The 144,179-nt window shown below is 37.2% G+C and overlaps 2 protein-coding genes, 1 long non-coding RNA gene and 1 pseudogene across 5 annotated transcripts; all 4 read right to left on the bottom strand.

The window, feature by feature from the left end:
• Positions 1-66,482: 66,482 nt before the first annotated feature.
• LOC145120684 (putative CoA ligase CCL7) lies at positions 66,483-123,407 on the bottom strand. Of its 3 annotated transcripts, none has more exons than XM_079056482.1 (6): positions 123,186-123,374; positions 67,627-68,653; positions 67,103-67,438; positions 66,920-66,987; positions 66,732-66,834; positions 66,483-66,664 (listed from the first exon to the last, which is right to left on the bottom strand). In XM_079056482.1, exons 2-6 carry the CDS (start codon positions 68,620-68,622, stop codon positions 66,551-66,553), a joined length of 1,617 nt encoding a protein of 538 aa, XP_078912608.1. In that variant the 5' UTR covers positions 68,623-68,653; positions 123,186-123,374; the 3' UTR covers positions 66,483-66,550. The 3 variants fall into 3 exon arrangements, 2 of the variants coding, with proteins under 2 accessions (XP_078912608.1, XP_078912609.1); XM_079056483.1 differs by lacking the exon at positions 123,186-123,374 and adding an exon at positions 88,187-88,708; XR_013714306.1 differs by lacking the exons at positions 66,483-66,664; positions 66,732-66,834; positions 66,920-66,987; positions 67,103-67,438; positions 67,627-68,653 and adding an exon at positions 104,524-105,040 and having other exon boundaries at positions 123,186-123,407.
• A 9,001-nt stretch (positions 123,408-132,408) lies between these two features.
• Positions 132,409-133,115, bottom strand: LOC145119243 (uncharacterized). Its single transcript, XR_013713756.1, has 3 exons — positions 133,052-133,115; positions 132,647-132,826; positions 132,409-132,507 (listed from the first exon to the last, which is right to left on the bottom strand). It is a non-coding gene; the product is annotated as an uncharacterized LOC145119243 (long non-coding RNA).
• A 300-nt stretch (positions 133,116-133,415) lies between these two features.
• Positions 133,416-134,449, bottom strand: LOC145119074 (uncharacterized). The gene is made up of 4 exons (XM_079054720.1): positions 134,302-134,449; positions 134,099-134,221; positions 133,856-133,938; positions 133,416-133,667 (listed from the first exon to the last, which is right to left on the bottom strand). Exons 1-4 carry the CDS (start codon positions 134,416-134,418, stop codon positions 133,622-133,624), a joined length of 369 nt encoding a protein of 122 aa, XP_078910846.1. The 5' UTR covers positions 134,419-134,449; the 3' UTR covers positions 133,416-133,621.
• Positions 134,450-136,251: 1,802 nt separating this feature from the next.
• On the bottom strand, positions 136,252-136,843 carry LOC145121240 (mitochondrial import inner membrane translocase subunit TIM23-1 pseudogene; annotated as a pseudogene).
• Between the last annotated feature and the right edge of the window lie 7,336 nt (positions 136,844-144,179).

The raw sequence follows: 144,179 nt of genomic DNA, 5'->3' as shown, positions 1-144,179 counted from the left end.
CACTGATCTGCTTGGAAACACTGAACTGCCTGAACACCGAACTGCCTGAACACTGATTGCCTGAAACACTGAACTGCCTGAACACTAAACTGCCTGAAACACTGAACTGCCTGAAACACTGAACTGCCTGAACATTGAACTGCCTGAAACACTGAACTGCCTAAACACTGAACTGCCTGAAACACTGAACTGCCTAAACACTGAACTGCCTGAAACAGCATGCTGCTATATGGCTGTTTTCCAACATCTATCGAGACCTTGCTGGTCTCAATTCATTCATCAGTCATCTGAAATACCGGGTTCCCGCCCGACTGCGGATCCCCAAGGACTGCCTACTTAGTCGCCTCACACAACTTCTGAATGAAATCCTTCTCTGGAACTAACAACTACTAGTTATCTTGTCACTGTGGCCCTAGCGGCCTTCTGATCTAACTGATCGATTCCACACGTCGAATCCTGAGGTTACCAACCCATATCTAAACGCGATTGATACATGACCAATTGTAGCCTTATATAACAAGTAACCTGAAGCAATCCATTGCTTCCTCGATCTCAAAACTGTAGCGGCATTCCTACAGTCTTATCACTGGCTCAACTAGGTCTAATCCATCCATATAATTCTGAAATCCACTTCGTGGATTTCCACATCCTTACTGCTACGCCCGAAATGGGGGGCTAATGTTCCTTCCGCGTCCTAAAAACGCGTTCATGCTGTCTACCAGCCAAGTGTATTCCACGGCTACGCCCGCAGTCTCACAACACTCTAGCACTACCTAACTGCTAGTGAATGCTACGGCTACACCCGCAGACTTACAACACTCTAACACTATCTGGTTGCTAGTGAATGCTACGGCTACACCCGCAGACTTACAACACTCTAACACTATCTGGCTGCTAGTGAATGCTACGGCTACACCCGCAGACTTACAACACTCTAACACTACCTCATTCGTTGGTTACTGATCCGAACACAACCGACGACGAGTATACATACGACCTATCATTCAAGACTGAACCCAGGTCCTGACTGGAATCCCCAACCTGATTCCCTAAGGCTTGCTGGCAAACATTACGGGAATGCGATCTCCTTACTGGCAAGTTTTTCCAAACTTCCATCTCACATTATCCTCAAACCACACATCTGTCTGGACTGTCTTCCTTTCTGATAAGGATGCGAAACTTATCCCAGTTTCAAAACTGCTCCTACTTCTAAATCCTTGGATGATTCTCCCCCACTTTGATTCAACTAACGTCTTACAGCACACAATGCTGGAAGGATCCTCAATCCTTCCTACCATTCTATGCCCAATCTGCTGGAAACCATGTTTGCCATTGCTAGTGTGTCACTACTAACCAATCCAAAAGATCACACAACTTCAAGAATCTGAATACATCTCCGGTGATAACCTGCTAGACCCAGGAAGCTCCGAATCTCAATTGGAGACCTCGGAAACTCCCACCGTATCACGACCTCTACCTTAGCCGGAACGACTAGAATGCCCTTCTGATTGACAAGGTACCCAAGAAATTGCATCTCGCACAACCAGAACTCACATTTGGAGTACCTTGCAAAAAGTATCTCCCTTCTCAAAGTCTCTAGCACCTCCCTCAGGTGATCCTCGTGCTGGAATATAACCGATCTATACCCGAACTACACCTTCCCAAAGGTAGTGAGATACTACCGAGTCTTACTCATACTTGCTACAGTTACTGCATCCGAAGTAACCTGCTCTACACGGGACATCCTCCAGCTATCATTCCAAATCCAAGATATGCAGATGGCATATGAATCACTCACAAGTAGGTAATATAATATTCCAATATATGTACCTACTAAATCGATGCAGTAACATAACAACAACATCATAAATAATAATTGACAGGAAGGTAAAAGTGTTGGATTAGATGTCTAAGCCCATAACTATTATTGGCATGTACTTGACCCGAGAGTAGCATGGTCCATTTGGGTTGCATATCATCAGGACAATTTGTTAGGATGGACTTTTGAGAGAAGGTTATTTATGGTTTATTAATATATTATAAGTTATAATATATTAATATGAAATCATATGTTTTAATTAGTATCGATCAAGAATTAATTTGGAATTAATTTAGTGATCAAAAGAGACTAATTAAATCTATGGGGACTAATTATGATAATTAGTTATATTTATATGTGTTGGGCTTATGATCCATGTTGGACCAAGTTTATGTATGGATACATAAAGAGTTGGGCCACATGAACCATGGATCATACAACCCATGGGTATGGATTATGGGTTATACCCATGACCCTTGGAATCCTACATATAAATAGGTTACTCCATAGCCAAAATCACCACTTCTTTTCTTAGAGAAATATGGAGGTGTTTTGGTGCATGGAATTCTCTCTCAAGAGCCATATTTGTCCTAGGTGTGTTGTGATTCCATTTGAGGCATTTCATACTATTGGTGCTAAGCTCTTAAGGCCAAATACATCAAGACTTCAAGCCACATAAAAGGTATGTTTCCCTAACTAGTATATTATATGGTTTATGTCAAATGCATGCTAGTTATAGGTTTAATGCCTTGGAAACCATTTGTATGTATAATAGAGAAAACATAGATCCAAGGTATTTAGGGTTGTATGTGCACCATAGGATGTTGTAGTATACTAAAACCCAACAGTGGTATCAGAGCCATGGGTTGTTTTCTATTATATTTGATGCAAATGTATTTTTTTTTCAAGTTGAAGGAAAAAAAAGAAAAAAAAAACATGAAGTTTGTCAAATTTTATGATAATTACTTGATTTTATGAAAAACTAATTATTTATAAAATTTGAGTCACTTTACTACAAGAGTTGAATTAGGTCAATTTATTAAAATATAGAATGATATGATTATTTTATTTGTTTTAAAAGTTTGATCTAAATGGTTTTAAGGAGTTACAAATTTTGTCATAAAATTTTGGAACTCAAAAGTTTTTTTTTAAAGTTATGATCTTAAGAGTTTTGAAACTTCCATAAGTTATGGATGTGAAATGTCTCATTTATTAACTCTTTAGGTTATGAATTCCAAGAGTCTTCAAAGGATAATTGTCAAAGTTTCAAGATTTGTATTAGTTTATATGATTATCTAATTTCTTGAAAATTGTTGATGTGAATTATCTTTACTTATGAGTTTAATCTAGATCATAGAAAAATTATTTGATTATTGTGTTAATTGGAATATTTGATCTTAATGGTTTTTATGAACTCCATAACTTGTCCTCAAGTTATGGAAAGTGAAGAGTTTTTCTTTTTAAAGTGTCATTAAGTCTCATAGGTTATGAAAATAGAAGAGTCACTATTTTTAATGTCATCATTAAATGATTTAATGTCTTCCATAACTTGTCCTCAAGTTATGAAACTTGAATTTTTTTTTCATTAAACCTTAATTAAACTCATAAGTTATGAAAAATCCAAGAGTTTTGAAATGTTTCAAAACTTGTCCTCAAGTTTTGGAATTTGTAAAGTTACCCCCCATGTATACCTTAATTCCAAACTAGACCTTAGAATTTTAAAAGTTTAAAATTCAACCCTTATACTATTATTATAATTTTAATTATATAGATATGTATAAGATAAAGTCGTCTTACCATTAGTAGGCCTCATTCACGAAGCCGGTCTATAAGGGGGGTATAAGGTTACTGCCTATAAAATGGCAGTTTAATGGGTGTCCACTCTCACCCACCGCTTCCTTGACCGGTGGAGGGTCGTTAGCCGAACAGGTAGGACAAGGACTATAATTCTCCCTTCATTATAAGTATAATGATAAATACTAAGTAACTAAACACTTATAAATTCCCAATCTTAGTTACTTAGGAAAATGTGAATAAGGTGCTAATCCATGAAATTACACTTTGCACTTTGTTTAAGCTGTTAGTGGAGCGTGTATGGTTAACCAGCACACTAACTTGGACTTAACAAGGTAGGCAAAGGGTAACTTAATATTTATCATAGTATCGTTGGAGCGTGTGTGGTTAACCGGCACATCGATTGAGGGGTAAATATTAAGGGTACCAAGTATATTTGCATGGTTACTTCACACCTTGTTTTGTGATCCTCGGCATCCCAGTCACAAAACCTGAAGGGCACACTCGAGATTGAAACATGCCATTGAAAAGTTCAATGAATCTCAAAAGATCTAGGAGTTTCAAATCCAAGTAAAAAACCTAATTAAATTATTTCGTTTTTCATGGTGGAAATTGGTAAATCGTCATTTACCTACCTTCAACTATTTTATAACTCGGATTATGGCATCCCTCTTCCAGTTATAAATAGGTTGTTGGATCCTAGCCTTAATATTTCATATTGGGTGTTATATTAAGGACTTTAGATCAACTATCTTGAATATCTCCCAAAAGATGTCGAGTTCAGACATCTATGATCTTCCCAAATCTCTTGGAACTTTACTTCCTCCACCTCCTCCAATTATTCTCCCTAACCCACAAGTTCAAGGTCACTCAAGCCCTAATGGCAAGCAAGGTCTATGTGTGATCACATCTTAGAGATGAAGTCACATATTGACAAGCCGGGAGAGTTGGGTTTCAAAGTCTTGAGAAAGTTGGATGTTCAATCACTTTCTAAGTCACATAGTGAGTTCCTTTAGGACTACTATGATACAGACTATGACATGAACCTTAATGATCATATCTATTTGCTTGGTGCTGCTGAATCAACAATGATTTGGAACGATAGTGAAGCAAATTTGATTAAAAGATCAACTTCCCAAAAACTTTATGGACAGTGACAATGGTGACACTGGAAATCCAGAAAAAGCATTCTCTTCCCAATGGAAAGGGATTGGCCATAGTCAACCCGGTTGACCAAATGGTAAAGAGAAAGGCTAAGTCTGAGATAGTCCCATTACCAAAGGGTCCATATGTTTATTTTGCCAAAGTAAGGGGCGTTGATTGCAAAGCTGCCAAATTTACCTAAGGATGTTAAAGTCAATAAGTTTGACTCTACATCAGGTAGAGCCCATTATCTAACTCTGTTAAGTTCTATTCTGAGATCCTCATTACATGATGTGACTGGGTCACATGTTGATGTTTTACGAATCAAAGAATAGAGAGAAATCTTAAAGGAAGTATATGTTGATTCTGATCGCGAAGGTGGATTTCGATCGCATCAGAATTTTGAGCAGTTGCTTAAGAAGTTATGATATATTGCTAAGGAATAGATAACAACAATTTTCCATGTGGATTGAAAGGATAAGTTTTTCCGCAAAGTTTTAAAATAAAAGAAAATTGTTTAATTTAGTTTATTTGAAGTATCCTTACAATGGCATTTGAGGAAAATTGTTGCTTATATGATTCCACTGACAGCAATATTGGAAAATGGATTTGATTCTTTAATTTGTGGTAGTGTCTAAATTTACCAAATCAGGAAAGTTCCTCATCACCCAAGTTTCAATTGGACCGAAACTTGGAATCATGCAAGTTGAATAGTATGATGAATGAGAACTTTCAAGCATTGGAAAATCAAGACTAATTACTTGTTCACATGGATGTGTGAGTCAAGTGAAGGACTAAAGGGATCGAGTACACATTCTTGTGCACTGGTCATGTCCACCACAAAGCTCGTTAAGACTATTTGATTTACTAAAGTTTAGTAAATATGGTTATACTTACAAGTTTAAGTATAATTCTGAAACATTGGAAAAGTCTCAATGTATGGCAGAACGAATGGGAAAAATCAAATTAGGCAGAAAGATAAAAGTTTCTCAAATCTGAAAAGATGGAGAGTACTTTAGTATCATGTTTGTGATCATCTTAATGATTTAGAAATCATATCACAATTAGTCCTCTAAAGGTCATCTTAGTGCATTCTTATGACTAAGAAGAGGAGTCATGAATTGTTGAAATGGTTAGATCAGGAAGATGAGTCATACTTTGTTCCAAAACAATTCTTAGAGTCATACTCCAAGATTGTAACTTGAGTGACATATCTTAAAGAAAGGTTTAAAACACTTGTCAAATGTAAGAGTAAAAGTGTCCTACTCTTGTACATTTGAAATTGGTAAGTTGTGATGTTTTGGATAAAACAAAGACCAACTAAGGCCAATTGTGTGAAGTGTTTGTCTTGATAAAGAATCCGCATTATCTCTTGAATATTTGGCAAGATAGTCTTATATGTCAAGAGGATAGTGGGAGTCTTAAAGATCCTAAAAAGACTTTCAAGAACTAATCAAGAATAAAACCTGAGGTTCTTCACTAGCACACGACTTGAGGTTTATAACCTATCGTGTTGACATATTCTGTGCCCATTCCAGTTAAAGTTGGCTTTGCATAGGAGTTCTGAAAGTTCTCAATTGGTTGCATAACAACTTGGAAGCAATGGCAGGCCCTGTACTGCCAGGTGGCAAGAAGTTAAGATTGCATAAGTTCAGTCCATATGAGTTTGGATTTGTCATTATCCTTGTCTTGTGACTATGGTTTTGACGATTCACATGGATAAGAACACATACACCATAAAATCTAAGGGTCATAAGGTTTCTCTCCGATTCATGAAAATGATGGTGAGGAAACACTTCCACCAAGTAGATTTGAAGCAGATGGCAAAAGGTCTAAACAATTGAGACTATGATTACGACATCCCTTTTCATAGTTCTGAAATTGTTTAGACACACATGCATGCTATCTAAGGAAAGGTGTATGATTTTGATAAAGTTTTATCAAATCATCTCGTATCAGAAATCTGAACTTTGGTAAGAAAGTCAATAAAGTATTGATTTCTAGAAGTCCAGCTGATTTCTGAGTACATGTCAAAGCTAGTGGGAACATAAGTGTTATGCTAATAATCATCATGCTAGTGGGAGCATGATAATTATTGTTAGTGTTGCAAGTTAGCAATGTTAATTATAGAAAACAAAAGTTTCAATTCGTGAGGCTGCATGGATTGAAAAAGTTGTTTTGCTATAATTAAGGGAGAGGATATACTTCATTTCAGTTCTAAAGGCTTAGATTGAGACCTTAATCATCTTTAGTCAAGAATATATATATATGAATTTCATGTTGGATTGGTTCAACTTAAGGAAATTCTATATATTGAGTTCTCAAAATTCGATTATGATTACGGCATCCCTCTTCATAGTCAAATTTTGAAAACATGGCAAATAAATATATTGTAGCAAAAGACTAGTCTAGAATCATGTCTTTATGTGAGACATCATGAATCGTGTACCATTTGCTTTGGGTACAGGATCGATTGCATGTGCTATAATATTTGTCATTTCTAAATTTTTCCAAATGCCAAGAGGCATTAAGAAGGGAAAAGGTCTAGAACTGGATATGACTAAAATGATTAAGCAATTGTCGAGGACAATCTGAGGTTTACCAAAGATTGGTTGCTCAGGGACAGTTGGAAGTATAGTGCTAATTTTGGAAGGACCATATTGACATATTCTGAAAAGAGGCATCTCTTATTCAGAAGTGATAGTCAAAATGAGAATATGGAGTTGTCTCCATAGGTGGAAGTTATCTGTGTAAGATTAGAAAACCTAATGCAAGAAGCATGTCCATTTGGGTTGCATATCATCAGGACAATTTGTTAGGATGGACTTTTGAGAGAAGGTTATTTATGGTTTATTAATATATTATAAGTTATAATATATTAATATGAAATCATATGTTTTAATTAGTATCGATCAAGAATTAATTTGGAATTAATTTAGTGATCAAAAGAGACTAATTAAATCTATGGGGACTAATTATGATAATTAGTTATATTTATATGTGCTGGGCTTATGATCCATGTTGGACCAAGTTTATGTATGGATACATAAAGAGTTGGGCCACATGAACCATGGATCATAAAACCCATGGGTATGGATTATGGGTTATACCCATGACCCTTGGAATCCTACATATAAATAGGTTACTCCATAGCCAAAATCACCACTTCTTTTCTTAGAGAAATATGGAGGTGTTTTGGTGCATGAAATTCTCTCTCAAGAGCCACCTTTGTCCTAGGTGTGTTGTGATTCCATTTGACGCATTTCATACTATTGGTGCTAAGCTCTTAAGGCCAAATACATCAAGACTTCAAGCCACATAAAAGGTATGTTTCCCTAACTAGTATATTATATGGTTTATGTCAAATGCATGCTAGTTATAGGTTTAATTCCTTGGAAACCATTTGCATGTATAATAGAGAAAACATAGATCCAAGGTATTTAGGGTTGTATGTGCACCATAGGATGTTGTAGTATACTAAAACCCAACAAAAAGATACGTACCTCCAACCTCCCGTGCTACTCGAATCCTTGCTGAAATCAACCGGAATGCTTTGCTCCGAGCCGTGGGCGCCCTTGCCCGACCCTGACGTCTGCTGGCGGTTCTCGAAGTCACAGGGGTAGGAGCTGTCACCTGCCCTGCTGAACACAAACTCGGACAGTGGGCCTTCTTGTGGCCCCTCCGACTGCAATGGAAACATATTGGGTCAAGTCTCTAGGCGATGGTAGCAGTATAATCTCTGCTAAAATGACCAGTCCGGCCGCACTTGAAGCAGCCAGGATCACCACCTCTACTACTCCTACACGCACCCCCGTGCGTCCTGCCACACTTACCGCATCGGCTGCGGCCCTGGAAGTCTCTCGATCTCGAACTCGGCCCTTTGGTTCTTTTACCCGAACCTGTGGGCCCCTAAACCTCATCCGGTTTCCTCTTCCTTTCTGACTCCCGATCAATCTCTCGCTCCTGCGTTACCCCATTGTCCCCATCAATCGTCTGGACAACCGCTGCCTGATCCTGGAGCTTCTCGGTCAACCTATCAGTGACCCTCTCGATGATGTCGGGTAGCTCCTCGTGAACGACTCGTGAAACCTCCGCAGCAACCCAATCACGCAGAGAACTCTCCTGGGGACAGGGTGCCCCACTCACTCCTGACATCTGATGGCAAGAGCTAAAAATGGGATCCCCCTCCCTGATGGATCCCTGGGATCCATAAGAGTCGGGCTCTAGACAAGCCCTAAACTGCCCTGAAACTATCCCGACCCTAAAGGCCTCAAGACGACTATCCAAAAGCTCCACGATGGCCTCCCTAACCGAACCGAATATCACAGGAGTCTGATCAATGATGTTGCGCATAATCTCTGCGGAAATGACATCTCTCATCTGATCATCAAGTTGTCCGGCTCTAGAGCCTGAGCCAGATCCCTCCCCGGCACCTGAACTGCCAACTGGTATCTCGCGCAACGTCACCATGCTAAAAACATATCGCAGTAATTGTCAGAATACTCATTGCTGCTGAGGGATATCACACACACTCTACAATTTCCCTGGTTTCGTCTTGGCCCCTCTTGAATCCAGTACGGACCCTCTGCTTTCAGTAGTACGGGCCCATACTACCTTCCACATTTATCCGTACTTTCCTCAAGAGTTACCTTAACTCAACCAAGTCCCTTCTACTGCTACTGATCTCTGCAACTCTCATCCTAGGCTTACCCTAGGCAAATCTATGACTCTACCCAAACCAGTCCTCAGCTGCTGAAGGCCTCCTTGTAATGCCAATTAGTCATCACCTGAATACCATCACATGTGACGAGGCTCAGATAATCCTTCGAGTAAAAGACTCGTCCCTACAACGGTTACACTCAAAGGAGAGCTGCACAATAGGGCCAAATCCAGCACTCTGAGATTATTCAACCCTGATCACATGTGACGTGACGTATTCACCTAATGGCTAACTCCCAATACTCAGAGTCCCACAAAGCACAAAGCAAGCAGCATTCAGACACAGGAAACTACTCAAGCAATTCTATCCTCATAACAAGAAACTGTACTAGCATACAATGTTAGGCTCATACTATCAGGCATAACATAAACAGGCTATCCTACTACTGTCTACTCGATACTAGCATGCAATTCTAATAAAGCTGAAACACATATAGCAGGCACATAAGGCATCCTCCTAGATCCTTAGTCCTATTCTAGCATGCTGTTCTACTGAAACTGAAACTGATAATCATAATATAAACTTATATGGGTAATTTGGGAGTACTTACTTATGCTCGGCTGATTGCATGCACCACACCTTTTTCTCTTTTCAGAGTTCTTTTCTTTCTAAAAATTCTTTTTGCTTTTATAAAACTCTTTTCCTTTTTAAGTTTCTTTTTGCTTTTCTAAAACTCTTTTCTTTTGAAAACTTTATACCACTTCCTTAGTTTGAGTTCAGACACACTCGGGAGTGCGCCCGAATCCCTCAAACCAAGCCTCTGATACCAACTTGTAACGACCCAAAAATCATGACTAAAAATTTCATTTTAAAAACATTACTTAAACCACAATTGTCAATTCATAACATAAAATCATAATGTTAATTCAAAACATAATCTTCTTATCAGAGTAAAACATCCCAGGCTGACTAGCTATGGTGTGTGCCATGCGATCATCCCGAGCTCTACTCTCCGCTACCGGAAATACCTGAAACCAAAACTGAAAACTGTAAGCAGGAAGCTTAGTGAGCTCCCCCAAACTACCACATACCATACAATAACATATAAAGCACATATTGGGCCTTGCCCACTGCATCGGACCGAAGCCCGGACTAACTGGGGACTTGCCCCCTGCATCGGACCAAAATCTAGACTAACTAGGGCCTTGCCCCCTGCATCGGACCGAAGTCCGGACTAACTGGGGCTTTGCCCCCTGCATCGGACCGAAGTTCGGACTAACTGGGGCCTTGCCCCCTACATCGGACCGAAGTCCGGACTAACTGAACATATCATAGCATAATCATAACTACTAGCATAAACACATATACTGCATACTTCATCGGACCGAGGTCCGGACTAACTAACACATAAACATGCCTGAATCACAAAGACATCAAGCATACTGTACTACTGCATCAGACCAAAGTCCGGAACTATTGCTATCTAAACGGGCCGGCATTGTGGCCGTAGACCCGTCCCTACTGGAAGGAAACTCACCTGCACTGCTGAACTCTGCTGATAATCCTCTGGCTGCTAATCGACCGTTCTCTGAAGCGCTGCTCTCCTAGCTCACCGAGCTACCAACACCAAATAATAGAACTTAGCCTAAACTGTCCTCCAGAGGTCAACTAAGTCAGCTCTGGTCAAGGTCCTGGTCAAAGTCAACCTTCCCGTTGACTCGACTCGCCGAGTTGTTCTACTAACTCGCCGAGTCCATGCTCCTTAAATCCCAAACAACCCCGCCTCCACTCGTCGAGTCTAGCGAGAACTCGACGAGTTCTCCTTTATCTAACGCTTCGGGACTATCTTCAACCGACTCGCCGAGTTGTTCTACAACTCGTCGAGTCCATCTTCATCAGCTAAGAAGATTGCCTTGGACTCGTCGAGTACCATGATCTTCATGTCCATCACGGACACAGACTGGCTGAGTCCTTTTCTAACCCCACTCACTGATCCGACTCATAAACGGAAGGGTTTGGGTTTTGCGACCCGACTCGCCGAGTCCATGAACTGACTCGCCGAGTCCTCCTTATGACAACTCTATTCTGTCTCTTTCAGTCTATTCCAACACTTCCAACTCATAGATCTGGACTCCTTATGCTAGCATTGCACGTAAAGTTGCTGACTTTACGTGCATGCAAGGGGTTATGAGGCTAGAACACCAAATCCAAGCTATAATGGAGGTCTAATCCCTGAAAGGAAACCATAGCTGAGAAAAGCTTCTTCCTTAGAGCTCCTAAGGCTCAAAGATGCTCCGATCTAGTCTCTATTCGTCCTCAAAGGCTCAATACTCGGGTTGGCCTTGGGAATGGTCCCAAAAGTCTCATAAAAGGAACATTAAGAGATCTAAGAAACCATAGATCAAGGTAAGAGCTTGATTACCAGAAAGCGATGAGGAAGAGGGACTCCTTCTGGATCTACAATCACTCCTTAGCTCTTCCAACTCCTTCTTCTTCTTCTAGACTTCAAATCACTCAAGAACACACAATAATAGCTCACACTTTCATGGAGGACACTAGGGTTTCGCTCTGGACAGTGGGGGTTGTAAATGAAGCCCTAGAAATGGGAATGAGATGCTTAAATAGGGTGCCAAGTCCCGAAATTAGGGTTTCCCAACCCAGACCAGACTCGCCGAGTACACTATCCGACTCGTCGAGTCGGTCACTTAACCTTGCACATGGATCCCGCTCCGACTCGCCGAGTCATTCCTTGGACTCGACGAGTTGACTCCTTTGACATAGGGCTTTCCTTTCCTTTCTTGGTCTTTCTGATTCTGGGTGTTACACATACAAGCATTGAACACAAAACTAGAAACCCTACAAGGTAAATAGAATTTTCGAAATTTACAAACCAAAAGGGTTAGAAATCATACCTTTAAGATTGTTATTGTAAACAATCTTGAATCCTTGCTTGAAAGACCTTTGGTAGCAAGTGCTACAAGTGTGGTGTCTCTAATGGTTCACAAACAAACCCTAGAAACCAACAAAAACTATAGAGAGAAAGGGGGAAGGAGCCAAAATTTCGTCCAAGGCTTAGATGAAATTCAACCCTAATGAGGGTTTATATACGTGTTAGGAAGGTATTGGATAAGGCAGGTATATCAAAGAAAACCCTAATCCCTTAACTTCCTCCCTAAGGCATCCAAGGCACCCTTAGAGCCCAAGTGTTAACATTACCATGAACGGCCACATTAAATGTAACGGAAACTATAAACAAGACCTTATCTCGCCAGAACCTTGGCCAAGGCCTGGTCTTGGCTTAAGTAATCCAACACCAGGATGGCAGTTCGTTTCACTTCACGAGGAAAGGATATTCCCCATGATCTTCTCATTCAGTCACAACCAATCAGGACGTGACAAAAAGCTTAGGTGACGCCTAGAACTGACGTCACCAAGCAGTTTGTTAACGTGGGCATAATTCTCCCAGTCAGAGGAGGCCACGTCTCACACTCGTCGGACGAGGTCCCCACGATCCGTTAGTAACTGGTATAAAAGGATCTCTTCCGCGTCGAGGAAGGGATCCATCTTCTCCCTCGCGAATTTTACCCAAAATTCTCTCTCTCAGAAAACTAACTTGATCGTCGGAGTGACGTACCGGGAGAACACCCGGACGTCCTTTAACGATTCTTCTATGTCGTGTTCTTAGGAAAACTTCCAGGACAGATCCATCATCTGGCATCCAAACCCCTGTAGAGCATGTCACAAAATTTGGCGCCATCCAGACGTATCCTCAGAGTGATACAACTAATAAACGACGCTGGCTCAACAAACGGGCGATCTAAACCCAACAACATCTACGACTGTAGTAGGCGAACTGTTTCGAACACCGGTGACGGTAACAAACTGTTGGATTAATGTCTAAGTCCATAACTATAATTGGTAAGACTTGACCCAACCCGGCATGGTCCATTTGGGTTGCATGGCATCATACATTTGGATAGACTATAATGAGAGAAATAACACTTAAGGTTGGTTAATATATTATAAGTTCTAATATATTAATAAGGTTATTTAATTAGTATTGATCAAGAATTAATTTGGAATTAATTAAGTGATCAAAAGGAGACTAATTAAATATATGGGTTGATTGTGTAAATCATTCATTCTTATATATGTGGGCTTGTGATCCAAGATTCCTTATGTTGGACTAAGTCCATGGGGTGACCCATGGATACTCAATGGAGGTTAAAATCCATGGAGCATAAGGAATGGGTAAAGTTATGAGTTACATGGTGTAACCCTAATAACCACCATATAAAAGAATCCCATGGCTCAAGAAATCGTGCACTAATGTGTGAATATGAGGGCTAGACGATTTCAAGGAGTGTTCCATTTCTCTCAAGTCATTCCATGTGCATTTGGTGTTGTGTGAACCATTTGAGGTGTCACACTTGGGGCACTAGGCACTCAAGCTTCATGGAGACAAGCTACATCAAACAAAGGTATGTATTCTATCCATTTGATTACCCAAGTATCAAGTATTGTATGCTAGATAGGGTAATACCTTGGAAAGTTCATAATTGCATGTATAATAGAGAAAACATAGATCCAAGGTATTTAGGGTTGCATGTACACTTAGGAGTGTTAGAATGCGCAAAACCCATCAGTGGTATCAGAGCCAAGGCTTGTTTTCTTGCTATACTTGCAAAATTAGCTGAAAAATCGAATTGTATTAGTTTAAAAGTTATGCTAATTACTTGAAAAAAAATTTGATGTGAATTATCTTTGTTCATATGAGTTTATTAGATTAATAGAAAAGTTAATTGATTATGTGTTTTCAATCCATTTTAATCTAAGAGTTGATTCTAAAATGTGTTTTTGTAACTTGTCCTCAAGTTATATGAAAAGTCACATTTAAGTTTCATAAAACTCATAAAAAGTTGGCAATGGTTACGAAAATGAAGAGTCATGTCCTCATTAAATGGATTTATGACTCCATAACTTGTCCTCAAGTTATGGAGGTTCAAGAGTCACTTCATTAAATGATAAAATGTGTAACCTTAATTAGTTCCATAAGTTACATAAATAAAGAAAAGTTACATTCTTTTATTAGTTTAAAGTCTTCCATAACTTGTCCTCAAGTTATGGAACTTGAAGAGTTTTTTTTAATTAAAACTACTTTAAACACATAAGTTATGGAATTAATTAGTTTTGAATATTTTCAAAACTTGCCCTCAAGTTTTGGAATTTGTAAAGTTTTCCCCATGAATACTTTAATTCCAAGTTAGCCCTTAGAATTTTAAAAGTTAAAATTCAACCCTTATACTTTATAGTATTATAAGTTAATAATAAATATATGTATAAGAGCAAGTCAGTCTTACCGTTAGTAGGCCTCATTCACGAAGCCGGTCTATAAGGGGGGTATAAGGTTACTGCCTATAAAATGGCAGTTTAATGGGTGTCCACTCTCACCCACCGATTCCTTGACTGGTGGAGGGTCGTTAGCCGAACGGGTAGGACAAGGACTATAATTCTCCCTTCATTAAAAGTATTAATGATAAATACTAAGTAACTAAACTTTTTATAAATTCCCAATCTTAGTTACTTAGGAAAATGTGAATAAGGTGCTAATCCATGAAATTACACTTTGCACTTTGTTTAAACCATTAGTGGAGCGTGTGTGGTTAACCGGCACACTAACCTGGATTTAACAAAGTAGGCAAAGGGTAACTTAATATTTATCATAGTATCGGTGGAGCTCGTGTGGTTAACCGGCACATCGATTGAGGGGTAAATATTAAGGGTACCAAGTATATTTGCATGGTTACTTCACACCTTGTTTTGTGATCCTCGGCATCCCAGTCACAAAACCTGAAGGGCACACTCGAGATTGAAACATGCCATTGAAAAGTTCAATGAATCTCAAAAGATCTAGGAGTTTCAAATCCAATTAAAAACCTATTACATTATTTCGTTTTTCATGGTGGAAATTGGTAAATCGTCATTTACCTACCTTCAACTATTTTTTAACTCGGATTACGGCATCCCTCTTCCTGTTATAAATAGGTTGTTGGATCCTAGCCTTAATATTTCATATTGGGTGTTATATTAAGGACTTTAGATCAACTATCTTGAATATCTCCCAAAAGATGTCTAGTTCAGACATCTATGATCTTCCCAAATCTCTTGAAACTTTACTTCCTCCACCTCCTGCAATTATTCTCCCTAACCCACAAGTTCAAGGTCACTCAAGCCCTAATGGCAAGCAAGGTCTATGTGTGATCACATCTTAGAGATGAAGTCACATATTGACAAGCTAGGAGAGTTGGGTGTCAAAGTCTTGAGAAAGTTGGATGTTCAATCACTTTCTAAGTCACATAGTGAGTTCGTTTGGGACTACTATGAAACAGACTATGACATGAACCTTAGATCATATCTATTTGCTTGGTGCTGCTGAACCAGCAATGATTTGGAACGATAGTAAAGCAAATTTGATTAGAAGATCAACTTCCCAAAAACTTTATGGACAGTGACAATGGTGACACTGGAAATCCAGAAAAAGCATTCTCTTCCCAATGGAAAGGGATTGGCCATAGTCAACCCGGTTGACCAAATGGTAAGGAGAAAGGCTAAGTCTGAGATAGTCCCATTACCAAAGGGTCCATATGTTTATTTTACCAAAGGAAGGGGCGTTGATTGCAAAGCTGCCAAGTTTACCTAAGGATGTTAAAGTCAATAAGTCTGACTCTACTTCAGGTAGAGCCCATTATCTAACTCTGTTAAGTTTCTATTCTAAGATCCTCATTACATGATGTGACTGGGTCACATGTTGATGTTTTAAGAATCAAAGAATAGAGAGAAAGCTTAAAGGAAGTATATGCTGATTCTGATCGCGTAGGTGGATTTCGATCGCATCAGAATTTTGAAGCTGTTACTTAGGAGTTATGATATATTGCTTAGGAATAGATAACAACAAGTTTTTCCGTATGCATTTGCACTATAAGGATAAGTTTTTTCCGCAAAGTTTTGAAATAAAATAAAACTTTTTAATTTTATATTTATTTTAAATATCCTTACAAGTGGCATTTGTGAAAAATGGTTGTTTATATGATTCCATTGATAGCAATATTTGAAAAAAAAATGGACTTGATTCTTTCGTTTGTGGTAGTGTCATAATTTACCAAATAAGGAAAGATTCTCATTCCCAAGGCTTCAGTTGGATAGAAACTTGGAATCATGCAAGTTGAATAGTATGATGAATGAGAACTTTCAAGCATTGGAAAATTAAGACTTGTTCACATGGATGTGTGAGTCAAGTTAAGGACTAAAGGGATCGAGCACACATTCTTATGCACTGGTCAAGTCCACCACAAAGCTCGTTAAGACTATTCGTCATGATTTACTAAATTTTAGTAAATATGGTTATACTTACAAGTTTAAGTATAATTCTGAAACATTGGAAAAGTCTCAATGTATGGCAGAACGAATGGGAAGAATCAAATTAGGCAGACAGATAAAAGTTTCTCAAATCTGAAAAGATAGGAGAGTACTTTAGTATCATGTTTTGTGATCATCTTAATGATTAAAGAACCACATCACAATTGGTCTTCTAAGGACATCTTAGTGCATTCTTATGACTAAGAAGAGGAGTCATGAATTGTTGAAATGGTTAAATCAAGAAGATGAGTCATACTTCGTTTCAAAACAAGTCTTAGAGTCATACTCCAAGACTATAAGTTGAGTGACATATCTTAAAGAAAGGTTTAAAACACTTGTCAAATGTAAGAGTAAAAGTGTCCTACTCTTGTACATTTGAAATTGGTAAGTTGTGATGTTTTGGATAAAACAAAGACCAACTAAGGCCAATTATATGAAGTGTTTGTCTTGATAAAGAATCCGCACTATCTCTTGAATATTTGGCAAGATAGTCTTATATGTCAAGAGGATAGTGGGAGTCTTAAAGATCCTAAAAAGAATTTCAAGAACTAATCAAGAATAAAACCTGAGGTTCTTCACTAGCACACGACTTGAGGTTTATAACCTATCGTGTTGACATATTCTGTGCCCATTCCAGTTAAAGTTGGTTTTGCATAGGAGTTCTGAAAGTTCTCAAATTGGTTGCATAACAACATGGAAGCAATGGCAGGCCCTGTACTGCCAGGTGGCAAGAAGTTAAGATTGCATAAGTTCAGTCCATATGAGTTTGGATTTGTCATTATCCTTGTCTTGTGACTACGGTTTTGACGATTCACATGGATAAGAACACATACACCATAAAATCTAAGGGTCATAAGGTTTCTCTCCGATTCATGAAAATGATGGTGAGGAAACACTTCCACCAAGTAGATTTGAAGCAGATGGCAAAAGGTCTAAACAATTGAGACTATGATTACAACATCCCTTTTCATAGTTCTGAAATTGTTTAGACACACATGCATGCTATCTAAGGAAAGGTGTATGATTTTGATAAAGTTTTATCAAAGCATCTCGTATCAGAAATCTGAACTTTGGTAAGAAAGTCAATAAAGTATTGATTTCTAGAAGTCCAGCTGATATTTGAGTACATGTCAAAGCTAGTGGGAGCATAAGTGTTGTGCTAATAATCATCATGTTAGTGGGAGCATGATAATTATTGTTAGTGTTGCAAGTTAGCAATGTTAATTATAGAAAACAAAAGTTTAAATTCGTGAGGCTGCAAGGATTGAAAAAGTTGTTTTGCTATAATTAAGGGAGAGGATATACTTCATTTCAGTTCTAAAGGCTTAGATTGAGACCTTAATCATCTTTAGTCAAGAATATATATATGAATTTCATGTTGGATTGGTTCAACTTAAGGAAATTGTATATAATGCGTTCTCAAAATTCGATTATGATTACGGCATCCCTCTTCATAGTCAAATTTTGAAAACATGGCAAATAAAAATAATGTAGCAAAAGACTAGTCTAGAATCATGTCTTTATGTGAGACATCATGAATCGTGTACCATTTGCTTTGGGTACAGGATCGATTGCATGTGCTATGATATTTGTCATTTCTAAATTTTTCCAAATGCCCAGAGGCATTAAGAAGGGAAAAGGTCTAGAATTGGATATGACTAAAATGATTAAGCAATTGTTGAGGACAATCTGAGGTTTACCAAAGATTGGTTGCTCAGGGACAGTTGGAAGTATAGTGCTAATTTTGGAAGGACCATATTGACATATTCTGAAAAGAGGCATCTCTTATTCAGAAGTGATAGTAAAAATGAGAATATGGAGTTGTCTCCATAGGTGGAAGTTATTTGTGTAAGATTAGAAAACTTAATGCAAGAAGCATGTCCAAAGCAATGTACTTTGAATATGAGACTTAGTTTCCATGGAGTTGATCTCCATTGGAATACCTTATAATGACTGTTGACAAGCCTTTGTGACTTTGTACATATTCATTACAGGAGGGTCAGTGCATATAAGTTTAAAATCTAAACAGATTTCGATAAATGATAGGAATTTGAAATTCTCATATTTTTCGATAAGGATTTGGGAGTGTGAAATTAGAATCATTGAAATTATGTTGAATTGGTTTATTTCACAAAGTAAGGATCATAGACAAACATAGAGTGCATACTTGGTGTATGGCAAAGCTATTGTTTAAGAAAAACATAGTGTACATGCTTGGAGCATGGGACAACTAGTGTTTTTAATTCAAGTATAAAGTTGATAAAACCGAAACAATGAATAATGAGTAATCAGTATGGTGATAAATAAAAGTGTTTATTTATATTCATAGGGTTTGATACCATATTTGATTCATTTATTCTTGTGTTTCACTTTGCATGTTTTGACTTCCAGAATAACTAAGTCGCTCTTCCTGAATGATTAAGTTATTCAAATCATCCACAGTCGGTCATATGTTGGAAGTAGATATGAATCAAGACTGTCATGGGTTGGTTTTTAGAGGTCCAAGTTGGTGGACAAGGTGGTGCTACAACACTCATGAGTGCTCATAAGTTCTGAGTATTGGATTCATCCAGCGCTCATTTGAATCACTTCATGAATTTTATCACGAGTGATCATGAGACGATAATATCTTATATTCTTCAAACCTAGAGATATGAGTTGTTACTATGAGTTGGTTGTACATTGATTGCACGAAAACGCATTCGGTAACTCGATGTTATAAAACGTGCCTTTGTGTATGATTCAACAAGTAGTAGAACAAGCCATATGAGTCGAAGTTTATCCATTCCTTTTACCTTCGGGATAAAAGCGATATATGTGGGCCCCTCGATGATTTAAAGATGAGACATGTGAGTGCTTGGACAAGCCAGGACTGATTTGATTTGTTCAATCAGTCAGTCATCATGAATCGGAAATCGGGAAACAACAAATGGACAGAGAGAATGATTGATAATCCATGTCTCAGTCCATATGATATCTAGAATGGAGGAATATATGATCCCTTATCTAATGGACAAGTCATTGACAAAGGTCAGAGTTCATCGACAAGGTCAGAGTTCGACAGAAGCTTTTGAGAGCTATGATTGCTGATCGGTTCCTGAAGTCATACGCAATAATAGTTTTAGACTTATCCAAGTGGGAGACTGTTGGATTAATGTCTAAGTCCATAACTATAATTGGTAAGACTTGACCCGACCCGGCATGGTCCATTTGGGTTGCATGGCATCATGCATTTGGATAGACTATAATGAGAGAAATAACACTTAAGGTTGGTTAATATATTATAAGTTCTAATATATTAATAAGGTTATTTAATTAGTATTGATCAAGAATTAATTTGGAATTAATTAAGTGATCAAAAGGAGACTAATTAAATATATGAGTTGATTGTGTAAATCATTCATTCTTATATAAGTGGGCTTGTGATCCAAGATTCCTTATGTTGGACTAAGTCCATGGGGTGACCCATGGATACTCCATGGAGGTTAAAATCCATGGAGCATAAGGAATGGGTAAAGTTATGAGTTACATGGTGTAACCCTAATAGCCACCATATAAAAGAATCCCATGGCTCAAGAAATCGTGCACTAATGTGTGAATATGAGGGCTAGACGATTTCAAGGAGTGTTCCATTTCTCTCAAGTCATTCCATGTGCATTTGGTGTTGTGTGAACCATTTGAGGTGTCACACTTGGGGCACTAGGCACTCAAGCTTCATGGAGACAAGCTACATCAAACAAAGGTATGTATTCTATCCATTTGATTACCCAAGTATCAAGTATTGTATGCTAGATAGGGTAATACCTTGGAAAGTTCATAATTACATGTATAATAGAGAAAACATAGATCCAAGGTATTTAGGGTTGCATGTACACTTAGGAGTGTTAGAATGCGCAAAACCCATCACAAACAACCATCACTGAGAGTATAGAACACAGGCCCCAACCGAGGTGCTAATGGAACAGATCCTGCCGATTACGGAGCCACTACTCCAGAGCAGTTTCTGGCAATGGTCGTTAGATGGTTCACTGCCTCAGACGGTGATATCGCATCCCGATCTGTTGCAGGGGCCTCCGTATGACGGAACGGAGGTACTCACTATCTCTAACTCTCGTAAGAGGAACAAACCTCACCAAGCAGAGGAAGAGATAGAGGTACTCTCGAGAAACCTACTCAATATTAGTTTCTCGTATAGCGATCCCAGACCATTGAACTAGGATCTACGAGACCCACTCCTCGTATTTGGATTCATTCGTAACACAAAAATCCATTGGATATACATTGACAATGGTAGTTGAACTGATATACTTTATGAGTATTGTTTTAGGCAACTACCAGATGCGTGGAAGGAGGGGCTACGGCCCCCAACCGGTGGGCCATTAGTAGGATTCATCGAATATAGTTTGTGGCCATTGGGCACTATTCGGCTGCCCTTAACGTTGGTCGGTCACGACGAGAGGGACCGAATCACACGAACAATCGAATTCTCTGTGATCCAGTATCCAGTAGAACACAATATTTTGCTCGGAAGGTCGGTAATCTCCTTAATACACCTTGTACCATCGACGATCCATGGCATAGTTAAATTTAGCACACGCCAGGGATCAGTGACGATCCTCGCCACAAACACCAGGGTACAGCATTGCCACCAGATCATAGCCGCTCCCGAGCTTGTGCGAACACCAAAGAAGTCGAAGGAGGCATGTTCCACCGAGAAACACCAGATAAATATGGAATATCCATAACAGCTCGTGCGAATCAGCTCTCACTTATCAGACGAGACCAGGTCACGGCTGATAGCACTCCTGAAGCAATATTCCACCGTTTTCGCATGGAAACCAACAGATCTAACAGGCGTTGATCGACAGGTTATAGAACACAACCTTAATATCACTCCTGGAAGCAATCATTTTAAACAAAAGAAGAGGGGCCAGGCAGCAGAACAGAACGGGGCCATAAACACAGAAGTGGCCGATCTGGTGAACGCCAACATACTCAGGGAAGTAATGTTCCCAACGTGGATAGCAAATCCTGTCATGGTAAAGAAAGCCAATGGGTCATGGCGAATGTGCATTGATTACTCAGACCTTAACAATGCCTATCTAAAGGATTGTTATCCCTCCCGGAGATTGATCATAAAGTCCAATCGCTTGAAGGTTTTCAGCTCAAATGTTTCCTTGATGCGTACAAGGGCTACCATCAGGTACAGATGAAACGAGTGGACGAGGCCAAAACTGCCTTCCACACTGAGAAGGGCACTTTCTGCTACCAGAAAATGTCGTTTGGGCTCAAAAATGCGGGTGCTACATATCAAAGGCTCATGGACAAAGTATTCGCCGGTCAAATTGGTAGGAATATTGAAGTCTATGTCGATGACATGGTAGTTAAGAGCCGCAATGAAGAAACATTGCTCCACAATGTGCAAGAAACTTTCCAAATGCTAGCTAAAGCGCAGATGAAGTTAAACCCAACTAAGTGTACTTTCGGGGAAGAAGAAGGGCAATTCCTTGGGTATCAGATATCCAAGGAAGGGATTCTGCCTAATCCCACCAAAATCCAGGAGTTCCTCGAGTTAAAAACTCCCCACAACCTCAAGGGTGTACAGCATATCAACGGTAGGTTGACGGCATTGGGAAGATTCATTGCCAAATCTGCAAAAAGAGGCGCTTCCTCTGTACAAAACACTCAAAGGGTGACTAGACAAAAAGTAGTTCAAGTGGATAGAAAAGGCAGATGCGGCATTGCAACAACTGAAAGATGCCTTACACCAACTACCGGCCCTCGCCTGCCCGTTACCATGGGGAAACACTACAGATGTATTTAGCAGCTTCCGAAGAAGTTATCTCCTCTGTGTTAGCTGTGGAGAGGGAAGGCAAGAAGGTCCCCATCCATTTTGTTATTAGGGCCCTACAAGGACCAAAGGTCAATTACACGGCCTTAGAAAAGCTAGTCCTCGCCCTGGTATACGCTGTCAGACGGCTTAGAGGTATTTTCAAGCCCACAAGGTGGATGTTCTGACCAGTTACCCGATAAAGCAAGTGCTGCTAAGGCCGGAAAAGTCCGGACGCCTGGCCAAGTGAGCCATAGAATTAGGCGAATATGATATCCATTACCACCCCAGACTAGCATCAAGGCCCAGGCCCTCGCAAACTTCCTGGTTGAAATCCCAGATACCATTAAGGGAGTGCCGACGACAATCTTCGTCGACCCACTCGAGCTTAAAGTTGGGAAAGAACTCTGGAAGCTATACACCGATGGCGCAACAAGTAAGGAAGGCTCAGGCGCAGGCCTGATCCTCCAAAGCCCTAATGGCGAAGAGATCACTTACGCGCTGCAATTCGACTTCCAAGTATCTAACAACGAGGCAAAATATGAAGCACTCCTGGCGGGTCTGAGGCTGGCCAAAGAGGTTGATGCAAAGCAACTAGCAGCCCTCAGTTATTCATTACTTATCACAAACCAGATAAATGGAACATCTGACGCAAAAGATTCAAGGATGCAGAAATACCTAGATACAGTCTGCAACCTGACCAGCACATTCAAAAGTTTTTCAATAAGACAAATCTCTCGGTGAAAGAATGCAAGAGCAGATGCTCTCAGCAAGCTAGCCTCAACTTCTTATGATCACTTAACAAGGAAAGTGCTAGTTGAAGTGCTCCCGGAGAGAAGTATCGATAACCAACGGTTTAATACAGTATCGACTACACCGGAATGGAATAAACCATACGTCGATTACTTGCGCCATGGCGTACTCCCGGATGACCCTGAGGAGGCAAGAAAAGTCAAGATCAGGGCGTCGCATTTTGCAATCAAAGACAACCAGTTGTATAGGAGAGGGTATTTAAGCCCACGGATAAAATGCATCTCTAAGACAGGGGGCAGATGTTCCTGGAGGAAAGCCATTTCGGGGACGCGGTGGCACACGAAGGCGCTCGAGCACTCACAGGTAAAATACTCCGCCACGGAGTATATTAGCCAGACATGTACAACGATGTCGCAACCCTAACCAAGAAATACAAAGAATGCCAGACATTTTCTCCTTTCCAAAATCAACCGGCCAAGTCGTTGACCAGCATCACCAGCCCATGGCCTTTCCACCAATGGGGGATTGACATCGTGGGACCTTTCCCACCAGCACCACGGGGTGTGAAATTTTTGTCAGTAGTCGTGGATTATTTCACTAAATGGATAGAAGCAGAACCGCTGGCTACCGTCACTGGCAAGCAAATGATAAAGTTCATGACCAAAAATATCTTGGCCCATTTTGGCACCCCGCAGAATCCTGATAAGTGATAACGGCACGCAATTTGAAGGAAGTCCCTTCAAAGAACGGTGCGAAGACAAGAGAATCCACCACCGATTCAAGTCAGTTGCGCACCCTCAGGCCAACGGACAAACTGGGATATCAAACAAAACCATAGTCAATGGTTTGAAGAAAAGGTTACTCGGATCAAAGTTCGCCTGGGTGGATGAGCTCCCGACAGTACTGTGGTCATATCGTACCACAGCAAGGTCAAGCACGGGAGAAACGCCATTTTGTCTAACCTATGGGACGGAAGCAGTCCTCCCATTGGAAATAGTGGCGGGCTCCCTGCGAATATAGAGCTTTGAGGAAGCAGCCAACGAAGAAGGGCTATACCAGGACCTGGACATGCTCAATGAAAAACGTGAGGAGGCATAGATGCGCCAAGCACTATACAAATAACGAACTGAGAACTATTACAACCGCCAAGTCCGGGTGAAGAACTTCAAGGTTGGTGAATGGGTGCTAAGAAAGAACGATTCCAGTCATGCTGAACCACTAGGGAAACTCAGTGTCACTTGGGAAGGACCGTACCAAATTGTGGAAGCCCATAAGAATGGTGCTTATGTCCTAGAAGCTCAGGACGGGCGTGCCATTCCAAGAACTTGGAATGCGCAGAGCCTGCATCATTTTTATTCTTAAAACGAGTGTTAAAGATAGATTCAATGCTAGCAAAGGCATTTTATTAGTTTTGAAATGTAAATGTAACCAGCAAAAATTAATTTACCATCTTCAGTCTTATAACGCTCCAACATTAAAACTAGAAAAAAGAGAGAAATCAATTCACATACTTCTTATTTCAAGCTTGAAAAGTAAAAGAAAGAGGCTGTGTATATTTACCGTGTGACAACAAGGATTGATCATCCAACGTCACACAAGCGAAATCTTTACAAGGAGGCAGCCAGGGGGTTTGTATAAAAAAGTCTCATAACCTTTCTCCCGAAACATGTTCATCAATTACATTATAGCAAATAACAAACATACGAAAGAACATGTGACATAACTGTAGAATATTCATAACCTTCCACTGACGATAAAAACACAACTGGGTGAGCCTCAAGATGACGATCTTCGCTACACCTAGGGTCTTTAAGCAGCAAATTAGAACAAATTTCTCAAAGACCAGCATTAGTAAAGTATAAAGAGCTCACCAATAAAAGAACTCAAACCAGGGGTATAAGCAAACCCTGCGTAAATGTTGGATTAGTGTCTAAGTCCATAACTATAATTGGTATGTACTTGACCCGAGAGTAGCATGGTCCATTTGGGTTGCATGGCACCGGAACAATCTGAAGGCTGGATAACTGAGAAGAGGTTGTTTATGGTTTATTAATATATTATAAGTTCTAATATATTAATATGAAATCATATTATTTAATTAGTATTGATCAAGAATTAATTTGGAATTAATTTTGTGATCAAAATAGACTAATTAAATATATGAGGATTGATTGTGTAAATCATTCATTCTTATAAAGTGGGATTATGATCCATAGATCTTTATGTTGGGCTAAACGCATGAGGTGACCCATGGATACTCCATGGAGGTTAAAACCCGTGGAGCCTAAGGAATGTGGAAAGTCATGCACATTAGGGATTACATGGTGTAACCCTATTTGTGTCACACTATATAAGAAGCCTCATAGCTTCCAAAATTGACACTTAAGAGAGTTGCAAGAGGGCTAGCCGATTTTGTGTGTGCAAGGGATCTATTCTCAAGTTCCTCCATTGTTGGTGGTGTTGTGTGATTCCATTTGAGTTGCAACACTTGGGGCACTAAGTTCTTAAAGGTCCAAGGTTTCCAACTACAATAAAAGGTATGTCATCCAACTAGATTTTGTAGTAAAGATACTCCATTGTATGCTAGTTAGGATGATGCTTCGGAAAGATAAAAGTTTGCATGTATATTAGAGAAAACATAGGTCCAAAGCATCTAGGGTTGCATTTTCACCATAGGAGTGTTAGAATGCTCAAAACCCTTCAGTGGTATCAGAGCCTAGGGTTGTTTTCTTAAATACTTGATGCTACTTGTTTTCAAAGCTTGAAAAATCGATTTTTTTGCTGTCTGGACAGTGAACTCGCCGATTCCACTGGGGAACTCGACGAGTCCACCCTATAAACTGACCAATTCGTCGAGTCAGTTCATGCACTCGACGAGTTGGTGCTCCTGGATGCAGAATTTCGAGTTTTAAGGTTGGAATTGGACTAGGATCATGACCCTACACTGTTTTTGAACTTATAAACCTGTTTTTTGATGTGGTAATGATCATGCTTATCCAATTTAAAAGATAATTGTCAAAGTTTCATGTTTTGTATTAGTTTATATGGTTAGGCTAATTACATGAAATTTGTTTGATATGAATTGTCTTGTTCTTATGAGTTTAATTTAGATCATAGGCAAATTGTTTGATTTTCTTATTAGAATATTTGATCTAAATGATTTTGATGAATTCCATAACTTGTCCTCAAGTTATGGAAAATGAAAAGTTTTTCTTTTAAAGAGATCATTACACTTATAGGTTATGAACTTGAAGAATCTTTTTCCCATAAATGGTTTTATGAACTCCATAACTTGTCCTCAAGTTATGGATTTTCAAGATTATTTTCATTAAAACCTATATTAAACTCATAAGTTATGGATACCAAAAGTTTTTGACTAGTTCAAAACTTGCCCTCAAGTTTTGGAATTTGTGAATGTAAAAGCCTAACCTTTGAAACATTTAATTCCAAACCCCAGAATTTTAAAAGTGTAAAATTCAACCCTTATACTATTATAATATTATAGGTTTAATATTTATATATATATGTATAAGAACAAAGTCAGTCTTACCGTTAGTAGGCCTCATAAAATGGCAGTTTAATGGGTGTCCACTCTCACGCACCGCTTCCTTGACTGGTGGAGGGTCGTTAGTCAAACGGGTAGGATAAATATGAAGTAACTAAAACTTATAAATTCCCAAATCTTAGTTACTTAGGAAAATGTTAATATGGTGCTAACCAATGAAATTGCACTTTACACGTTGTTAAGTCGTTAGTGGAGCGTATGTGGTTAACCGACACACTAATCTGGACTGACAGTGCATGGAAAATGGTAGCTTGATGTTAATAATATATCAATGGAGCGTGTGTGGTTAACTGACACATCGATTAGGTGAGGTAACATTAAGAGTACCAAGCAAATTTGCATGGTTATTCACACCTTTTTTGTGATACTCGGCATCCCAGTCACAAACTTGAAGGGCACAATCGAGATTTAAACTTGCCATTGAAAGTTTCAATGAATCTCAAAGGATCTAGGAATTTCAATTCACTTAAAACCTAAAATTCTTTTTCCTTTTTCGTGATGGAAATTGGTAAATCGTAATTTACCTAGCTTCAAATATTTTGCAATTGGATTACGGCATCCCTCTTCCAAATTGTAAAATATTGTGTTGGATCCTAGCTTTAATATTTCATTTGGGTGTTATATTAAGGACTTAAATCAACTAACTTAAATTTCTCCCATTGTATATGTCTAGTTCAGACAACTATGGTCTTCCCAAATCTTTTGGAACAAGCTTTCCTCTTGAAGATGATCTCCCGCGGTTGGATCGTGGAAGTCATACTACACTTCCTCCACCTCCTCCAATAATTCTCCCTAACCCACAAGTTCAAAGACTTGAGAAATTCAAGGTCACTCAAGCCCTACTTGCAATGAAACATCAAGATGGAAGGCCTGTGTGTACTCACGTCTTGGAGATGAAGTCATATGTTGACAGGCTGAGAGTATTGGGTGTCGTTGTCTCGAGGAAGTTGGTTGTTGACTGGGTTCTTCAATCACTTTCTGAGTCATATAGTGAGTTCATTACAGACTACTATGTGACAGACCACGACATGTCCCTTATTGATCTTACCTATTTGCTAGTTGCTGCTAAATCAGCAATGATTTCGCGCACTGGAAAAGCAAATTTGATTGGAAGATCTACTCCACAAACTTCCATGGACATTGACAATGGAAACATTGGAAGTCCAGAAAAGATTTCTCTTTCCAAGGGAAAGAGAAAGGCTAAGTCTGAGATTGTCCCGTGTAACATTCCCAAAGAGTCTATATGTTTCTATTGCTAAGAGAAGGGGCGTTGGTTGCGAAGCTGCCCTGACTACCTAAAAGATTTGAGAAAAGGTAGAATCGAAAAGTTTGACTCTGCTTCAGGTAAGTCTACTCTCTAACTCTATTAAGTTCCTAATTTTTGATTCTTAATACATGATGTGACAAGGTTGCATTTTGATGTTTTGTAGGATCATGCAAAGGGAAGGGAGATTAAAGGAAGAGTATGTTGAATCTGATCACGAAGATGGATTTCAATCGCATGGTTCGAAGATCGGATTTTTGAGCTGCTGCTTAGGAGTTATGATAGATTGCTAGGAAATATGTAATAACATAGTTTTCATTTATAATTGCATTGTAAAGAAAAGTTTTTTCCGCATTCTATAAATAAATAAAATTTTGTTTTTATTTTATTATATCTCCTTACAATGGCATTTGTGAAAATTAATGTTTGTATGTTTTCTATGTTAGCAATATGAATTTGATTCTTTCATTTATGGTAGTGTCGAGTATTTGCCAAATAAGGAAAGATTCTCATCACCCAAGTTTTTCAATTGGACAGAAACTTGGAATCATGCAAGTTCTATTGTATGATAAATGAGAATTTTCATCTTTGGTAAATTAAGACTAATTCCTTTTTCACATGTATATGTGAGTCAAGTGAAGGACTAGGGGATCAGGTACACTGGGTGTCCGTTGGTCAAGATCCACCACAAAGATCAATAAGACTATTTTTCATGATTTGCTAAAGTTTAGTAAACATGGTTATGCTTACAAGTTTAAGTATAATTATGAAACATTGGAAAAGGTTCAATGTATGGCAGAACGAATGAGAAGAATCAAATTAGGCAAAAAGATAAAAGTTTCTCCAATCTGAAAAGATGGGAGAGTACTTTAGTATCGTGTTTTATGATCATATTAATGTTTATGGAAAAACCATATCCCAATCGATCCTCTAAAGACATCTTAGTGCATTTATATGGCTAAGAAGAGGAATCGTGAATTGTTGAAATAGTTTAAATCAAGAAGATGAGTCATACTTCGTTCCCAAACAAGTCTTAGAGTCATACTCCAAGATTGTAGCCTTGAGTGACATAATATTAAGAAAAGGTTTAAAACACTTATCAAATGTAGAGTACAAAGTTTTCTACTCTTGTACATTTGAAAATGGTAAGTTGTGATGTTTTGGATAAAACAAAGACCAACTAAGGCCAATTGTGTGAAGTGTTTGTCTTGATAAGAATCCGCACTAACTCTTGAATATTTGTTTTTTCAAGGAATGATTCATGACACGAGAATTTTATATGTTAAGAGGACAGTGGGAGTCTTAAATATCTTGGAAAAGCTTCAAGAACTAATCAAGAATAAAACCTATTGTTTATCACTAGCACACGACTTGAGGTTCATAACCTATCGTGTTGACATATTCTTGTTTCTGTGCCCATTCCAGTTAAAGTTGACTATGCATGTGAGTTCAGAGAGTTCTCATTTAGTTGCATAACAACCTGGAAGAAATGGTAGGCCCTTGTGCTACCAAGTGTCAAGAAATTGAGATTGAACAAGTTCAGTCCATATGAGTTTGGATTTGTCACTAACCATGTTTTGTGATTATGGTCATGACAAATTCACATGGATAGAAACACATATACCATAAAATTTAAGTTTCATAAGGTTTCTCTATGCTTCATGAAAATGATTGTGAGGAAACGCTTTCACTAAGTAGATTTTAAGGAGATAGAATTGTGATATTTGCATTCTCAAATTCAATGATTACGACATCCCTCTTCATAATTCGAATTGTGAGAAATGGCAAAGGTCTAAACATTTCAGACTTATGGCTGTAAGTTCTAAGATTGTTAAGACACACATGTGAGATATCTAAGGAAAGGTGTATGATTTTGAGAAGCCTAGATAAAGTCTTATCGAAGCATCTCGTATCAGAAATCTGAACTTTGGTAATGAAAGTCAATAAGTATTGATTTCTAGAAGTCCAGCTGATTTCTAAATACATGTCAAAGCTAGTGGGAGCATAAGTGGTATGCTAATAATATTTATTATGCTAGTGGGAGCATAATTATTATGGTAAGTGTTGCAAGTTAGCAATGTTAATTATAGAAAACAAAGGTTACAATTCGCAAAGTTACAGGGTTTGAAAAGTTGTTTTGCTATAATTAAGGGAGAGGAATTTATACTTCATTTCAATTCTAAAAACTTAGATTGAGATTTTAATCAAATTTAGTCAATTATATATGAATGTTATGTTGGAATGGTTCAACATAAGGAAATTCTATATATGGGAATGTTATGTTGGAATGGTTCAACATAAGAAAATTCTATATATGGAAATGTTAATTGCGTTCTCAAATTTGATTATGATTACGACATCCCTCTTCATAGTCAAAATAATGAGAACTTGGCAAATAGAAATATTATAGCAAAATATTGATTACGTATCATGTCTTTATGTTAGACATTATGAATCGTGTCCCATATGCTTCGGGTATAGGATCGATTCATATGCTATAATATTCTCGTGTTCTAATTTTCCGAATGCCTAGGGCATTTAGAGGGAAAAAGGAATAGAACCGGATATGACTAAAGTGGTTAAACAACTGTTAAGGACAATCTAAGGCTTGCCAAAGATTGGTCGCTTAAGGATAGTTGGAAGTATAATAATGGATGAACCATATTGACATTATTATGAATAGGCATGAGTCTATTAATAATGAGTTGTTGTATGGAAAATATGGAATGTTTCCATATTGGGAGTTGAAGAATAGATGGAAAAGTTAGAAACTTTTATGCAAGAAGGATGTTCAAAGGAATGTACTTTGAATTTGAGACTTCATTTCTATGGAAATGTCTTGTAACAATCTCCAAAGAAATATTTTGTAATATAATTGGTCAAGTCTCTGTGACTTTTGGCACCTAGACATTACAAAAGAATCTTTGCATGATAGTTTAGAATCTAACACTTTCCACCAGTGACAAGAATTTTGAATTCTTACACTTGCAATAAGTATTTGGAATTTTGAAATGAGCATCATTGAAATGTTTTTCAATTGATCTATTTCACAAAGTAAGGACCATAGACAAACACGGTGTGCATACTTGGTGCATGGCATAACTATTGTTTAGACAAACATAGTGTGCATGCTTGGAGCATGGCATAACTATTGTTTTAATTCAAGTATTAAGTTGATTATTCGAAACATTATACAATGAATGATGAGTAATGAATATGACTCAAAAGTTTTGGGGCCATATAGGATTAGTATTATTCTTGTGTTTCACTTTGCATGTTTTGACTTCCCGAATAACTAGGTTATTCAAACCATCCACAGTTGATCATACTTTGGAAGTAGGTATTGAGGCAAGACTGTCATGAATGGGTCTGTAGTTTGTCTAGGACAAGGTGGTTGCAGTGTTCATGAGTACTCCTGGAATAAGATTCGAGTATTGGATTCAACCCACGCTTATCTGAATCACTTCATGGATTTTATCACGAGTGATCATGAGACGATAATATCTTATATTCTTGAAACAGAGACATGTGAGTTGTAGTTGCGAGTCGGTTGCACATTGACATATGTAAACACACCAGTAACTTGGATGTTATAAAACATATTGTTGTGTGTAATTTGATGAGTAAGTACAAGCGAGCATTTGGGTCGAAGTTTATCCATTCCTTTTACCCCATGTGGATAAAAGCGATACATGTGGGCCCCTCGACGATTTAGTGATGACACCAGTCCTAGACTGATTGGATTTGTTCAATTAGTCGGTCGTCATAAATCAGAAATCGGGAAACAACAGATGGACAGAGAGAATGATTAAAATCCATGTCTCAGTCCATATGATATCTAGAATGGAGGAATATATGATCTCGTATCTAATGGACGCGTCATTGACTAGGTCAGAGTTCGACAGTGGCTTTTAATAGTTATTAGACTTATCCAAGTGGGAGACTGTTGTATTAGTGTCTAAGTCCATAACTATAATTGGTATGTACTTGACCCGAGAGTAGCATGGTCCATTTGGGTTAAATGGCACGGGAACAATCTGAAGGATGGATAATTGAGAAGAGGTTGTTTATGGTTTATTAATATATTATAAGTTCTAATATATTAATATGAAATCATATTATTTAATTAGTATTGATCAAGAATTAATTTGGAATAAACTTTGTGATCAAAAGAGACTAATTAAATATATGAGGATTGATTGTGTAAATCATTCATTCTTATAAAGTGGGATTATGATCCATAGATCTTTATGTTGGGCTAAACCCATGAGGTGACCCATGGATACTCCATGGAGGTTAAAACCCATGGAGCCTAAGGAATGTGGAAAGTCATGCACATTAGGGTTTACATGGTGTAACCCTAGTTGTGTCACACTATATAAGAAGCCTCATAGCTACCAAAATCGACACTTAAATGAGTTGCAAGAGGGCTAGCCGATTTTGTGTGTGCAAGGGATCTCTTCTCAAGTTCCTCCATTGTTGGTGGTGTTGTGTGATTCCATTTGAGGTAAAACACTTGGGGCACTAAGTTCTCAAAGGTCCAAGGTTTCCAACTACAACAAAAGGTATGTCTTCCAACTAGATTTTATAGTAAAGATACTTCATTGTATGCTAGTTAGGATGATGCTTTGGAAAGATAAAAGTTTGCATGTATATTAGAGAAAACATAGATCCAAACATCTAGGGTTGCATGTACACCATAGGAGTGTTAGAATGCTCAAAACCCTTCAATAAATACCATGTGATGGCCAACATAAACCATACATGAAGCAACCAAACAAAAGAATATGTGCGGTAATAAGAAACATTCATATGCAAAAATTAAAAGTGAACATTGTCAAAGTCGTTGGACTCCCGGACTTTAAGACTGCCACTAAGAGCAGCAAAGACAAAAAACAAAGAAAGAAATAGAAAACATTGTTCACAGGAGTTACATCAAAACAAACCAAATAAACAACACTACTTATGGGAAGGGGTGTTACCATCACTTGGTGAAGAGCTTAGGTCAGGGCCAGACCCATCGCTCTGAACGTCTTGACAAAGATCGCGGAGCCCGGCCATGTCCAGAATTGCCAGGCGGAGATAGCTAGAAAATTTTGTTTCAGTGAAAGTCGCCATGGCATCTTCCGTCTCTTGGGTCTTAGTTGCCATGTTCACCTCAACCTCTGGATTAGACTGCCCGTCAATCATCAACTCTTTCGAAGCTCTTTTTCCCTACTCCACCCCTACCGTCATGAACCAAGCCTTGAAGAAATTGAGGGCTCTCGATCACCCTGTCCACCACTCGGCTGAGCCCATCGCTAAGGATCCATGAAATATCCTTCTCCAACGCCCCTTTTGCAGCGTTCTCAGCAACCAAATCTACCTCCAGTTCTATCGTCCGCTCGCTAAGACCAGCATTCTCCAAACTCAGGGCTCCCACACGATCATTCAGGCACCTCACTTCTTCCTCCAGCTTTGCCACTTGTTCTTTTAAGCTTGCCTTCTCGAGCAGTGCCACCTCCTGATTGGCCTCCCAGCTACGCTTGTCGGCTTCTATCTTTGCCACCTCGGCTTTCAACTCTTCACATTCAATGCTCTTCCTGTCAGAGTCAGACTGGATGGTAACCATATCGGAGATGCGTTCAGCAGCTGCGACAAGGTAAGATGACACTTGGGCGGCAGCATAGCGCAAGCCATCGTCCATGTGACCATCTGCTAGGACAATTAAAGCCTCAGTTGTAGCAGGTGGAAAAGCATGTCGACACCACCTAAGAGCGGTGTCGTTGTAACGCCCGTAGATCCGGGCTAGTCAAATTAGAGATAATAGAGGTCGAAAACGACTTTTCGACAAAAGATTATTTAGAATACCCAAGTTGTAGAATATGTCTCAAGGGTTCCGTACATATAAAAAATGCCGAAATCCGAGTTATAACGAAGAAGTTATGACCCGTCGAAGTTTTACGGCAAAACCGGCACGACACCGGGGAGACGTAAATAGTGAATTTATGATAGAGCGACTTTTAGCCTTAGCGATCTAAACAAAAGTCGTAGAAAACGTTAAACCGAGAGCGTCCATAAAAAGAACGCCCAAATCTGACTTCGTATGAGGAAGTTATGATTTTTCGAAGTTTCGGCTTAGCAGTGTACAGCCCGAAGTTCGAATATTAGATCGAACGGTTTTTAGCCGACACAACCTAAACGAGAATTGAATATCTCATTAATAGTAGCATAACGATAAAAAGACAGACGAAAACGGACGTCGGATGAAGAAGTTATGAATTTTTAACGGACCAATCCTGTCCCGGCCTGTTAAAAATATAACTTTTAAAATAAAGTCAAAATTAGCCGATGGAGTCTAAACGAAAGTTGTAGATTACGTTCCCGCCTACGCGTGGATATAAATAACGTCGAAAACAGAGCTCGTATGCGAAGTTATGATTTTTAGAAGTCGGGAAGCAAAATTGCGTATCTGCGAGAAAGGAGATGACGTGGCCGCATCTAAGCCGTTGCTTGTTGCCCAAGGCTTCGCTTCGGATGAATGACACGTCGCCTCGCATTACGCCCCGCGTCCGAAGATGAGTACGCCCAGCGTACCCCGACCTTCTCTCTTCTGAGTCCGAGTGCGAGCCAGCTGGTGTGAGCTGGCACCCTTATCCGAACTACGCCCAGCGTAGTTGAGTGGTACGCGCAGCGTAGGTCCGATTCGGCCCTATAAATAGGCTGCGAAGGGTCCCGGATTTTTCACACATTTTCACAACTCTTTCTCTCTATACTTTCTCTCACTACCCCTTTAGCCCCCTAAAACCCTAGGAAAAATCCCTAGCACCTAAAGGAAGCCCCGAGGCTCCCGGAGTCCCGAGAAAAAGGGTCTTTCGGTTCGGAAACGCTGCTCCGAGCAAAGCCCAGATTTCTTTAAAATTCGCTGTAAGTGAGCTACGCCTACGCAATTTTTAATATAACTTTTAAATAATTATAGTAATGTTATTAGGTCCTTAAAATAATTATTTGGGCTATTATTATGAGTTATATTGAGTGTTATTTAACGCTTATATAATAATAATAATAGCTAGACTATTAATTAGTCGCGGTTAACGTTAAAACTAAACCCTAGTGGTATTTATACTAGGTTTTGGTCGAGGAAAAATTGTTTTGAGATAACGAAGTGTTGTTCAAGTGCCAAGTCACCACTTAATCAGGTGAGTGCATAGTTACTTTCATCTTACACATAGATATGCAGTATTTTATATAAATTACGTGTTATGTGTGCATATTATCTGTATACTTGCTATCTATGATGGATGAACGATTTTATACAAGTTTTATATGATTTAAACTGTATATGTAATTATATCTACATAATATGTTGGGTAGAACATGGGTAGATGAAATATGATTTGGATGATGAGTTGAGAGCTGATATAGACCATGAGGTAAGGTGAGAGGTGGACGATGTGAGAAACCTTTCCCAAATGATGGCTCCGTCATCTAGCAGAGTATGGATGACAACCACAGACTATTCTAGACAGTCCAGTGGAACACTAGCAGGCTCGCAACCTGTAGGTGTTGTGAACGATGTGTTCACCCGGTGTACTCTAAACCATGGCGATCATGCAGACTTGGTGCCTATACCTTGGCGATCATGCAGACTTGGTGCCAAAACCCTAGCGACTATGCGGACTTAGTGCCTGTTGTATAAACCCTGGCGACTATGCAGACTTAGTGCCTAGAACCCTGGCGAGTATGCAGACTTAGTGCCTGTTGTATAAATCCTGGCGACTATGCAGACTTAGTGCCTAAACCCCGGTGATGATGGACTTCGTGTCGATTCCTTAGGATGATCCTTAGGTATGAATGAATGAGAAATATTTTATTCTTAGGGTAGATCCTTAAGAGTAAAAGAAGATAATGGGGATGGGTAATTGGGTTGATTGTTTGATGATTAAACATAATAATTATATTATTATGGGTTGAAAACCCTATGTACTCACCAGGTTTCCCAACCTGACCCACTCAAGCTTATTTGTATCACATGTGTCGATATGAAGCTACTTTACACTGAGAGATTTAAAAAAGATGTAGATCACTAGTGTAAATGAATGTATGTTCTGTTTATGCTTATGTTTCTGTATTGACGATGACATCCCAATGTTTTGAAAATGAATGAAATACATTTCTTTGGAAATGATTTGATAACGTATTTATCATGTTTTTCTGGGAACAAATTCCGCAACATTTTTATTAAAAGACGTACTCTGATTTTTATAAAGCATAAACAAAATCGGTCTTTTTTGGCCGTGAAAATGGGGATGTCACAGTTGGTATCAGAGCATTAGTTTAAGCGAACTGGTAATATGGATTTATTTCTAGACTTAAACTTAGAATGCTAAGCAATGATTGTGAGGAGTGTGTCTTAGGTAATACACCTGAATAGACACAAGCACTAGCTTATTTAGGGAAAATGCCTAACATGCTTTTATGTGCTAAATGATTTATGATGATTTATGATGCTAAATGTATGATCGGATCTATGGTCTGTTGCCGAGCGGATCTAGAAACTTTACGTGTTCAGACTTCTAAACATTTAATTACGGTATTAGAACTGGCATGTAACTTTTCGGAGTAATAAGGAGATTTACACGTCGATCGTAAATAAAATCTTCTCTATCTTAATTCTCGTCACTGCACGCCAAACATCCGACTTGGTGTATAGATCGACATGATGAGCACTCGAAGCGGTAACCCGCAGCCCGAACCACAAGTGATTGAGCGTGTGCCAGATGTAGCAGCTGCACCCAAGACGATCACGATGGCAGGGGTACAAGCAATGCTGCAGATGATGTTGGATCGTCAGATGGAAGAGACAAGACGACTACTTCAACAAAGTAAGGACGAACTTACTGTGCCAGTACGCCAAGCACCTACTCTTAAGGCAGCCATCTGGGTAGAGGTTAGCAAGAAGAGGAAATTTTAGGGAACTGCAAGGTCCAACAGGAACAAAATGTTCTCACAGTCTGGAGGAGGAAGAGGTATAGCAAAATGGTGTAACAAGTATGGAAGGAAACACAACGGGGGATGCCATAAGGAAGTGACCTGCTTCAAATGCGGGAATACTGGTCACTATGCCCCCAAGTGCTCAACCAAGGAGGAAGTTTGCCTTAAGTGTAGTGGAAAGGGACACTTCAAGCAAGATTGTCCGATAAGGGCTACAACGCCAAATGTACCGTTAAAGCACTATGAGGGATGCGACGAAGAAGTGACTTGTTACAGGTGTGGAAGAATCGGTCACTATTCCAAGGACTGTACACATAGGGATAAAGTATGTTACAGATGCAGAGACAAGTAACACATGTCTAGGGACTGCCCGAAGAAAAATGAAGCAGCAAGACCGAATGTGCCGCCAAAGCCGAAGGAAAGAGCATTCCAGAGGATCCTTGGCGAAGCTACTGACAATGCAAGGTTTCACGAGTGAAGGCTTGATATCCAAAGATCAAGTTATGAAGTAGTCAAGGGAATAATATCATATGATGTAACCAACTAGAGGCATAGTCTAGGGTGAACTTGAACACCTATGTAATAGTTTCAAGAAATAATAAAACCTTCGTTTTGTTATGTAGTGTGTTAAACTGTTATGTGATTTTCTTGTATAATAACCTGGAAAAACTGCGAGACAATACTTGGGACGAGTATGAGTAGGTGTGAATGGTAGTAGAGGCTTATACTACCGGAAGCACAGGACTCGCACTTGGATTAGGGAAAGTCACAAGGTTATCAAGAAGCTAGTAATTGATTCCTTTTTGTTCATAAATGTTGTTACCATCGTTTCGGTAATGACTAATAAGATGATTGTTATTCCGACCCTAGTGGTCATATCAAGTTGAGTCCAACTACGACGAGTATGTTACATGGTTCCGAGAACTAAGTCCGACGTAGCATCTGACTTAAACTAGAAGCTTGAAGTGAAAGGAAATCAAAGCAATCAGTAGAGGTATCGCGATAGTTGCTTGTAGCTAGGAATGCTACCTTTCAAGATGTGATTATATCCCACTAGAACATGAAGGAAGGTATAGTCTGTTCTGGAATTTGACTCTAAGAGACCTAAGTCTAAGCGTTGCAACATATGATGATAGGTCATTAGAATATAACACATCGTTCCATTGTAGTAATAAAAGAACTTATCTTAAGTTCGTATCCATTAAGGATCGAGATTGTGACTTGAAGGTCATAATTTGGAGTCTAAAGCAAGATAGGGAACAGGTGCAAGATCGAGCACCGCCTGTAGTCAAGGAATCTAAGAGTTAGATACTCGTTCGAAGAAACATCAAAGTTACGGTTATTACTTGGATGAAGAGATAACGTATGGAGTCATCATGTGAGCCCTATTTCGTTGATGATTCCGGGACGTAATCATCCTAAGGGGGAGATAATTGTAACGCCCGTAGATCCGGGCTAGTCAAATTAGAGATAATAGGGGTCGAAAACGACTTTTCGACAAAAGATTATTTAGAATAAATAATCTTACCCAAGTTGTAGAATATGTCTCAAGGGTTCCGTACATATAAAAAACGCCGAAATCCGAGTTATAATGAAGAAGTTATGACCCGTCGAAGTTTTACGGCAAAACCGGCACGGCACCGGGGAGACGTAAATAATGAATTTACGATAGAGCGACTTTTAGCCTTAGCGATCTAAACGAAAGTCGTAGAAAACGTTAAACCGAGAGCGTCCATAAAAAGAACGCCCAAATCTGACTTCGTATGAGAAAGTTATGATTTTTCGAAGTTTCGGCTTAGCAGTGTACAGCCCGAAGTTCGAATATTAGATCGAACGGTTTTTAGCCGACACAACCTAAACGAGAATCGAATATCTCATTAATAGTAGCATAACGATAAAAAGACAGACGAAAACGGACGTCGGATGAAGAAGTTATGAATTTTTAACAGACCAATCCTGTCCCGGCCTGTTAAAAATATAACTTTTAAAATAAAGTCAAAATTAGCCGACAGAGTCTAAACGAAAGTTGTATATTACGTTCCCGCCTACGCGTGGATATAAAGAACGTTGAAAACAGAGCTCGTATGCGAAAGTTATGATTTTTAGAAGTCGGGAAGCAAAATTGCGTATCTGCGAGAAAGGAGATGACGTGGCCGCATCTAAGCCGTTGCTTGTTGCCCAAGGCTTCGCTTCGGATGAATGACACGTCGCCTCGCATTACACCCCGCGTCCGAAGATGAGTACGCCCAGCGTACCCCGGCCTTCTCTCTTCCGAGTCCGAGTGCGAGCCAGCTGGTGCGAGCTGGCACCCTTATCCGAACTACGCCCAGCGTAGTTGAGTGGTACGCGCAGCGTAGGTCCGAAGTTCGGCCCTATAAATAGGCTGCGAAGGGTCCCGGATTTTTCACACATTTTCACAACTCTTTCTCTCTATACTTTCTCTCACTACCCCTTTAGCCCCCTAAAACCCTAGGAAAAATCCCTAGCACCTAAAGGAAGCCCCGAGGCTCCCGGAGTCCCGAGAAAAAGGGTCTTTTGGTTCGGAAACGCTGCTCTGAGCAAAGCCCGGATTTCTTTAAAATTCGTTGTAAGTGAGCTACGCCTACGCAATTTTTAATATAACTTTTAAATAATTATAGTAATGTTATTAGGTCCTTAAAATAATTATTTGGGCTATTATTATGAGTTATATTGAGTGTTATTTAACGCTTATATAATAATAATAATAGCTAGACTATTAATTAGTCGCGGTTAACGTTAAAACTAAACCCTAGTGGTATTTATACTAGGTTTTGGTCGAGGAAAAATTGTTTTGAGATAACGAAGTGCTGTTCAAGTGCCAAGTCACCACCTAATCAGGTGAGTGCATAGTTACTTTCATCTTACACATAGATATGAAGTATTTTATATAAATTACGTGTTATGTGTGCATATTATCTGTATACTTGCTATCTATGATGGATGAACGATTTTATACAAGTTTTATATGATTTAAACTGTATATGTAATTATATCTACATAATATGTTGGGTAGAACATGGGTAGATGAAATATTATTTGGATGATGAGTTGAGAGCTGATATAGACCATGAGGTAAGGGTGAGAGGTGGACGATGTGAGAAACCTTTCCCAAATGATGGCTCCGTCATCTAGCAGAGTATGGATGACAACCACAGACTATTCTAGACAGTCCAGTGGAACACTAGCAGGCTCGCAACCTGTAGGTGTTGTGAACGATGTGTTCACCCGGTGTACTCTAAACCATGGCGATCATGCAGACTTGGTGCCTATACCTTGGCGATCATGCAGACTTGGTGCCAAAACCCTAGCGACTATGCGGACTTAGTGCCTGTTGTATAAACCCTGGCAACTATGCAGACTTAGTGCCTAGAACCCTGGCGAGTATGCAGACTTAGTGCCTGTTGTATAAATCCTGGCGACTATGCAGACTTAGTGCCTAAACCCCGGTGATGATGGACTTCGTGCCGATTCCTTAGGATGATCCTTAGGAATGAATGAACAAGAAATATTTGATTCTTAGGGTAGATCCTTAAGAGTAAAAGAAGATAATGGGGATGGGTAATTGGGTTGATTGTTTGATGATTAAACATAATAATTATATTATTATGGGTTGAAAACCCTATGTACTCACCAGGTTTCCCAACCTGACCCACTCAAGCTTATTTGTATCACAGGTGTCGATATGAAGCTACTTTACACTGAGAGATTTAAAAGAGATGTAGATCACTAGTGTAAATGAATGTATGTTCTGTTTATGCTTATGTTTCTGTATTGACGATGACATCCCAATGTTTTGAAAATGAATGAAATACATTTCTTTGGAAATGATTTGATAACGTATTTATCATGTTTTTCTGGGAACAAATTCCGCAACATTTTTATTAAAAGAGGTACTCTGATTTTTATAAAGCATAAACAAAATCGGTCTTTTCTGGCCGTGAAAATGGGGATGTCACAGTTGATATCAGAGCATTAGTTTAAGCGAACTAGGAATATGGATTTATTTCTAGACTTAAACTTAGAATGCTAAGCAATGATTGTGAGGAGTGTGTCTTAGGTAATACACCTGAATAGACACAAGAATTAGCTTATTTAGGGAAAATGCCTAACATGCTTTTATGTGCTAAATGATTTATGATGATTTATGATGCTAAATGTATGATCGGATCTATGGTCTGTTGCCGAGCGGATCTGGAAACTTTACGTGTTCAGACTTCTAAACATTTAATTACGGTATTAGAACTGGCATGTAACTTTTCGGAGTAATAAGGAGATTTACACGTCGATCGTAAATAAAATCTTCTCTATCTTAATTCTCGTCACTGCACGCCAAACATCCGACTTGGTGTATAGATCGACATGATGAGCACTTGAAGCGGATTTGGAAGCGGTAACCCGCAGCCCGAACCACAAGTGATTGAGCGTGTGCCAGATGTAGCAGTTGCACCCAAGACGATCACGATGGCAGGGGTACAAGCAATGGTGCAGATGATGTTGGATCGTCAGATGGAAGAGACAAGACGACTACTTCAACAAAGTAAGGACGAACTTACTGTGCCAATACGCCAAGCACCTACTCTTGAGGCAGCCATCTGGGTAGAGGTTAGCAAGAAGAGGAAATTTTAGGGAACTGCAAGGTCCAACAGGAACAAAATGTTCTCACAGTCTGGAGGAGGAAGAGGTATAGCAAAATGGTGTAACAAGTATGGAAGGAAACACAACGGGGGATGCCAAAAGGAAGTGACCTGCTTCAAATGCGGGAATACTGGTCACTATGCCCCTAAGTGCTCAACCAAGGAAGAAGTTTGCCTTAAGTGTAGTGGAAAGGGACACTTCAAGCAAGATTGTCCGATAAGGGCTACAACGCCAAATGTACCGTTAAAGCACTATGAGGGATGCGACGAAGAAGTGACTTGTTACAGGTGTGGAAGAATCGGTCACTATTCCAAGGACTGTACACATAGGGATAAAGTATGTTACAGATGCAGAGACAAGTAACACATGTCTAGGGACTGCCCGAAGAAAAATGAAGCAGCAAGACCGAATGTGCCGCCAAAGCCGAAGGAAAGAGCATTCCAGAGGATCCTTGGCGAAGCTACTGACAATGCAAGGTTTCACGAGTGAAGGCTTGATATCCAAATATCGAGTTATGGAGTAGTCAAGGGAATAATATCATATGATGTAACCTACTAGAGGCATAGTCTAGGGTGAACTTGAACACCTATGTAATAGTTTCAAGAAATAATAAAACCTTCATTTTGTTATCTGGTGTGTTAAACTGTTATGTGATTTTCTTGTATAATAACCTGGAAAAACTGCGAGACAATACTTGGGACGAGTATGAGTAGGTGTGAATGGTAGTAGAGGCCTATACTACCGGAAGCACAGGACTCGCACTTGGATTAGGGAAAGTCACAAGGTTATCAAGAAGCTAGTAATTGATTCCTTTTTGTTCATAAATGTTGTTACCATCGTTTCGGTAATGACTAATAAGATGATTGTTATTCCGACCCTAGTGGTCATCTCAAGTTGAGTCCAACTACGACGAGTATGTTACATGGTTCCGAGAACCAAGTCCGACGTAGCATCTGACTTAAGCTAGAAGCTTGAAGTGAAAGGAAATCAAAGCAATCAGTAGAGGTATCGCGATAGTTGCTTGTAGCTAGGAATGCTACCTTTTAAGATGTGATTATATCCCACTAGAACATGAAGGAAGGTATAGTTTGTTCTGGAATTTGACTCTAAGAGACCTAAGTCTAAGCGTTGCAACATATGATGATAGGTCATTAGAATATAACACATCGTTCCATTGTAGTAATAAAAGAACTTATCTTAAGTTCGTATCCAGTAAGGATCGAGATTGTGACTTGAAGGTCATAATTTGGAGTCTAAAGCGAGATAGGGAACAGGTGCAAGATCGAGCACCGCCTGTAGTCAAGGAATCTAAGAGTTAGATACTCGTTCGAAGAAACATCAAAGTTACGGTTATTACTTGGATGAAGAGATAACGTATGGAGTCATCATGTGAGCCCTATTTCGTTGATGATTTCGGGACGTAATCATCCTAAGGGGGAGATAATTGTAACGTCCGTAGATCCGGGCTAGTCAAATTAGAGATAATAGGGGTCGAAAACGACTTTTTGACAAAAGATTATTTAGAATAAATAATCTTACCCAAGTTGTAGAATATGTCTCAAGGCTTCCGTACATATAAAAAACGCTGAAATCCGAGTTATAATGAAGAAGTTATGACCCGTCGAAGTTTTACGGCAAAACCGGCACGGCACCGGGGAGACATAAATAGTGAATTTACGATAGAGCGACTTTTAGCCTTAGCGATCTAAACGAAAGTCGTAGAAAACGTTAAACCGAGAGCGTCCATAAAAAGAACGCCCAAATCTGACTTCGTATGAGGAAGTTATGATTTTTCGAAGTTTCGGCTTAGCAGTGTACAGCCCGAAGTTCGAATATTACATCGAACGGTTTTTAGCCGACACAACCTAAACGAGAATCTAATATCTCATTAATAGTAGCATAACGATAAAAAGACAGACGAAAACGGACGTCGGATGAAGAAGTTATGAATTTTTAACGGACCAATCCTGTCCCGGCCTGTTAAAAATATAACTTTTAAAATAAATTCAAAATTAGCCGACGGAGTCTAAACGAAAGTTGTAGATTACGTTCCCGCCTACGCGTGGATATAAAGAACGTCGAAAATAGAGCTCGTATGCGAAAGTTATGATTTTTAGAAGTCGGGAAGCAAAATTGCGTATCTGCGAGAAAGGAGATGACGTGGCCGCATCTAAGCCGTTGCTTGTTGCCCAAGGCTTCGCTTCGGATGAATGACACGTCGCCTCGCATTACTCCCCGCGTTCGAAGATGAGTACGCCCAGCGTACCCCGGCCTTCTCTCTTCCGAGTTCGAGTGCGAGCCAGCTGGTGCGAGTTGGCACCCTTATCCGAACTACGCCCAGCGTAGTTGAGTGGTATGCGCAGCGTAGGTCCGAAGTTCGGCCCTATAAATAGGCTGCGAAGGGTCCCGAATTTTTCACACATTTTCACAACTCTTTCTCTCTATACTTTCTCTCACTACCCCTTTAGCCCCCTAAAACCCTAGGAAAAATCCCTAGCACCTAAAGGAAGCCCCGAGGCTCCCGGAGTCCCGAGAAAAAGGGTCTTTCGGTTCGGAAACGCTGCTCCGAGCAAAGCCCGGATTTCTTTAAAATTCGCTGTAAGTGAGCTACATCTACGCAATTTTTAATATAACTTTTAAATAATTATAGTAATTTTATTAGGTCCTTAAAATAATTATTTGGGCTATTATTATGAGTTATATTGAGTGTTATTTAACGCTTATATAATAATAATAATAGCTACACTATTAATTAGTCGCGGTTAACGTTAAAACTAAACCCTAGTGGTATTTATACTAGGTTTTGGTTGAGGAAAAATTGTTTTGAGATAACGAAGTGCTGTTCAAGTGCCAAGTCACCACCTAATCAGGTGAGTGCATAGTTACTTTCATCTTTGTTTGATGTAGCTTGTCTCCATGAAGCTTGAGTGCCTAGTACCCCAAGTGTGACGCCTCAAATGGTTCACACAACACCAAATGCACATGGAATGACTTGAGAGAAATGGAACACTCCTTGAAATCGTCTAGTCCTCATATTCACACATTAGTGCACGATTTCTTGAGCCATGGGATTCTTTTATATGGTGGCTATTAGGGTTACACCATGTAACTCATAACTTTACCCATTCCTTATGCTCCATGGATTTTAACCTCCATGGAGTATCCATGGGTCATCCCATGGACTTAGTCCAACATAAGGAATCTTGGATCACAAGCCCACATATATAAGAATGAATGATTTACACAATCAACCCATATATTTAATTAGTCTCCTTTTGATCACTTAATTAATTCCAAATTAATTCTTGATCAATACTAATTAAATAACCTTATTAATATATTAGAACTTATAATATATTAACCAACCTTAAGTGTTATTTCTCTCATTATAGTCTATCCAAATGCATGATGCCATGCAACCCAAATGGACCATGCCGGGTCGGGTCAAGTCTTACCAATTATAGTTATGGACTTAGACATTAATCCAACAGTCTCCCACTTGGATAAGTCTAAAACTATTATTGCGTATGACTTCAGGAACCGATCAGCAATCGTAGCTCTCAAAAGCTTCTGTCGAACTCTGACCTTGTCGATGAGCTCTGACCTTTGTTAATGACTTGTCCATTAGATAAGGGATCATATATTCCTCCATTCTAGATATCATATGGACTGAGACATGGATTATCAATCATTCTCTCTGTCCATTTGTTGTTTCCCGATTTCCGATTCATGATGACTGACTGATTGAACAAATCAAATCAGTCATGGCTTGGCCAAGCACTCACATGTATCATCTTTAAATCATCGAGGGGCCCACAGATATCGCTTTTATCCCGAAGGTAAAAGGAATGGATAAACTTCGACTCATATGGCTTGTTCTACTACTTGTTGAATCATACACAAAGGCACGTTTTATAACATCGAGTTACCAATGTGTTTTCGTGCAATCAATGTATAACCAACTCATAGTAACAACTCATATCTCTAGGTTTGAAGAATATAAGATATTATCGTCTCATGATCACTCGTGATAAAATCCATGAAGTGATTCAAATGAGCGCGGGTTGAATCCAATACTCAGAACTTATGAGCACTCATGAGTGTTGTAGCACCACTTAGTCCACCAACTTCGACCTCTACAAACCAACCCATGACAGTCTTGATTCATATCTACTTCCAACATATGACCGACTGTGGATGGTTTGAATAACTTAATCATTCAGGAAGAGCGACTTAGTTATTCTGGAAGTCAAAACATGCAAAGTGAAACACAAGAATAAATGAATCAAATATGGTATCAAACCCTATGAATATAAATAAACACTTTTATTTATCACCATACTGATTACTCATTATTCATTGTTTCGGTTTTATCAACTTTATACTTGAATTAAAAACACTAGTTGTCCCATGCTCCAAGCATGTACACTATGTTTTTCTTAAACAATAGCTTTGCCATACACCAAGTATGCACTTTATGTTTGTCTATGATCCTTACTTTGTGAAATAAACCAATTGAACATAATTTCAATGATTCTAATTTCACACTCCCAAATCCTTATCGAAAAATGTGAGAATTTCAAATTCCTATCATTTATCGAAATCTGTTTAGATTTTAAACTTATATGCACTGACCCTCCTGTAATGAATATGTACAAAGTCACAAAGACTTGTCAACAGTCATTATAAGGTATTCCAATGGAGATCAACTCCATGGAAACTAAGTCTCATATTCAAAGTACATTGCTTTGGACATGCTTCTTGCATTAAGTTTTCTAATCTTACACAGATAACTTCCACCTATGGAGACAACTCCATATTCTCATTTTGACTATCACTTCTAAATAAGAGATGCCTCTTTTCAGAATATGTCAATATGGTCCTTCCAAAATTAGCACTATACTTCCAACTGTCCCTGAGCAACCAATCTTTGGTAAACCTCAGATTGTCCTCGACAATTGCTTAATCATTTTAGTCATATCCAATTCTAGACCTTTTCCCTTCTTAATGCCTCTGGGCATTTGGAAAAATTTAGAAATGACAAATATTATAGCACATGCAATCGATCCTGTACCCAAAGCAAATGGTACACGATTCATGATGTCTCACATAAAGACATGATTCTAGACCAGTCTTTTGCTACAATATTTTTATTTGCCATGTTTTCAAAATTTGACTATGAAGAGGGATGCCATAATCATAATCGAATTTTGAGAACGCAATATATAGAATTTCCTTAAGTTGAACCAATCCAACATGAAATTCATATATATATATATATATATATATATATATATATATATATATATATATATATATATATATATATATTCTTGAATAAAGATGATTAAGGTCTCAATCTAAGCTTTTAGAACTGAAATGAAGTATATCCTCTCCCTTAATTATAGCAAAACAACTTTTTCAATCCCTGCAGCCTCACGAATTGAAACTTTTGTTTTCTATAATTAACATTGCTAACTTGCAACACTAACAATAATTATCATGCTCCCACTAACATGATGATTATTAGCATAACACTTATGCTCCCACTAGCTTTGACATGTACTCAGAAATCAGCTGGACTTCTAGAAATCAATACTTTATTGACTTTCTTAACAAAGTTCAGATTTCTGATACGAGATGCTTTGATAAAACTTTATCAAAATCATACACCTTTCCTTAGATAGCATGCATGTGTGTCTAAACAATTTCAGAACTATGAAAAGGGATGTCGTAATCATAGTCTCAATTGTTTAGACCTTTTGCCATCTGCTTCAAATCTACTTGGTGGAAGTGTTTCCTCACCATCATTTTCATGAATCGGAGAGAAACCTTATGACCCTTAGATTTTATGGTGTATGTGTTCTTATCCATGTGAATCATCAAAACCATAGTCACAAGACAAGGATAATGACAAATCCAAACTCATATGGACTGAACTTATGCAATCTTAACTTCTTGCCACCTGGCAGTACAGGGCCTGCCATTGCTTCCAAGTTGTTATCCAACCAATTGAGAACTTTCAGAACTCCTATGCAAAGCCAACTTTAACTGGAATGGGCACAGAATATGTCAACACGATAGGTTATAAACCTCAAGTCGTGTGCTAGTGAAGAACCTCAGGTTTTATTCTTGATTAGTTCTTGAAATTCTTTTTAGGATCTTTAAGACTCCCACTATCCTTTTGACATATAAGACTATCTTGCCAAATATTCAAGAGATAGTGCGGATTCTTTATCAAGACAAACACTTCACACAATTGGCCTTAGTTAGTCTTTGTTTTATCCAAAACATCACAACTTACCAATTTCAAATGTACAAGAGTAGGACACTTTTACTCTTACATTTGACAAGTGTTTTAAACCTTTATTTAAGATATGCCACTCAACTTATAGTCTTGGAGTATGACTCTAAGACTTGTTTTGAAACGAAGTATGACTCATCTCCTTGATTTAACCATTTCAACAATTCATGACTCCTCTTCTTAGTCATAAGAATGCACTAAGATGTCCTTAGAAGACCAATTGTGATGTGGTTCTTAAATCATTAATATGATCACAAAACATGATACTAAAGTACTTTCCCATCTTTCAGATTTGAGAAAACTTTTATCTTTCTGCCTAATTTGATTCTTCTCATTCGTTCTGCCATACATTGAGACTTTTCCAATGTTTCAGAATTATACTTAAACTTGTAAGTATAACCATATTTACTAAACTTTAGTAAATCAAATAGTCTTAACGAGCTTTGTGGTGGACATGACCAGTGCACAAGAATGTGTACTCGATCCCTTTAGTCGTTCACTTGACTCACACATCCATGTGAACAAGTAATTAGTCTTGATTTTCCAATGCTTGAAAGTTCTCATTCATCATACTATTCAACTTGCATGATTCCAAGTTTCGGTCCAATTGAAACTTGGGCGATGAGGAACTTTCCTGATTTGGTAAATTTAGACACTACCACAAATGAAAGAATCAAATCCATTTTCCAATATTGTTGTCAGTGGAATCATATAAGCAACAATTTTCCATAAATGCCATTGTAAGGATACTTCAAATAAATAAAATTAAACAATTTTCTTTTATTTTAAAACTTTGCGGAAAAACTTATCCTTACAATCCACATGGAAAATTGTTGTTATCTATTCCTTGCTCAAAATTCTGATGCGATCGAAATCCACCTTCGCGGTCAGAATCAACATATACTTCCTTTAATATTTCTCTCTATTCTTTGATTCTTAAAACATCAACATATGACCCAGTCACATCATGTAATGAGGATCTCAGAATAGAACTTAACAGAGTTACATAATGGGCTCTACCTGATGTAGAGTCAAACTTATTGACTTTAACATCCTTAGGTAAATTTGGCAGTTTTGCAATCAACGCCCCTTCCTTTGGCAAAATAAACATATGGACCCTTTGGTAATGGGACTATCTCAGACTTAGCCTTTCTCTTTACCATTTGGTCAACCGGGTTGACTATGGCCAATCCCTTTCCATTGGGAAGAGAATACTTTTTCTGGATTTCTAGTGTCACCATTGTCACTGTCCATAAAGTTTTTGGGAAGTTGATCTTCTAATCAAATTTGCTTTACTATCGTTCCAAATCATTGCTGATTCAGCAGCACCAAGCAAATAGATATGATCATTAAGGTTCATGTCATAGTCTGTTTCATAGTAGTCCCAAAGGAACTCACTATGTGACTTAGAAAGTGATTGAACATCCAACTTTCTCAAGACTTTGACACCCAACTCTCCCAGCTTGTCAATATGTGACTTCATCTCTAAGATATGATCACACATAGACCTTGCTTGCCATTAGGGCTTGCGTGACCTTGAACTTGTGGGTTAGGGAGAATAATTGGAGGAGGTGGAGGAAGTAAAGTTCCAAGAGATTTGGGAAGATCATAGATGTCTGAACTAGACATCTTTTGGGAGATATTCAAGATAGTTGATCTAAAGTCCTTAATATAACACCCAATATGAAATATTAAGGCTAGGATCCAACAACCTATTTATAACTGGCAGAGGGATGCCGTAATCCGAGTTATAAAATAGTTGAAGGTAGGTAAATGACGATTTACCAATTTCCACCATGAAAAACGAAATAATGTAATTAGGTTTTTAATTGGATTTGAAACTCCTAGATCTTTTGAGATTCATTGAACTTTTCAATGGCATGTTTCAATCTCGAGTGTGCCCTTCAGGTTTTGTGACTGGGATGCCGAGGATCACAAAACAAGGTGTGAAGTAACCATGCAAATATACTTGGTACCCTTAATATTTACCCCTCAATCGATGTGCCGGTTAACCACAAGAGCTCCACCGATACTATGATAAATATTAAGTTACCCTTTGCCTACTTTGTTAAATCCAGGTTAGTGTGCCGGTTAACCACACAAGCTCCACTAACGGTTTAAACAAAGTGCAAAGTGTAATTTCATGGATTAGCACCTTATTCATATTTTCCTAAGTAACTAAGATTGGGAATTTATAAGTGTTTAGTTACTTAGTATTTATCATTAATACTTTTAATGAAGGGAGAATTATAGTCCTTGTCCTACCCGTTCGGCTAACGACCCTCCACCAGTCAAGGAAGCGGTGGGTGAGAGTAGACACCCATTAAACTGCCATTTTATAGGCAGTAACCTTATACCCCCCTTATAGACCGGCTTCGTGAATGAAGCCTACTAACGGTAAGACTGACTTGCTCTTATACATATATTTATTATTAACTTATAATACTATAAAGTATAAGGGTTGAATTTTAACTTTTAAAATTCTAAGGGCTAACTTGGAATTAAAGTATTCATGGGGAAAACTTTACAAATTCCAAAACTTGAGGGCAAGTTTTGAAAATATTCAAAACTAGTTAATTCCATAACTTATGTGTTTAAAGTAGTTTTAATTAAAAAAAAACTCTTCAAGTTCCATAACTTGAGCACAAATTATGGAAGACTTTAAACTAATAAAAGAATGTAACTTTTCTTTATTTTTGTAACTTATGAAACTAATTAAGGTTACACATTTTATCATTTAATGAAGTGACTCTTGAACCTGCATAACTTGAGGACAAGTTATGGAGTCATAAAACCATTTAATGATGACAAGACTCTTCATTTTTGTAACCTTTGCCAACTTTTTATGAGTTTTATGAAACTTAAATGTGACTTTTCATATAACTTGAGGACAAGTTACAAAAACACATTTTAGAATCAACTCTTAGATTAAAATGGATTGAAAACACATAATCAATTAACTTTTCTATTAATCTAATAAACTCATATGAACAAAGATAATTCACATCAAAAAATTTTCAAGTAATTAGCATAACTTTTAAACTAATACAATTCGATTTTTCAGCTAATTTTGCAAGTATAACAAGAAAACAAACCTTGGCTCTGATACCACTGGTGGGTTATGAGCATTCAAACACTCCTAAGTGTACATGCAACCCTAAATACCTTGGATCTATGTTTTCTCTATTATACATACAATTATGAACATCCAAGGTATTATCCTAATCTAGCATACAAAATAATAAATATAACAAGATAGAATACATACCTCTTTGATGTAGAATGTCTTCATGAAGCTTAAGTGCCTAGTGCCCCAAGTGTGACACCTCAAATGGTTCACACAACACCAAATACACTTGGAATAACTTGAGAGAAACTTGAACACTCCTGAAATCGTCTAGCCCTCACACTCACACATTAGTTTACGATTTCTTGAGCCATGGGATTCTTTTATATGGTGGCTATTAGGGTTACACCATGTAACTCATAACTTTACCCATTCCTTATGCTCCATGGATTTTAACCTCCATGGAGTATCCATGGGTCACCCCATGGACTTAGTCCAACATAAGGAATCTTGGATCACAAGCCCACATATATAAGAATGAATGATTTACACAATCAACCCATATATTTAATTAGTCTCCTTTTGATCACTTAATTAATTCTTGATCAATACTAATTAAATAACCTTATTAATATATTAGAACTTATAATATATTAACCAACCTTAAGTGTTATTTCTCTCATTATACTCTATCCAAATGCATGATGCCATGCAACCCAAATGGACCATCCCGGGTCGGGTCAAGTCTTACCAACTATAGTTATGGACTTAGACATTAATCCAACAATTATATCCCACTAGAACATGAAGGAAGGTATAGTCTGTTCTGGAATTTGACTCTAAGAGACCTAAGTCTAAGCGTTGCAACATATGATGATAGGTCATTAGAATATAACACATCGTTCCATTGTAGTAATAAAAGAACTTATCTTAAGTTCGTATCGAGTAAGGATCGAGATTGTGACTTGAAGGTCATAATTTGGAGTCTAAAGCGAGATAGGGAACAGGTGCAAGATCGAGCACCGCTTGTAGTCAAAGAATCTAAGAGTTAGATACTCGTTCGAAGAAACATCAAAGTTACAGTTATTACTTGGATGAAGAGATAACATATGGAGTCATCATGTGAGCCCTATTTCGTTGATGATTCTGGGACGTAATCATCCTAAGGGGGAGATAATTGTAACGCTCGTAGATCCGGGCTAGTCAAATTAGAGATAATAGGGGTCGAAAACGACTTTTCGACAAAAGATTATTTAGAATAAATAATCTTACCCAAGTTGTAGAATATGTCTCAAGGGTTCCGTACATATAAAAAACGCCGAAATCCGAGTTATAATGAAGAAGTTATGACCTGTCGAAGTTTTACGGCAAAACCGGCACGGCACCGGGGAGACGTAAATAGTGAATTTACGATAGAGCGACTTTTAGCCTTAGTGATCTAAACGAAAGTCGTAGAAAACGTTAAACCGAGAGCGTCCATAAAAAGAACGCCCAAATCTGACTTCGTATGAGGAAGTTATGATTTTTCGAAGTTTCGGCTTAGCAGTGTACAGCCCGAAGTTCGAATATTAGATCGAGCGGTTTTTAGCCGACACAACCTAAACGAGAATCGAAGATCTCATTAATAGTAGCATAACGATAAAAATACAGACGTCGGATGAAGAAGTTATGAATTTTTAACGGACCAATCCTGTCCCGGCCTGTTAAAAATATAACTTTTAAAATAAAGTCAAAATTAGCCGACGGAGTCTAAACAAAAGTTATAGAGTACGTTCCCGCCTACGCGTGGATATAAAGAACGTCGAATACGGAGCTCGTATGCAAAAGTTATGATTTTTAGAAGTCGGGAAGCAAAATTGTGAATCTGCGAGAAAGGAGATGACGTGGCCGCATCTGAGCCGTTGCTTGTTGCCCAAGGCTTCGCTTCGGATGAATGACACGTCCCCTCACATTACGCCCCGCATCCGAAAATGAGTACGCCCAGCATACCTCGGCCTTATCTCTTCCGAGTCCGAGTGCGAGCCAGCTGGTGCGAGCTGGCACCCTTATCCGAACTACGCCCAACGTAGTTGAGTGGTACGCGCAGCGTAGGTCCGAAGTTCGGCCCTATAAATAGGCTGCGAAGGGTCCCGGATTTTTCACACATTTTCACAACTCTTTCTCTCTCTACTTTCTCTCACTGCCCCTTTAACCCCCTAAAACCCTAGGAAAAATCCCTAGCACCTAAAGGAAGCCCCGAGGCTCCCGGAGTCCCGAGAAAAAGGGTCTTTCGGTTCGGAAACGCTGCTCCGAGCAAAGCCCGGTTTTCTTTAAAATTCGTTGTAAGTGAGCTACGCCTACGCAATTTTTAATATAACTTTTAAATAATTATAGTAATGTTATTAGGTCCTTAAAATAATTATTTAGGCTATTATTATGAGTTATATTGAGTGTTATTTAACGCTTATATAATAATAATAATAGCTAGACTATTAATTAGTCGTGGTTAACGTTAAAACTAAACCCTAGTGGTATTTATACTAGGTTTTGGTCGAGGAAAAATTGTTTTGAGATAACGAAGTGCTGTTCAAGTGCCAAGTCACCACCTAATCATGTGAGTGCATAGTTACTTTCATCTTATACATAGATATGAAGTATTTTATATAAATTACGTGCTATATGTGCATATTATCTGTATACTTGCTATCTATGATGGATGAACGATTTTATACAAGTTTTATAAGATTTAAACTGTATATGTAATTATATCTACATAATATGTTGGGTAAACATGGGTAGATGAAATATGATTTGGATGATGAGTTGAGAGGTGATATAGACCATGAGGTAAGGGTGAGAGGTGGACGATGTGAGAAACCTTTTCCAAATGATGGCCCCGTCATCTAGCAGAGTATGGATGATAACCACGTATTATTCTAGACAGTCCAGTGGAACACTATCAGGCTCACAACCTGTAGGTGTTGTGAACGATGTGTTCACCCGGTGTACTCTAAACCCTGGCGATCATGCAGACTTGGTGCCAAAACCCTAGCGACTATGCGGACTTAGTGCCTGTTGTATAAACCCTGGCGACTATGCAGACTTAGTGCCTAGAACCTTGGCGACTATGCAGACTTAGTGCTTGTTGTATAAATCCTGGCGACTATGCAGACTTAGTGCCTAAACCCCGGTGATGATGGACTTCGTGTCGATTCCTTAGGATGATCCTTAGGAATGAATTAACGAGAAATATTTGATTCTTAGGGTAGATCCTTAAGAGTAAAAGAAGATAATGGGGATGGGTAATTGGGTTGATTGTTTAATGATTAAACATAATAATTATATTATTGTGGGTTGAAAACCCTATGTACTCACCAGGTTTCCCAACCTGACCCACTCAAGCTTATTTGTATCACAGGTGTCGATATGAAGCTACTTTACACTGAGAGATTTAAAAGAGATGTAGATCACTAGTGTTAATGAATGTATGTTCTGTTTATGCTTATGTTTCTGTATTGACGATGACATCCCAATGTTTTGAAAATGAATGAAATACATTTCTTTGGAAATGATTTGATAACGTATTTATCATGTTATTCTGGGAACAAATTCCGCAACATTTTTATTAAAAGAGGTACTCTGATTTTTATAAAGCATAAACAAAATCGGTCTTTTCTGGCCGTGAAAATGGGGATGTCACAGTCGTGATTAGAGACAATGTCTTGAGGAGTTAGCCTCCAAGGTGGCTTGTAGGCATCCGGATGAGACCCTACCAAAAGGGGGACAATTTCGGTTTTACCAGAAGCAGTCGATGGAAGACCTTGGGAAGGAGAAGACCCAGTCTTCGCCTTGGCTCCTCCAGCAGTGGGACCAGGGCTGGTCTTGTCGGTGCTTTCTTCCTTTGTATGACTGGTTGGTTCAGTCGCCCTGATTTGTGCCCCCTCCAGCAATTTCGGAGGACTTTCATCGAGGGCATGGTTGGAACTCTTGGTACCCCCTAGTAAGAAAATCAGGTTACGTTTCTTACGAAGAGGGTGCCCGGTGCTAGCCGTCTCAGTTCGACCACCGAAAGAGGCTTCCAAGAAAGCAAAACGCCTCTTGACACGGCGAAGATTCGTCGGAGACCCGGAAGGTGTAGGATCCTTTTGAGAGGCGCCAGTGACAACGTCCTGTAGACCCGGATCCTCGTCGGCGCCAGTAGCACTGTCAGAACCGACGGTAGCCTCGATTCCTCGACCAGAAAGAGGGGGTGGAAGAGTCTTTACAAGATCGACTTCGCGACACTGAAATTCACCGTCGAAAGAACTTGATGAGCTTTCTCCAAAGAAACAACCTCCTCCACACCTGGCAACAAAACAAAAACAATGGCGGTTAACCAAAATTCTGATTTAAACATGCTTTGCCGATTAAAAAGGGTGGAAGGGGGGCAAGAGAAAACAGTCTGAGAAGCACAATACCCTCTTTCTCGACGAAAAACTCAGGCATCTTCCCGCGAGCCCTCCAAGCGGTGCTCATTCCGCCAGCGGCCAAGAAGCAGTCAAACCAATCTTCACCATTGATGATGATCTTCTCTAGGACATCAACCAGTTCCTTGTCAGCACCAAAGAGTGTTGGAGCACGGTCGACGTACACCTTAGCCCTTGGGTACCTGAGCACCACAAGGTCGTTGTTCACCCATAAAAACTTCTCGTGCCGGTTCTTCTTGGACTTTTTATCGTGGATAAGGGTAGGGACTCCTCACCGACGAGAAAGGGTCCGAGTCCCCAACTGAATAGAAGCATTAAAGAAGTACTTGAATGCCGGAACAGTTGGCAAGCAACCTAGGGCACGGAAGAGGAGTTCAAAACCAACTATCTTGTTTATAGAAATAAGGGTCAGCTCTCTCACGGAAAACCCATATTCCCCGATAATCAGGTTGAAGAAGTATGTACTAGGCAACGCTTCAAACAAGGCGATTGGAATGCCGACTTCGCCCTCGGGAGGACTGTAAAGTGATGCATCAGGAAGGGGGATTTGCACTCCGTGTTCAGGGACAAACCCGAATCAGAACTGAAAAGATTCTCATTATTCGGTAGTAAGATCCCTTCCCAAGGAACGCGCGGTAGCCAAAGAAGAATAAGAAGAAAGGGTCGAAAAGGTTTCTTTGGGGCAACAAGTCAAAGAGAGAAAAGTAGAAAGTAAGGAGGAAACGCCAGGGGGAACAGAGGTTTAAATGCCACTAAAGGGGAAGCGAACCATTTCCATGATGAAACCGCCAAAGAACGGCGATTTCGCCCAGCCAACTACATAAACTATCAGTAGCAGCCCGCCATCTATCTCTGAATAGACCAGAACAACTCTGCTATGTCAAGAACGCAGAAGCGTACTGGTCTAAGGGACTTCTTAATGTTACCATGAATGGCCACGTTAAGTGTAACGGAAAGTATAAACGAGACGTTATCTCGCCAGAACATTGGCCAAGGCCTGGTTTTGGCTTAAGTAATCCATCACCAGGATGGCAGTTCGTGAGAAAAAGCTTAGGTGACCCCCATAACTCATGTCACCAGACATTTAGTTAATGTGGGCATAATTCTCCCAGTTAGAGGAGGCCACGTCTCACACTCATCGGACGAGGTCCCCACAATCTATTAGTAACAGGTATAAAAGGATCTCTTCCGCCTCAAAGAAGGGATCCATATTCTCCATCATGAATTTTACCCTAAATTCTCTCTCTCAGAAAACTAACTTGGTCGTCGGAGTGACGTCCCGGGAGAACACCCGGACGTCCTTTAACGATGCTTCTGTGTCGTGTTCCAGGACAGATCCATCATACGGCATCCAAACCCATGTAGAGCATGTCACAACACCAAGAAACCCTAGGACACTCTAGATTTCGTTCCCCTTTCTTTAGGGAGGTTATTGAATTTCCTGATACTCAACTATTGAACATTGCCACCATTAGTCCCTGCACTTTTAATTAATTTCTTTAACCCTAAAATTAATTCCAAATTAATTTATAATTAAATATTAATTAAACAATATGATTTCTAATTAATATATTATTTCCATAATACATTAATAAATCATTTATTTTGATTTGTAATTAATTTATTAACCAAGTAATAAATTAATAAATCATTCTTCTCTCTCTAAAAGTTATCCTATTCAATTGCCAGGTTTGAAGGCAACCCAAATATGCTACTATCAATTCAAGTTTATACCAATTATAGTTATGGGTTTAGACACCTAATCCAACAGTGTCCCACTTTGATAAGTCTAATAACTATAACTACTAGTATAACTACCAAATTGATCAGCAAATTGTAGCTACCAAAAGCCGTTGTCGAATTATGACCTAGTCAGTATCGTGTCCTTAGATAAGTGATCAAATATTCCTCCATTCTACAAGATATCATATGGACATGAGATATGGATTATAATCAATCTCTCTACCCAAGATTTGTTTCCCGATTTCTGATTTATGACGAATGATATCAGACTACTAATTAAACACATCAATTTAGTCCACGTTTTTCCCGTTAGGGCAAAAGGAACGGATAAACTTCAACTTATATGTTTGCATTATTTACTCATCAAATCACACACAACAATACGTTTTATAACATCAAGTTATTGATGCGTTTACGTATTATCAATGCACAACCAACTCATATATCTCCATTTCAAGAATATAAGATATTATCGTCTCAGAATTACTCGTGATAAAATCCATGAAGTAATTCTCTGAGCGTGGGTTAATCCAATACTTAAAATTCCCATTTTCAAGTACTCATGTACATTGCAGCAAAACCATTTCTATGTCTAAATCTCTTCAAACAATCTACAATCCAGTTCACAACAGTCTTAATTCACTACTTACTTCCAAAACTACGAGTGACTGTGGAGTTTTGAATAATCCAACTATTCTGCAAGTAAAACATGCGAAGTGAAACACAATAATAACCTAATTAACTATGGTCTCAAAACTATTGAATATAAATAAAACTCTTATTATTTAATCACCATATTAATTAGATTTTATGCATTGTATAATGTTTCAATTAATCAACTAAACACTTGAATTAAACATTGGTCATGCCATGTTTTAAACATGCATATTATATCTCTCTATGGTCCTTCCTTTTGTGAACATATGGATTGGATACTATTCCAATAATGCTCATTTCACAAATTTAAATTCTCATTACTACTTAATCTGTTAGAGTTCCAACTTTAAATGCATTGTGATTCTGTGATGTCGAAGCTTCAAAGTCACAGAGACTGAGCCAACGATATTACAGAATGTACCATTTGGAACTTTATTACTAAAAATAATTCCAAAGTAAAGAAGATTCAAATTCAAGATATACTCCTTGAATATCTTCCTTGCATTAAAGTTTCTAACTTACATGTAGATTCTAATCATCAACTCCCACTATGGAAACATTTCCATATTCCCATATGACCATCAATTCTGAACAAGAGTTACCTCCACTCAGAATTATGTCAATATGATCCATCCAAATTAATACTATATACTTCCAACTGTCCACAAGCAACCAATATTCAGTAAACCTCAGAGTGTTCTTGACATTTGTTAAAAAACTTTAGTCACATCAAGTTCCAACCCTTTTCCCTCTCAATGCCCTAGGCATTTGGAAAAATCAGAACAAGTGAATATTACAGCATATGTAATCAGTCCTATATCCGAAGCATACGAGATTCGATACATAATGTCTTACATAAAGGCATGATATCTGATCAGTCTCTTGCTATAATATTTCCATATATCGAATTACCTATATGGAATCATTTCAACACAATATTCATATATGTCCAAGACTAAGTTTTATTAAATCCTTCAATCTAAACTTTTAGATTTGAAATGAAGTATAAGTATATTCTCCCTAAATCCTTTTGTAGCGAAATAATTCCCAAACTTTGCAACTTGCAAATTTGTAAACTTTGTTTCCTACAACTAGTATTGCCAACTTGCAACACTTAGCATAACAATTATGCCCCCACTAGCATATTAATTATACTCTTCTCCCACTAGCTTTGACATGTACCCAGAAATCAGCTGGACTTCCAGAAATCAATACTATTGACTTTCTTACTAAAGTGTAGATTTCTGATACGTGATGCTTTGATAAGTCTTCAACCAAACTTCTCAAGCTCATACACCTTTCATTAGATAGAATATGTGTATTGTGTCTAAACCCTTTTAGAACTTATAGCTATAATTCCTGAATCGTTCAAACTATTTTTTGCCATTTCTCACAATTCCAACTATGAAAAGGGATGCCGTAATCATATACGAATTTGAGAACGCAATAATCACAATTGCTAACCATAATGATATCAATCCAATTCAAAATCTACTAGCAAAAGTGTTTCCTCATAATTATTTTCATGAATTAGAGCGAAACATTTTACCACCTAGATTTTCTGGTGTATGTGTTTCTATCCATGTGAATTTTTTCATTACCAACCTACAATCATAAGATAAGGTTTATGAAACTTCCAAAATTAAATTTAGCTTTCATGGACTGAACTTTGCTTATTCTTAATTTCTCTCCTTCTGGTAGCACAAGGGCCTACCAGTGCTTCCAAGTTGTCAAGCAGCTCACTCATATTGATCAATGTACTATCACTGACCAACTTTCTCTGCTTTTTGTAGTCACATGAGAACCATAGTACTCATAAGCATTGCCAATTCAACAAGAAGATGCACAGAAAGAAGAATGTGTCAACTTAACACGATAGGTTATCAACCTCAGGTCGTATGCTAGTGATAACTAAAAGGTTTATTCTTGATTGACTCCTAAAACTCTTCAAGATCATTAAGACTCCCACTGACTTCTTGACATATAAGTTTTTATTTTAAGGACATTCCTAGACAAGCAAAAACAAATATTCAAAAGTTAGTGTGGATTCTTGTCAAGAAAACACTTCATTGAATTGGTCTTAGTTCATCCTTTGTTTTTAAATCCAAAAAACATCACAACTACCAATTCCAAATGTGCCAGAGTAAGAAAACATTATTACTCCACATTTTTAGGAGGTGTAATAAACCTACTTAGTATAGAATAAGTTTTTCAAAATATGATTCGAAGTAACTAGAATATGACTCTAAAACTTGATTGGAAACGAAGTATAACTCATCTCTCGATTAAACCATTTTACCAATATCCGATTCCTCTTCTTAGTTGAAGCAATTTCACTAAGATTTTATTCGAGGATCAATTGTGACATGGTTCCATAATCATTCAGATGATCACAAAACACGATATTAAAGTACTCTCCTTTCCTTTCAGATTGGCGAAACCTATGTCTTTCTGCCTAACAGATTCTTCTTATTCGTTCTATTACACTTTGAAAACTTTTCAAGGTGTTAGGATTATGCTTAATCTTATATACACAACCATATTTACCGAACCATCAGTAACCCGTGAAAAATAGACTTATCGTCCTTTGTGGTGGATATAAATAGTCCACATCAATGTGTACTAGATCCTTTAGTCCTTCACTTTGACTCACATAAACATGTGATCAGCGAATTAGTCATAATCTTCCAATGATCAAGATTCTCATACATCACACAATTTGAATTGTATGACTCCAAGTTTCTGTCCAATTAAAACTTGGGTGATGAGAATTCTTTTTCACTTGGTTGATTATGACATTTCCACAAACGACATAATTAAGAATCAAATCCACTTTTAACATTGCTAATAGAAATGCAACCACCAATTTTCATAAATGTCATGTAAGGAAATGTAAAATAAACGAACTTGATAAATCAAAATTTCACTTTATTTATAATAAGCGGAAAATTTGTCCTTACAATGCAAAAATATGAAAACAATGTTTCTCGACATTTCCTAAACAATATATTAATCTATCATAACTCCTAAGCAGTAGCTTCCAAAATATGATCATCAATCCATGCGACCGAAATCCATTTCTCATGATCAGATTCAGCTTACTCCTCTTAAGTTTCCTTTTTTCTCTTAGATCCTTCAAAACATCAAAATGTGACTACCACATCATGTAATAAGAATCTATGAATAGGAACTTAATAATGGAGTTAGATAGTGAATGTACCTTCAATATAGTCACACAACTTGACTTTACTATCTCTAAGATCTTTCAGGTAGTCTGGGCAGCTTCGCATCTAATGCCCCTTCAATTGGTAAAAGAAACATATGGACCTTTCAGGAATAGCACATGGGACTATCTCAGAATAAGCCTTTCTCTTTAACATATGGTCAAACGGTTTAACCTTGGTCGATCCCTTTCCATTGGGAAGAGAAACCTTTTATGGACTACCAATGTTGCCATTGTCAATGTCCATGGAAATTTAGGAGACAGATCCTTCAAACATATTTGCTTGACTTGTGCTTTTAAGCATTTCTGCTTCAACATCAATCAACATATATGTTAGATCAATTAGGGTCACGTCGTGGTCCCTCATATAGTACTCTTCAATGAACGGACTATATGATTCAGGAAGCAAAAGTATAATCAAGTCATTGGCTAGCTCCCTTGGGAAAACGACATCCAACATCCCCAATCTGTCAATGTGTGATTTCATATTGAGAACATGTGCACACACAGACTTTCCATCTTGATGTTTGCTTGCCAATAGGGCTTGAGTGACTTCATATTTTTCAGCTTGAAGAAAATGTGCTTCAGGGAGAATTACTAGAGGAGGTGGAGGAAGGGTTGGAGAAGCATGATTTCCAATTCCACCATTGCTTGAAGAAGGGAACATTCTTTCACCTTGATCAACATATGGAAGATCATCTTCTGATAGGGGAAAAACATTTCTAGAAATACGAGGAAGACCATTGTTATCTGAACTTGACATGTATAATAGGACAAAAAAGGATTCAAGTTAGTTGATTTTAATCCTTAATTATTAATCCAAAATTTAAATCAAGGCTAGGATCCATATTTTCGATTCGAATTCTGAAGAGGGATGTCGTAATCAAATTCGAATCTATTTTAGGTAGGTAAAGCATTTACCAATTTCAATCATATGAAACTCCTAGATCTTTTGAGATTCATTGAACTATTTAATGGCATGTTTAATCTCGATTATGCTCTCACTTTGTGACTGGGATGCCGAGGATCACAAACGAGATGTGAATAACCATGCAAATTAGCTTGATACTCTCGATGTCATTTATCATCTAATTAATGTGTCAGTTAACCACACACGCCCCATTAATCAATGATAATTTACAAGACACCCATTGCCAACAATATTAGTCTCATATTAGTGTGTCGGTTAACCACACACGCTCCACTAACGACCAATAAGGTGCAATGTGCAATTTCATGAGTTAGCATCAAATTCACATTTTTCCTAAAGTAACTAAGAGTGGGATTTTAGAAAATAGTTTAGTTACTTTATGTCATTATACTTTTAATGAAGGTATGTCCTATCAAACCCGTTCGGCTAACGACCCTCCACCATACAAGAGAGCGGTGGGTAAGAATGGATACCCAATGGCGGTCATTTTACAGGTCACTTCCTTAAACTCTCCTTGTAGTATGGCTTCATGAATGAGGCATACTAGCGGTTCGATTGATTTGTCTTATATATATAGTAATATTAAACCTTTAATGTTACATATAATATAAGGGTGTATTTAAAAACATTTTAAAATATCAAGGTTTAATCTTTTAATAAATTAAACTTTTAATCTAATTAAATTTAAACATTTTATTGATTTATTAATTATCTTTTAATTAATCACTTAATTAAATTATTAATAACATCCATAAGGATATACTTTAATCATTTTGAAATACTAGGGTTTTTAAATCTTATTTAAAATTTCGAAAATTAAAAAACAATTAAATTTAAAAACTTTGATTTAATAATTATCAAATAATTAAACATTTAATTAATTTATTAAATCAATAAGGATTATCCATTAAATTAAACAAATTAATTTAACCTAATCCCTTGTCCCCTTTTTTAAAAAAATGGGAAAGGATTTATATGATTCCTTAATAATCTAGTCAAGCAACAAGCAAGATGATTACCAAATATAACATCCCTATCAATCCTTAGATCTTCGAAATCTTGGACATGGAGTGGAAGGCAAGGCTTTCAATCCTTGCCTTATTTTCGAAAACCCTAAGGTTAGGAAACCCTAGATCTTGAAATTTTGGAGGCCAAAGGAAAGGGTTAAAGAACCCTTTACAAATTTTGAAACCCAGGGTTATGAAACCCTAATTTACGAAATGATAAGGCTTAGGGTTTAATTTCCATAAACCCTAATTTTTTCAAATTCAATCAATTGCATCAAATCTAATTGAAAACAAAACCAAAAGCTATGATATCACTAATGGGTTTTGAGCATACAAACAATCCTATGTGTGCATGCAACCCTAGTTTGTTGGATCTATGTTTTCTCAGTTAGACATACAAGCATTGAACACAAAACTAGAAACCCTAGAAGGTAAATCTAATTTTCGAAATTTACAAACCAAAAGGGTTAGAAATCATACCTTTAAGATTGTTATTGTAAACAATCTTGAATCCTTTCTTGAAACACCTTTGGTAGCAAGCGCCACAAGTGTCGCGCCTCTAATGGTTCACAAACAAACCCTAACAACCAAGGAAAACTATAGAGAGAGAGAGAGGGAAGGAGCCAAAATTTTGTCCAATGCTCTTAGAAGGAAGGCTTAGACGAAATTCAACCCTAATGAGGGTTTATATACGTGTTAGGAAGGTATTGGATAAGGAAGGTATATCGAAGATAACCCTAATCCCTTAACTTCCTCCCTAAGGCATCCAAGGCACCCTTAGAGCCCAAGAAACCCTAGGACACTCTAGATTTCGTTCCTCCCCCCCCCCCCCCCCCCCCACACCCTCTTTAGGGAGTTTTTAGAATTGCCCAATACTCAACTATTGAACATTGTCACCTTTACTCCCTGCACTTTTAATTAATTCATTTAACCCTAAAATTAATTTCAAATTAACTTCTGATTAAATATTAATTAAATAATATGATTTCTAATTAATATATTATTTCCATAATACACTAATAAATCATTTATTTTGATTTCTAATTAATTTATTAACCAAGTAATAAATTAATAAATCATTCTTCTCTCTCTAAAAGTTATCTTATTCAATTGCTAGGTTTGAAGGCAAACCAAAAAGACTGTGCTACTATCAATTCAAGTTTATACCAATTATAGTTATGGACTTAGACACCTAATCCAACAATCTTAACAATGTTGTCAATACGTTTCCATTCTTCCAAGTCGGATGGTTTGGGATCAGGCTGTTCTTTGCGATGGTTAGCCACCCTGAAACCATAAATAGTGAGTTTCGAACAATTCTCTCCACGAGTCGTAATTCATTCGTTCTAGATCAAGGAAGATTGGGATTGAAGCACGAATGTTGGCGATCCCATACGGTTTTTCTGTGAGTGGTGTGGCTTTAGGGGCATCACCTCCTGTCATGATAGAATAGAAGAAGAAGAAGAAGAAGAAGAAGAAGAAGAAGAAGAAGAAGAAGAAGAAGAAGAAAGACTGATAAAGAGATGAGATATGAGAAGTAAAAAGATCGATCGGCCAAGGAGGAAGGTTGTCGACGGCTTAGAGGTGAGAACAAGATATTAAGGTTCGCTCTGATACCATGTACGAAGAGTATTTTTCCCATTCACATCTCATCTCATTAATCGAATATAAGTATGTTTACATATGGGCTTTACAGGAAATAATCGAAGTAGGCTTTACATAAAATATACACAAATAAATATACACTATATATATATATATATATATATATATATATATATATATATATATATATATATATATGTGTGTGTGTGTTGGTGTGTGTCAACATCGCAATTTATAAACACACAATATTGATCCATTAAATTATTCACGTATCTTCATAAAGATTTCAAGTGCATGATTTATAATATTTGATTTATAAAGTTAGAAAAAAACTAAATGGAAAATCGATGGAATTATAACAAAACAAAGTTTATAAAAATTATATTTTCTATGTTGGTTGTTGTTAGATATTGTCTAAAAAGAAAAAAGATAATAGGCAATAGGTGAAGTTGAAGAAACTTAATTGCAGTAATGGTGTTAACGACAAAAAAAAAAGTGTGGAACAAGTTGAGAATAAGAAAGGTAAACTTGGTTATTTAGCACAACAATGAAAATGGATGGTAATTAGATGGGATTGCTATCGTCATTATAAAAGGTGAGACGAATGTGGTTTTGGAACACACACACAAAAAAAATAAAAAATAAAATAAAAAAAGACATGGTTGGGGAAAATAAAATAAATGGAAGAAAAGTGTATTGAAAATTCATAGTAATGTTTGGATTAAAAAAAACAATGGAGATGACAGACGTTAATGAGATGGCAAGAGTGTAGACAATGTTTTTTTTAATATGGTTCGTTCCACTTTGTTCCACCATTTTATATGAGATTAAAATCCAACAAAATAGTCTCATTTCACTTAGTCAAAGTATAATCTTGTCCCATTTTCATCCATGCCAAATGATATCCAAAAGAGTTTTGTTTTGTTCTGTCCAATCTCATGTTCCAAACGATCTCTTACTAAACATATCAAATTTAAGGGATAGATAAAACTCTTAAAAAGTTGCAAATGAAATAAGAAATTAATGCTAATTATATATCATATAAGTTCGAAAATTCAATTTTTGGATTTGATGGTATTTTGTTAAATGAAATAAAGTTTGGTTTTGGATTGAAAAATTATAGTTAATTGGTGTTTTGGAGAATGGGTAAAAGTGTTGGATTATTTAATTTTAAGCTTGACTTTAAATCTCAATTATTGGCAAATAGCACACAACTATAAAAGCTATCAATGTTGTCCAAACCGGTCTTGCTTGGTAAGGTTTTGTCTAAGTTAATTTTATATGTGCCCCTAATTGATTTTAAGCTTGACTTTAAATCTCAATTATTGGTAAATAGCACACAACTATAAATGCTATCAATGTTGTCTAAACCGGTCTTGCTTGGTAAGGCTTTGTTTAAGTTAATTTTATATGTGCCCCTAATTGCTTTATATATGAGTAGAATATATTCCCATTATTTGACTATCTATGGAAATACATAACTACATATAGTAGCACCCTTTGTCTATTACATAAAACTTTTAAAAAGTGATTGAGTAGGTAGAATTTTTAATCCAATATGTTTTATTAACGATTCATTTCGACAATATCTAAATAAAATTTTAGTACTAGTTTTCTTTTTACACCACATCAACAGTTTGTTTTAAATTGAAAACAATATCACAAGAACTTCCAAATTCATATATATGAAATCTGTTACATCCTGGATCGAACGTGTTCAACAAGTAAACGCCTGAGTAATTTCCCGGAAGCCGATTTGAGAATGTTGTTCACAAATATCACTCGCCTCAACCGTTTATAAGGTGCAACCTATCAATTATATTCCAATGAGTATTATCTTTTCTTGAAAAACCCCACGTGAAATACAAATCTTTACCTGCTCATTGATGAATCTCTTGACATCTTCTTCTGACAAACAGCTGTTTGATGACTGCACCACAAACGCAATCGGGATTTCACCAGCTTCAGCATCTGGAAACCTAATAAAGACGATAAAGTGTTCATACAATCATATATGCCCTAAATGAATATCAAGATTCATGAAATATTGCCTTTTTGACTTACGGGATTACTGCAGCATCTAGTATTTCAGAATGTGAAAGCAAAAGTGCTTCAAGCTCTGCTGGTGCAACCTGAGCATGCACGTAAAGATTAAAGACTATTTTGGCCATGCATGCAAGAAAATATTATAAAGAATCTATCAAAACAGGATCTTTACAAGATATGCATGATCAAAACATGTTTTACCTGAAACCCTTTATACTTAATGAGTTCCTTAAGTCTATCAACCACGAATAATTGACCTTCATCATCAAAATATCCAAGATCACCAGTATGTACGAAACCATTTTTATCTATCGTAAGCTTCGTGGCGTCAGGTTTATTGAGATAGCCTCGCATCATGCAAGCTCCTCGAACCCATATTTCACCAGTTTGATTTGGAGGAAGAGGTTTATTGGTATCTACACAAACTATTTGAGCTTCGATTCCTGGTAAAAGCGTCCCAGTTGAACCAGAGTGCTGATGGCCCATAATTGGACTGCCGAGTGAGGTGGATGCTGTCGTTTCAGTCATACCATATCCCTGTTGCATGGAATGTTGTAATTAGAACTTCACTGAAAGCTACAAAAACTATAAAAAAGACAATTAAATTTAGAGAAACTTACAAGAAGGAATTAATTTTTTTCTAAACATGATAAGAATAGAAAGAACAGGGACCATATCTGTAACTTCGTATTCAATTTATTATCTCAAATGCAATTGAAGTTTACCTGAAGAACCAAAACATGTGGGAACTTTTTGGCACACTCGTCTATCAGTTCTTTCCCCAATGGTGCAGCACCCGAAATGATTAGCTTCAATGACGACAAGTCAAACTTCTTGACTACATCTTGTTTAGTTAAAGCAAGTATAACTGGTGGAACAGCCCATAAATGTGTAACTCTATATCTCTGGATGTTCTTTAAAACCCCTTCAAAACTAAACTTTCCCATTGATACAACCGTATTCCCTTCCTGTAATTGAGCATATAGTATAACCGCGAATCCAAAAATATGAAACATGGGCAAGAAACATAAGTGTACATAATCTTTCTCCCCCATTGATCTTTGATCAGAAGTCATCATTTGTGAAGTTGCGATGAAGTTCTTGTGGCTCAAAATTACACCCTTACTAACACCGGTTGTCCCAGAAGAGTACAATAAGGCCGCAGTATCATCTCCACGAATCGAAACTTTAGGTAGTTCTGAGACTGACCCATATTTTGAAATCAAGTCTTTATATGAAAAACACCCGTTTCTTGAACTTTTTGATCCTAAAAACACAACCGGGAGTCCGAAGTTTTCAACTTTTTGGTACAGTTTTTGAACGGTTATGATGAGTTTGGGTTTAGAGTCTTCAACTTGTTTGGATAACTCTCTGATGGTATATTCAGGATTGACGGTGGTGACAATGGCGCCAAGAGCGATGATTGAGTATGAGCAGATGGGGTATTGGATTGAATTGGGGGCAAATATGAGAACGACGTCGTTCTTGGTGATACCCAGGTGGTTGTTTAAGGCGTGAGAGAACTTGGCGACGGTGGTTTTGAATTGGATGAAATTGAGGGTGTCACCGGAGTCGGCGTCGTATAGGGCAGGTTTGTTTGGGTAAGATGAAACGTTGCGGAAGAGAAAGGGAATCATTGATGTGTTGGGGTCTGCTGGGCTGACTAGCGGTTGCCGGAGTGAACGGAATATTCCGTCGCTGCCATAACCGGATTTCTCCATCGACTCTGTGTGTCTCTAATGATCTCTATAACTGCGCAAGTGTTAGCGGTTAAAACGTATAAGGAACTTCCCCCAGATGGCTCCAAATACGCGACATCTTGATCATTTATTGAGGTTTTTATTTTGCTCATACTTGTAGTCAATAGTTTCTCTTGATCTTTTTATTATGACAAAATTGCAAATGTTCATATGTTTTTTTTTTGGTTTTAGTCCAAACATCGACTTTTTTAGATTGATGGTCCTTTTGATCATGTTTGCTTGTGATTTTGGTCCTCGGAAACTGAAAACACTAAAATGCTCTTTCTGATATATTTTTTATATTTTTTCAATTTAATTTAAAGGAAAAGAAAATAAATAACTAATTTGGGCTCACATCTCTCTCTCTCTCTCTCTCTCTCTCTCTCTCTCTCTCTCTCTCTCTCTCTCTCTCTCCTAGGATAAGAACATACTTCTTTTTTCTTTGATCGTAACAAGAAAAAAAATACTCTTTTGCAGAAAAACCCTAAACCACTCTAGACCACCATCGTCAGACTGCTTCCGAAGCCCTTGAACCCAACCGCCGCCACAACTTCAGCCTCCACCGACAGAGCATGTTCCGAATCCTGCCCCCACGCATCGATTCATCAAAAGTTCATCATCAGCAGATTCATCACCATCGTCTTGGTTACGACGACGATTCGTTATCCTCCCCTAAAAAAGAAGTTCGATCAAAAGAGAATAAGGGGATGGTAAGCCCTTTGCATTTTGATTCCTTATAGTTGTGATTCTTTGTGTTTGCAATTGAAGAAGGATGTGGGTACTTACAGATCTGGGCAACTAAGAAGTGAGTGAAACAAGGGTGAAGATGAAAGGAAACAAGAGATGGGTCAATGAAGGTGATTCTGGATTTTGGATTTTGGAAAACAGGGGTGAAGATGAAAGCTCAAACTTGATTTCTTGTTTATCAATCGGAGGTTGCATTTACGAGACCAAAACCAAAAAAAAAAAAAAAAAACCAAGACTTGGAAACCAAAATCCCAAGTGCTTCAATGGGTTGTACATTTATTTCTTAACCTTCCTCTGAATAATCAAACCCAAAAGAACGATGACAAGAAGGTGGAGGAGAAGAGAGATTGATTTCAATAGAGATGGCGGTCTTAACTCTCCACAGAGAAGAGATGTACATACTAGTTCTTGAATTAAAAAAGTGTGTGATATAGATATAGGAGGTGGACAAATAAAGAGGTAAGAAGAAAGATTGAGTTATGAGATTGAAGAAGTTGATGGTGGTGGTATACGTTTTGGGATGTGGTGACACACACACACACATACACACAGAGAGAGGTGGGACCGGTTTTATATTTAATAATAATAATAATTTTAAAAAGTGAAAGAAAAATGAAAATTAAATTCATTAAGTGTATAATAGTCTTTTTAGTTTGAACATGAACCAAAACTGCATGTAAATTAGCTTAAAATGACCACGAATCCAAAAAAAAAATCAAAGTTTGGACTAAAACTTAAACGATTTAAAAATTAAATTCATTAAAGGTATAATAGTCTTTTTTTTTTTTATTCTTTTTTAATCAAATTATCTCCAGTTTGACTATGTCCTACACGTACTGGACCTCAATGCTTTTACATGTACCATTAGATTTCTATTTAAATTTTTGGTTAAATACTTGAGCCATTTTAACTTTTAGTTTTTATGAAAAAAAATCAAAAAAATAAATATTGTTCGATAATATAAGTTTTTAGCTTTTATTTAAAAAAAAAGTTTTAATCCAAAACTACTTCGAATTGCTAATAAGAGCTTTTTAGCTTTTGGGTCTATGTAATTTTAAAACTAAACTACAATATCTAACTTCACTTCTCCGGTTTCCAAATTCCACCTACCAACTAGTTTGTCATATACGCCCTAAGTCTCCTTTTTCCTTTCCATCTAAAATCTAACATGCATGCAATTGATGTTTAGGCATATATCTATATATCCCTCTCATCTTTTCCGGCTCTGTCAAAACTTCATCTATCAGAATTAGTGACAACGATTCCATAATGTAATTGGTTTAATTTTCTATAATGCAAGTTTAACTTTTTATCCGAATTTTGGTTGATAATTTTAATCTTTTCTTTTTTTTAGAACGGTTGGTTAGTGGTTAGAAATTAATATTATCAAGTTAATAGAATTCCTATATGTCCTAAATTGATTTTTTTTTAAATCAATTTAATTGCAATATTTTAATTGTCATCGTACAATGAGTGAGATGGCAAACGGGCAACAAGCTGTACCGCTAAGCCTTTTTGAATGGTAAAGTTAATCCTTTTAAAGACTACATCTGAAGATCTAGGGGATATAACATTACTATGCATGATTCGTTGTACTCTTTTAAGAAGCTCTACCACATCCGGTGCGAGGAAACCAAACGTATCAAATGCAAATGGTATGAACACGTGTTGATTTTCCATGCACGATTTCTCATGTTTGGTGACTTTGCATGTAGCTGCTTTTAAAGCAGCATGTCCCGCCGTGAAACCCCAGCCCTCAGGCCCACGAGAGGGGATACCCCTGTAAGATCCACACATACGTGTTTCCCTCCTCCCCATCCAAAAATCAAAATGTCAGCCGGTCTGAGGGTTGACCTTCCTTCTGTCGGGTCAGTCAAGAAATTAACAGGTGCTTCTTTCTTAGTGGAAACCCCGGCACACTTAAATATGTCAAACAAAACATCTATAACCATATCGTGCCTGTATTTGAACCCCGGGAGTTCTTTACAGTGAACTGCATGCTCTCCAAAAGAGTCCAAACATGTCTTGCGACACACAGGACATATCTCGTCAGCTGGGAATATGGGAATCATGAGTCGATATTTGAGAATAGTACGATACTCCACGGGAGACATGTGTTGAATTAGGGACATCCAATCTATAACGGTGAACGGAATGGAAAGGCGGGTTGCAAATTTTTTGGGTGGTATCGTCGGGTTACCATTCCTTCCAAGCAAGCGGTTTAAGTGGGTTTGGAAAAATTAGTTTGAGCGGCTTTTAAAAACCGCAAGAAACTTTATCAATTTGCTTTGTGGGTCATGCATCTCCTTTTTCATTTAATTTTCAAAGAAAAAAAAAACAAGAAGCATAACATGCATATATGCAAACGTGGCGTTTTATTTATTTGTTTTTTTTTTCTACATAAGTTTGTATACATATATATCGAAAGTAGATATATATTACAATTCAAGCAATAATCACTTGTGCATTATGCATCAAAACTTGTACCAAAACAAATTTATATGTTTTTTAATTATTTTCTAAATTAGTTTGTATATTTTTAATATTATGTAAATTAGTTGTGTATAATTTTTATTAGTTTGTGTTTATTTTAAAATAAAAAATTAAATGGGTTGAGTGGGTTGGGAAAAATAGGATTTCCATGTGTTGTGGGTTGAGAAAGATAGAAGAGAGATGAGAGAGAAATGCTGATGTGACGCTGAAATGGCAGTGGGTTGGGAGGGTAGGACTCCCTCCACCCTAAGAGTCAAAGCCTCTACTAGTGGCTAGTCTTTACATTAGCTGATAATTTTAATATATAATTAAATAAAGGATGTTGTCAATTATTTAAATTTTAAATTGTTAATTTGTAATATTTGTAATTGTATATTCGTTTGTCATAGATTATGTGATTTTTTTTATTGAATCGTTTATAACTTTGTTAAGTTTGTGAATTTATGAATCGTTTGAAAAAAGTTATGTGATGAACATGAATTCGGTAGGTTATGATATGTTAAATTTGTAATTCTTTTGTGATTCTAGCGAGAGTATAAAGGTTCTTCAAAACACAATTTTTGCTTGTAATTGAACGTTTTTCTTTTTGCTTGTATAGTAATTATGGATGTCTTTATTTAAATTAGAAAAAACATCATAAATGGTCCCTGTGGTTTCCCCAAATCTGAAGTTTAGTCCCTGTGGTTTAAAAACGTCATAGATGGTCCATGTGCTTTCAAAACTTTTGACGATTGGTCCTTATTGCTAACTCCGTTAAGTTTGTCCGTTAACTAAAGGGCATTTTCGTCTTTTCACGATCACATGGACCATTTTTGATGTTTTTTCTCTTATTTAAAAATAAATAAAAAAAGAAAATAATAAACAAAGGGTCTCTCTCTCACACACACACACTACAATGCACATGAACACACTCCCTGAAGTTGTCGGTGGCGATCGTGTGGGATGCTGTGAAGATCACAAAAAATATTAGAAGGTATCAGATATATCTCATAATACTACTCATAGATCTCTAGATTGAGATTGTGTTACTACTCTCAGGCTCGTTCTAGAAAGAGAACAACTGTCTCTGGATATGGAGCCTTCGCCACCTCTGTTACTGTAATCTGGAAACTCGCTAATGGAGGTGCTAGTTACAGGAGTCAAGTGAGTCTCCTTCTATAAAGAGCATCAAATTTGGTTTAAACATTCCTTCAATTTTTTGATTTACAACATTTCATCGTCTGGGTTTTTGATTTGCACCAATTACAACATCTCATCTTCTGGGTTTACGTCCATCTCTACCCCCCTTCTACATAAAGAATCGATTACAAGGGTGTAAGTGTAATTATTCGGATTGATTCCAAATTTTTTTAATCTCTCGGAATACCCTTTCATTACCCATGGACTAAAACTGGTGTACACGACAACATCTGGTTTAAATGAATCTAAAATCAAGTTTGGCATATCTAGCTTCTACCTAAGAGTGGATCGAGTTTGAAAAAATAGTTCTTGGAAATCTTGAAAAAGAATCGATTTTGTCATATCTGTCACACCCCGAAACCGATGGCGGAAACGTTCCGGGGCGGAGGACGTCATGTATAGCATCACAACCAATGAATAACAGCAATCATAGCAACACAACCATTACAGTGAATACTTAAATAAAGATGTTTACACCAGTTTGAAACTTAGTTTAAATTACATCCAATAGTTTTGTATAGTCTAAACTTAAAATTCTTATTGTTCCCGTTCCTCGAAAATCCAGCAAATACCTGTCTACTGATTTCCTGAGAATACAAGCAGTTTAAAAGAGTATCAGCATAAAGCTGGTGAGTTCATAAGCGATGGTTTGCAGTGAAAATCGTTGATGAGTTCGGAAATATTTGTATAGTTTCAAGAAAATCCGATATTTTCCTTAGTGAAAATGTAGTGTTATCAGTTCTGAAATAAACCATGAATATCTGTATGTTTCCAAGAAAATTCGATATTTTCTTTAGTGAAAAGGGGTAGCGTTATCGATTTCGTATAAAACCATGAATGTTCGTTACTGAAAACTGTAGTGATATGCGAAAATACGACCTCATGTGACTAGCTAAAACTAATCATGAAGTGTAAGTATTTTATATGTGAACCCATTGCATAATCGGTTCTGTTTGAAAAACCCTGGCTTTAGCCAGAATACGTAGTGTGTATCAGTTCTATTTAGTAAAAGTAGAACTATTGAAGAGTGTTAAGCTGTAAACTAAAGGTGATTTATACATAATGTGAGTCGTATAACCATGCTTGATATGACTAGTGACCTTTCCAACGTTCTTTAGGCGTTGAGTGAAATGACATTTGTACATCTCAGGCGTGCCCGCCTAACTGTAGCTAGCAGTCCAGATGTGGGATTCTCAGTCCCGAATAGATCTATTCACAAATCTCACGCTCTCCCTCTAGGAGACTCTGGTTATACAGTGGTAGGATTTATCCCTGTACACCTAAGGGTACAGTAGTGAAGTAGCGCCTCACGGTATCGTACAATCTTGTTTACGTGTAGTGTAGTATCGTTCTACCGTAGTGAAAATCTGTATGTATATCGTATATAGTGATAATTACAGTTATGAATACCATGATAAAGTAGTGATGTAAACTGTAAACTATTTCTGTCTTAGAGCATGTATTCAGTAGTGAAAGTTTCTATACTTGATATGTCTTAGAAAAATCTCAAACTATACCGATTATAGTTTGCATGTATAATGTAGTGAATAGCGAGTCCGGAAAACTATGCAATTTTAGTGAAAACGCCCCTTATGCTCAACACAGTACAAAGGGTTAAAGTATGAGAATTGCATGAGTTTTGAAAACATATATGTTTAGCTTGTATTCCCCCCCTGAAAACACAAAAAAAAACACAAAAAAATGTAGGGGTATGAACTCACAGTTCTTGTTGTGAAATCGTTGACTGAATGAAGATCCTTGAGTTGTTGCACGTGACACTTAACGAAATCCTATTATCAAATAAATACATATATGTATCTACATTAGCGATTTCGATAGATAAAGTGTCATAAGAACACTTGAATTTGGTTGAGGAATGTTACCGGGACTTGATCGAATCGAAGAAAATGAGGTTTCAGCCAAAAGCACCACCAAAAAAGGTGTTTACGGTCGAAGAGGGGTTTACGGTTCTTGAAGGCTTGGACCGTAAACTCAAGAAAAGAGTTTACGGTTCTTGAAGGCTTGGACCGTAAACTCAAGAACAGATTTTACGGTTCTTCAAGGCTTGGACCGTAAACTCAAGAACAGAGTTTACGGTTTCTGAAGGCTGACCGTAAACTCAAGAACACTAAAGCTGGATGCTGATTTCGAAGAGATGAGTGCCCTGAGACATTCCAAAGCGACCCAAACGTGGTTTTCTCGATGATTTCCGAAATTTGAAGGCGTTTTGAGTGTTTACGGTTAAGGTTCTTAGAGAGAGAAGGAGAGAGTTTTTGGCCAGAAATGTTCTAATGAAGGTGGAGGCATCGTATTTATAGGGGTGAGGTGGGGGTCCACTCTTCACTGACCGTAAACAGGTTTACGGTCGTAAACGAGTTTACGGTTGTAAATGAGTTTACGTTCGTAAACGAGTTTACGGCCGTAAACACGTTTATGGTCGTAATCTCATTTAGACCGAAAATGCTTGATTTTTCGAAATAATCGGGTTTCCGCGCGATTTTTGATTCCGACTCGTAAACCAAGAAGTTTGACGGAAAAGTTAACGAATTCGCAATTTTAATAACAGAAATCGCGTAATGGAAAAGGAAAAAAGTTTCGGGTTGTCACATCATCCCTCCGATAGAGGGAATTTCGTCCCGAAATTCGAACCTAGAATACAAATCATGGATTAGGAAAGAGATGCGGATACTTCTGTTTCATCTGATCTTCGCGCTCCCAAGTGAATCCAGGTCCCCGCTTGGCATTCCATCGAACCTTCACTATCGGGATGCGACTTTGTTTCGTTCGTTTGACTTCCCGATCCATGATTTCGACAGGTTCTTCCACGAAGTTGAGGTTTCCGTTGATTTTAATCTCATCGAGAGGGATCACAAGTGTCTCATCGGACAGACACTTCTTTAGGTTCGATACGTGGAAAACAAGATGGATGTTGCTGAGCTCTCGGGGTAACTGGAGTTTGTATGCTACGGGACCGATCCTAGCAAGGATTTCGAACGGTCCAATGTACCTTGGGTTTAGCTTTCCACGCTTCCCAAAACGTATCATGCCTTTCCAGGGTGAGACCTTCAGAAGGACGCGGTCACCAACCTGGAACTCCAAGGGTTTTCATCTCTTATCGGCGTAGCTCTTTTGTCTATCTCGTGAGGCTTTCTGTCGTTCTCGGATTTGCACAATCTTTTCAGTTGTCTCTCGGATAATTTCAGGACCAGTGAGAGTACTGTCGGGGACTTGACCCCTGGCTAGCTGTGTGTCACCCACCTCAGCCCAGCACATAGGGGATCTGCACTTACGGCCATAGAGGGCTTCAAACGGCGCAGCCTTGATGCTGGTATGGTAGCTGTTGTTGTAGGAAAATTCAACCAAAGGAAGATAAGTGTCCCATGATGCGCCGAAATCGATGACGCAGGCTCTCAACATGTCTTCCAATGTCTGAATTGTTCTCTCACTCTGTCCATCAGTCTGCGGATGATAAGCCGTGCTCATATCCAACTTAGTTCCAAGAGCCTTCTGTAGAGACTGTCAGAACCTCGATGTAAACCTGCTATCTCGATCGGAGATAATGGATGCAGGTACACCATGAAGGCGAACTATCTCTTGAATGTAGATCCGTGTGAGTCTCTCCATCTTGAAGTTTTCTTTGATTGGCAGGAAGTGGGCGGACTTCGTTAATCGATCGACAATTACCCAGATGGCATCGTGCCCACTCGGAGATCGGGGTAACTTGGTGATAAAATCCATGGTTATCCTTTCCCACTTCCACTCAGGTATTTCCGGCTGTTGAAGTAGACCTGAGGGCTTCTGATATTCGACCTTCACCTTGGCGCAAATCAGGCACTTGCCCACGAAGGTAGCGATCTCTGCTTTCATGTTTGGCCACCAATAGAGCTGTTTGAGATCCAAGTACATCTTATCCGAACCTGGATGAACGAAGTATTTCGTCTTGTGAGCCTCATTCATGACAACCTCTCTGTACCCGCCGAACTTTGGGGTCCAGATCCGGTTCATGAAATAGTACACTCCGTCTCCTTTGACCTTCAAGTTCTTGTCCATTCCTCGCAGTGACTCATTTGCCACATTCTCGGGTTTTAAGGCTTCCAGCTGAGCCTCTCTGATTTGCGCGGTTAAATGGGAATGGATGGTCATTTAAGTGCCTTCACCTTACGTCCTGTATACTCCTTTCGACTGAGGGCATCTGCTACCACATTGGCCTTTCCGGGATGATAGCGAATTTCGCACTTGTAGTCATTGAGTAACTCTACCCATCGCCGTTGTCTCATGTTTAACTCCTTTTGATCGAAAATATGTTGCAAGCTCTTATGGTCGGTGAAGATAGTGCACTTGGTTCCATAGAGATGGTGTCTCCAGATCTTTAACGCAAAGACCACTGCTCCCAACTCTAAGTCGTGAGTTGTGTAATTGCCTTCATGTGTTTTCAACTGCCTTGAGGCATAGGCGATGACCTTACCTCTCTGCATGAGCACACACCCTAGGCCCTGATTGGATGCATCACAATAGACTACGAAGTCTTCCGTCCCTTCGGGCAGGGACAAGATAGGTGCACTGCACAGGGCTTGCTTCAATGATTGAAACGCAGTGTCTTGCTTGGCTCCCCAACTAAAGGTTACCCCTTTTTGTGTTAGGGTAGTTAAAGGCTTAGCAATTCTCGAGAAGTTCTGGATGAACCTGCGATAATAGCCCGCGAGACCCAAGAATTGCCGGATTTCTGTGGGTGTCTTTGGTGCAGACCAATTCTCAATCACTTTGATCTTGGAAGGGTCCACGTGTATGCCTTCCTTGCTAATCACGTGTCCAAGGAAATTTACCTTCCTGATCCAGAATTCGCACTTCGAGAATTTCGCGTATAACTTTTCTGCCCTTAATGTTTCCAACACCTGTCTCAAGTGTTGCTTATGATCATCTTCATACCGCGAATAGACAAGTATATCGTCGATGAACACGATCACGAACTTGTCTAAGAAAGGGCGGCACACCCGATTCATCAGGTCCATGCATACTGCCGGTGCGTTGGTTAGACCAAAGGGCATTACTACAAACTCATAGTCTCCATAGCGAGTTCGGAATGTTGTTTTGGGAACATCATTCTCATGAACTCGCAACTGGTGGTACCCTGATCTTAGATCTATCTTTGAGAAATAACTGGCTCCCTGAAGTTGGTCGAAGAGATCGTCGATTCTAGGTAAGGGAAATCGGTTCTTGATAGTAAGCTTATTCAGCTCATGGTAGTCAATGCACATCCGAAAGGATCCATCTTTCTTTTTCACGAATAAGATCGGAGCTCCCCAGGGTGAGGAACTCGGCCTTATGAATCCTTTGCTAATCAGCTCATTGAGCTGGCTGGATAATTCCTGCATTTCCGCTGGCACTAAACGGTAAGGAGATTTAGCTACAGGAGTAGCTCCGGGGATTAAGTCGATACGAAACTCAACTTGGCGCTCGGGAGGGATTCCTGGGAGATCTTCAGGAAATATATCAGGGAAGTTGCAGACTTCGGGAAGACTCTCGAGGTCTTTAACTTTTTGCGTCACGTCTATAACGTGAGCTAGAAATGCATGGCACTCCTTTCGCAGATACTTCCGAGCTTTATTGCATGAAATGATACAGAGGTTTGAGCTAGGCTTATCTCCGTAAATCATGAGGGCTTCGCCAGAGGAAAGATTGAGACGGATAGCCTTCTCGAAGCAAAGAATATCAGCACGATTGGAGCTTAACCAGTCCATGCCGATAATGACGTCGAAACTCTTGATGGACACAGGCATAAGATCGATAGGAAAAGAATAATTGTCTAGGGTAAGGGTACAACCTATGAATATGTCGTTAGTGCTCTCCTTCTTTCCGTTAGCCATCTCGACGGTAAATGTTTCGGTTAGAGGTTGGGATTTACATTTGATTAGATGTTTGAATGTATGACTAACAAAACTCCTCTCCGCACCAGAATCGAAGAGAATGCATGCATAAGAGTTGTCAAGGAGGAACGTACCCGTAACAACGGTAGGATCAACAACTGCTTCCTCCTGTCCCATCACCAGTACTCTTCCCGTATTGCCCCCAGTTGCCGCCTTGGGGCAGTTTCTCCTGAAGTGCCCAGCCTCTCCACATCCATAACAAGTTTGACCAGCACCCGCTCACAGTGCCTGGTTGGTTCGTTGAGCCGGTGTCTTGCAGTATCGAACTGTGTGTCCCTTCCTTCCACAGTTGTTGCAACTCAGCTCACGGCAGGGTCCGTGATGGTGGAAGTTACACTTGTTGCACAGAGGTAGTTTTCCAGCATAACCACCGGTAGGGGATTGGGTGGTTGGAACAGCAGTGGGAGCAGCAGCAGGAGCGGTAACAGCATGAACTGCCACTATTTGTTGCTTCTTGGAGGGCTCCTGCGAAGACTGTCCCTTTCGTTTGTTACCAAACTTCTTCTTCTTCCCACCGCTTTCCTTTTGTGGTTCAAAGACAGCTGCCACTTCATCCAGATCGATTCCGTGATCGATCAGAGTCTGTGCCAGATCCTTGGCGCTTTCAAATGTGTTCGGTCTAGCAGCCAAGACATTTCCCTTGGTGGGTTGCGTCAATCCCCAAATTTACCTTTCGACTTTCTTGCTTTCCGGGGTGACCATTCCCGGACAGAGAAGCGCCAGATCACAGAATCTAGCAGTGTAGGCAGCGATGTCGGAACCATTCATCTTCAAGTTCCAGAGTTCGTGCTCCAACTTTTGCACTTCGCCCCTCGGGCAGTACTCCGCGAGCATGAGCTCCTTCAGTCTTTCCCAACCCATGGCATTAGCCACTGGCAGGGTTAGGGTTTTGACTCGACCATTCCACCAGGTCAAAGCTCTGTCAGTGAAGGTGCAGGCGGCGAAGTTCACCTTGTTGGCTTCAGAACAGACGCAAATTTCGAAGATGGATTCGATCTTCTCGAACCACCGCGTCAGAGTGATGACACCTCCATTTCCGTCGAAGGACTTGGGTTTTGCAGTCATGAAGTCCTTGTAGGAACATTCTTTTTGATGTCCCTGACTTCCACCTGGTCTCTGTGGGTCGGTTCCACTTCCAGCCCCACCAGCATTCACTTGTGCCATTGCTGCAGTCACGGCGGCGGTAACTGCTGCTTGAAACATGACAGGGTCGAACTGAGGAGGTGGTGGTGGTGGCGGAGTGTCGTCGTTCCTTCTGATGGGTCTTGGTCGAGGAGGCATCTTGTTCTAGAAAACAGTCAGGAAGAAGAGGACGGTAAGTCCTCGAGATATAAAATAAAATATATCTCATCCTGATAATAAAAGTATACTACCGAGCGATAAGCACAGAAAGGTTACTATCACGAGTAAGTTATCGCTTAAGGAAGAAGAGGTAGCAACACTTAGAGTGAATCTGTATACTGAGTTTGGCTCTAGCGAAAATACTCCTATAGTATTTTATGTGAGATGATGTTTGGTAAGTTTCAGGCCTTCTGTAACACCACAGTCACTCCCAAGCACATGTTGGTCATGTCTCGACTGAATATAGTTGATCAGGCTATATCCACCCTAGACATGATTACATAACTGCCCAGGTTTAACCGCAACGTTCCAACATCCAAATACTTTTGTTCTTTTCTACTAGCGACACGAATTTTGTTATGTATGCATGCTCGTATACTTTTTATAAAATACTTTATATTTTGAAAGTATACTTTTAGCGTAGAGCACTTAGGCCCCTTAGTGTTTATAGTTGTATACCACGTAAGGTTCGGTATACTAGTTCCCTATAAACAAGGGCTCTGATACCAATCTGTCACACCCCGAAACCGATGGCGGAAACGTTCCGGGGCGGAGGACGTCATGTATAGCATCACAACTAATGAATAACAGCAATCATAGCAACACAATTATTACAGTGAATACTTAAATAAAGATGTTTACACCAGTTTGAAACTTACTTTAAATTACATCTAATAGTTTTGTATAGTCTAAACTTAAAACTCTTATTGCTCCCGTTCCTCGAAAATCCAGCAAGTACCTGTCTACTGATTTCCTGAGAATACAAGCAGTTTAAAAGAGTATCAGCATAAAGCTGGTGAGTTCATAAGTGATGGTTTACTGAAAACTGTAGTGATATGCGAAAATACTACCTCATGTGACTAGCTAAAACTAATCATGAAGTGTAAGTATTTTATATGTGAACCCATTGCATAATCGATTCTGTTTGAAAAACCCTGGCTTTAGCCAGAATACGTAGTGTGTATCAGTTCTATTTAGTAAAAGTAGAACTGTTGAAGAGTGTTAAGCTGTAAACTAAAGGTGATTTATACATAATGTGAGTCGTATAACCATGCTTGATATGACTAGTGACCTTTCCAACGTTCTTCAGGCGTTGAGTAAAATGACATTTGTACATCTCAGGCGTGCCCGCCTAACTGCAGCTAGCAGTCCAGATGTGGGATTGTCAGTCCCGAATAGATCTATTCACAAATCTCACGCTCTCCCTCCAGGAGACTCTGGTTATACAGTGGTAGGATTTATCCATGTACACCTAAGGGTACAGTAGTAAAGTAGCGCCTCACAGTATCGTACAATCTAGTTTACGTGTAGTGTAGTATCGTTCTACCGTAGTGAAAATCCGTATGTATACCGTATATAGTGATAATTACAGTTATGAATACCATGATAAAGTAGTGATGTAAACTGTAAACTATTTCTGTCTTAGAGCATGTATTCAGTAGTGAAAGTTTCTGTACTTGATATGTCTTAGAAAAATGTCAAACTATACCGATTATAGTTTGCATGTATAATGTAGTGAATAGCGAGTCCGGAAAACTATGCAATTTTAGTGAAAACGCCCCTTATGCTCAACACAGTACAAAGGGTTAAAGTATGAGAATTGCATGAGTTTTGAAAACATTTATGTTTAGCTTGTATTCCCCCCCTGAAAACACAAAAAAAACACAGAAAAATGTAGGGGTATGAACTCACAGTTCTTGTTGTGAAATCGTTGACTGAATGAAGATCCTTGAGTTGTTGCACGTGACACTTAACGAAATCCTATTATCAAATAAATACATATATGTATCTACATTAGCGATTTCGATAGATAAAGTTTCATAAGAACACTTGAATTTGGTTGAGGAATGTTACCGGGACTTGATCGAATCGAAGAAAATGAGGTTTCAGCCAAAAGCACCACCAAAAAAGGTGTTTACGGTCGAAGAGGGGTTTACGGTTCTTGAAGGCTTAGACCGTAAACTCAAGAAAAGAGTTTACGGTTCTTGAAGGCTTGGACCGTAAACTCAAGAACAAAGTTTACGGTTCTTGAAGGCTTGGACCGTAAACTCAAGAACAGAGTTTACGGTTCTTGAAGGCTTGGACCGTAAACTCAGGAACAGAGTTTACGGTTTCTGAAGGCTGACCGTAAACTCAAGAACACTAGAGCTGGATGCTGATTTCGAAGAGATGAGTGCCCTGAGACATTCCAAAGCGACCCAAACGTGGTTTTCTCGATGATTTCCGAAATTTGAAGGCGTTTTGAGTGTTTACGGTTAAGGTTTTAGAGAGAGAAGGAGAGAGTTTTTGGCCAGAAATGTTCTAATGAAGGTGGAGGCATCGTATTTATAGGGGTGAGGTGGGGGTCCACTCTTCACTGACCGTAAACAGGTTTACGGTCGTAAACGAGTTTACGGCCGTAAACACGTTTACGGTCGTAATCTCATTTAGACCGAAAATGCTTGATTTTTCAAAATAATCGGGTTTCCGCGCGATTTTTGGTTCCGACTCGTAAATAATTTAATTATATACATAACTATATTATTTTCAAAACCAAGAAGTTTGACGGAAAAGTTAACGAATTCGCAATTTTAATAACGGAAATCGCGTAATGGAAAAGGAAAAAGTTTCGGGTTGTCACAATATCTAACCTGTGGCGTCTGTTTTTCAATTGACAATACTATAAAACTAGAATAAGTATGTGTATGGTGCCTAAACTGGTACAAGCGTCTAGCACAATGAGCAAGGAACAACAATGGTGAATTGATGGTCGGAGGCTCATGTTTGTCAGACCAGATTAAAGATCTCAGAAATAATTTATAGTGTTGCTTTAGTTTCGACGATTTGATGGTGATTCTTGATGATGAATCTCAGATTGTTATAATGGAGATGAAGGTCTTGACAGTGTATATCGATGGGAAATCGAGAGATGATGAAATTAACATTTAGGGAAGAAGGAGATAACACACCTGCTACAACAGATCTTGAAATGAGAGATGATGAAATCGATTCCAAGAAATCGACATGTGGGGTGGGGATTATACATCGACAGGAAATCGAATAGGTTTAGGTTTTGCAGGTGTTTGCTACATATTCATCTTGTAGAGAGAGATATGAGTGGTTTCATATTTTGTAGAGAGGGAGGGAGGGAGGGAGGGACGGAGAGAGAGAGAGAGAGAGAGAGAGAGAGAGAGAGAGACCCTTTCCATATTAAATTTAATTTTTGTAAATAAGGGAAAATGTCATAAATGGTCCCTGGGTAGTAAAATGACAAAAATGTCATTCATTTAACGGCCAAAAGCTAACGGAGTTAGCAAAAAGGACGAAACATCAAAAGTTTTGAAAGCACAGGGAGCATCTATGATGTTTTTAAACCACGAGGACTAAACTTTAGATTTAGAGAAACTACAGGGACCATTTATGATGTTTTTTCTTTAAATTAGAATAGAAAGATAGACCATTAATTTCGACCCCACCGATCATTACTGTCGCAGGTTCCAAACAAAGAATTTTTTTTAAGGTAAATTGAGTAATCTAATCATTTCTTGGGTGTTTTTTAAAAAAATAACCCCTTTATTTTTAAAAAATGACCACTTATTTCGGAATGGTCATTCTGGAACATGTTTCGGACTAATTTACGGGTGGGCCGGCCCATTACCGTTCCTCCGAAATTCTTATTCCGGACTATCCGACCGTGTTCCGGATCGGGAATTTGAATTTCAAATTCCAGAATATAAATAAAAAAAATCCGGACCCTCGCCTTCATTCTGGATCTTGCTCCGACTTTCCGATTCAATTCCGACACGTGACCCCGATCATGATTCAGATCTCCGACACGCAATTCTAATCTCCAGCATGCAACTCCGACATGGAATAAGAGCACTATGACCCCATTATTTTACAGGTACGATCTTCACTTCAAAAATCTAGTTTGCTTGTTTGTATAAGGTGATTATTCATCTACAATTACTGTTTTGGAATGCGTAGAACACCTCCGGGATGAAGTGGAAATATTTCGGAGTTTAAATTAAAGATGTCATTATTGTAGGATCAACTGAAAAGTAGATTAGATGTTTAGGTATTATTAATTTACATCGAAAAGTAGTGTTCCGGATCTTAAAAATTCATTCCGGAAGCCTCTGGAATGCGAGGAACTGTTCCGAAACATGAGGAACTCATCCTGAACACGAGGAACTGGTCCGGAATTGCTATAGAATATTGGTCAGTTTTCGTTTCGAAATGAAGTGATAACACCTTTTTTATTTGTGCAGCACGACATGGTTTTTGATGCATCCATTACACTCTCTTGTAAACCCAAAATTGGCAAGGAAATTCTTGCGGTATTCAGAGACATACCCGAATGCGAGACTATATTCTAAAATACATGTCTTGGGAGGTGGTTAGACATTCCTAATGTAGATGGGGATCCTTTGATTCTACATGATGTCTTTTGCCACGAAGTTGTCACCGACCCTCGAAGCCAAGTAGAAAAAATGGTTTTTGAGATTGGGGGTTACGAACTGTCTTTTGGGAAGAAAGAATTGTGGCTCATCATCGGCTTCCGTTTTGGTGATTATTTTTCTGCTTCTACATCCGGCGCCGCCTTCCGTTCCCGTGCCTTTCCTATGGTCCCGAGGAATGTCTCGGTCAAATTAGACGATGTTATGACGGTGTTTAAACATTCACTTAATGAGTTATCGGACGAGGATGCAGATCGTGTATGTCTTCTATACGTGTTAGAGAAAGGTTTCAATGGACGGTTGCCTAAACAACCTGTTATAGAAGAGTATTTTTCTTTGCTATCCAACCTTGGTGAATTCAACAGGTATAATGTCGCCTATTTTATAATTACTAATTATAATTACTTATCGTTACTAATATTTTTTAGAAATTTTATTGTTAATTAATTTTTTATATGGCAGATATCTATGGTGGAGGATAATTTGGGATCAATTGTATAAATAGCTAGTTACTGTATTCAAGAAGATTGACAAACATTATACATCTAGACGAACCGAAAGAGAAACAACCTCAAAAAATGGCCTACACCCTAAACGGGTTTTTATACGCTTTTAAGGTAAATATATGATGAAAAATTTATTATTTATTTTTGTTTGCTAAAATTCTAACAATTTTTTATTTGTTTGCTAACATTCAGATTTGAATTCTTGAGTTTTTTTCGGTGAGCAGTTTGTTTGGTACCCGACAACAGAATGTGATCCATCGGGCTATTGCATGGTCAAAACCCAGGCCTTTACAAAAGACTCACTTCAACCAGTTTTTACAAATCGGCGACGTATGGTTACTTAGTTATTAATTTTTTTTAATTTATGTTATTTATAATTTTATAATTTTATTGGAAGGATAATAGACTCGTATAAAAGTTGGAGCCGACAGAAGCTGAGATGCGTGCTAAATGGTGGATAGTTAGCTCGGCGTGGATTTATCGCCCAGATTTTCCTGACACTAAAGTTCACAGGGCACCTTCTCTAACACCACCACCCAAAAACTCTCATACCCATAAGCCTCGACAAAAGAAGGCATAAATAGATGATCAATCTCACCCGTCACCACTACTACCGTCGGCCGCTGAACCATCAACTGACAAGGACTGAATTATTAGTGATCAGAATAGTCCAAACTAAATTCAAATTCAAATCCAATCAAACGAATCCAAATTATTAGTGATCAGAATAGTCCAAACCAAATCCAATCAAATGAATCCAAATTGATTACAATTTTCAAAACATAGATCAGAATAGTCCAAACTAAATTCAAATCCGATCTCATCCAACAAATTACAATTCAGTTGGATCGGTTTTTATAACTTAGTTTTCAAAAACTAGAACATTTGAAAACCACATATAATTAGAATATTAGTCAACTTTATAACATAAACAAAAATAAATTATTTAATTATGGTCTAAAATTTATAAACACCTACTAAAAAATATATTATAGCTTAATATTTTATAGATATAAAACTTTTGAGAGAAAATGATATTAATATTTTTTTTATTAGGTGAAACCTTGTTAATCTATTTGAAAAAATAAATTAATAAATAATTATAGATATATATTAAAAATAAAATAAATAATAAATTGTTATTCGGTTTTTTTTGGACTATTCGGTTCTTATTTTAGATACCAAAACTAATCCGAAATCCAAAATAATAATTTGGTTTTGTTGAAAACCAATCCAAAAATCAAGATATCTGAAACCAAATAGTTCAATCCAAATTGTCTAATTGGACAATTCGGTTTTATCCAAATAGAGAACAACCCTATGAAAAATGAGGTCCATCAATTGAAAAATGAGCTCGGTGAATACCGCGAGCAGTTGAGGTCACATGATGAGCGTTTAGCAGAGCATGGCTCTACTTTAGCCATGGTTCTAAAACTTATCAATAAGACTTTCGGAGACGATGTTGGTACCTCGAAGGGGGTGGAGGTAGATTGTTAATTATAATATTGTTTATGGTCGTTATGTTTTTGCATCGTTTACAAGTATGTATTATTGAATCGTACATGCACTCGTCGTGTCAGATGCTTGTACCTCATACTACAATGACGATGACCTATAGGAGCATGATTATGTGTTAGGTACACCAGAACAGCCGCTGAATGACAACCCTGAGGAGTCGTCTCCATGTATTCAATCGTCTGAATGTAAAAGAGATTTCGTAGGATGAATACAAAACACCGTCGGCAACACCTCTTAGGCGTTCTAAGCGCCAAAAAGTTATGTCTATATGGTATAAGTCCTCATGGATAAAAATGAAGAGGAAATGTGTTATACGACAACAACCAGCACCGTTGGACAATCTTTTAGATCCTACCGTACACAGTGTATACAAAGAATGTAATGGTTTGTTGTTGTTTGGTCACGGTTATTTGAACGATTTTGCTACGATTGAGTTTTGGACACGGTTATATGCGGATAGTAATGGAGGATGGTTGTTATGTGATGTAAGTAATATAATTATGTGCTCATTACATATTGCGCTTCTAATAACAATACTTACTTTAATGCAAAAAAAAATATTTCCAGCACATCATGATGTGGATCTCATTGTTGCTAGAGCGTAGAGCGGATGATGCTCGGTGGACAGTTGTGTCGTCAGCTTTCAACACTAATACATTTGACTAAAGTGACATGGCTGACCGATCCGTTTACCAAGCTTGGGAAAACTGTGATACGATATAATTTTGTTTGGATTACAATACCTAAGTATTTATATACTAATTAATTAATTCTAAACTTTTTTGCAGCTTTACATCCCAATCAATATACCATATGCTCATTGGTTTTTGGGTGCTTTGGATTTGAAGACATTCAAAATGACTATATACGACAGTCATCGGAAGAGCGGTTACTATTCGGAAAATGATGATTGGTTTATAGGTATGAGAGCCTGCATCCACACACTGCTAGTAGGAGTCAACTACTGGGGTACCAAACCAACTGATTCAATCCCACTTGAGAGCTTCAAGATGACCCTCGAAAAGGCCCCAGACGTACCATAACAGATTAACAAAAGAAGGGATCGTGGGGTGTTTTTTTGTTGGTTCCTAGAGGCATTGATCACAGGTAAATCAATTTATATAAAGAGTAAAACCGGTGCATGGGCTATAGGTTATCGAAAACGACTAGCGGAAATTTTTGGGTTACAAGGACAAAGATAATTTGAACATTGTACTTGTAATATGTGATGGTTTTTAGGTACAACAAATAAACTAGAAAACAATTCCTAAGTTCACATGCAACCTACTTGGATCTATGTTTTAACTATTGAACATACAACTTTGAATTGCAAAACAAGAACCTTAGAGGAGAGAGGCTAATTTCGAAATTAACAAACTAGGGTTTAGGGTTTACATACCTTTCAATTGTTATAGCAAACAATTGATATTCCCTTGGTCTTGATCTTGATCTTCTTGGAAGCTTTAGCACCACAAGTGTAATGCCTATAATGGAATCACACCCAAACTAGCAAGAAGGAAAGTAGAAGAGAGAGGGGAGAGGGAGTATGCAAAATCTCGGCCTTAGGGTTTCTTCAAAAGAAAGAGTGACCAAAAACATGAACCAGGAGGCTCCTTATATAGCTGAGGGATCTAGGGTTTAAGGGAAACCCTAGTTATCCTTTGCTTAGGGCCTAAGCAAACCCAAGGGCCTTATCCAAGCCCCTATGGACGAAATTATTAGGGTTTCCCCTAAAGATTTCGTCCACCCTCTTCCAAGGGGGTTCTAGAGCCTTCCACTCAACTATTAGATAATTGCAAACTAGTCCTTGTACCTTATAATTAATTCTTTTAACCCCAAAATCAATTCTGATTAATTTCTGGCTAACAATTAATTAAACATAATGATTTCTAATTAATATATTAATCCATTAACATATTAATAAATCATTTATATATATATATATATATATATATATATATATATATATATATATATATTAATTTATTAATCTTATAAATTAATATCTCTCCTTTCATAATTTCCTTGTCCAGTTGCTAGGTTGAGGGCAACCCAAAAGGACTGTGCTGCTATCAATTCAAGTACATACCAATTATAGTTATGGGCTTAGACACCTAATCCAACAGTCTCCCACTTGGATAAGTCTGTAACTATAATTGCTAGTATGCCTTCTAAATTTGACCAGCAAATTGTAGCTTCCAAAAGCTGCTGCCGAACTCTGACCCAGTCAGTTACGTGTCCTAAGATAAGTGATCATATAATCCTTCGTTCTGCATGATATCCCCAGACAAAAGACATGGAATGTAATCAATCACTTTGTCCAGAATCTATGTTTCCCGATTCCTGATTTGTGATGATGTAGGACTTCTAATTGAACACATCAATTTAGTCCTGGCTGGGCCCAGCACATAAGTCAACACCAAATCATCGAGGGGCCCACAGATATCGCTTTTCCTGTTAGGGCAAAAGGAACGAATAAACGTTGACTCATATGCTTGTATCTTTTACTCATCAAATTATGCATGACAATACGTTTTATAACACCAAGTTACTGATGCGTTTTCGTATCACCAATGCACAACCGACTTGTAAATTACAACTCATATATCTTCGTTTCAAGATTATAAGATATTATCGTCTCAGTATTACTCGTGATGAATTCCATGAAGTAATACTCTGAGCGAGGGTTTATCCAATACTCAAATCTCAATTTCTGAGTACTCATGAATGTTGCAGCAATTCTATTGCCATGTCTATCCTTAGACAATCTGCAATCCAATTCATGACAGTCTTAATTCACTACTTACTTCCAAGAGTACGAGCGACTGTGGAGTTTGAATAATCTCATTATTCAGGAAGTAAAACATGCAAAAATGAAACACAATAATAAACAATTGACAAAAGGTAGTAGCCAAACTTATAAATAATACTTTATTATTTAATCACCAAAAGTCAATTACATTTACTTTGTTACAAGTTTCAAAAAACTAATCTAACTACTAAAACTAATATCATCTTTCAGTCCTATGCTCCGAGCATGCTGAATATGCTTAGCCCTACTCAGACCCTTTGTAAGAGGATCTGCTGGGTTATCTTCAGATGACACCCTCTTTACTATAAGATGGCCTTCTTCTACTCTATGTCTGATGAAATGGTACTTTCTGTCGATATGTCTGGTCTTACCATGATCTCTCGGTTCCTTTGTCAAGGCAACCGCTCCTTCATTATCGCAGAACAGTTCCATAGGCTCCTGGATGGTTGGAACAACTCCGAGATCCCCGATGAAGTTCCTCAACCAAGCTGCTTCTTTCGACGCTTCACTCGCTGCTATGTACTCTGATTCACAAGTAGAATCAGCCACCGTATTTTGCTTGGAACTCTTCCAAGTAACTGCTCCTCCATTCAGTAAAAATACCCAGCCTGACTGAGAACGGAAGTTATCTCTATCCGTCTGAAAGCTGGCATCACTGTAACCATCTACTCTCAAGGTATCACTGCCACCAAGCACAAGGACCCAATCCTTTGTCCTTCGCAAATACTTGAGTATATTCATAACTGCTATCCAATGAGCTCTACCTGGGTTTCCCTGATAGCGACTGACCATGCTCAAAGCAAATGCCACATCAGGGCGAGTACATGTCATAGCGTACATGATCGATCCGACAGCGGAAGCATAAGGTACACGACTCATGTCATCTATTTCAACATCTGTACTCGGGCATTGAGTCTTACTCAATTTGGTATTGCTCTGGATAGGTAGCTCTCCCTTCTTGGAATTTTCCATACTAAACCTCTTTAGTACCTTATCCAAGTATGTGCTCTGACTAAGTCCAATTATTCTCTTTTTTCTATCTCTCAATATTCTAATCCCAAGAATATAGGCAGCTTCTCCAAGGTCTTTCATGGCAAAACACTTTCCAAGCCAAGACTTAACTTCTTTCAAGGTTGGAACGTCGTTACCAATGAGTAATATGTCATCGACATACAACACCAGAAAAGTTACTATACTCCCACTAGCCTTGATATACACACAGAACTCATCTTCACTTCTAGAGAAACCAAACTCTTTGACTTTCTCATGGAAGCAAAGATTCCAACTGCGAGATGCTTGTTTCAATCCATAAATGGATTTCTCAAGCTTGCACACTCTATTGGGGAACTTTGCATCAACAAAACCCTCTGGCTGACTCATGTAAACATCTTCAGCCAACTTCCCATTAAGGAAAGCAGTTTTGACATCCATCTGCCAGATTTCATAATCATGAAAGGCAGCTATGGCGAGCAATATCCTAATAGATTTAATCTTAGCTACTGGTGAGAAGGTCTGTGACACCCAAATTTTTTTTTGCAAAAATTTTAAACTTTTAAAACGCATCTTAAATTAAATTAAAACAACTGAAATAGTCATAACATAATCCATCAACTTAATAATCATATAAAATAAGTGCGGAAGTAATAATAATAATAATAAGGTCCCAACAAAAATAACTAGTAGCGATGTCCCGGTGCTCCATGTCAAGCCTTAGCCTCTTTAATCTTAACACCTGAAAAGTTATAAGGGAAACCGTAAGCACAAAGCTTAGTGAATTCAAACACAGACATTGTACTAACATTCATATTTACTAACCCTAATCCATTTTCCATTTATAATTATATGATAAGGGCAAAGAACGAATCAATGCCTATAATACAAGAAGGACTTGTAGGTTTGAACCGCACCGGGAAGATCCTGTATCATTTGGCCCTAATCACCGCACCTCATGATGAGTATTACGTTGGTGATATTACCTACCCACCGCACCGGTAAATCCGTATCCTTTGGTGGTGTCCCCATATCCATAATTAGTTACATACAGTGCACATGTACGAATTAAAACAATGGTTATATAGCATGCCTTTATAATAAATTCAAATAATCACACACGAGCTAACTAGCAAACGCAAACATCAATACAACGGTGTGAGAGAACTCACCTTGAGTGAGTAGTAAGGATAGCTAACAATCAAATAATGCTACCAAGCTTGAGAAAACTTCAAAACCTCACCTAAGAAGGACTAAAGGTTAGAAAGGAGAAGTAATGAAGCTATGAGTTGAGAAAAGAGTAATCACAGCAAGGTCTCTAAAACAGACCTGCTGTTCAAAACGGATTTACTCCAAAATATAAAACAGAAACATAGCTTTAACAAAATTTTATAGGAAACTATGATTGTTCAGGATTCCAGAACTATAAAGAACTCCTTCTAACTCCAAAAGATGAATTAAATATGAATTTTACAAAATGGTGTATCATTTCTGTCTCCAACAATACAGTCAAGTGATGTTGGCCAATTCTACCCAACTTGTGAGTAGAATTCGTCCAAACCAAAATTCAGAGAAGTAAAGGACATACAAATGAAAGTCTCAGAGTTGGAATTTAATGAAAAGCATCTCCCAAACTCCAGATATAAAATTCACATTGTGGACAATCACAGCACTAGCAAAAGCTGGTGACTGCCCACTGATCTGGAGTGTGGATCCATTCTAACCAATTTATAATAGGAAATAACACCCCATCTGCTCCAGATCTTAAATTCATAATATAAGGAACATATAGAAACTTGGAATCACTCTGGATCCTTTGCCAAGCCTTAGAAATGATGAAAACAAAATGACATAGCAGAACAGACCCGGATCAGACCTAACAGCAAAGATGTCATTCCTTCCCATAGATAAAGTCCTTATCAGTGAGGTTGGCCTGCTTAAGAAAGTTAGCCAACTCAATTTGTGAACTTTTGGAACTGGTTTGGGGTCCGTTTGAGTTCTAGAGCTCAAGATATGAATTTTACAAAATGACTACAGATCTGATGGAAAACAGAATCGTAGCCACCCGTGATTCCTTTTTGGCTTATCCATCCTTCTCCCTTTGAAACACATTTTAAGATGTGTTCATCATCCCAATTTAGTCCCCATGATCATGGTGGTACTAAAAAGGGTTAGGTATCATTAGGATTTCATTTTGCCACAAGATGGTAATAATAATCAACATGAAAATGAACATAAAGCACATAAAATCATCATTCTCCCTTTTAGGGTTTCCATGATCTTTTGCCACATGTAATCCCCTAGATCCATCATCCACCATATATGGGGTGAAGATAGGATCTTGAGATGATGTATAACATACAATTACAAATCAAATAGGAAGGAGAAGAAGTGAAGATGAAATCATAAAACTAGAACAAGGTTATGAATCAAGTTGTAAGAAATGATAAGGAGGTTCATACCAATACGAATCAAGGGTGGAAATGAACAAGAATTAAGCTCCAAACAACAGCCCCTTGGCTGCTCTTGATCCCAAAGAGAGAGAGAAGGATGGCGTGAGGGCAGTGGCGGAGCCAGGATCAAAGTAAATGGGTATCCCAATTTTATTTTTAAGGTAACCCAAAAACTTTTTCCGGGGTACTTGGGCTTCCCCGATTCAATTTCGGTTTTCTAAACCCAAACCTTAATCGAATCTTTAGATAACCTCAAGTCTTGTTATATAAACATGAAGTTGAAGTATATTTTGATACTTGAATCGATGTGGGATTCAAAGTAGATATCAAATGAAGTATGAGGATAACAAGCTTATATAATAGACAAAAATGGTTGAGTTTACATATGTTTGGCGATGTGGGATAGAATAGGCCCATAGCCTATGGACTTCAATAAAAGGAGTTTACAAGATGATCAAAAGAGTCCAATAACATAAGAAAATCAGACATTGGTTAAATAAATTAACCCAAGGTTACAAGAATAATTGAATTAAAATAACTAAACGTATCGAGAAAAATCGGGGCGTTACAACTCTCCCCCACTAGGAACGGACTTCGTCCTCGAAGTCAACACCTAAAAACAGATCCAGATAGTGAGCCCTCATCTCGCCTTCCGGTTCCCAAGTCCATTCCGAACCCTTCCTATGTTGCCACTGCACCTTAACCAGGTTTATAGTCTTGTTGCGGAGAGCTTTCGTCTTTCGTTCTAAAATAGCGATTGGTTTCTCAACATAATTGAGACGCTCGTCAACCTGTATGTCCTCCAGTGGTATCACAGTGGTCTCATCAACAAGGCATTTTCATAACTGATACACGTGAAACTTATTATGAATTAGACTAAGCTCTTCAGGCAGCTCTAAACGGTAAGCCACCTTTCCCACACGGGCTATGACCTTGTAGGGTCCAATGAGTCGGGGTCCGAGCTTTCCCCGTTTTCGAAATCGAATCACACCTTTCCAGGGGGAGACTTTGAGCAACACATAATCTCCCACCTGGAACTCAAGATCGGAGCATCTTTTGTCGGCATAACTTTTCTGACGACTTCTCGCTGTAACCAAATGATCCCGAATCACGTGGATTTTCTCTGTAGTCCGAAGCACGATATCGGTACTCCCAAGTACCCTCTGCCAAACCTCACCCCAACAAACGGGCGCCACGAATCATATCTAACAAAGACGACACCATCGTCATCCGGAGACACTTAGATCGAATCGGTTCGGCAAATTGTTTACGACTGAGAGCATCAGCTACAACATTAGATTTACCGGGGTGGTAGTGAATTTCACAATCATAATCTTTTACCACATCCAACCATCGGATCTGCCTCATGTTCAAATCCCGCTACTCGAACAAATATTTCAGACTCTTATGGTCAGTGTATATGATACACTTCACTCCATAGAGATAGTGTCTCCAAATCTTAAGAGCGAACACAATAGCCCCAAGCTCCAAATCATGAGTGGGGTAGTTTCGTTCGTGGGGTTTCAGCTGTCGGGAGGCATAGGCTATCACCCTGTCCCGTTGCATTAACACAACACCAAGACCCTGAAGCGATGCATCACAGTAAACCACCATATCCTCAACCTTATCAGGTAAGGCCAAAATCGGAGCATCACACAATCGCTTCCTCAGCTCATCAAACGCAAATTGTTGCTCCGGGCCCCAAACGAATTTCACTGATTTCTTGGTCAATCGGGTGAGTGGCAAGGCGATTTTAGAGAAATTTTCAATGAACCTACGATAATAACCGGCTAAACCCAAGAAACTGCGAATTTCAGAAGGTGTTTTTGGAATCTCCCATTGTTTAACCGCATCAACCTTGGCTTGATCGACCTTAATACCGTGTTTGTTTACCACATGCCCCAAGAACTGAACTTCTTCTAACCAAAATTCACATTTTGAGAATTTCGCATAAAGCCTTTCTCTTGCCAGAGTTTCCAGAATCTCCCGAAGGTGTTGCTCATGCTCCTCTTTGGTCTTAGAATAGACCAAGATGTCATCAATGAACACTATGACCGAACGGTTAAGCATCGGGCTACACACCCGGTTCATGAGATCCATAAACGCCGCGGGTGCATTGGTGAGCCCAAAAGGCATCACCACGAACTCAAAATGCCCATAACGAGTACAGAATGCTTTTTCTCAATGTCTTCTTCACGAACCCGCATCTGATGGTAACCGCAACGTAAATCAATCTTGGAGAACCAAGACGCTCCCTGAAGTTGATCGAAAAGATCGTTAATACGTGGAAACGGGTACCTATTCTTTATCGTGTACTTGTTTAGCTCCCTATAATCAATACACATTCGCTGGGATCCATCTTTCTTCTTCACAAAGAGAATAGGAACACCCCATGGCGAGCAGCTTGGCCATATAAACCCTTTATCACTTAGTTCCTAAAGTTGATCTTGGAGCTCTTTCATCTCAGGTGGTGCCAAGCGGTAAGGAGATTTAGCTACCGGAGTCGCACCCAACACCAAATCAATGCGAAACTCCACTTGCCGAATAGGTGGCAAACCAGGGAGTTCCTCCGGAAAGACATCACTAAAGTCGGAAACGATAGGAACGTCGTCTAGTGCTATAGTAGAAGAGCAAGAAGCGATGGCCACGCGGGGAATGTCCCCCTGAATGATAAGTTCTCCACCTCTAGGGTTTTGAACACGAACTTGCTTCTTACGACAGTGGATTTCCACATCACACGCATCAAGCCAATCCATGCCTATGATAACGCAGAGCTCTCGCATCGCAATAGGGATAAGATCAATGGGGAATTCAACTCCAGAAAACTCGAGATTGCAACCCCGATAAACATCGGTGACATAAATAGTGCGGTTGTCGGCAACTTCGACAACCATTGGGTGAGCCAATTTTCCGATACTACGCCCCAAACAATTAATAAACATGCGAGATACAAAAGGATGGGTAGCACTGCTATCAAACATAACAACATCGAGCTCGGAATCTAGCAAATAAGTGCCTGCCACTGTCGCTGTAATCACCGACTCCTCCGCAGTCATCTGGTGAGCACGACCTCGTGTCACCATAGTGGGTCCCTTAGAGGACGATGCAATTGCAGGATTTGTACCCCCGTCTCCTTTACCAGTCTTCAACTTCGGGCATTCGGGCTTCTTGTGTCCCGTCTCGTTGCAGTGATAGCAGACGGGAACAGCAGAAGTAATATGAGGTGCTGCACTCGCAGGGGGATCCCTACAATTCTTCCAATGATGCCCTGGCTTTTTGCAGTTGTAGCATATCAATGGATTTTCCTCGCCCTGAAGACGTCCTATACTCATACCTTGACTTACTACCCTGCTTTCGCTTTTTCTGGGCATCTCTGGATGTCTTGGAAGAGGTGTCATTGGCCTCCCTCTTGGACTGGGTCTGCAACTCGATTTCCCTCCTCCTCGCTGCATTCATGATCGCGGATAAGGTCGAGAACTCCTGCATGCTAACAAATTCCCGAATCTCGGTACGTAGGATGGCCATGTACCGGCTGACCAACCAGGCCTCGTTCCCAGCAAACAAGGGGCAAAAAGATAGCATCTCCAAGAACTTGGAGTTCAGTTCGCTAACGGACTCGGTAGTCTGCTGTAAGGCCATGAACTCTTGCTGCATCCACTGCTGCTCCACCTTAGGCACATATTGTGCCTCGAACCTCTCCACAAATTGGGCCCAAGACATGGTCCTCACTTCTTCTTCGCTTAATAGAGCGGTGATGGTGTTCCACCATGTCTTTCCCCTTTTCTGCAGCTGATTCATGGCGATCACAACTTTGTACTGGTCCGGACACCCAACAGTCATGAAGGCGCCCTCACCATCTGACACCCAGTGCTTAGCAGCAACTGGGTCGGATTCACCGTTCCAAAGAGGAGGGCTACACTTGCTGAACTTCTCGAAGTAGTATGTCGAATCCCGAACGGGCGGAGCCGGTAACGCTCCCCCGGGAATAGCTGCGAGGCGCTCATCCAGAAGAGTACCGACTTGGTTGATTATGTCATTGGTCACACCCGGGATTAGTTCGTTGAAAGCGTTATTGAATTCCTCAACGACAATATCCCTAACTTGCTCCATTTGGAGCTGATTAAGTCGAGCAGGCGGAGCCATTGGTATCCACAGAAGAAGGAAAATCTTAGAAACAATTCAGCCTAGATATTTCTAGGAAGACAAAACACTCAGCTTGCCGAAAATTTTTCAACCTTGCCCCGACCCGAAACCGGCACCGATGTTTCAAATAGTAGGGGCCCTTCTACTACCTTCCACACAAGTTCCAATTTCGCATTTGCGTCTAGTTTCAAAATTTCCAGTTCGCTCTAGCCGTTAATTTTACAAATCTCTCACATGTTAACACTAAATAAGTGTGTAATCTAACATTTTAAGACTAATAGAATCCAATTCATAGTCAACAATTTAACATAAACATTTAACATAAGAAATAAGGCTTACTTGGCTGGCTGACTGGCACACCGCGACATCTTCCACTACTAGTCTTCAGAAGGTTTGAAAAATATTTTAAAAAGAAAATAAACTCTTATAGAGCCTCAAATTTGAGTCTAGAACATCCACAAGAATGCCTAGTTCCCTCAAACTGTGGCTCTGATACCAACTTGTGACACCCAAATTTTTTTTTGCAAAAATTTTAAACTTTTAAAACGCATCTTAAATTAAATTAAAACAACTGAAATAGTCATAACATAATCCATCAACTTAATAATCATATAAAATAAGTGCGGAAGTAATAATAATAATAATAAGGTCCCAACAAAAATAACTAGTAGCGATGTCCCGGTGCTCCATGTCAAGCCTTAGCCTCTTTAATCTTAACACCTGAAAAGTTATAAGGGAAACCGTAAGCACAAAGCTTAGTGAATTCAAACACAGACATTGTACTAACATTCATATTTACTAACCCTAATCCATTTTCCATTTATAATTATATGATAAGGGCAAAGAACGAATCAATGCCTATAATACAAGAAGGACTTGTAGGTTTGAACCGCACCGGGAAGATCCTGTATCATTTGGCCCTAATCACCGCACCTCATGATGAGTATTACGTTGGTGATATTACCTACCCACCGCACCGGTAAATCCGTATCCTTTGGTGGTGTCCCCATATCCATAATTAGTTACATACAGTGCACATGTACGAATTAAAACAATGGTTATATAGCATGCCTTTATAATAAATTCAAATAATCACACACGAGCTAACTAGCAAACGCAAACATCAATACAACGGTGTGAGAGAACTCACCTTGAGTGAGTAGTAAGGATAGCTAACAATCAAATAATGCTACCAAGCTTGAGAAAACTTCAAAACCTCACCTAAGAAGGACTAAAGGTTAGAAAGGAGAAGTAATGAAGCTATGAGTTGAGAAAAGAGTAATCACAGCAAGGTCTCTAAAACAGACCTGCTGTTCAAAACGGATTTACTCCAAAATATAAAACAGAAACATAGCTTTAACAAAATTTTATAGGAAACTATGATTGTTCAGGATTCCAGAACTATAAAGAACTCCTTCTAACTCCAAAAGATGAATTAAATATGAATTTTACAAAATGGTGTATCATTTCTGTCTCCAACAATACAGTCAAGTGATGTTGGCCAATTCTACCCAACTTGTGAGTAGAATTCGTCCAAACCAAAATTCAGAGAAGTAAAGGACATACAAATGAAAGTCTCAGAGTTGGAATTTAATGAAAAGCATCTCCCAAACTCCAGATATAAAATTCACATTGTGGACAATCACAGCACTAGCAAAAGCTGGTGACTGCCCACTGATCTGGAGTGTGGATCCATTCTAACCAATTTATAATAGGAAATAACACCCCATCTGCTCCAGATCTTAAATTCATAATATAAGGAACATATAGAAACTTGGAATCACTCTGGATCCTTTGCCAAGCCTTAGAAATGATGAAAACAAAATGACATAGCAGAACAGACCCGGATCAGACCTAACAGCAAAGATGTCATTCCTTCCCATAGATAAAGTCCTTATCAGTGAGGTTGGCCTGCTTAAGAAAGTTAGCCAACTCAATTTGTGAACTTTTGGAACTGGTTTGGGGTCCGTTTGAGTTCTAGAGCTCAAGATATGAATTTTACAAAATGACTACAGATCTGATGGAAAACAGAATCGTAGCCACCCGTGATTCCTTTTTGGCTTATCCATCCTTCTCCCTTTGAAACACATTTTAAGATGTGTTCATCATCCCAATTTAGTCCCCATGATCATGGTGGTACTAAAAAGGGTTAGGTATCATTAGGATTTCATTTTGCCACAAGATGGTAATAATAATCAACATGAAAATGAACATAAAGCACATAAAATCACCATTCTCCCTTTTAGGGTTTCCATGATCTTTTGCCACATGTAATCCCCTAGATCCATCATCCACCATATATGGGGTGAAGATAGGATCTTGAGATGATGTATAACATACAATTACAAATCAAATAGGAAGGAGAAGAAGTGAAGATGAAATCATAAAACTAGAACAAGGTTATGAATCAAGTTGTAAGAAATGATAAGGAGGTTCATACCAATACGAATCAAGGGTGGAAATGAACAAGAATTAAGCTCCAAACAACAGCCCCTTGGCTGCTCTTGATCCCAAAGAGAGAGAGAAGGATGGCGTGAGGGCAGTGGCGGAGCCAGGATCAAAGTAAATGGGTATCCCAATTTTATTTTTAAGGTAACCCAAAAACTTTTTCCGGGGTACTTGGGCTTCCCCGATTCAATTTCGGTTTTCTAAACCCAAACCTTAATCGAATCTTTAGATAACCTCAAGTCTTGTTATATAAACATGAAGTTGAAGTATATTTTGATACTTGAATCGATGTGGGATTCAAAGTAGATATCAAATGAAGTATGAGGATAACAAGCTTATATAATAGACAAAAATGGTTGAGTTTACATATGTTTGGCGATGTGGGATAGAATAGGCCCATAGCCTATAACATAAGAAAATCAGACATTGGTTAAATAACATAAGAAAATCAGACATTGGTTAAATAAATTAACCCAAGGTTACAAGAATAATTGAATTAAAATAACTAAACGTATCGAGAAAAATCGGGGCGTTACAAGGTCTCATCATAGTCAACCCCTGGGGTTTGAGTGAAACCTTTTGCAACCAGTCGAGCCTTGAATGTGTGCACATTTCCATCCATGTCTGTCTTCTTCTTGAAGATCTATTTGCACCCAACTGTCTTACGACCTGGTGCACTATCAACCAAATTCCAAACTTGGTTTTCATACATGGACTTAATCTCGCTGTCCATTGCCTCTTTCCACTTGGAAGCCTCTGGGCCTGCCATTGCTTCCTTATAAGTGACTGGTTCATCTAAGTTTACCAGTGTTCTGTCACTTATGAATGTGTCACCATCTGAAGTAATATGAAAACCATACAATTCAGGTGGCACACTCACCCTAGTGGATCTTCTAAGAGGTAATGAGTTATCAATTGGTTCAACAGGAACTGTTTCCTCTGGTTGAGTGCTAGTGTCATCTAAGGTTCCTTCATTGGCTGACTCTTGAATTTCTTCAAGGTCAATAGTGCTCCCACTGTCCTCTTTGAATATGAGCTCTCTTTCAAGAAAGACTCCTCTTCGTGCTACAAAGACCACGTTCTCACTAGGCCTGTAGAACAAATATCCAAAAGACTGCTTTGGGTAACCAATGAAAACACATTTCTCACTTCTAGCTGCTAGCTTGTCGTGAGTCTCTCGTCTTACGAAAGCTTCACAACCCCAGACTTTAATATGTGCTAACGAGGGAACTTTCCCTGTCCACATTTCGTGAGGTGTTTTGGCAACCTTCTTTGTAGGGACAAGATTGAGGATGTGGGCGGCTGTCTCTAAGGCATACCCCCAGAAGTGAATAGGAAGTGAAGCCCGACTCATCATAGAACGAACCATGTCTAACCAGGTTCGATTGCGCCTCTCAGCTACACCATTTAACTGTGGTGTCCTAGGAGGAGTCAATTGTGAGACTATCCCACATTCTTTCAGATAGTCGTTAAACTCGATACTAAGATACTCCCCGACTCTATCGGATCTAAGTATCTTTATCTTTCTACCCAATTGATTTTCGACTTCATGCTTAAACTCTTTGAACTTTTCAAAAGTTTCTGACTTATGCTTGATCAAGTAGATATATCCATATCTGCTATAATCGTCAGTGAAAGTCACATAGAATCGATTATCATCTCTTGTAGTTGATCTGAAGGGCCCACACACATCTGTGTGTATGAGATCCAACAGACCTTCACCTCTTTCACAAGACCCTGTGAATGGTGATTTTGTCATCTTTCCCAAAAGACAAGATTCACACATATCATCTGACTTTAGGTCAAATGATTCCAACACTCCATCCTTTTGGAGTTGGGCTATGCGTTTCTTGTTAATGTGTCCAAGACGACAATGCCACAAGCATGCCTTGTCTACACTATTAGACAAGTCGATATTAAGTACACTATTTCCTAGGCTATCAACACAAGTCACTGTTTCATACACACCATTACAAGGCAAAGCTTCAAACATAAAAACACCATTCTTATAAACAGAAATTGAACCATTCAAATCATTAAAAGAATATGTAAAACCTTGTCTGAACAATGCATGAAATGAAATAATGTTTCTCGTCATCTCAGACGAATAGCAACAATTTATTAAATCTAATCTAACATCATTACTAAGCAGAAGCTGATAAACTCCGATCTTGGTTACTGGTGAAGACTTTCTGTTTCCCATGATCAGGTTTATCCTTCCTCGCTCTATCTCCTCACTTTCCTTTAGACCCTGCAAATCAGAATAGATATGAAAACCACATCCTGTATCAAGGACCCATGAACGAGAAGATAATGAGTTATTAGCAGAAATAGTGTAAATACCTGCCGAAGATGGCTTCACTTTGCCATCCTTGATATCTTGCAGATATTGTGGGCAAGATCTCTTCCAATGCCCTTTTTGGTTGCAGTAAAAGCAAACTGCCTCTTTTGGATCAGAAACATGGGGAGTGGAACCATTGGGCTTAGCCTTTGGGCCATTACTAGATGACCCAGCTTGAGCCTTGCTCTTCCAGTTTTGCTTGGGAGGACCTTTCCTCTTTTTCCCCTTTCCCTGTCTAATAGCCAAAACAGGGGCACTCGTAGGTGTAGAGGGTATACTTTTACCCTTCATCCCTGCCTCAGCTGTCTGCAACAAGTTGTGCAATTGGGCCAAGGTCTGCTCAGTATTGTTCAAATGGTAAGTTAGAATAAACTGACCATAACATTCAGGAAGTGAGTTCAAGACCATGTCAATGGCCAATTCCTCATCAAAGTGAATATTGAGCTTGACCAAACGCTCTATGTAGCGTTGCATTCTTTGCACATGTGACACAACCGACTCCCCATCTTTCATCTTGCAAGCCATGAGTGACTTGACTACTTCGAACTTTTCTTGACGAGCTCGCTTATGGTACTTTTCCATAAGGTCCTTGTTCATCTCGAAAGGCCAGTAGTCCTCATAGTACCTCTGCAGTTCTGGGGACATAGTTGCCACCATGATGCATGCCACTTTGGTAGCATCATCGTAATGTTTCTTGTAGGCAGCAAGATCTTCAGGAGTAGCTTCATTCTCATCAATCTCTTTGAGCTCCTTTTCAAGAACATATTCTTTGTTCTCGAAACGAAGAGCCATCTTGATGTTGCGCATCCAATCGTTATAGTTTGAGCCATCCATAACGACTTTGGAGCAAATATTGAGCAAAGAGAAGTTTTGGTTGGAGGAGGACGAAGCAGAAGTGTTTCCAGGAGTAGACATCTGGAAAAAAAAAAAGTTTTAGTTAGATTTCAAGATACCTTAATAAAATAACCTAAAGATATAATATCAAGGTTAGGATCCAACTATGAAGATTCACAACTCAGAAATGGGATGCCGAGATCCAAGTGCAAATTTCATAAAGGTAGGTGAATGACGATTCACCAATTCCACCATTAGACGAAGTGAAATTCCTAATTCTTTTGAGATACATTGAAACTATTCAATGGCATGTTTTAATCTCAGATTATGCTCTTCTATTTGTGACTAGGATGCCGAGGATCACAAACAAGATGTGAATAACCATGCAAATGTGCTTGGTAACCTCATTGTCTTTATCATTCACTATTGATGTGCTGGTAAACCACACACGCTCCATCAAAATGACAATTATGAGATACCCATTACTACTCTTTATTAGTGCCTTTTAGTGTGCTGGTTAACCACACACGCTCCACTAACAACCAATAAAGCATAATGTGCAATTTCATGGATTAGCATACTTTTCACATTTTTCCTAAAGTAACTAGAGTTGGGATTTTTGAAAATAATGTTCTAGTACTTTTAATATCATTATACTTTTAATGAGAAGTAGTTGTCCTATCAAATCTGTTCTGCTAACGACCCTCCACTAATCAAGGAAGCGGTGGGTGAGAGTGGACACCCATTCAACTACCATTTTATAGGCAGTTTCCTTATACCCCCCTTATAGATTAGCTTCGTGAATGAGGCATACTAGCGATTTGACTGACCATATTCTTATACATATAATATTAAACCTTTAATTATAATATATATATATATATATATATATATATATATATATATATATATATATAAGGTGTGTTTTAAAACTTTTTAAAACTTCAAGGGTTTATATAAATTTCGAAATTTAAGCTATTAAATTCAAATTTAAATAAACCAATTAACTAGATTTAATATTTATCTATTAATTAACTATTAATCAAATTATTAAATCTTGTAAGGATTATCTAATTAAATTAATCAATTAATTTAATCCTAATCCTTATCCCTCTAATTTCGAAAAATAGGGTAAGGATAATTATCCAATTAATCTAATTAAGTAACAATTATCCAAAAACAAGAAACCCTAGTTATCCTCTTAGCATATTTCGAAATTCATAAGGGAGGAGGCTAGGGTTTTCAAAACCCTAACCCTAATTTCGATTAGGGTTCTTTGGAGGCTAGGGTTTTCGAAAAAAAACCTTTGATCCAAAACCCTAGAAATCGAAAAATTGGCCTTTAGGGTTTAATAGCTATAAACCCTAATTTGCAATTCAACAATTGTAGCAATTCAATTTAAAACAACAATGGCTCTGATACCACTGATGGTTTTTAGGTACAACAAATAAACTAGAAAACAATTCCTAAGTTCACATGCAACCTACTTGGATCTATGTTTTAACTATTGAACATACAACTTTGAATTGCAAAACAAGAACCCTAGAGGAGAAAGGCTAATTTCGAAATTAACAAACTAGGGTTTAGGGTTTACATACCTTTCAATTATTATAGCAAACAATTGATATTCCCTTGGTCTTGATCTTGATCTTCTTGGAAGCTTTAGCACCACAAGTGTAATGCCTCTAATGGAATCACACCCAAACTAGCAAGAAGGAAAGTAGAAGAGAGAGGGGAGAGGGAGTATGCAAAATCTCGGCCTTAGGGTTTCTTCAAAAGAAAGAGTGACCAAAAACATGAACCAGGAGGCTCCTTATATAGCTGAGGGATCTAGGGTTTAAGGGAAACCCTAGTTATCCTTTGCTTAGGGCCTAAGCAAACCCAAGGGCCTTATCCAAGCCCCTATGGACGAAATTATTAGGGTTTCCCCTAAAGATTTCGTCCACCCTCTTCCAAGGGGGTTCTAGAGCCTTCCACTCAACTATTAGATAATTGCAAACTAGTCCTTGTACCTTATAATTAATTCTTTTAACCCCAAAATCAATTCTGATTAATTTCTGGCTAACAATTAATTAAACATAATGATTTCTAATTAATATATTAATCCATTAACATATTAATAAATCATTTATATATATATATTAATTTATTAATCTTATAAATTAATATCTCTCCTTTCATAATTTCCTTGTCCAGTTGCTAGGTTGAGGGCAACCCAAAAGGACTGTGCTGCTATCAATTCAAGTACATACCAATTATAGTTATGGGCTTAGACACCTAATCCAACAATATGACCTACAGACACATCCCTTTATTTATTTTATGTATTTATTAATTGTTTGTTGATTTTAATTGCATTTTCTATTTTATAAAAAGCAAAAGTTATACATTTTATAAATGAAAAACTTATACATTATATAAAACCAAAAGTCATAGTAAAAGAAAAACCACATGCTACACGCAAAAAAATAAAAAATAAATAAAAAAAAGTAAAATGTATTATGGAACCATGGTTCGGAATCGTACTCTGGATTTTGGAGACCTCTCCGGAGCAATGTGTTCCGAAATATGTGGTTACTATACACACAATAAAAAAAAACTTTGGATCATTTTTATCAAATATGTCATTTATAAAGGTTAGATTACTCAATTTCCCTTTTTTTAACCCACCACTACATACACTTCACATATATAACTACTTATGTTCTTATTTTTTTCTTAATATATATGCCTTCATTATTTGTGTATCATATATATATATATATATATATATATATATATATATATATATATATATATATATATATATATATATATATATATATATATGTGTGTGTGTGTGTGTGTGTGTGTGTGTGTGAGGGTGTAATTGAGAAAAAAAAAGTTGAGAATGAGGGAATGAATTTGGATCACTTATTTCGAATCTGTCTCTTAAACGCTTCAGTGTACCGGACCGACAGAACAGGTCATATTCATATATGAATACATATATGGATATGTATATGTATATATATTAATAATTGTATTTATATATAAATACATATATTCATATATGAATAAGTATAGAGGAAGTGATTACTCATATATGAATATGGTGGCGGAGGTAGCGTTGGTTGGTGGTGATTGGTTGAGGAGGTGGTGGTGGCGGGGGAGGTGGCGGTGGTGGTTGGTGGTCGTGGTTGGTGGCGGAAGGGAGGTGATGGATTCATATATGAATACACCTATATTTATATTCATATATAAATATTACTCATCCTCCGTCGTCCCGGTACGCTAGAGCATTTTGTGGCAAAAATAAATGATAGACTGAGAATAATTCCCCCATTGTCAACCTTTTTTATTTTCTAAATTGAACTTATATATAGAGAGAGAAAAAAGATCAATAGTGAACTCCTTTTTAAGGAGTGAACCAACGAACTATGCATATACCAGATGCATAAGTTTTTTTTTCAAAAATTGAAGAATCAGATCTTGGAAGCTCACACATAAGGGAAACATCCAGGTTTATAAATCGGGTACTCTTCATCTCTCACCCATTTTCCATAATGCATATTACAACTCTTCCCTCAATCCACTTTCTTTTTAATAAATTCTGCAACTGCCTCATCTTCTTCATGAACTTGGTTTTCTCTACATTCTCGGTATCAACAATCCCAGTTTCATGACTTGAATAACTCAATACGTTTCTTGATGTGTTATGCAAATCTAAACGAGCCAAAATGACTTATAACCTATTTAAGGTTTTAAAGAGAAGATTCAAAGCAAATACAGCCAGTTACAATATATTTTTTATTTGCTTCCATCTTTCTAATTCAATAATTCCACATCGATACATGTTTATCCTATTTACCAATTTGATGGTCGAGAGTATGATGGAGATATTACTTCTATCACATGTTATAAAAAAGGATAATAAGTAACGCACTCCAAGTGTTTGATGAAATTCTTGAGAGAATAGTTTTGTTATGCAGGATCATTTACATCCCAGAATCCAAGTATTTATCATATCAATCATATTGAACAACCCATAGGCAAGTACCAACTGCACTCCAAGGTCACCAATTACCTATTCTTCTTTTCATTGATGGTTGAAAAGCACACTTCATTTCATTTTGTTTACATCAAGCAATGGATATGTAAGTCATTTTTATAGAATCTGAAGGAATTGAAACTTGGGATTCCATTCCATGGTCAGAATTCAATTCCATTGTTATTTTTTTAAATTAAATGGAAAAAATACCTTCATTATATGTTTACTGAATTAAATAAATAAATAAGCATTTATTTGCAGGACTTGGAACCAACCACTAGAATCTACACTAATTACATAATTGTTTGTGTATAATTGCAACATTAATTTGTTCAGTTTATTCCACAATAGTTTTTTTTTATAAATAGGAAAGAAATCAAAATCAAAGATTGAGATTCAATGCTTGGATTCACCATCGATTGAACATAAGAGGTTTGGATTTCAAAATTAAAATCATTACATCATACAAATAGATAAAAAAAACAATGCATCAATTATATGCATAATATTTTTTTTTCTAGTTTTTTACTTCAAATTAATAATTTTTCAATCTCTCTAATCCAAACAATATACCTTTTATGTTTACAGGATCTTCGACTTGTGAGAGACAAATTCACTCATGTCTCAAGTGGATTTGCATTTGTACATTTTCATTCGGTAAGTTTATAAACTTCTCACTTGTCTTGGTGATGCAAAATATACCCTTACTTCCATGTCTAGGATAATTTCTCAGCAAAAATTATTATTTTTCCCTATCTATACAGCCTCGTAACTCGGCTATACGAACTCCAATTTGGGCAAACTTTATATCGTTGGAAAGTTTGTTAGGAGTACTACAAGTTCCATATTATTTGTTTTGTCTGAATATGTCTAGAACGGGAGTTATTCAGCTGTGAATATGGCAAGTCGGAATATTACATCATTTCAAGTGTTTGAACAACCAACTTCAAACGACCATATCTCATTCATTACATATCCATTTTGTCTGATTCCTTTTTCCAGTGCACTCTTCGTTTTATAGACTACAATTTTGCTTTATGATGTTTTTTATATTTAGCTATGATTATCGACTTATGAAGCTCCAAACGTGACACGCTGCAGCTGTCAAATTCCCAAATCAGCTTTTCATTAATTTTTGTCCAACTTTGCAACCAAGTAGATTTTTCATATGAACTCCTTCTAAGCTGATTCTTTTTTCTATTGCTTTATTTTCAAGTCCACTATAAGTTACCTTTGTACCCTTTTTTTTCTTTCATTTCCACTAGGGTTGACTTTTATGGTCTCAAAGTTGGCATTTTATCACTTTTACATGGAATTACAAAATTCATATTCTTTTACACTTTTGACCTTGAACTTAATCCATTACACTATAAGCATATAAAACTCATATAACTCGTACAATGCTGACATAATTACTATTATATCCCTTATTGGTTATGTAAAATTGTTGTATTAGTGTCTAAGTCCATAACTATATTTGGTATGTACTTGACCCGGTTGTAACATGGTCCTTTTCGGTTGCCTTCACCAAAGAAACTTGACTGGATAGTTAATGGAGAAAGAGGTTATTATGGTTTATTAATATATTATAGGAATAATATATTACAAGAGAAATCATATTAGTTAATTAATATTGGTCAAGAATTAATTATGTGATCAAAAGAGATTAATTGAACTTAGGGGACTGGAATTGCAATTATAAGATAATTGGATTTTGGGTTGTGGATCTTGTGGATTAAGGGGGTGGAAGAAATTAGGGTGCAGGCCCACCTTGAAATCGTCCGAGCCTCATTCCAGAATGTTCCATTGGACCGCTTAAGGCCTAAGTCATCCAATTAGGGTTTTGACTGAAACCCTAGCAGCACCACTATTTAAAGGAGCCCAGGGCATCCAAAATCGGCTACCAGAAGAACCCTAGAGTCCTTAGAGCCGCTTTTGTGCCACCATATCCTCTCTCCAAGATTATCCTTCTTTCCTTGGTGTTTGTGATCGATTAGAGGTATTACATTTGTGATACTAGGCTCTCAAAGCTTGAAGATTCTTGCAACAATCAAAAGGTAATCATCTAAACCTGTTTATATGTTATTTCGTTTTTTATATGCTAGATCTAAGGTTTATATGCTTTGGATAATTTGCATGTACAATAGAGAAACCTAGATCCAAAGCTTTAGGGTTTTGCATGTGCACATAGGAATGTTCTTTTGCTCAAAACCCATCAGTGGTATCAAAGCTTTGACTGGTTTCAATTGTATTTGATGCTCATATGTTCGTTCATTGCTTGAAAATAAAATCGTTTTTGAAAAACACCCAACTCACGACGTGACTCATTGAGTTCACGACGTGAGTCCAGTCTGTCTGATAGACTCGACGAGTCTAGAAGGCTACTCGACGAGTCTGTGGATCAGATGGATCAAAACTCGGATTATTGACTTATTTTGTGTTTGGATAATTACCAAAATTGTTTTTGAATTATAAAATCCTATATATATATATATATATATATATATATATATATATATATATATATATATATATATATATATATATATATATATATATATATATTGTGATTATCCTTACCAAAATAAAAGATAATTATTACCTTATGTGATAAAATTTAATTTTTGAATTATTTGATTGAATTATCTTACATGAAATTGGAAAAGGTCAAATCTAGATAATCACTAATTAATTGTTTAATTAAATTATTTGTAGTTTGATCTAGAAAGTTTTGAAAAGTTTCAAAACTTTCCCTCAAGTTTTGGAATTTAAATTTTTTGATTAAAAGTTTAATTGTGAAATATTTAAATTCTAAAACCCTAGAATTTTACAAGTTTAAAATTCGACCCTTATACTATTATAGTATTACAAGATGAATAATATATATATATATATATATATATATATATATATATATATATATATATATATATATATATATATATATATATATAAGATTAAGCTAGTCTTACCGTTAGTAGGCCTCATTCACGAAGCCGATCTATAAGGAGGTATAAGGTTGCTGTCTATAAAATTGCAGTTTAATGGGTGTCCTCTCACCCACCGCTTCCTTGATTGGTGGAGGATCGTTATCCGAACGGGTAGGATAGGGCAACTAATTCCTCATTATAAGTATAATGAATATATAAAGTAATTAAATGTTTTTACAAAATTCCCAATCTTAGTTACTTTAGGAAAAATGTGAAAATGATGTTATTCCATGAAATTACACTTTGTACCTTTGCCAAGACGTTAGTGGAGCATGTGTGGTTAACCGACACACTAATTTGGGTCTAGAAAATGTGGAAAAGGGTGACTCGATGTTTGTCATAGATCAATGGAGCGTGCGTGGCTAACCGACACATTGATTAGGTGACTGTAACATTGAGGGCACCAAGTACATTTGCATGGTTATTCACACCTTTTTTGTGATCCTCGGTATCCCAGTCACAAACTTGAAGGGCATATCGAGATTTAAACATGCCATTTAAAAGTTCAATGAATCTCAAAAGATCTAAGAGTTTCAATACATTTAAAACCTAATTTTTGTTTTGTTTTTCATGGTGGAAATTAGTAAATCGTCATTCACTTACCTTCAAATGATTTGTGATTTAGATTACGACATCCATCTTCTAAATTGTGAATAATGTTGTTGGGTCCTAGCCCTAATTTCTCATTTGGGTGTTTAATTGGGGATTCTTATCTAATCAAACTTTGCCTCTCTTCTTTTTCAGATGTCTACCTCAAACAACAACAACGCTTCTGGCTCGAACTCTTCAGGCTCATTCTCACTCATGAATTTGTGTGGGAGGGTGATTTTCGATGGGATCAATTTCAATGATTGGATCTGCAACATTCGAATGGTTACCCGCTACGAGGACAAGGAATATGTCCTCGACACGGATCTGAAAGAGGTGAATGTCAACACTGCTACTCCCGAGGAGATCGCTGCCTTTAAGGCCCACGAGCGCGATGCTAGGAAAGTCCATTGCATCATGCTCGCGACTATGAATGCAGAACTCCAAAAGTCCTATGAGGACTTCTACCCCTATGAGATGCATCAGGATTTACTGGACAGGTACCACCAAAGTGCCAGCTAGGAGAGGTACGAGATCATCACTTCGATGATCACTACCAAGATGAGGGACGGAGAGTCTGTCATTGCTCACTTGCAGAAAATGCAGAGATATGTCAACCGCCTGCTGAAGTTAAATGTTAACTTCGATGAGGAGCTGGCGATTGATATCATTCTTCACTCCTTACCTCCTTGTTACAACCAGTTCCACATGACCTACCACATGAACAAGGATGAGGTTACTTTGAGCAAGCTTCAAGGCTTGCTGAGGACTGCAGAGAGCAACCTCAAGGACAAATCTGTTGCATCAACTCCTACTGTCGCTGCCCCCGTCTTGGCTATTGTGCAGGGGAAGGGTAAGAAGAGGAAGGCTCCTTCCAAGAGCCACCACAAGGAAAGTCCCAAGATGGCACTTCTTCTAATGGAACCAACGCTGGTTCCACTGTACCCTCCTACAACCCGAAGGATGCAGAGTGCTACTACTGCCATGAGAAAGGGCATTGGAAACGAAGCTGCCCGAAATATCTGCAGGACATCAAGGATGGAAAGATAAAACCATCCTACGTAGGTACTTATACTTATCTGCAGGACATCAAGGATGGAAAGATAAAACCATCTTATGTAGGTACTTATACTATTCAATCTAATAACTCATCGCATGCTATTTCTTGGGTTCTCGATACAGGATGTGGTTTTCACATTTGTTCTGATTTGTAGGGCCTAAGAAGAAATATGGATGTGGATCATGGGAAGATAAACTTGATCATGGGGAACAAAATAGCGTCACCTGTCACCAAGATTGGAGTTTACTCTTTAGTGCTTAGTAGTGGGTTAGGACTAGAGTTGAATAATTGTTGTTATTCGCCAGAAATAGCAAGAAACATAATTTCTTTTCATGGTTTATATAAACAAGGTTTTAGATTTTCGTTTGATAATGAAAAAGGTTATATTAATGCTTTCTTTAATGGTGTTTTCTATTTTGAAGCATTGCCTTGTAATGGAATATATGAAACTGTGATGGTTGTAGATAACTTAGGAAATGATGTGTTGTATATCGATTCTTCCAATGATTTGGATAAAGCATGCTTGTGGCATTGTCGTCTTGGACATGTCAACAAGAAACGCATAGCCCAACTCCAAAAGGATGGAGTGTTGGAGTCATTCAACCTCAGGGACGATGACGTGTACGAGTCTTGTTTGCTTGGAAAGATGACCAAGTCACCCTTCACTGGTGCTTGTGAAAGGGGTGAGGGTTTATTGGATCTCACACACACAGATGTGTGTGGGCCATTTAGATCCACCACAAGGGATGCAAGTCGCTTCTATGTGACTTTCACTGATGATTATAGCAGATATGGTTATATCTACTTAATGAAACACAAGTCAGAAACCTTTTAAAAGTTCAAAGAGTTTAAACAGGAAGTGGAGAATCAACTGGGTAGGAAAATTAAGATGCTCCGATCCGATCGAGGTGGTGAGTACCTTAGTCTTGAATTTCACGACTACCTCAAGGAATGCAGAATCGTTTTGCAATTAACGCGACCTAGGACACCACAGTTGATTGGTGTGGCTGAGAGGCGCAATCGAACCTTGTTGGACATGGTTCGTTCCATGATGAGTCGTGCTTCGTTACCTATCTCATTCTGGGGGCATGCCTTAGATACTGCCGCCCATATCCTTAACTTAGTCCCTATAAAGAAGGTTGTCAAAACACCTCACGAGATGTGGACAGGGAAAGCTCCCTCGTTGGCACATATCAAGGTTTGGGGTTGCGAGGCTTTCGTATGACGAGAGACTCACGACAAACTCGAACCTCGTAGTGAGCGGTGTATTTTCATCGGCTATCCACAGAAGTCCTTTGGATATCTCTTCTATATACCGAGTGATAATGTTGTCTTCGTTGCGAGGAGAGGGGTTTTCCGAGAGCGAGAACTCATAAGCCAAGGAGACAGTGGGAGGAAAATCGATCTTGAAGAGCTTCAAGAATCGAACGATGAAGGAACCTCTAACACTGGCGTTCAACCTGAGGAGGAAACTCATGTTGAACCTATTGATGAGTCCCTACCTCGTAGACGTTCCAGTAGAGTTAGTGTTCCACCAGAGTTTTATGGTTTTCATATTACTACTGAGGGTGATACGTTTATTAGTGATAGTACACTAATAAATTTGGATGAACCTAACAGCTACAAGGAAGCCATGGTAGGCCCGGAGTCTGCGAAATGGAAAGAGGCTATGGACAGCGAGATTCAGTCCATATATGACAACCAAGTTTGGAATTTGGTTGACAATGTGTCAGGTCATAAGACGGTCTGGTGCAAATGGATCTTCAAGAAGAAGACCGACATGGATGGGAAGGTACACACTTATAAGGCGCGATTGGTTGCAAAGGGCTTTACTCAAACTCCAGGAGTTGACTATGATGAGACCTTCTCACCAGTTGCAAAGATAAAGTCTATTAGGGTAATGCTAGCCATTGCTGCATTTCATGACTATGAAATATGGCAAATGGATGTCAAAACCGCTTTCCTTAATGGGAAGTTGGCTGAGGATGTTAACATGAGTCAGCCAGAGGGTTTTGTCAATGCAAAGCATCCCAATAGAGTGTGTAAGCTTGACAAATCCATTTATGGATTAAAACAAGCATCTCATAGATGAAATCTTTGTTTGGATGAGAAGGTCAAAGAGTTTGGCTTCCTGCGAAGCGAGGATGAGTCATGTGTATATGTCAAAGCCAGTGGGAGTATAGTTAGCTTCCTCGTATTGTATGTCGATGACATACTGCTCATAGGAAACGACATCCCAACCCTGAAGGAGGTTAAATCCTGGCTTGGGAAGTGCTTCGCTATGAAGGACCTCGGAGAGGCTGCCTATATTCTGGGAATAAGGATAGTGAGAAACAGGAGTAAAAGACTAATAGGACTTAGTCAGAATACTTACTTGGACAAGGTACTAAAGCGTTTTAGTATGGAGAATTCCAAGAAAGGGGAGTTACCGATCCAAAGCAATACCAAACTGAGTAAGACTCAGAGCCCGAGTACAGAGACTGAGATAGCAGAGATGAGCTGAGTACCTTATGCTTCCGCAGTTGGCTCAATCATGTATGCTATGACTTGTACTCGCCCTGATGTGGCCTTCGCTTTGATCATGGTTAGCATATATCAAGGGAACCCTGGTAGAGCCCATTGGACCACAGTCAAGAATATTCTTAAGTACCTTCGGAGGACCAAGGAATGGTTTCTTATCCTCGGTGGGAGTGATGACTTGAGGGTGCAAGGGTATAGTGACGCCAGTTTTTAGACAGACCGAGATAATTATCGATCTCAGTCAAGCTGGGTCTTTACCCTAAATGGAGTAGCAGTGACTTGGAAAAGTTCCAAGTAGGAAACCGTAGCTGATTCAACGTGCAAATCAGAGTACATAGCAGCGAGTGAAGCGTCGAAGGAGGCAATATGGTTGAAGAACTTCATCGGAGACCTTGGAGTTGTACCAGCCATAAAGGAGCCTATGGAAATTTTTTGTGATAATAAAGGTGCGGTTGCCTTAACCAAGGAACCGAGGGATCATGGCAGATCCAGGCATATCGACAGGAAATATCATTTTATTAGACATCGGGTAGAAGAGGGACTCCTCGTAGTTAAGAGGGTATCGTCAGAGGATAACCCAGCAGATCCCCTTACGAAGGGACTGAGTAGGTTCAAGCACTTACAGCACGCTAGGAGCATTGGGCTGAAGGACGATATAAGTTTTAGTGATTAGATAGTTTTTGAAACGTGTAATAGATAAATTGTAATTAACATTTGATGATTAAATAAAGGAGTATTATTTATAAGTAAAGTTACTGTCTTGTGTTAATTATTTACCTATTGTTTCACTTTGCATGTTTTCACTTCCTGAATAATATGATTATTCGAACAATCGACAGTCGACAGTCGTTCATATGTTGGAAGTAAATATGAAAGAAGATTGTCGTGAATTGGTTTGTAGACTGTCTAAAATGTATTAGACATAGCAAAAGTTTGCTCCAACGTTCATGAGTTCTTAGAAATAAGTTTTGAGCATTAGATTAAACCCACACTTACTTGTATCACTTCATGGAATTTATCACGAGTGATCGTAAGACGATAATATCATATGGTCTTTAAACCTAGATATATGGTTTATTGTTTGCGAGTTGGTTGTGCATTGATAATGCGTAAACGCATTAGTAACTTGATGTTATAAAACACATTATTGTGCATGATTTGATGAGTGAATAGTAAATGCATATAAGTCGAAGTTTATCTGTTCCTTTTATCCTAAAAGGCTAAAAGCGATGTCTTGGGCCCCTCGATGATTTGGTTTGACTTATGTGTCGGGCCCGGTCAGGACTAAGTTGATGTGTTCAATTAAGTTATATGTCAGACAGATCAGAGATCGAGAAACAAACCGCTGGACAATAAGTATAACTCTGTTCCATGTAATTGTCCTCACGATATCTTGAGAACGGAGGACTATACGATCCCTTATCTAAAGGACGAGTCAGAGTTCAACAGCGGCTTTTGAGAGCTATAATTTCTAATCGGATTTTGAAGTCGTACTTGCATCTATAGTTATTAGACTTATCCAAGTGGGAGACTGTTGGATTAGTGTCTAAGTCCATAACTATATTTGGTATGTACTTGACCCGGTTGTAGCATGGTCCTTTTGGGTTGCCTTCACTAAAGCAACTCGACTGGATAGTTAATGGGGAAAGAGGTTATTATGGTTTATTAATATATTATAAGAATAATATATTAAAAGAGAAATCATATTAGTTAATTAATATTGGTCAAGAATTAATTAATAAATTAATTATGTGATCAAAAGAGATTAATTGAACTTAGGGGACTAGAATTGCAATTATAAGATAATTGGATTTTGGGCTGTGGATCTTGTGGATTAAGGGGGTAGACGAAATTAGGTGGAGTCCCACCTTGAAATCGTCCAAGCCTCATTCCAGAATGTTCCATTGGACTGCCTAAGGCCTAAGTCATCCAATTAGGGTTTTGACTGAAACCCTAGCAGCACCACTATTTAAAGGACCCCGGGGCATCCAAAATCGGCTACCAAAAGAACCCTAGAGTCCATAGAGCCGATTTTGTGCCTCCATATCCTCTCTCCAAGATTATCCTTCTTGCCTTGGTGTTTGTGATCAATTACAGGTATTACATTTGTGATACTAGGCTCTCAAAGCTTTAAGATTCTTGCAACAATCAAAAGGTAATCATCTAAACCTGTTTATATGTTATTTCGTTTTTGATATGCTAGATCTAGGGTTTATAAGCTTTGGATAATTTGCATGTACAATAGAGAAACCTAGATCCAAAGCTTTAGGGTTTTGCATGTGCACATAAGAATGTTCTTTTGCTCAAAACCCATCAAAAATAACCAATTTACCCTCTTTGACCATTTTGCCCTTTATTGCTATTTGTCAATTTCCAACTTATTTCCTTTTCTTTCGCACAATTCTAAACATCAATATACACATGTTTTTTTTTTAAATATGCATATACACAAAAATAAAACTATACTTTAATACTTGTATGATTCATTTAGGGAGTTTAGTCAACTTAATAACCATTTTAATGGAATCAACCATTCCATTCCTTCTCCTATTAATATCATTACATATAATCTTCATATTTAGTTTTTTTTCCTCCATTAAACGACCAAGTTTTTCTTAACGTTTTCTTTCATTAACAGACAAAACTATACTCTAATCCTCCAAAGAGCAAACATATACTTCATAAGTATATGCATATGCATATTTTTTTGAAATATGTATATGCTTATTCTTATGCAAATGTCATATTATGCATATGCATATGTATATTCTTATTCATATACATACGCATGTACTTATGAATATGCATATGCATGTCCTTATGTATATGCATATGCATATACATATGCATATGTATATGTCATATACATATGCATATGTATATGCATATATATAAGCATAATCATATTATACATATGAATATGCATATGCATATACTTATGTATATGCATATGCATATGTATATGCATATGCATATGTATACGTATATACATATACATATGCATATGTATATACATATACATATGCATATGTATATGCATACCTTTATTCATATTTATATGCATATGTATATCCTTATTCTTATTAATATGTCATATTATACATATGAATATGCATATGTCATATATATATATATATATATATATATATATATATATATATATATATATATGCATAAGCATAATCATATGTATTTAATTGCCATATGCATATACTTATTCTTATGCATATGCATATGTATATATATATATATATATATATATATATATATATATATATATATATATATATATATATATATATATATATATATATATATATATATGCATATGCATATACATATGCATATGCATAAGAATAAGTATATGCATATGGCAATTAAATACATATGATTATGCTTATGCATATATATATATATATATATATATATATATATATATATATATATATATATATATATATATATGCATATGCATTTTGTATATTCATATATTTATTCATATTTATATGTATATGTATATTCTTACCTTTATGCATATATTTACTCTTATGCATGTGCATATGCACATCTTTATTTAAAATATGCATATACACAAAAAAATATGATTATGCATTAAAAATGCATTTTTTTTGAAAATATCTTTTTAAATATTAATTTCGAAATGTAAGGAATATTTTCGCTGATTTAAAAAAAAATACAAAAAATAAAAAATAATAATTTTTTTTAAATAAGTGAAAATATACGTTATATTTCGAAATTAAATTTTTTTTAAAAAAAATGAATTTTTCAAAAAAAAGAATTTTTAATGCATATTCATATTTTTTTTGTGTAAATATACATTTTCAAAAAAATATGCATATGTACATGCATATAAAAAAATCAATTCTTTTTTACATTTGTCTTAGATATATGTATGTACATTCACATGTGAAATTTGATACCTAAATTCATATAGATAAAAAGTTTGTTGGTATTAAAGAAATGAATATGTTGATTGAGTTCTTCAAGAAATTTAGAGAAGTAGGGTTCTATAAGGTAACTAGCGATGCTAAGGAACTTTCGATTGAAATGATATTGATCCAGTATTCCCTTTAAAGCGTCTCGTTCATACAAAAACAATTTGATGAAAATTCAAGTAATAAAGATGTCATACTATCAGCCGAGGAGAATTTTAAGTTAATTACATTTTATATATTGTTGATCAAGCGAAAGATTCTTGTAAAACAAATTTTGAATAATTCGAAGAGTATGAAAATAGTTATGTTTTTTGTTTCCAAAAAATGAAGGAATTTTATGACAAATATCTTTATGTGTGTTGTATTCGTTTGAAGCCACACTTAAATGTGGTGAAAAATTAGATATTGATCGTAACAAACTTTATCTATAGTTAAATTCAGTTGAGGATTTCTTACCAAGTAAAACTACCAATCACATCGTTTTTCTAATGCATGTGTTTACCATTTAAAAAAGTTCTATACCTATAAAATATAAGAATAATCACAAAAATGGATAAAATAATGGCTCGTTTAACATACTAACATTTTGTTCATATAAAAAACTGACAACGAATTCTATTAATGAACATTTCAGGTGCGTTTCGTTGATTTTGAAGGCTCTTTTCGATAAAAATGACTCATAAATATAATTTTTTTATACATATGAAAAATTCATGAATACAACGATAAGTTGATAAATGTTATAAAACATTCAAAACAAAAAAACGACAATATGATATATATATATATATATATATATATATATATATATATATATATATATATATATATATATATATATATATAAAGGTTGTAAAAAACCATCGACGTTAGCTATTCGGTGGATTAGTGTTAAAAGATTAATTGGCAAGGCGATAATTAATCGGGTACCATTAATAATTCAAATATTAATTCATCTTGAGAAAATAAGTATTTAAAAATTTAAAATTTTGAAAATTTGAAAATTTTAAAATAATGTACCAAAATTTAAAAAATTTGATACATTATTTAAAATTTTGAAAATTTGAAATTTTTTGTGTAATATTTGATATTTTGAAATTTCAATATTTGAAAATTTCAGCCACCAGGAACGCTTAAGACTGCCTAGGGTCGTCTAGCTCCGCCTAGGATTATTATTGACCAAGACCATATAAGAAGACCTCCCAACACTAATCGTAGACTAGTCGAGGCCGCCTAGAGCCTAGGGACCGATTAATCGACTTTCTAGACCGATGTTTACTACACTGATATATATATATATATATATATATATATATATATATATATATATATATATATATATATATATATATATATATATATATATATATAATGTTAGAGCACACAAGTAGACATTGATTAAAATGATAACATTAAACACTTTGAGATTAACATTTCGAACATAAGTAAAAAGATTGCTTTTGGAAAGAAAAATATTGGGAAAAAAAAAACCAGAAAAGAATCCGAAATTTGAAGATCAAATTTGGAATGGTGCATTCGGAAATAAATGGATATTTCTGAAAAACTTAAAAAAATTGATTATTTTCTTAAAAGGTCATTTGTAATGGAGGAAATTACACGAATGGTCCCTATGGTTTAGGTAATTTGCACGTTTGGCCCTTAACTTATTTTTTTAACACGGAAGGTCGCTACTATTTGTTTTTTTTACTCGCTTGGTCACTGTCTTACCTAAAAAAAACTATTTTGCCATTGATTTTTTTAATTTATTTAAATAAACACACCCCCAACCCCACCCTCTCACCTTACCTTACATACCCCACCATTTTCCCTATTTAAATAATAGTCTTTTTAGGTAAGACAGGGACCAAACGCGTAACAAAAAAAAACAGTAGGGACCAAGCGCGTGACAAAAACAAACAGTAGAGACTTTCCGAGTTAAAAAAATAAGTTAGGGACCACTCGTGTAATTTACTCTTTATAATGATTAGTTTAGGGTGTGTTTGATATGGGTTTTAATTGGGTCCAAACGAGGACTGGGTCCAAAAAGTCAATTTAGCATGTTTGATATTGCTTCAAAACCATTGGACTCGGTCCAAATGATTAAATTGGTCTGTGATATTTAGTTGATTCGGTCCCCCTTTCAAAACTCAAGGACCGGGATAACAATGCACAAAAACCAACAATTCCCATATTGCCCTACTCATCAGTTTCCTCCACAGAACAATCGTCTCTTGTTATCGCCTCCACGAACTAAAAACCAAATGAAAATTTCATCCTATTCTCTTCGATTTTAGAAGTCAAATGTAGTGAAAAGGAATCTACCGCTTCTTTCTTTTGTTATTTAATTAGTTACAGAAGTAACAAGTGTCAAATTTCAACAGTGAATTCTCAATTGAACTACTTTGTTGTTCCATAGTTCACTAGACTCAAAATTGCATGCTAATTCTAATTTGTTCAAGGTTGATGACAAAATATTGTTCAACTGTATGTCAAAATGTCACGAGAGTTTAAAGATTACATGGATTCGATGTTCAATTGTTCAATTATGCATGTACTTTATGCATAAAGCAAACTTGTAGTTCTTTATGGAAGGAAGAATCGAGGAATTAACATGTTCATTTATGTTTGTATATAATTGGTATGAGCTTAGTTTGTAGGTACACGTATAGACCCAAAAATCTATAAAAGCATTAGTGGGAGCTTTAATTTTGCAATTTATTTTCTATTTTGAAGGATATACAAGAAGTAACATTAGATAGTGGGTGTTATTTATTCTTTTGTGTGTGAAACTCAAATCTTGTTATGATGAAATCAACATTTAAAGTTGTGTGTATGTTTATCAAATTAGCCCTCCTTTGACTGTATCAAAAGCAATTGAGCAACTAGAGAATGTTGATCATGACTTTTATGGCTTCCTAAATGAAGAAACTGGCAAAATTTTGTGGCGCTTCTATTACTCATTTTGGAGATTGTATTGATTTGGATGATTGGTTTCAGGTGAGATTAATATCTTGTACAAAAGAAAATCTGGAGTGTATAGGATCAAAGATCCAAAAAATGACGAAACTGAGAAATTAGAGTAAGTGGATACAAAAATTCTCAGGCAACTCTAGTTTGTAGAAAAAGATGGGAGAATGAAGAAGATGATAAATCATATGTAGATGTGTGAGCTCGGTGTTGCAGTTTTAAAGATATGGTAAAGTTTTTGAAGATATATATGTCCAGATGTGTGTAGTTTCTTTGAAATGATGTGTAATCTAATCTTGAAGTCATTATTATAAAAAATATTGTTTGAAAGTAATATAATCATTTTGCACAGTCAGTTAGATGCAAAAGGAAACAACAAGTTTCAGTCAGAAGTTAACTAGTAAGAAAATGTAACCGCAACTTTGACTCAGTTAACAACTATCAAATGACCATTGCTCAATATCCGTTATTTATATATAAATTTCCAATAAATAATATGATCATAGTTGGTTTGTTGGCGATACTTTTATTTGAACTTTAACATCTATTTATACATATATCTATTTTTAATCATACTTTTCATGTTATTATATCGAATCTACCCACCCTTCGTTTTTTCAGACCCCTTAGGGCCTCAACCGTAGTCGCACTAAACCTACCACCGAGGAAATAAAGGATATGGCGAATTACCATGCACCTCAACATTGACCGGTTTGCGAGGTACTTCTTACATAATTAAAATCGAATGATATTATATATATATATATATATATATATATATATATATATATATATATATATATAGAGAGAGAGAGAGAGAGAGGATAGAGAACATACATTACAGCCCCACCTAAGCTTAGATACTAAACTTATAAAATATGTGGTTTTAACTTAGTAAATATACCTGATTTGGTTTTCACTTGGTAAATATATCATCATCGATAACATTTCTTTCCTCCATTATCGTTTTATCATCTATGTATTCTTTCCTCCATTATCGTTTATTACTTCACTCCAGTGAACATTACTTTTTTCCATTGTCACGAAGATCTAAGATAATCAATATTTTTTCTTCCTTATCAAAACTATTGCGTCGATCTTGAATCTACATCTTCAAGTGTTAATTATGAATCCCCTAACCGCGATCTTTTTATAGTAAAACAATGTATTTTCATGAGGTTTAGTACCTAAGCTTAGGTGAGACTGTTAAAGTCTATTCACTTTTTCCATATATATATATATATATATATATATATATATATATATATATATATATATATATATATAGAGAGAGAGAGAGAGAGAGAGAGAGAGAGAGAGAGAGAGAGAGAGAGAGAGAGAGAGAGAGAGAGAGAGAGAGAGAGAGAGAGAGAGAGAGGCCTAAACTAAATATACACTTTAAAAATCGATGCAAGCCCAATATGATCAAATGGCCCGGTTTAGCAGTGTATATTTTGATGTTTTAATTGTATATTATACTCCTATTTTTATTACCTTATACTTTTGATATAGTGTTTTTAGTATATCTTCTACAAATCTTATTCGGAGTTATTTTTAGTCCGATAGTGTTTCTTTAACATTGCATTTGGATAATCAGTAAAATAAATTCTTTTCGAAATAGGTCAAAGTTAATAAGAACCGTTATGATTTAATTATTTTTCAGTTTAACTATTGGAAATCTTTTTCTGATATAACCATTGAGCCTTTGGTTTTCTCTTAACGATGGACATTACAGAAAACTTTTAATTTTATATAATCATTATAGTTTGAAATTATTTGAATTAACAAGCATGATATATTTTTTTATGATTAACCATTAAAACGTTGATTTGTTTATATAAAAAAAAAGAACTTTAACCAGAAAAATAATATTTTGATGGTTAGTTGCGTTATCTGAAAACCCTTACAATGTTTTTTTTTCTTAAAAAAAAAACAAATAAAATACATATTAATTTAAATCAGAAAAAAAAGCTTTAGATGGTTTAAAAAAAACTATAATGGCTTTTATGGATTTTATCCTTTACAATACATCAAATATGTTATATTAAAAAAGTCATGCATACACTAAACATTCATATACAATTGTATATATAAACAAATCTTGTAGTTTAACGAAGCTTTGTTAAGGACTCAACTTTAATTACACTCGAACTCAACTTTAATTGGGCTCGAACGTTGATAAACGTACGTCTATTCAAGAATCAATGTGAATAGTTATTTATACTTCTACAAACGTATAAACAATAAACATGCAAAAGAAACATACTTGAAGTCACTTGCTTGGCTTTCTTCTTGACTTTCAGATTAACTCCTTTAGCGTTTCCTTCTTCGTTTTCTGCTCTTTCATACGAGGTTTATTCACTATTTATTATTTAATCTCAAAAGATGGCTAAAGTATGACATAAATACTTCAAGGTGGTATAGAAGGGATCCATACCTGGCCATTTAATTAGTGTGAGGCTTGTAGACTAGGACCACGGATGCATAATCAACCATTTGATTATTTTGTGGTTTACATTAATTCCGTTAAGGTGATATAATATGTTGTAATCATTGTTTGGTATCTATATTAATATTAAAATGTTATTTTCATGTTTCTTTATGTGGTCATTATGTTGTATACGTTATAGTTTGGCACATTTTTGACAAGTTTCTACCTACAAAACCTCTTAAATGAGACTAGGCTTCTTCAATTTTAGGTGTATATCTAATTAAGCATGCCAACCAAGTTTTTTCAAACTTTAAAAACATTTTGAACTTCATCATCACATGTAAAGGATAATACCAGTTAGACATCATTATAAAAATCTGCACTTTTTTATTTTTTACTTTTGAATGGTAAAATTCTATATAAAAAACTAGCCTTAGTGGGTAGCTATAGACAAAATGAAAATTACAAAGAGTTAATGATATTAGTTGGGCTATGAAGTAAACCTACCCAATTAAGCCCAAGTTTAATACTCCTATTCTAAAACCCTAAAAAAAGATCAATACACTATGAAATAAAAAATAGTGAACTTTTTGGTTTGACCGTTTGAAAGAGTGTCTCATTACGAAAATTTCAAATTGTCTAAAACTTTGTAAGAGTGACCGAATGAAAATGAAACGTAAAAATTTTTATTTTTAAATAATTAAAACCATTCAAAGTCATATCCAAACTATCATTAGAGTAATAAATCAGAGTTTCAAAAAAACATCAAGATGAAAAATCATAAAAACAAAAGTTTGGAATCTCCAATGGATGCAGTGCGATCAGGCCGAACTCTTTCCCTTGCTACCAAAAGTAACTAAAACATTAAACTTGAAACCGTAAGAACAAATCTTAGTGAGTTCCCCAAAATACAAAATACCATACATATTCAGATAACATATTACAACCTATTTCAGCCAACAGGTCAGTTTCAACCCATGTGAATGTTGTGGTCCTCCATCAGTCTTACAATCACTTCCATTGCTGCAGTCCTCTTGCAGTGTTTCCTGCTATGGTCCTCCCATATATTTCATACAATTGTTATGGTCATCCCTTAGTCTTTCATATAGTTTCCATGGTCCTCCCATAGTCTTTCATACAAAAGTCACAAAGACAATCTAGCTAGCATACTTTCTAGTATAGTGAGAAGACTCACCTCACAGATTAAAGTAGACTACACCATAGCTCGTAAGATCCGAAGGCTGACACTACACACCACCTAACATAAAACAAAAAGTCAAACCTTAGTCTACTATCTAACACTATCAAGTTGACCAAAAGTCAACTTGGTCAATAAGTCAATGCACAATGGTCAAGGTTAACGGTCAACCACCGCGTCGTGGCCAACCATCGACCGTGTCGTGGTAGTAACACGACATGTAACATCCCCTATTTTCATAACCGAAAAAACTTTTCTTTATGCTTTAAAATCATAATTTCTTTGTTTACAGAAAATCCCAGTACAATAAAATATTTTGAATACAAATTATTGTTTCAAAATATCAAAACCCTGATGATGTTATAATCAATACACAACAGATGTTACATTAATCACTCGAAATACTAATCAAGTTCCAATAGCTCTAAACTTGTTACATGTGATGCATATAATTTGAGTGGGCAAGGTTGGGAAACATGGTGAGACATATAAGGTTTTTAATCCCACAATATTATTATGATAATAATCCATAATTATCAAACCTACAAAACTAACTGTTACTAAACAATATAGATATATCTCACGTCTGTGGGTTATAAATCCACACTAGTAACGTAATTCACAAGACCGTCTAGAATGATCAAATGTTGTCATCTTACTTTGGGAGATGACCAAACATATTGTTACAGTTACCTGATCGGACCCACCATATCTGGATGTCCAAAGGAATACGATATTGTACTGCGGTACGTATTCCGTACATCGACACCTGATACTGTCACATAACAGAGTTCTACTATTCGTTTCTATGAAACACACCCTTAATATGATGCTACCTAATATCCAAACTTAATTTAACTTATCATCCTCTTTGAGTCCTAGTGTATAACTAGACAAGATTACAATGTCTGTAATCAACATAATTTCATGCTTATGTAATATTTTTACAATATAAGGTATAATTCGAACTAAGCATCGTTTATAAATCTCATCTCATCACTAGGCAAGACTATAAGTCTATAATGCTTGTAATCAACTTCCATTACCAACTCTATTTAGGTAACACTATCCTAATTTTAATGTATACATTTAACATAGATTATTAGATATTAGTATACATTTATCTTCTCTGTAATAATATTTCTATCATTATTATCATGTAATAATATATATATATATATATATATATATATATATATATATATATATATATACACACACACATCTTAACACATATAGAATCATATCTAGCCTGTACAACGTATGTCATCAAATATACATCTAACACATATTCCAGTCAATAAGCATATAATTCACATATAAACTTTCAACAAATATTTAATACTTTTAATAAATACTTGTATTAAAATCATGTTCATGAAAGTAAGAGAAATCTCTAGAAAAGTCCCAAACTTTAGTCATTTTTTACCTATTCAGCCGTTCACCATGTCATGTGGTATGCCATCTGGATGCATGTGATGATGTGGTGGCTGACATGACATGTCACGTTATCTACTAGCTTAATAATGAAAAAATGGCATTTTTGAAAAGAATGAGGGGAGCGATATTAGAAACCGCGCCTCCCCTCCACGAGTTCAACGAGTTTACCACTTGAGTTACAAGACTTTTATGACTTTTCTCCTTCATTTTCCGTATATATATCTATTATGCATGAAGATTTTTTCTAAAAAAATAGAAGCCAACAAGGTTCGAACCTTCTTACCAGTTGGGCTATACACCTTGATTGTTTTTATTCCTTCTCCCTTGTATTTAATGTATACAATTCTGAAGACTTAAATACAATTATATTATTATTTCTATTATTATTTTAATTAATATTAGGTTATTATTAAAAACGCAATGAAATATATTATTTTTAAAAATCTTTTTTAGTAATATTATTAAATAAACACATATATAAATACTTTTGAAATGCGTATAAATACGTACAAAAATGTATTTATATCTAAAAAAACATATAAATGTAATAAACACATAAAAATATTTATATGTTTTTATATCTTAAAAACAAATGTTTTTAATATTTTTTATAATATATATATATTTTTTTCTAAACGTATAAAAACAATTTTTGTGATAAACGTATAAAAATGATTAAATACATATAAAAACAATTCAATAAAAATACATATTTAATCATTTTTATAAGTATTTAAATGTTTTTAATAATAATAATAATAATAAATATAAGAGTAAATTACAGAATTGGTCATTTTGCTTTTTTTCCAAATCGCAGGTTTAGTCCAATCTGGGAGAATTTGACAGGAGCCGTCTTCATGGTTTAAAGAAATTGCACCCTTGGTCCTTGTGGTTAGGAGAATTTACATCATTGGTCCCTCCATCAATATTAAAACACTACTTTACCCTTTCTAATTTCTTTTTTCTTTTTTTACTCTTTTTATATCTATTAAATATAAAACCATAAGGAGCCACCACCCTCACACCACCCCACCTACCCACTCTCTCTCTCTATCTCTATCTCTCTCCTTTGTGATATAAGGCTACCATTGGTTAGGTAGCAATCACTTTTAGTCTTGGATTGGATGATGACAGGATTCGACGCATGGACCCGATCGGTTAGATCAGGAGGTTGTTAGAGCCACAGTGACATGATAACTAGTTGCAACTAGTTCCAGAGAAGGATTTCGTTCAGAAGTCGTGTGAGGCGAATAAGTGGGAGTCCATTGGCTCCGCAGCCGGGCAGGATCCCGATATTTCAGATAATTGGTGAACGAATGGAGACCAGGGAGGTCTCATTAGATTTTGGAAAGCAACCATGTGGCAACATACTGCTTTAGGCAGTTCAGTATTCGGGCAGTTTCAGTGTTTGGGCAGCGTTAGTAATTGTGTTTTAGGTTGCTAGTACGGGGGGAATAACTGGTTGATTGGGAAGCGACAAGTCACTCACAGTGGGATTAGCTGAGCCTTGGCCAAGTATAAGTGATCTGCAGGGATAATTGGGTATGTGATTTCAGTTTTCTAGTGGGAGCCACATGCTATTAGAAGTTGAGTAGTCCTTTGAGGGATAAACGAACTAGATTCAACAATAATGATCCATTATGAGTGGTCTGTCAGGGATTCAGACCGTCTCAAGACAACAGATTTTAGACGGAGTAGATGTGATCTTATTGCGAGAAATTCGTTCATATGAGAATTTTAGGTCTTGCGAAGATTGGTCACGGTTACCCTGGGAAGGCCAGGGTGTACCCAGGATTGTGGCCATGATACTTGAGTGGTTGGCGTGTAAGGGATGGTAAGAAATGATTTCGAGGACAAAATCTAATTTAAGTGGGGGAGAGTTGTAACACCCGTTTATTTATTAGATAAATAAATAAATTAATGAACGAATAGTAGCCCTAAAATAAATAATTATATATCAAATGATGGTCTCGTAGAGCTAATTGTTACACTTTAAGAGATTGGGGGTTAAAAGTGTAAAATCCGGACTTAATTTGTAAGTATTAATGAAGGCAGGGGCTAAATGGTAAATTTCGGACTCCATTTGTAAAGAAATTTGAAGGTTGGGGTTAAAAGGGTAACATATGATTTTATTTGAGAATAAATTGTAAAGGAGGGGCTGAATGGTAACTGTGTGACTAAATATGAAAGAAATTATGTGAGCAGGGGTGAGAAGTGTAAATTGTGGACTTTCTGTGAAAAGAATCATATGGGGAGGAACCATTGATGACATTATGGGGTGAAGTTTGAGTGGGTGTCGGGTATATAGCTCTCGGTAAACCCTAACTCTAGCATGAGAGCACAGCCGACACTTTTCCCCCACCCTTATTCCACCCTCACCGGTGCCGCCATCTCCGGATCTTCCTACTGCCGTTCATCAATCTCCACGCACCACCCTTCCCTTCCTCTCGTTTTAGTGATGCAGCGAACCCTAAATCTAATCTCCATCAGCCGCCGCCATGAGAGCACTCTTTAGCCGCCGCCGCTGCGTTGCCAAGCTTGCTGCCGCCGCTGCTCTGCCATCGAAGCACCACAACCACGACCTTGATGTCGGATGTCGTGGTGACCGGAGAACTGCCGAGGGAGTTCAAGTCGTTCGTTATGAGTGGGTAAGGAGCGACTAGGGAGCCGTCAGTGAGGTTAACCGCCGCTCCCTTCTCCTCTTCGTCGTCCCTCTCGCGATATTGACGTCGTTAACACCATTGCTGCCGCCGACGTTTCTTTGGCCGCTAATCTCATCGTTCAGGCGACGTTAGCCACTTGGGAGGTGGCTGGACCTTTATGTGCTCGAGTATATCTGTTGTTTATTGTGGTCTTGAAGTTGTTTGCGCCATATATGGCCGGAAAACGGAGAAGACGACCACCATGGCCGCCAGCCATGGTGGCTGCCACCATGTGCCGCCATGTATGTGTTTATGTAGTTAGTGTGTGTGTTTGTTCTTGGTTAAGGCATTGTAACTTGTAATTAGCAAAAGTATAATGGAAAGAAACTCAAACCACCACCGTAGGATGGTGGCTGCCGCCTCCTGCCGCCACCGGCCGCCGGGTCGGGTGGCGGTGTGCGTTGCCTCGTTGTGTTGATTCGTTTGGGGTGCTTGAAACCCTAATGGGCCCAGTGAAACCCTAATGGGCCTGGTGAAAACCCTAATGGGTCTATTGGACCCTAGTGGACCTAAAAAGCCCAAGCATGTGACTAATGGGCTTAATAGACCCTAATGGATCTAAGGATTTAGCTATTGGGCCTATTGTGCTAAGATGGGTTGGAAACCCTAATTAGGGTTTAGAAAACCCTAATATTGGATTTATGGGCTTGGACTTATCGGGACCCACACTTGGGCCATTAGGATGGAATTGTGTATTAAGCCCAATCACACCATATGATTTATTTAGACGAGTGATGGACTTAATGGATAAAGTCCTTAATGGGTTAAGTGAGAAACACTTAACCCTAATCGTCATTTTATGTGAAACCCTAATTTCACTTGGGTTTATTGTTGGGCCTTTCTATTGGGCCTTGATGATTGGGTTATTAATAGGCCATCCAAGATCAAGCAAATGGACTAGAATAATTAATGGGCTTTGTGGTAAGGCCCATATGAGGAGTTGGGCCCAATTTGGAAAATTGGGCCATAGATGGGCCATAGTTTGGGCCTTTATTATTATGAGATATTGGGCCATTAGAATACCAAATGTTGGACTGGACTTTTTAGTTGGGCCTTTGAATAAGACATGTAAAGGCTTGGGCCCAATTTGGAAAATTGGGCCATATGTTGGGCTTTGAGCCATAGTTGGACTTTTGGGCCTTTGGATTGGGCCTCGGGCTTGAATTAAGCCAAGTTAGGGGTAGAGTATCCTTTTACCCCCAAGCATGGACTTATGGTTATGTATTGGAACCCAATTATTAATTGGGTGTTATTTTGGTGTTGACATTTCGAGAATCTGTCATCCAGCAGCTGGGGTTGAGTCTGCGGGACTTCAGCAGTGTGGGGTTGAGTCTACGGGACTTCAGCAGTGTGACGTGAGTTACCTTCCAGTAGCGGTGGGTCTACGACCATAATGCCGGCCCACCAGTAGGAGTTGTATGTTAGATGATTGCCTTTGTGATATTCATCTAGGTTTGCTGCTACCTGATATGTTTTATGTTCTAGCATGTTATGATGTTATGTGATAGTGGTAGTAGGGGGTGAAATAGTCCCCGGTTACCGGTCGATAGGACCGAAGGGGTAGTTTAGTACCCAGCCATGCTAGCTAGATTATGATATATGTGATATGATATTATGTGGTAGTAGTAGGGGGTGAAATAGTCCCCGGTTACCGGTTGAAAGATACCGAAGGGGAGGCCAGCTCCCAGTTACCGGTTGAAAGATATCGAAGGGGTAGGCCAGCACCCAGATATGCTAGGCAGTCACCGGTCGAGAGGACCGAAGGGGTAGGCCAGCACCCAGATATGCTAGGCAAGGTCACCGGTCGAGAGGACCGAAGGGGTAGGTCGGGCACCCAGATATGCCTGACAGTATGTATGTTATATGATTGTATGGTATGTGGTATGATGGGGGAACTCACTAAGCTTCGTGCTTACGGTTTACAGTTTTGGTTTCAGGTACTCGTTTTCAAATGAAAGGAGCCGACTTGATCGCAGCGCATCACACTATGTTTTCCGCACATGAGATCTTTGGGATTACACTCTGATATTACTTTATGATAACATGCTTTGATTACTGACACTTTGGTTTTGACATGAGATGTTATTATGGATGTTTTCTTATATTGTTGGTTTTATAATAACCTAACAAAAATGAAATTTTTGGTCTTGAATATTTGGGATGTTACACGAGAGAAAGAGAGAGAGAGACACACACACACACACACACACACACACAGAGAGATAGATAGATAAAGTCTAGGAAGAGTAGGGGTGTTTGTTTGGATGGTTAGGTTTGATCCGATCCGATCAACTAAATCCAAATAGATTTCGGTTTTCAAAACATGGATCCGAATAGTCCAAACCAAATTCAAATCCGATCCGATCCAACCAAATTACAATTCGGTTGGATCGGTTTTTACAATTCGGTTTTCAAGAGGCGAGAAATTTAAAATAGATATAACTTAAATATTAGTCAATTCTATAAAAGTATCTAAAAAAAACTTTTTAATTATGAATTATAGTTTATAAACAACTCTTAAGAAATTTTGGTTATAGTTTAATATTTCATTGACAAAAACTTTTGATAAGAAGTATATATTGAAGTATTATATTGGATGAAAGTTTCTAATAATTAAATAAATAATTTAGTAAATTTATAAATGATTAACTATATATATTAAAAATAAATAATAAGTTGTTATTCGGTTTTTTTAGACTATTCGGTTCATATTTTATAAACCAAAACCAATCCGAAATCCAAAATAATAATTCGGTTTAACTTAAAATCAATCCAAAAATCCGAATATCCGAACCAAATAGTCCAATCCAAATTGTCCGATTGGACAATTCGGTTTTAACCAAATAGTGAACAGTCCTAAGGAAGAGGGATTAGGGTTCAGGTAGAGTTTTTGGCTAAACACAAGCAGATCCGACGGCTGCGGTGGTCTGATAACATAGAGATGGTGGTGGTCCGTCTCCGACTGCGGTGGTCCAATGGTGGTGTCTGGCAGCAAGAAAGTGAGAAAAAGAGTGATAGAGGCAATGTGAGTAAGGAGTAGAAGAGTTAGTAGGAGGTAGGTAGGTGTAACTAATTGAAAACATCAATTCAGTCCGGGCAAGGCCTTGCACATGAATGTCAACATCAAATCATCAAGGGGCCCAAAGATATCACTCACTACTAGAAAAACAGCCTTTTACGACGCTCAATGCGTGTCGTAAAACGCTCAGACGACGCGCAAATGCGTGTCAAGAAAGGCCCTGTCATAACGAGAGACGACACGCTTTTGCGCGTCGTCTATTTACGACGCGCAATTACGACACGCATTTACGACACGCGTTTACGATACGCATTGCGTATCAAGGAAGGCCCTGTCATAAAGGAAGATGACATGCATTTACGTGTCGTAACCTTACGACGCGCATTTACGACTCGCATTGCGTATCATTAAAGCCCCTGTCAAGAAATGCCATGTCATAAATGAAGATGACACACATTTTTGCGTATCATAATTGTATATGTTTAAAAAAAAATTATTTTTTGATTTACTAATTTTCAAATTAAATTTGTATTTAATGTCTCATAATAAAAATAAAATATCATATACAAAAAATACAATCCATTGCATAAAATTTAATGTCATACAAATAATCGTTACATGGAAAGATAAAACAAATCAGTAGAAGTTGTAACAAAAATTTACAAACTAATTAGATATAAGAAATACAAAAAAATATACCCTCAAATGCTTTTCAAAGTCTAATCTCCATGTCAACTCTTCCCCTCACTTCTCCAGTTTGTCCTTAGCTTCTCTAAGAGCTCCAACATCTCTTGCAGCCTGTGACAACATATTATAATTTTTTAATTACTATTTATTTTTATAGTTAAAACATATTATAATTTTTAATTACCCAAAAAAAATGATTTAAGTATTTAGATAATATAATTAAAACATTAAAAATTACAAAAAAAGGTACCTGTTGTGCTAGATAATAGTCAATGTCAATCATCAAATTCTCATTATCCTTTGTGAGTTCATCAGGATGTCTTGCACGTTGAGTAATCCCTATTGATGTAATGGACTCTTTCCTTTAATGTTCCGAATCCGAGTCTGTTCAGAGGAAGTTCTGAGGCCAACAAGAACTTCACGCCAACTCCTAAAAGAAAATCACAAATAGTCAAAGTAAGCTGCTGGACTACTTTTCACAACATTGATAAACATCAAATCGTCATTTTTTTTCCAATGACAAAAAAATAAATTCTAATAAATTGATTCACAAATCTCCCTCCCATAGCCATCCAAATGAAATTTTATTAACACCAAAATTATCTGATATCAATTCCAAACACCGTAATATATTAGATGATGAATTAATTACAACCTCTTGAATGACATATTACCCTCCTGCAGATCACTATTAGATGATGACGCAATGTAAGAGGCCCAATTAACTGTCACAAAGGATTCATAGCCATAAGAATATATTATATAACACAAAAAATTCATGTAGATCATGCACTATTCTTAGGCACATTATCCATATTTAAAACCATTAGAATAAAATGGATATAATTTTAAAGATACATAAAAAACAAGTTACATAAATTGTAACTTTCTTCAAGAACATCCGAAACAACTTCTATGTTTGAGTTGTGTTGCTGTCTATTCTTCGAAAACTCAAATGAGGGCTTAATAAGAGATAAAGCAGGCCAAGTCTGAAGAAAATATGAAAATTAATCGAGTGAAGATGAAAGATGACAACAAAACAGACTTTAGAAGTAATTGACCACTTAACAGGCATATGTCTACCAAAACGAGTCCGAAATTGGACATAGAGCTTTACTTACCTTCTCAACATCAGTGGGGGCGGATCCACACCATTTCTGAACATTCCGAGTTTGTGTTTATATAATTGATTCTTTTCTTTAACATTCCGAGTCTGAGTCTGAGTCTATTCAGAGGAAGTTCTAGGACCAGCAAGAACATCAATATGACTCCTACAAGAAAATCACAAATGGTCTAAGTAAATCGTTGTTTCACGACATCAAATTTTCATTCCCGACAAGAAAAATACATTCTAATAAACTGGTTTCATAAATGTCACTCCCATAGCCATCCAAAAAAATTATTAACAACAAAATCATCTGATATCAATACAAAACAAATAACTTCTGGAAAATCTTACCTCCCATAGCAACCCATAAGTGACATATGACCCTGGAGATTGTTATTAGATGGCGAAGGTAAGTACGACGTTCTACCAGGGTACTGTCACACAGGATTCATAGCCACAAGAATATATTATTAAATTTCCAAAAAACTTATCATCACCAATTTCCAAAAAATTCATGGTGATCATGCATCATTTCCAGGCACATGATCCGTATTTAAAACCTTCGGAGTCTAAAAATTAATATAAAAAACATACATGTATGCCACATTTGTCAAAATAAGCTCTAACAGGTTCAATCGTTGTGTTTGAGTTGTGATATTGTCTACTCTTGGAAAGTTCGGATGAGGGTTCACTTAAATCAGGCATTGCTTCCAATGTCTGAAAACAATATGAAAATTAATTGAGTGATGATGAAAGATGACCAGAAAATGAATAAAATAACATGTAGTTTCACTCACCTTCAGAACCTCAGCGGGTGTTATCTCATAGGAATTCCTTGATATATATGACACTATCCTCTGTTTATGAAAGTGGATTTGCATAGAATCTTGAACTGGAAAAACCAAGGCATCCATACATACTGTTGGCTGTTAGTTTCAATGCTTGTTGTTGTATATCAAATTGTTGATACTTGAGGCCTAATGCTGTCTTTAATAATCTTTTTACATGTTTCCTTCTTTCAACCAGATTTTTCAGTAACTACAAAAGGTAAGTAACACCATATGAAAGATTTATACAAAACATTAAACCAATTTTATCAATTTAACTATGGTTAAAATCTAACCTCGGGTAGAACTCCAGTTGTATTTGAAGATGGTAATCGAGGAACTAAACCATCTTCAGATCTCTCAACTGTTTTAAAGCAGATATTGTACTCCTGTAAGCAATCTAAAAACATTTCAAGAACTTAGCACAAAGGGTAAAACAGTCAATAATAATCAAGACGAAGGGGAAAGAAATCTTCAAGAACTGTAAGCACAAAGGGTAAAACAGTCAATAAACCAAAAAAGAAAACAGATTGATAGACTTTTGTGCATTTTGTGATATTCTTACTTTGTTCAGGGGTGTCATACCTATCTATCACGCCATTTGCATCAAACAAGTGCATGTTACTTGTGCTTAAAGTAGTAGTAAGTTTAAATTTCTTCAACCGCCCTTCTTGTCTTGCTTTGCTCATTTGATCAGCAGTCATTATTATTTGAAAATTAAATTTTGTGTCGTCATTATGAGCATTGTATTCCTGGAAATTTACAACATAAAAAACATCAAAAACCTTAAAAGGAAGGATATTATAATTATGTATAACAATATCTGAGAAGGAAATCATTCTCTAATTACAATCAACCCCTCAAGTTTTGACTAAGAGCAAAAAGTCTCCCGGATTTTGTAACAATTACCAAACAGTCCCTAGACTCTTACCAGACGAGTTTCATAGCCAAAGGATCTGCAATAGAGTAAGAAGCAATTGGCCCACTCCCCACAACGACCCTTCTTTGTTTCAAGAAGCTACACCATGAAAGATGCAATGAGTTTAAAGAATCAGAAAGTGATTTTAAAAAGTTTAAAAAAAAATTGTGTACCTTTATAGGATCATTATACCGTGGAAAACGGGTGATTCTTGAACATGATCTACAACTGGTCCAAGGAAAAATACATATGAGAAAATAAAGAAAAGAAAGGGATTAAATTAAACAAGAAATAATATTTTTTATACGGATAAAGTTCAACTCGAGAGGCTCCATAAGCAGTTTCTGAAGAATTTGGTGCACCCATTCCTTGATCTTCTTGTTAAAAATCCATTTTGCCTTCTCTTCAACAGTACTTGATAAAGTCTGCGAGATTTAAACATTGTAGCTCTAGGTTAACAACAAAACCTGATAATCGAGCTACATTTGAACCATAATCGATAATCAGACATAAAATTAAGAGAAAACAGGGAAAATCAAACATACAGTTAGGTCATCGGAGATGTTGGACAACTCCTGTTTAGCTTTCTTTGAAATCCAATAGCTTCATGCTTTAGCTTTGATGCTTCCGACTTTCACCAATACTTTCTCCATTTCCGCCCTATGCTCTTGCATACCTTCGCACAATCACTATACGTAAAATTGTGTGAAATTTCTGTTAAGAAGATGGGGAATCTGCGTCCTGCAAATAGAAAGTGTAAACGAGGGGAAGTGTGAAGACAAACATACCGATTTGATGCATCCTGCAATTCCCATATCAAAGTCCACAATGATTTATTTGTGACTAAACCCTTCCCGACACTTATAAAGTACACAACATAAAGGGTAAGATGAAATTGAATACTAAAATACTAAAATATTGTAAAAGACTACAGATGAATCACCTTTGCAAATCTTAAAAAACCAAAAATTGTAGTAAGATGAAATTGAATACATGTCGAGCTCAGATTGGTACGTATCTCTTCAAAATCTGCTTCCCTGTCACGGCTAATCCCACCGCTATTCCACCAATAGCTCCGGCAACAGCTGCCGACCTAGGGCCCGCCGCCGCCTTGTAAAGCGCTCCAGTCGCTAATCCAGCCACCACGCATTTCATTCCGATTAACCCTAAGTTTCATGGTGTCTCTAGCCTCAGAAGCCTTCACGCCCTCTACTAAACCCTTCCCGACGCCAACTACTGCGCTGCTGAGGTAACCGATGCCGGTGTAGTATGTCAGGTTTTCGCCCCATGAACGCCGTTGAGCGATGGATTCCTCTTGAAAGAGGTGTTCAGGAGATGTGGGAAGTTTGTACAAGGTTTGTGCGGGGACTCTAAGATCTTGGTAAGGGTTGTATAGCCGACGATTGTCGTGGTGGTCGTCGCTTTCGTTGTGATTTGAAGGTCTCGGTTGGTAAGACATGTCGTAGTTAGGGCTACGATTAGGGTTTCGATCTTTCAAGAATCTGATTCCAAAGGAGAGAGAGAGAGAGAGAGAGAGATTGAGTGCGGAGGTAGAGGAAGACGAACTGCTTAAAGGATTATTAGGGTTTTTTGTTAGAGGATTTTAGAAGGAGAAGAAGGAGATGCATCGGTGGGTGTTTAATTTTTTGGGTTTTCATTTCCCCCCATGGGCTATTAAAAAACAGAGACCACGCCTTCCTTAAAAAAATATAAAGCAACACGTTTACACGACGCGCTTTTTATGATTGGTGCCCTCCGTGTTTTTAATTTTTTTGTTGGACACTAATTTTTGGGCACGCAAAAATGCGTGTCCTCTATCCTTCAAATTTTTGAAAACTGACATTATTCTTTAGGATACGCACAAATGCGCGTCCTCTATCAGCGCGCGTCATTGTTTGCGCGTCATTAAAGGGCTGTTTTCTAGTAGTGACTTTTCCTATTAAGGCACAAAGAACGAATAAACTTCGACTCATATACTTGTATCCTTTACTCATCAAATCATGCATGACACTACGTTTTATAACAACACGTTATTGATGCGTTTTCACAATATCAATGCACAACCGACTTGTTAATTACAACTCATATATCTCCGTTTTAAGAATATAATATATTATCGTCTCGGAATTAATCATGATAGAATCTATGAAGTAATTATATGAGCATGGGTTTATCCAATACTCTAAATCCCCATGTACTAAGTACTCATGAACATTGTAGCAATCTTATTGCAATGTCTAATCTCCATAGACAATCTACAATTCAATTCATGACCATCTTAATTCACTACTTACTTCCAAAAGTATAATAGACTATGGAACTTTGAATAATTAAATTATTTAGGAAGTAATACATGCAAAGTGAAACACACTAATAAACTAATTAACTATGGTCTCAAACCTATTGAGTATAAATAATATCTATTAATTAATCATCATAATAATTACGACTTTATTCATTGTATAATGTATGAAGCAATCAACCAACCATTTGAATTAAATAAAATTAGTCATGCCATGTTATGAACATACGTACTATGTCTCTCTATGGTCCTTCCTTTGTGAACAAATCGACTGGACACTATTCCAAGGATGCTCTTTTCAGAATTCCAAATTGTTGTCATTGTCTAAAATGTATTCGAATTACAACCTTACATGCATTGACCTTTGGTGATGTCGAGGCTTCAAAGTTACAGAGACTGAGCCAATGATATTACAAAACTAGTTTACAACCCGTGGGAACCACGGGTAAAATATTTTTAAAATTGTATTAAATTAATAAGATTTAAGTTTGTTTTAAAACTTTTGTATTGATCATTTAAAATTAATATATATATATATATATATATATATATATATATATAATTATGATTTATAAAATAGAATATAAATTTAAATAGAGTGTAAACAAAAACACAATCAATAATGGAAATGACATTGATATACGAAAAATTGAAAGTATAATTATATTATGGTCCCTGTGGCAGAATTTATTGCGTACATGTTAATTTAGGAGAGTGTAACATGAATGGTCCATCCTTTTTGTAAATAATCTGTTGCTTATTTTTTATTTCAATCAGGTTATCCAAGAACCCATATACATTGAAGCACGAAAAACCATATGATGAGGCAATGGATGCATTGCTAGGTGAAGTTGCTTAAAATTTATAATTTGATTGTTAGACAAATTTATATTTTTAAATAAGTAAATATATAATATCCCCTAATTTCGATAAAAATAAAACAATTATATATTTCTACATTGCATGAATTGTCCGTGATCAAAATAACAATGGTGAACAGATTGACTCTTAAGGGGTGGTATTGGAATATATTACAGTTTTGTACATAATATAAGGTTATTATTTGAGTTACAGTTAAATATTTTAAAAAATGCAGCAAATGAATTAAACCATTACCCTTGCAAAAACATATTCAGTAAATCAAGAATATAACCCAAAAGTGTTGATAATACAAAATTCACCACAAATGTTTTTTACAAGATGGATACAAATAGAAGTGAAATATTTTATTTCTTAGAAATGTATAAGCCTTTGATACGGTTGCTATGATTTGGATCTTTGAAGTAGTTGAAGGCATGAAAAGCTCTTTCAAATAAGTGGGATATGGGCTAACTAAGATTTTAAGATTTGTAATAGTTTAATATATTTTCACATAATATATTTATTAAACACCCAACTTTTACTTCCTGTCAATGATTTCATTTTAAAAAATACAACAACATATAATGAAAGTAGGATGCTAACATTTACAGGAATCGTCCATATAAATAACAGTTGCAGGAATTGTCATTACATTACACAACAGGACCATAATATGCTATATCATGTGTTGTGCATTTTGTCTATGATTTTCAGTTTGACACGGTGGCTCAACGTTTAATAGATTTCCGGAAAGAAAAAAAAATCAGATATGCATAAATATATACTACGTACAAGTTATTATATCAGTTTTTTTTTACCGAAAATAGCATCCTACAATGAAAACATATTTGGAGTTATCTTCGTATTTCCTATTTTGCCCCTTGTTAAAAAGATAGAAACAATTGTTCTTATTCCCCATCTTCATCTCCGAACTTTACCATTTTTGGTAAAGTTGAAAACATAAAAATGGATAAATAGCATTCCTATTTATCAAATCAAAGTAATTTCATTGAAAAATTATGAATATATGTTAAACAAAATACATAATAGGTCACTGTGTTTTGCTGAAATAGCATATCACAAACATGTAGTTTAAACATGAATGATAAAATGGTTATTTTTACAGCAAGGATAAGAGTTAATCTAACATGCTATGGCCATAAAGCTCAAAATTCGGATAGTATAAAACTTCACATCAATGAGGTAAATCACAAAACATGATGATTTAAATGGAAGAAATAATAAAAACATTATTGGTTTATATAAACTTATCCTGAAAAAAAAAAAGTTGAAAAAGTTAAAAGCAAGCAAATGAGAGGACAATAATGAAAAAAATAACATGTAGATTATGGCTAGAAAAGTTAATGAAAACATGTTTCGAGTAATCTTATTTTTTCCTCTTTTTGCCCCTCGTTAAAAAGATAGAAACAATTGTTCTTACAAAACTTCACAGCTATGAGGTAAATCACAAAACGTGATGATTTAAATGGAAGAAATAAAAAAAAGCATTATTGGTTTTTATAAACTTGTTCATCTCAGAATAAAAAAAACATTATACCCCATCTTCATCCCAAAACTTTACCATTTTTGGTTAAGTTGTAAACATAAAAACGGATAAATAACAATGGATTTAGAATGTTCAATAAATTTGATTAACGAAACCAGAAAAAATGAAAAACAACGATGTTAAGATGAATACAGTAACTTAAGAAGTGAAACATTCAAGCAAGAAACGTATAGATTAGCAAAAAAACATATAATATCGAAAACATAATCAGACATCCAGAATATAACGATTCAACCAAGAAACATATACATTAGTAAAAACATATAATTTTGAAAAAAGCATCCTACACATATTAAAAGGATTCAACAAAACCGAGTGATGAGAACGCTAATCTTCTTTTGCTTATGTCTTCTGCGGAGGATTTGTGATAGAAAGTCTTTGTAATCGATTACTATAAAGAACTGAAAATATTTAGCCGTAAATATAAATGATAATGTGCAAGATAATCAATTGAAATCTAATTTAAAATAAAAGATATCATGGTTGAAATTGTATATGCTAATATTAACCGCCAGATTATTTGGAATTTGAAATTAATAGTTTCAGAGATAAGATTTGAAGGTTATAGGAATTTCACAGCTTATCAGTTTCTTTTTTGTAGGGATTCATATTGAATGATGAGAGGTATTTTAGGCCGAAATTGAAGAACGTTTAATGTAATTAGTTCAACAAGGTATGCAATAAAATTATATTAAAATGGGAGATCAGTTACAAAAATACGGATCAAACGGAAATAGCGAAAGGAGGCAGGGGTATAAGAGTAATTTGACTTTTTCGGAAAAATGGATGTAGAATGGACACGTGGCAATTAAGGATTCTTTTATTAGATTAGAGATGTTCCATTGGAATTTTGTTACTAGAAACAATTCCATGGTGATGAAGTTTCAAATTCAAGGTACACTCCTTGAACACTTCTCTTGCATTAAAGTTTCCAATTCACATATACACTTAATAATCAACTCCCATTTTGGAAACCTTTCCATATTCCCATATGACCATCAATTTTTACCAAGAATCATCTCAACCTAAAACATGTCATTACGGTCCTCCCAAACAATACCATACTTCCAACTATCCATAAGCAACCAATCTTCAATAAACCTTAGACTGTTCTTGATAGTTGTTTAACAACTCCAGTTCCACAAAAATTTCTAATCCTTTTCTTTTCAATGTGGAAATATCAGTATAGTTAAATATTATAGCATATGTAATCGAACCTATATATGAAGCATATGTGATTCGATTCATTAAATTCGATATCTGTTCAATCTCTTCCTATAATATTTTCATATATGGAATTTCCAATGTTGAACCATATCAACATGATATTCACCTATGTCTATGACTAAGTTCTATTAAACCATATGATCTAATCCTTTAGATTCGAAACAAAGTATGAGTGTCCTCTCCCTTAAGTCTATCATAGCGAAACAATTCCGAAACTTTAAAGTTTGCAAATTTTAGAACTTTGTTCCCTACGAATAGTATTGTCAATCATGCAATACTAGCATAACAATTATGCTCCACTAGCTCTGATATGTACCCAGAAGTCAACTGGACTTCTAGAAATCACTACTCTTCACTTCCTTACTGAAGTACAGATTTCTGTTACGCGATGATTCCGTAAGTCTCCAACTAGACTTATTAAGCTTATACACTTTCATTGGATAGCATATGTGTGTGTTTAAACCCTTTCATAACTTATAACTATAAGTCTTTGAAAGTTCAAACAATTCCTTGCCATATCTCACAATTCGAAATATGAAGAGGGATGTTGTAATCATATTGTGAAATTTGAGAATGCAATTAATATAAGCAATATCCATACTGATCTTTATCAGATCTTTAAAATCTACTAGCCAAAGCATTTCCTCACAATCATTCTCATGAATTAGATTGAATCTTTGCCACGTAGACTTTGAGGTGTATATGTTCCCATCCATATGAATATATCATTTCCAACCTACAATCATAAGACAAGGTTTAGGACAAAACCAACTTTAAATTTAGCTTTCCTTTCATGGACTAAACTTCGCTTATTTTAAATTTCTTGCCCTCTAGTAGCACAAGGGCCTACCAATGCTTCCGTGTTGTTAAGCAGCTCACCCATATTGATCAATGTACTTTCATTGACCAACATGCTTTGCTTTTGCAGTTAATTGAAAAACATAGAACTCATAAGCATTGCCAACTCAACTAGAAGTGCACAAAAATAAGAATGTGTCAATCAAACACGATTGGTTACCAACCTCAGGTCGCGTGCGAGTGATAACTAAAAGGTTTATTGTCGGTTGAATCTTGAAACTCTCAAGATCAATACGACTCCCACTGACTTCTTGATATATGATTTTTCTCTCAAAGAACATTCCTTTGACGAGCTAAAACAAATATTCAAAAGTTCATGTGGATTCCCGACCAGAAAACACTTCATAAAATTGGTCTCATTTTGTTTTAACGAAAACATCTCAATTCCAAATCTAAATGTGCTAGAGTAAGAAAACATTCTTACTCCACATTTCACAAGGTGCTATAACCTTCTTAGTTTGAAATGAGTTTCTAGACATTATTTGTAGTAACTAGAGTATGGATATAAAACTTGATTTTGGAAACGAAGTATGCCTCATCTCTTTATTGAACCATTTCAACAATACCCAATTCCTCTTCTTAGATATACAATTGTACTAAGATGTTCTTCAAGGATCAATTGTGATATAGTTCCAAAATCATAAAGATGATCATAAAACATGATGCTAAAGTACTCTCCTTTCCTTTTACAGATTGGAGAAACTCTTATCTTTATGCCTAATAGATTCTTCTATTCGTTCTGCTATTCTTTGAAAACCTTTTCAAAAGTAGTAGAATTTTGTTCAATCTTATGAACAAAAACATATTTATTGAAACATCAGAAAATCATGACGAATAGAGTTATCGTCCTTTGTGGTGGATCTGGAGAGTCCATATCAATATGTACTAGATCCATTAGTCCTTCACTTGACTCACATAAATATGTGATCCATGAATTAGTTATAATTTTCCAATGAACAAGATTCTCATACACTATACAATGCGAATTGTACAACATCAAGTATTTGTCCAGATGATGGTGATGAGATTTCTTTTCACTTGGACAATTATGACAATACCACACGCGATATTATAAGAATCAAATCCACAATTAATATTGCTAATATTAGAAATGTAACCAACACTTTCATAAATGCCATTTGCAAGGAAATATAACCTAATGCAACCAGATGAACTAATATTTCACTTTTATTGAAAATAAACGAAGAGTTGGAACTTGTCCTTACAACGCATAAAATGAAAAACTATGTTTCTAGACATCTCCTAAGAGTAATAACAATCTATTAAATTATCCTAACTCCTAAGTAGTAGCTCCAAATTTTAATCATCGAACCATGTGACCGAAGTCCATTTCTCATGATTAGATTCAACTCACCTTGTTTAAGCTTCCTTTTTTCTTTTAGCTTCTTTAATACAATCAGAATGTGATCATCACATCATGTATTAAGAGTCTATGAATAGGAACTTATAAGACAATGGAGTTAGATGATGGATGTATCTGATGTAGAGTCATTCAAATTGACTTTACCATCTCTGAGATATTTCAGGTACTTTGGGCAGCTTCACAACCAATGTCCCTTCAATTGGAAATAGAAACAAATGGAATGATCCTAGAACTACTCTTTACCATACAATCAAACGGTTTGGTCTTGGATGACCCCTTTCCATTGCGAAGAGAAATCTTTCTGAACCATCATTGTCACAATTGTTAATGTCCATGGAAACCTTGGAATTAGACTCAATAAGCATCTCTGCTTTAGATATACTCTTAAGCATTTCTACTTCAACAACAATCAACATTTGGGTCAGATTAATTAGGGACATGTCGATATTCATCATGTAAAAGTTCTAAATGAACTGATTATATGACTTTTGAATCAAAAGAATAACCAGTTCTATGGCTTGCCTCCTTGGAACAAACGACACCCATTCTATCCAACTTGTCAATGTATGATTTCCCTTTTCAAAATATGAGCACATATAAAATTTTCATCTTGATGTTTATAAGCCAATAAGGCTCGAGTAGTTTCGTATCTTTCAACTTAGGGAAAACGTGATATTGGGAGAGTCACTGGAGGAGGTGGAAGTGTTAAAGAGATGATATTCACTTCCAT

This window comes from Lactuca virosa, chromosome 6, assembly GCF_052849685.1.
Source record: "Lactuca virosa cultivar CGN04683 chromosome 6, Lactuca_virosa_CGN04683_v6, whole genome shotgun sequence".
Lineage (NCBI taxonomy): Eukaryota > Viridiplantae > Streptophyta > Magnoliopsida > Asterales > Asteraceae > Lactuca > Lactuca virosa.
This window is presented reverse-complemented; position numbering and strand designations above follow the sequence as displayed.

Coding starts and splice junctions, on each gene's coding strand:
- LOC145120684 (XM_079056482.1), bottom strand. CDS start 68,622: ATGGAGAAATCCGGTTATGGCAGCGACGGAATATTCCGTTCACTCCGG. Junction 66,988..67,102: donor TTAAGTATAAAGGGTTTCAG/GTAAAACATGTT, acceptor GTGCATGCTCAG/GTTGCACCAGCAGAGCTTGA. Junction 66,665..66,731: donor AGAGATTCATCAATGAGCAG/GTAAAGATTTGT, acceptor TATAATTGATAG/GTTGCACCTTATAAACGGTT.
- LOC145119074 (XM_079054720.1), bottom strand. CDS start 134,418: ATGGATGCCTTGGTTTTTCCAGTTCAAGATTCTATGCAAATCCACTTT. Junction 134,222..134,301: donor CACCCGCTGAGGTTCTGAAG/GTGAGTGAAACT, acceptor TATTGTTTTCAG/ACATTGGAAGCAATGCCTGA. Junction 133,939..134,098: donor TTGACAAATGTGGCATACAT/GTATGTTTTTTA, acceptor CCTGTGTGACAG/TACCCTGGTAGAACGTCGTA.